The 144,179-nt window shown below is 38.1% G+C and overlaps 1 long non-coding RNA gene and 1 other non-coding gene across 2 annotated transcripts; one reads left to right on the top strand and one right to left on the bottom strand.

Annotated features, from left to right (window-relative positions):
- Positions 1 to 46,805: 46,805 nt before the first annotated feature.
- On the bottom strand, positions 46,806 to 107,472 carry LOC117072522. The gene is made up of 3 exons (XR_004432832.1): positions 107,354 to 107,472; positions 75,196 to 75,306; positions 46,806 to 46,864 (listed from the first exon to the last, which is right to left on the bottom strand). It is a non-coding gene; the product is annotated as an uncharacterized LOC117072522 (long non-coding RNA).
- Positions 107,473 to 134,791: 27,319 nt separating this feature from the next.
- LOC117073857 lies at positions 134,792 to 134,911 on the top strand. Its single transcript, XR_004433407.1, has one exon. It is a non-coding gene; the product is annotated as a small nucleolar RNA SNORA64/SNORA10 family (small nucleolar RNA).
- The last annotated feature ends 9,268 nt before the right edge of the window (positions 134,912 to 144,179 follow it).

Genomic DNA, 144,179 nt, shown 5'->3' with positions numbered 1-144,179 from the left:
TAATGGGATTGCTGGGTCAAATGGTAGTTCTGCTTTTAGCTCTTTGAGGAATCATCATTCTGCTTTCCATGATGGTTGAACTAATTCACACTGCCAACAACAGTGTATAAGTGTTCCCTTTTCTCTGCAACCTCACCAGCATCTGCTAGCTTTTGACCTTTTAATTGTAGCCATCCATTCTGACTGGTGTGAGAGAGTATCTCATTGTGGTTTTGATTTGTATTTCTCTAATTAGAGAAAAATGATCTGTTTTTCATGTTTGTTTCATGTATGTCTTCTTTTGAGAAATTTCTGTTGGTGTCCTTTGCTCACTTTTTAATTGAGGTTTTTTTGTTCGTTTGTTTTTCCCATGTAAATTTAAGCTCCTTATAGATGCTGGATATTAGACCTATGTCAGATGCATAGTTTGCAAATGTTTACTTCCATTCTGTAGGTTATTTGTTTAGTCTGTTGATAGTTTCTTTTGGTGTGCAGAAACTCTTAAGTTTAATTAGATCACATTTGTTGATTTTTGCTTTTATTGCAATTGCTCTTGGTGTCATTGTCATGAAATCTTTGCCCATTCCTATGTCCAGGATGGTATTGCCTAGGTAGTCTTTCAGAATTTTTATAATTTGGGGTTTTATATTTAAGTCTTTAGTCCATCTTGAGTTCATTTTTGTGTATGGAATAAGGGAGGGGTCCAGCTTCAATCTGCTGCATGTGGCTAGCCAGTTATCCCAGCGCCATTTATTGAATGTGGAATCTTTTCCCTATTGATTGTTTTTGTCAGTTTTGTCAAAGATCAGTTGCTTGTAGATGTGTAGCCTTGTTTCTGGGCTCTGTATTCTGTTCCATCGGTCTGTGTGCCTGTTTTTGTACCAGCACCATGCTGTTTTGGTTACTGTAGACTTGTAGTATAGTTTGAAGTCAGGTAATGTGATGCCTTTTTGCTCCTTTTGTTTAAGATGGCCTTGGCTCTTCAGGATCCTTTTTGGCTCCATATAAATATTAGTATAGTTTTTTGTTGTTATTTTTTTCTAGTTCTGTGAAGAAAGTCATTGGTCATTTGATAAGAATAGCATTGATTCTGTAAATTGCTTTGGGCAGTATACCTATTTTAATGATATTGATTCTTCCTATCCATGAGCATGAGAAGTTTTTCCATTTGTTTGTGTCTTCTCTGATTTCTTTGAGCAGTGTTTTGTAATTCTCATTGCAGAACTATTTCACTTCCATGGTTAGCTGTATTCTTAGGTACTTTATTCTTTTTGTGGCAATCGTGAATGATATTGCCTTTCTGATATGTCTCTTGGTTTGGCTGTTGTTGGTGTATAGGAATGCTAGTAATTTTTGTACATTGATTGTGTATCCTGAAACTTTGCTGAAATTATCAGGTGGAGGAGCTTTTGGGCCGAGACTATGGGGTATTCCAGATACCCCATAGAATTTTGTCATCTGCAGGCAGAGATCATTTGACTTCTTCTCTTCCTATTTGAAAGCCCTTTATTACTTTATCTTACCTGATTGCTCTGGCTAGGACTTCCAATATTTTGTTGAACAGAAGTTGGTGAGAGGGAGCATCCTTGTCTTGTGTAGGTTTTCAAGAAGAATGCTTTCAGCTTTTGCCCATTCTGTATAATATAGGCTGTGGATTTCTCATAGATGGCTCATTATTTTGAGGTATGTTCCTTCAATACCTAGTTTATTGAGAATTTTTAACACGAAGGGTGTTGAATTTTATCAAAAACCTTTTCTGCATCTATTGAGATAGTCGTGTGGTTTTTGTCTTTTGTTCTGTTTATGTGATGAATCACATTTATTGATGTTCATATGTTGAACTGAACTTGCTTCCCAGGGATGAAGCCTACTTGATCATGATGGATTAGCTTTTTGATGTACTGCTGGATTTGGTTTTCCAGTATTTTTCTGAGGATTTTTGCTTCAATGCTCATTGAGGATATTGGCCTGAAATTTCCTTTTTAAAAATGTTTCTGGCAGGTTTTGATGATGCTGATCTCATAGAATGAGTTGGGGAGGAGTCCCTCCTCAATTTGTTGACTAGTTTTTGTAGGAGTGGTACCAGTGCCTCTTTGTACATCTGGTGGAATTCAGCTGTGAATCCATCAGGTCCCAGGCTATTTTTGGTTGTTAGGTTATTTATTACTGACTCAGTTTCGGAACTTGTTATTGGTCTGTTCAGGGAATCAATTTCCTCCTGGCTTAGTCTTGGAATGGTGTGTGTGTCTAAACTTTATCCATCTCTTCTAGGTATTTTAATTTGTGTGCATAGAAGTTTTCATAGTAGTTTCTGATTATTGTTTTTATTTCTGTAGGGTCACTAGTAACATTACCTCCATCAAGAAATTTTGTTTATATTAACTCAGAGCCATTTTAAGTATGACTATAAGGCTTTTGCCTTCACTAATTAGATAACCCATTATTTCAATTTTTAGCCTTATTCGCAGCTAGTATTTTTGGAAACTACTTGATGTAAAGACCATGTAAAGAAAGCTAATGTGCATGCATATGAATAGCCATATTTTTAATATTGGCACCAAAATAAATGTATATTTTTTCTACTCTTTCATTCAACTGTGAAATACAGGCTTTGCATTTCTGCCATATTTTAAAATGTGACCAATTTCGCACGTATGTTTTAAGTGAGAAAAGATACCTGAAAAGATTTTAAATATGGAAATACTTCCGAGATATAACATCATTGAAAGAAAAACATAACATAAAACACTTTCACAGAAGGAGTCACATGCCTTGATTGAGGCATGCTGATTTTTCTTTTAAAAGGTCTTAGTGCATTTCCTGGTATTACAAAACAACGACCTGCTGCATTTAATACCGCAACAATATCCCAAAGACAAATTTAGAGACATAGCATTTTCCTTCACCACAGATGTTGCTGAAAAAAAAGCACTCAAAAACACATCGTGCTACTGATGTAGCCATGTGAATTCCAAGATGAGAGAAAAACAATGCAGGCTTTGATGCTGGTCAAATATTAACATGACATCTGCCACTGACTCTTTGGGTCCTGGAGCCTATCTAGTGATTATACTAGCCCTGTAGTGAAAGTGTCCTCTATTAGTGCTTTTAATCTTCTGCTCTGGAGGTTTTATTGAATGTGAACTTGGATACAGCTTTCTGAATTTGGAGATTAAACTTTAGGAATATCTTTGTAATAAAAATGCAAAATTTATGTGCATTTTTAAGTATCTAGTTGAAGGCAAATTTCTTTGGAATTACTTCTTATATATTGGAGGGATTTTTTTGAACTAAGTTTTTCTGTTTTTTTTTTTTTAACTTCCCTAACTATTTCCTTTTATGTCTACTTATTTATTCATTGAATTAATCAATATAGGGTGATTTAAAAACTACATACAAATACCATTAGAAATATTCCATTACATTTGCTTTAAAATCATCCTTGGATCTAGGATAAAGCTGTTATGAAGTACAAAGAAAAAAAAAATCTTAGGATGTAAGAATTTGTTTATTTTGAGAGCCGCAGTTAGATCTATCCAAGATTTTGTTAACTGTCATTAAAGAAAGTCAAACTCTGTAAAATATTTGAAGAGATTTATTCTGAGCCAACTAAGAGTGACCAACGGCCCATGACACAGGCCTCATCAGGAGACCCTGAGAACATGTGCCCAAGGTGGTCAGGGCACAGCCTAGTTTTATACACTTTAGGGAGATATGAGACATCAATCAAATACATTTAAGATTTATATTGGTTTGGTCTAGAAAAGAAGGACAATTCGAAGTGGGGCAGGGCGGCAGGAAGTTGGCGGTGACTGCGACTTCCAGGGATTTAAATTTTTCTGATTGGCAATTGGTTGAAAGAGTTATTATCAATAGAATGGAATGTCTGAGCTACAATAAGGAGCTGTGGAGACCACAGTTTTATCATGCAGATGAAACCTCCAGGTAGCAGGCTTCAGAGAGAAGAGATTATGAAAGTTTCTTATCAGACTTAAGGTCTATGTTGATGTTAAATGCTGGCTGGCTTTTCCTGAATTCCAAAAGGGAAGAGAGCATAATGAGGCAAGTTCAGACCCCCACTCCCAACCATGGCCTGAACCAGTTTTTCAGGATAACTTTGGAGTTGACTCTGGCTGACCGGAAAGGTCCGTTCAGATAATTACAGGGGGAGGGCTTTGAATTTTATTTTTAGTTCACATAAACTTTGAAGGTAGCCTCTACCTCTAGTAGAGAACAGCTAATCATGAAGTACTTATAATTATTCTCTAGAAAATAACCAGAAAAGTTATAAATATTAAACAATAACAACATTTATGTCACATTAATATGATGTAATTAATGTACCAACTGATAATTTAATCATGTGGAACCCTTTTATTTTTTGAGTATTATGTGGAAAGCCTTCTGTGCATTCTTATATAGGAATGGTGTGACTATGACAAATGATCTAAAGTTACTCAAAAGGAAACCTTACAAGTTTCCAGAAAGTTACTGTTATCCCCTGGAGAATCTCTCCATCTTATACTTGGCAAAATAAAAAGGAACACTTTAAATATCAAGTTTTGTACATTTTGCATAAATACCTTTATTCTCTACTCTGCTTGGGACAAATGAACAAATGCTTGGGGATTAAATAAATGCTGGATGCTTTGTCACAATTTGTGAAAATCCTAGGTATTTGATGGATGGGTGTTTGTCTACTCAAACCATCTGCAGCATTGTTAAAAAAAAAAAAAAAAAAAAACTCACACGAAATGGCATTTTTATTCCAACATGCAGTGTTCAGATAGGCCAAAGAGTTCTGGAGAGCAGTATACCTAGACCAGACATTAGGAATGTCTTTTAGGACATGACCGAAAATGTTCAAAGAAACGTTCAAAGAAAGCCTTTTTTATCCTAATGTAGGAAGAGAAGGAAAATATGGGGGAAAAAAAAGAACCCTTAGAACAAAATGAGTGGGATTTCAGTTCACTTAATTATAACCAATATATCTTTACTTGTTGTGTATATTAATTTCAGACAGTCTTTCATATTAAAATTAAGGATTTCTCAACCTTCTATTTTTTACACATACACAAATAATAAAATAGTTTTTAATAGGTGTCATGCGCGTCCATGTGAAGAGACCACCAAACAGTTTTTGTGTGAGCAATAAAGCTTTTTAATCACCTGGGTGCAGGCGGGCTGAGTCCGAAAAGAGAATCAGGGAAGGGAGATAAGGGTGGGGCCGTTTTATAGGATTTGGGTAGGTAAAGGAAAATTACAGTCAAAGTGGGGTTGTTCTCTGGCGGGCAGCAGTGGGGGTAACAGGGTGCTCAGTAGGGGAGGTTTTTGAGCCAGGGTGAGCCAGGAAAAGGAATTTCACAAGATAATATCATCGCTTAAGGCAAGGACTGGCGATTTTCACTTCTTTCGTGGTGGAATGTCATCAGTTAAGGCGGGGCAGGACATTTGCACCTCTTTTGTGATTCTTCAGTTACATCAGGCCATCTGGGCGTATACGTGCAAGTCACAGGGGATGCGTTGGCTTGGCTTGGGCTCAGAGGCCTGACAATAGGCACTTGTTGACTTTCTACAGGCTAAAATGAAATTACCTGGGAAGAAAGACAAAATGATAATTGATCAACAAAGGTAAAATAGTTTACTAAGTCTGATGTCTGCTAAGAAAAAGAGGAGTTTCTATTTTTAGCACAAAAGAAAATCTTACCAAAAAGTCAATCGCCTTAGGGATATTTCCTTCTCTTGGCTTGTAAGTTTTCTTCAGCAAACATGTTTATGATAATTTGAGTAACTTTCCTCTGTTAATCTTACAGAAAACGTATTTGAAAATTATACCATATGTGTATGAACATACCATGTGTATGACTGTGCCTCCTCTTTATTCTTCCATTACAGAAAATTGCTTAGGAATAATCTTCAGTTTACTTTCCTATAGTCATTTGCTGGAGTACGTATCTACCTGAGCCTTGAGAACACATTCAGTTGCTAGCAAAACTCAGCTAGACAGAGAAAAAGAAAAGTCTTGAAAACAAAACTCAGATGTGGAGAAATAAAGTTTACCAAATTCTTGTTTTGCTTTTTGCTTCAAAGGACTCCTTTGTGGAATAATGTTTTTGGGATATAAAAGGAAGAGAAGGATTTGGAACTGAAAGACAGAATCAAAGAAAAAGATTGTGAGGAAGCCTGCAAAACACTCCATTGCACTCAGAGCTAGTGGCTGTGCACTTTGAACAAAACCAAATTCACCCAGGCTTGTCAACTACGTGAAGAAACAAGTAATGCTAATGATGGCATTTTAATTGCTTTAATGGAACAGTTTAACCTATTTAAGCATGAAGAATTTTTTTTTCTTTTCATCCATAGCCAAAGAAAAGTAATGTATGTTTTTGAATACTGTAAATTTCTTTTCGCCACTAGTTTTGAATGTGGGATTAATGAGTAATTCAAGTATGCTTGGAACAAAACATTAATATAGTGCTTATTTAGATTTTTTTAATCAACATTTTACATATAAATGAGTATAGTCTATCTTAAGTATAGTATATCTACTTTAATATGTTAATACACTTATTTCAGTAATGTTACTGTTATTCAAAATATTTTAAAATTCTCATTATAACAAAATTTGGGGCCCATTAAGAAAATTACTTCCAATACTTCCAATTCTTTTAGTGAAAATATTGTCTTCTGACTACAAACTAATATTTTGCATTAGTTTGCCCATGCACATTAGACAACTGACATATTGATTATAAATGTAAAAATAAATAAAATAAAATCACCCGCCATTCCTTTGCCATATTAACCTTTTAATATATATCCTTCCAGAATGTTCTTATGAATTTGTCACATGGAGATATATTTTATAAAATGATTTCATTCTACATATGCTTTATACTATATTATATGTATACATGTACAATAGATAACATACATAATATATATTTAATAATATATTACTAATGCTTTCTATGTTAATATGTCTTAATTACTGATCATTGTTTTATTGAATGAATCTAAAACTAATTATTTGACCCCCTGTTTTCAAACTTCTGAAAATTCTTCCAAGAAGTTCCAAATTATGGGGAGGGAAGAAGACAAGTGATCTGCACCAAGAAAAGTTAAACTAATTGTGGAAATGTCTTAATTTCAAGCCTTTTCAGAGTGTGTAATATGGTAATTCGAAATTGTGAATTTACAAAAGTGGAACATTTAATGATATACCAAAATAAGCCATTGAATATTTTATTTAGTAAAGTTCTATTAATGTTCTAATGCTTTCATAAGCATTTTCAGACACTCGTCTTTGAGCACTTATGTGGTTATTTCCTTCAAATGAATTGCCTGACCTTTTCACATATTTAAGGATTTGATACCTAATCACCAAATTTTCCCTGAAGATTTTATCAATTTACATTCATACAGCACTGCCTGAGAGTTTTCTCCATAAATTTACACCAGTTATTATCATTCCTTAAATAAATTTTTTTCTCCCTAATTGTTACTGCCCTGATCATTCGGCCACCTTAGTCTCAAGTCTCACCTCTAAATGACATTTGGTAATTCCTTACACAACAGACCACATCAGCCTTGGATATAGATAGACTATAAGAAACCTATAGGCTTTCACAAACTACCATTCCTTCTTCCCCTGTATCATCCCAGTCTCTCCACCACCAGTGGTCTCTGTTCTGTAAATTTAATTTTTACATCACAGTAACAAAGTTACAATGGAGTCACACCTCCCTAACTTATATAAATAAATGTCACCATGGTGGCACTAAAAAACAAATAGTATTAATTTATGTATTGTAGATCAGGTTTTCAGATGTCCCAAACTCTACTTGGAAATTGTACTGCTCTACATAGTGCTGGGACAACTAGATAGTTTAACAGTGAATCACAGGGAAGAAGATAACTCCCCAACCAATAATTTCCAATCACGCAGGGAAAGCCAACACTGTGATAGAAAGACAACAAACTGAGAGAATGGAAAATGTGTGCCTAATAAAACGCAACTAATAGATTTTGGAAAAGCTATTAAAACATAAAAAGAAACAAAAACAGTAAAAAGAATAAACAAAAATAAATTTCAAAGAAGAACAAAATAGGCAGATCTGACAAGATTAGTAGAGAGGACACAAATATATTAAATATAATATTTGAAGATACAGAGGAAGCAATAACACCTTAAAATCATACGAGAATACTAGAAACAACCTCATGCCAATGAAATAAGATAAAATTAAAATTTAGTTAAGAAAATATTAAATTTAAAAATTGACTTAAAAAATAGAAAAATGGATTGGTCTTATGCTATTTCAGAAATTGAATCAGTAGGCAATATTGATTTATAAGCACCATGCCCACATAGTGTTACTCAAATTTCACCAAATTTACAAGAAGCAAATTAATCCTTAATTATGGAATTGTTTTAAATTACAGAATATAAAGAAAAGGCTACCCAATATTTTATTGCAGAAGTCTTTTCTAACACTGAAATAAAAATCAGACAAGGAATAACCAGTACATCAGAAAACAATGTTATGGAGAACCAAACACTGTATGTTCTCACTCATAAGTGGGAGTTGAACAGTGAGAGCACATGGATACAGAGAGGGGGACATCACACACCGGAGCCTGTCAACGGGTGGGGGACAAGGGGAGGGAGAGCATTAGGACAAATACCTAATCCAGGCGGGGTTTAAAACCTGGATGATGGGTTGATGAGTGCAGCAAACCACCATGGCACATGTATACCTATATAATAAACCTGCACGTTCAGCACATGTACCCCCGAACTTAAAGTAAAATAAAATAAAGAATGCTATGAATACAGATTCAAAAATCTTGAATATAATGTTAGCAAACTGAATATATCAATATATAAGCAAATTAATATATTATGATTCTTTATAGTTTGTTCAAGAAATGCAAAGAGGATTTCACATAAGAAAATTTATTGCCATAATGAGTTATATTAAACATTTTAAGGATAATTTATTTTTACCATCAAAGTTGATGCAGAAAAAAACAATTCAGTAAGTTTCAAAGTCTATTCATTCAAATAAAAAGGGTCTCAGAAAACCAAAAGTGATAGGGAATATCCTATTCTATTTAAAACCTGAAGTAAACTTTATGCATAATAGTAAGACAGTAAAAACATTTTGTTTCATATCAGAAGCAATACAAATTTGTTAACACAAATTTTTTGAAATACTAAGAACGGAATGAGGGAAAACTGACATTCTTACACACATACTCTGTGATACAGCCACCTGGAAGGAAAGATCTTTCGTATCTGTAAAACTAAGAAAGTGTGCTCAATTTATGACTTGACAACTTCCTGTATATACCCAGAGTAACACTGGCACATAAAAACAAAGAGGGCTGTATAGGGATATAGACTGCTACAATATTAATAATGGTTAAGAGTTTTAAATAACCTAAATGTTCATAAATAGAGGAATTGCTAAATAAACCATGGTATGTCTGCTATATTACTAACAACAACAAAAACAAAAACTCTAAGAAATATTTTGGAAGAAAAAAGAAAAAGCAAACTGCCTAAAACTATGTACAGTGTGCTACAATTTAATTGTAAAAAAATAAGCAAAAAAAAAAAAAAAGATGTATTTTACAGAAATAAGTATGCATGTATATACCCTACAAAAAGTGCTGGAAGAATTCTCACCAAACTGATAATAGCTGTCATTTCTGAGAAGGGATTATGGATGTGGTCACAGTGAACGTTAGCTTCACTTGCAATAATTAAATGATCCTATGTTGATATATTCCATATATAATTAGGCACTAAGACATTCTTTTTATGCTGTTATTTCAATAGCTTTAGGGGTACATGTGGCTTTTGTTTTCATGGATGAATTGTATAGTGATGAAGTCTAGGATTTTGGTATACCCATCACATGAGTAGTGTACATTTTTCCAAATTAATAAAATATTGCTTTCTACTTGAGTATTTAAGAGAATGTTTCTACTATAACAGTATTTCCTAAGAGGAATATTAGATTCGTAAAGACTTCAGAATTAGCCCTATAACAAAAGGCTAGTTAGTAGAGTGATAGGAGATACTAAATGAAACCAGTATTAGCCTTAAAACAAAAAAGGCAACAGGAAAAGAAAAAATCAATTATGGCTAAGCTTTTCCCTAGTACTGTATTTTTTAAATCCTAAGAAATCTAAGCCATGAAACTAGATTTTGCCATACCGAACAATCCTCTTCTCACATGCAACCACTGTAGATTCCCCCAAATCTTCTTAGGGAAAAACCATGAGCTTAACTTTAGAACCCTCCCAATCACCATGCACCTTCTTAGCCCAGAGAGAGGAACAGGGTTCTCTAAGAAAATGTGGGTGTGTGAGCCAGCACAAAATGTGGAGGAAAAAGGGAAACCCAGAACCTACCATTCCATTTCCATTTTGCTTGGGCTGCAAGCCAACAAGCTTAGGTTTGACATTTTGCTTTACTCTGCTACTTGGTCAAATCTTGGGCTTATTTTTCTTATCTGGAAAATAAGGAAGCTAAACGTATCAGTTCCCTTCCAGTTCTATAGTTTGACGACTCTATTATTAACTAGTCCAGTATATATCTAGAAACATCATTACCTCTTAGAACATCTTGGTCCAACATCTACAATGGTCAGTCTGTCCTGCCCTCAAAAACTCTATCGTCTAAGACATTAATCACTAACATAATTGGTAAATATGGGTGTGTTTTAGGAGAAAATGCAATTATTGCAAAGTTGCCTAGAATTAGAAAATAGCACAGAAAGAAGGGGTAGCATAGGCGTTGTCTGTCATAGATTCTCAACGAGTGAGAAGCAGCAGTATTGTTCTTACATGAACCTTAATAGTTCTGCTCTTATAAAGGCTTATTTAAATAAAAGTAAAAGTTTCTCAGCAATTTTATTTAAAAGCTCTTTACTAGAGCTCTCAGAAAGTATTTCTGAGCAAGGATGTGTGTCACTTAACTCTAAGTATAGCCGGCATTACTCATTGGCAAAGAGGTTGGCTTACCTGTCCTAAAATAATTCTTCCAAGGGCTTGTCATGGCACCACCCTCCCCTCTTTCCTGGCTCTAAGTTACCTTTTTTGAGATTCAGTTCATGACCAAGAAAATCAGTGTAAGCAACTGGAGATCAACCATAGTAAGATGTGTTAGCACATGGAGTAGCACTGGAATGGTTCTTAGACTTTTAGAGAACATCATGGTGCTGAACAGGGAGAGAACAGTCCCGAGGTAGCATTAGGCAGATAACCTAGGAAAAATAGGCAGTACTAGAGAAGGAAAGGTAAGATTGAATGGGGAACTTGGATTTAAATACTTGGTAAGCAGAATTGAACTGAAGGACAGAATATGCAAGCCTCCTTGGTTTCGAACTAAACTCTTGCCAGAGGCTATAATAATTAATTTTAATCATCTAAAAAGTAATTTTGCTAAATTATTTTTTTTTGCTGGTTTTTAGCTTCACTATGTCTCATAAATAGTGCTGATTCATCAAGATTAATTCCACCTCTGGAGTTTCTTGATTCCTAAATGAACAAGTTAGTATCATGCAAAAGGACGCTTAATACCTAAAAATAATCCCCATGTCAAAAGAAAGTAGAGCAAGCATGTTAAAGTCCACACTCACTGCCATAATTGCATCCTATCCCCTAGTATTTTGAGCAAAATCGCCAACTCCACTTCGCCCTGCCTCCATGACAGCTGAGGAAAGCAAATCATAGCAAAATCACTCCCAATAGTTACCATGGATGTAAGTGCAGGATAAAAACTTCATGACTCATAAAAAAAAAAAAAAAAAAAATAGGTGATTAGATAGACAATAGGTAGATAGATATGTTTTGTTCACCTTTATTGAAGTACTGGACCAAAACCTTTTGGGGTAGTTGCCATCAATAACTGAGAGAATATCTATTTAAGACTGGGTGGTAGACAAGGGAAGACTAAGTTGATCCATGATGGATCATTGCTGTTGGCCCAATGTCTTTTGTGTTCTCTGGACAGCCATCTGGACTCCATGCAGATAATTGGACTTGAATACATAATACTCAAAGAAATTCTATTGACTGTGAGCCAAAATGTAATGTATTAAAATGTAAAGTCACTTACATGGAATTGCTTTACCAAAAATGGTTTGTTGAAGTTATTTTCAATGGTTTGGCCATTGATGATTTGTATTAACCACTTCAAGTTGTATATATTAAGCTGTTAAGTTTAATGTTTCATTCAATAGTTAATTGTGCACCATGTAAATGTCACTATCCTCCTTTGCCAAAATTTGGGACCTTAAGCTTAATCCATTTCCACCATCAATTTTGTTCAATATGGAAGAAAAAAATATTAAAATTCATTTAATATTTATGTATGTCCCTTAAGAAGATTCATTGTCCTTTCTGTGAGCACAAAACTGAGCCCTTTTCAAAATTCATATTAAGAAGGCTCACTTCTTTTTACCTGAATTTAAGACTTTAAATCATAACACCAGGAGAAAAACAGAAATGAGAACAACTAAGCAAGCATACCTTCTCAATGCAGTTATAATAACATATATTCTCTCTTACTAGTGTTCATTGTAAAAGTTTCTTATTGCTATTTAGGCAGAGAAACTTTTTTGAATTCTGAGCTCTACATAGGAATAGCCAAATGAGTTACTTTTTGTGTTAAAGCAAAGAAACGACTGAGAAAGAAAAGGCTTCTATGTCTGCTGCACTCTCAGTCTCTCTGTGACATTACATTTTTTACAACTTTACATAATAAACATGCCACAACTTGTTCTCAGAACGATTTTTTAAATGAATGAATTTAATACATTATGTAAAATGGCCTAAACATTAATTTCTTTAGAGCTTGTACTGACCCATCCCATGTCAAACTAACTACAGTCCTATAGAAAGAATTAAAGGCCTCAAATGATCTCAAGAGAAGGCAATTACTTGCAAACTCATGGAACCAATCCAAATGCCCATCAATCAATGGGTGGATAAAGAAACTGTGGTATATATATGATGGAATACTACTCAGTCATAAAAAGGAATAAATTAATGGCATTTGCATCAACCTGGGTGAAATTGGAGACTATTATTCCAAGTGAAGTAACTCAGAAATGGAAAACCAAACATTGTATGTTCTCACTGATATGTGGGAGCTAAGCTATGAGGATACAAAGGCATAAGACTGGTACAATGGACTTTGGGGACTTGTGGGGAAGGGTGAGAGGGGGCAAGGAATAAAAGGCTACAAATAGGGTGCAGTGTACACTGCTCAGTTGATGGGTGCACCAAAATCTCACAAATCACCACTAAAGAACTTACTCATGGAAGCAAACACCACCTAAACACCACTAACCTATAGGGAAAAAAAAAGAAGGCAATTACTTACTTGCTGAATATTTATTTGCATGTGTTAAAATTGTGTAGATACATATATGCAAAAGAAAAAAATGGGACATTTCACATCATTCAGAAAAAATAATTCAAAAGGAATCATAGAGATAAAATTACAAACAACATCAAAAGCACAAGTGACAAAAGGAAAAAGTAGATAAACTAGACATTATCAAATTTAAAAATGTTTTTGCTGCATATGATATCTGAAGAAAGGGAAAGAAGGGAAAAAATATTTGTAAATCATGTATCTGATAAGGGCCTATTATCCAGAAAAATAAAGACCTTTTACAACTTAGTAATGAAAAGACAAACATCCCAATTAAAATTCACAAATAATTAATAGGCATTTCTTAAAAACATATTCAAAAGGCTAAGCACACAAAAAGATGTTCAACATGAATTATCACTAAGGAAATGTGAGTCAAAAGAAGATACCACTCCACAATCAATAGCATGCTTATAATTTTAAAAACAGTCAGGAAATTTTTCATGAAGATGTGGAGAAGTTGGAACTCCTATACATTGCTGGTGAGATTGTAAAATGATACAGTCACTTTGGAAAACAGTATGTCAGTTCCTAAAAATGTTAAAAAATGGAGTTACTACATGACCCAACAATTTAACTCCTAGATAACATGCTCAATAAAATTTTGAAGGGCAGGCACGATGGCTCATGCCTTTAATCCCAGCACTTTGGGAGGCCGAGATGGGCAGATTGCTTGAGGTCAGGAGTTCTAGACCAGCCTGGCCAACGTGGTGGACCCCTGTCTCTATTAAAAATACAAAAATTAGCCAGGTGTGGTGGTGCACGTCTGTAATCCCAGCTAGCAGGGAGGCTGAGGTGGGAGGATTGGTTTAACCCTGGAGGTTGAGGCTGCAATAAGCCAAGATTGTGCCACTGCACCCCAGCCTGGGCAACAGAGCAAGACTCTGTCTCAAAAAAAAAAAAAAAATTGAAAACACGTTGACCCAAAGACTTTACACCAATGTTTACTGCAATATTATTCTTAATAGTCAAAAGTTGAAACAGTCCAAGTGTCCAAAAACTGGGGAATGGTCAAATGTGGCATTGTATATCCATATCCACAAAATAAAATATTATTTAACAAAAAATGAATACAAATATTATTTAGCAATATTTGACAATAAATAAAATATTATTTAACAAAAGAATCGAGTATTAATATATGCTGCAATATATACCAATCTCAAAAAGATGTTAAATCAAAGTTACAAATGACTGTATGTTGTCACACGATTCCATATATATAGATGTCCAGAACTGACAGTCCCACAAAGACAGAAACTAGATGAGTTGTTGCCTCAGGCTAGGCAGCAGGGTAGAGAGGGTGGTAAGGGATCTGGTAAGAAGTGACTACTAAAATGTATAAGCTTTCTTTTAAGACAATGAAAACGTTCTAAGATTTGATTATGGTGATGGTTGCACAATTCCATATATATACTAAAAACCATTGAATTGCATGTTTTAAATTGTAAAATATATGCATGTAAATTATGTCTTAATAAACTGCTATTTTTTTTAAGGCATGCTTTTTGTAATGCAGAAAAAAGTACACCATCATGCCTTGCCTTTAAAGGTTGCATTCTAATGCTGTATTCTCAGTCATATAATGTTGCACACATGGAATTCAATTAAATTATTTATATGTCCCTAAAGCATTGTTACTCCATCATACACAAATTATTCTGTTTTTCAACTATGAAGTAGAACTAAACTCCTTTGCTATGAGATTAAAAAAAAAGACAATAAATTCTAATGTTCCATTACACAATAGGGTGACTATAGTTAACAATAATATATTTTATATTTCAAAATAGCTACAAGAGAAGATTTTGAATATTTTTACTACAAGGGAATGATACATGTTTGAGGTGATGGATATGCTGATTACCGTAATTTGATCATCATACATTGTATGCATGTATTGAAACATCACGGTCTGCCCCACAAATGTGTATAATTGTTATGCGTCAGTGAAAGACAAAATAAAACTTTAAAGCAAGACTGTTTATTTCTAAATTATGTGCCAAGAATATTGTTGGAGGGAATTAAAAGAAAACTAATGCTCCGTATGACAGAGGTATTCTGGTTTAAGATAGTAGGGTGGTCTTTTTGAATCCCTGTAGTTGCATCCTGCAGTGATTTGGGACTGAATCAGCAGGGAGCTCTTTTAAAATGTATGCATACATTCATTCATAAACATGTCCTGGTCATCTTGTTTATGCCAGGAGGCACAATGCATGGCAAAGCCCACAGCTGGATCCAGACATGTCTGTACATGGCTGATGGATCATTCTTTTGACTCGATGGGGAAGTGAAGAGTCCCATAGAAGAAATCCAAAGAGAAGAGGGCAGCAGGGACCAGATTAGCCAGATAACCAAGTCAGTCAGGCAGATGGAGCAAAGCGACTCTATCCCTTTGCTTTGCCTTTCAGTCCCAGCTCCTAGGATTTGTGTCTGACATCTCTGTCAGAGGGTAACAGTGAAGAAAACCTGAAGCAAACAGACATGTTCATCAAGAAAAGAATCACAAATGTTTTTGATACTATGTCTTTATCTTTCTTATTCATGGACCTCGACCTCTAAATAAAGTATAGAAATAGTGTGTCGAGAAAACCATCATTTGTGCAAAAAATAAAAACTGCGTGTATTTGCCTGTATAGGCATAGAATTAAGGATAAATAACAACTGATAAAATACATTGACTCCCATGAGAGAAATTTGGGATCTGGGAACAGGGATGGAAAGGAGATTTTTTGTGCTTTTATTTTGTATATATTTTGTACTTTAAAATTTTTAAACCATATGGATATATTATCTGTTCAAAATTTAACTTTAAATTTAAAAGTGCTGTGTATACACATGTATAAGTTTATAATTGTGCATATGTATAGATATACAGACACATGTATCCATCTATATGTATGTGCATGCACATACACATGGGATTGTTTTGACTATTAGAGGCCAATTGTACAGTATCTACAGCACAAGAATTTTAACTTTGTCTCTAGGCAGAGTCTTTCCACTTCCATCACCGTCAATGGGGTGGGATATAGATGCCTGACACAAATTTTTCCCTGGATGGAGGCAGTTCAACAAATACCTTGGGAGGTTGAAGCAGGAGGATCACCTGGGCCCAGGAGTTTGAGACCAGCCTGAGCAACATAGTGAGACCTCATCTCTACAAAATTATAAAAATAATATCCAGGTGTGGGCCGGACACAGTGGCTCAAGCCTGTAATCCCAGCACTTTGGGAGGCTGTGGCAGGCAGGTCACCTGAGGTCGGGAGTTCAAGACCAGCCTGACCAACATGGAGAAATGCTGTCTCTACTAAAAATACAAAACTAGCCAGGAGTGGTGGAGCATGCCTGTAATCCCAGCTACTTGGGAGGCTGAGGCAGGAGAATTGCTTGAACCCAGGAGGTGGAGGTTGCGGTGAGCCGAGATCATACCATTACACTCCAGCCTGGGCAACAAGCGTGCAATTCTGTCTCAAAAAGAAAAACAAAACAAAACAAAACAAAACAAAAAATAGCCAGGTGTGGTGATACATACCTATAGTCCCAGCTACTAGGCAGGCAGGCTGAGGTGGGAGGATGGCTTGAGCCCAGGAGTTCAAAGCTTCAGTGAGCCATGATCATGCCACAGCACTCCAGCCTCAGTGACAGAGCAAGACCCTGTCTCAAAAACAACAATAACACAACAACATAGAGATTAGGACAATGGGAATCTTTGTCATGACTACAATGAATTGTACAACAAAGTCACTTCCCAAAAGTTTTTGCATCATGCATATTACCTAAAAGAACTCTATTTACCTGAAAAAAACAAAATAATCAATGGAAACATTATTAGAAGCCACAGGAGAACAAATGGGGCTACTCACAAATGGGACTACTTAAAAAATTATTTCAGAAAAATCAATAGCATTCCTATACATAATTTTTAAAGTGTAATGCAAAAGAAAAAATGTTACCCTTTGCAAAAGCTACACAAGTATAAAATAATAGAAATAAATAAAATGTTTTGAAACAGAACCTAGGTAAAGAAAACTTGAAAATCCTACCTAATAAGGAATAAATAAATAGAAATATTTCTTGTTCTTGGATTTAAAGACACAATATTGTAGATCTCCCTGAATTAATTATGAACTAATTCATAAATTCAATCTAATTACTATATCAAAAGTACAAGCAAAATTTTATATTTTGGAACCTCATTAGAATTATATGAGGAAAATAGAAAATAAAGAGACAAAAATACAGCCAGGTGTGGTGACTCACACCTGTAATCCTAGCACTTTGGAAGGGCAAGGCAGGTGGATCACTTGGGCTCAGGAGTTCAAGATCAGTCTGGGGAACAGAGCGAAACCTTATCTCTACTAAAAATACAAAAAAATTCGTCAAGTGAGATGGCATAAGCCTGTGGGAGGTGGCGGTGGGAGGAAGGTCAAGGCTACAGTGAGCTGAGATGGCACCAGCCTAGGCAACATAGTGAGACCTCGTCTTAAAAAAAAAAAAAAAAAAAATCTAAACATGCTAGAATAGACATAAAAGAAAAAAGAGTAGTGACGGAGAACTAGTTTTTTTGGTTGTTAAAACATACATTAAAATATGGTAGTTCTTCAAGAACAAAGAGATCATCAGGGTACAATCCCAAAATATCGCCAATGTCTATGAAAATTTAGGATATGATAAATGTCACTTTCTAAATCAGCTGGAACAGGTGAGATACATCAATAGTGAGACTGAAAATATTAGCTAGTCATGTGTGGGGGAAAAACAAAATTGAATCCTTTCCATAAAAATAAATTCCCAAAATACGAAATATTTGAAAATAAAATATGAAACCAAAACTATGCTATGAAAATAATGGGGCAACTGGGGGAAACGATCTTGGAATGGGAAAGACCTTTCTAAACAAGTCCAGAAATGTATAAAAGAAATCACTAAGTGACTTGCTTTCATAAACATTACAATTTTTTACATGGCAAAAAATTTAATTAGAAGGGCAAAAATAGTAAAACACTGGGAGAGTTTATTTAAAACCCACGTAAATATGTTTTAATTCTCTTAGTATACAATAGTCCATCAACCCACTAGAAAAATAGGCAAGTAACAATAACTCAAACAGGAAAAAGACAAATTGACTATATATATTTGATTGTAAAACAGAAATGAAGTATACTTTTTATCTTTTACTATGACAATGATGAAAAATGTTGATAATACATGATATTGGCATAAATCTGGACAAATAGGCCTTATCATAACTACTGGTTTGAGTAAAAACTGTGCAGCTTCTTTGGAGGGTCATTTGGCAATATCTACATTGACTGTCAAAATTCTAATTGCACACGTCTCATTCAACAGTTCCACAGAGAAATACAAATATGTAAGCAAAAATGGAAGTGTAGGTATTCTTCCGAATCTGTAAATCAAATATTAGATAAAATATAGGTATCCATAGGTAAAAAACTGGTTAAGTAAATACATTAATACTATACCACTGCTAAACAGAATGAAATAGATCCAAGTGTGACATGGACAAAAAAATAAAAATCCCCAAAATAAAATGTTAAGTAAAAATGGCAACATACAGGACACTGTATATAATGCATGTTATATACATTTCTGTTTACATAAAATTATCTTATATATTTGTAGAATTATGTCATCTATATATTTTACATAAACAGAAAATTTTGGGAAAATGCACAAGAAACTGTTAGCAGTGGTTGTTTCTGGGCCTGGGAGGAGCTGGAAGGTTAATGGTGTAAAGTGAGTAGGAGACTTCCTTTTCATTGTACACATTCGCACGATGAAATTGTGGAGTTGTAGAATTGGAATTCTCAAATGTGTACAATTGAAAGGAAGTTACTCACTCCTACTCACTGTACACATTTGCAAAGTCCAGTTCCGCAGTTCCACAATTTCATTGTCCAAATGTGTATAGTGAAAAGAAAGTCTCCTTCTCACCCCACACTACAGGAGTTGTAACTGAAAGCCAGTTACTAGAACTCACAATTTGTTACCTGTTATAATTTCTGATCACTGATCAGCTTTTACCTAAGGAGATTTAAAGGTGTCTGTGAGCAGGAAATAGATCTGATGTTTTACTGCCAGTTTCTCTCACCTCAAAGGTCAGACTGAAAGGATGATGGAACTAAGTATGCCATGCAGTAGCTAATTGAAGGACACTGATCAGAACATCATCCTAGATTTCTGACTCTTTAAAAAGTTATTACTCAAGGAGAATACATTGTACAGAATAACTAATGCAGGACATGTCAAGACTTGTGTTGACTGTTGTCATTCAAATTTAGCTGGGAAATAAGCCAGACAGAGACATAACGCTCTTCTGTCTGTACTTATCCTATAACCACATGTGCCTTGAGAGTTAAACTGCATTCAGAACTATGCATGTAAATCATAATAAATTCTTGAGATCCAAATCAAGATTTTAGGTTAGCACTGGTCCTAAATCCAAGTTCAAAGCCTAGTCCCTTTCCAGAAAGAAAAAGATCCTCAGAACTTTTTCCAAGGTCATTTGATTTTAAACAGAACCACTAGAAGCATTATCTTTCAGAGACTTCTCACACAAGGTATCTGACCTTGCCTCCCTAGAGTTTCTAGAGTGACCAAGCAGTAACTTTTGATGAGGAGGGATCTCCTGAGAGTTAGACCCCCTGCTCAGTATAAAACCAAAAAATGTCTCAGAGGAAGGCATCCCGATGAAAAAATTATGTTTAACATAAGAAAGAAAAAAAAAAACTGTATGGTTATCTCTGAGAAAGTAAATGGGAATACACGGTTGGGGTAGCAAGAGTATTTATTTTCATGGTATACCTTTTTACAATCTTCAGATAGTTTAATATGTACATTATTAATTTTTAGAATTAATAATAGTAGGTTTTTCAAACATCATGACAATTAATTGTGACATGTTTTGTCAAACAGTACCGTACTGATGCCTGTGCTTCTGCTCCTTTTACATGCCTCTTCACTTTCTCAGGGTTCCATTCCTAAATTATTAAGTTGTGAGCAGTTGTGCTCTTCAGGAGGTTTAACTTAGAAATGCTCGTATCCCATCTTGTTTTGTGCCTACTCACACAGCACATGCTATCTGATTTATTGTCTTATCTCTCACTTGTCCCCACAATAGGCTCCCATTACATATTTTGTTAAAGAAATTGATAACTGAGTCAGCCAAGTATTGATCTATAAACAACTCTACAGTTAATATTTATCCATAAAAGAATTACTATCAAGAAAATGTATCACCTCCTTTGTTATCATGATTAAGATTTTTTAAATACTCTTGGCCAGGCACAGTGGCTCACACCTGCAATCCCAGCACTTTGGGAGGCCTAGGTGGGAGGATTTCTTGAGCTCAGGAGTTTGAGAACAGCCTAGGCAACAAGGCAAAACCCTGTCTCTACAAAAAGTACAAAAATTAGCCAGGTGTGGTGGCGCATGCTTGTTGTCCCAGCTGCTCAGGAGGCTGAGGTGGGAGGATAGCTTCTAGGGCGCTGCAATGAGCCATGATCATGCCAATGCACTCCTGGGTGACAGAGTGACCCTGTCTTAAAAAACAAAACTAAACAAACAGAAAATCCTCTTGTTATAAAGTACAAGGTTAGGTTAAAACAAAAACAAAACAAAACAAAAAAAACTGATATACCTCTTCCCATGGATCACTTTGGTCCTAGTACAACCGAGATTAACACCAAATATTTAAGTCAAATTTCTGTGTACTACAAAATGTCCACCTGAAGTCCAAAATATATGGGCTCTTGTTAAAGACCTTGTTAAAGGATTTTTAAACATCAGGATATAACATGTCTACTTAGAAGATTTTTCTTAAATCAAGTAAAGGAAATAATTAGCTCTTCCCCAGTAAATGTAAGATTGAGAATTGTTTTGTGGGAAGGTAAGCAAATAGTTTTGGAAAATAAATATTCAGAAAAAAAAAAAAAACAGTGGCTGAGATAATCCTGTTTTAACACGTATTATGTTACATTATACAACAAACATTTCTGAGGAACCATGTAGAAACGAATCTTTTCTCTTTGAATTATTTTGTATTACTGGCCACACAGTAAAATTAGCTAATTCTGTTCTTCTGTGTTCACATATGTGTCATAACTGCACTTCTTTGCTCTGCAAATACAAAGTTTAATGAGTGTAGATACTTGTACATCCATCACTAGGCTTGTTATACTCTAGGCTAACGCAGCACCAATCAAATAGCAAGTATCTAAAATGTTGCCAATTCCCTGTGGAACATGCATGGTTTAAGTATAGTATTATGTTAACCAAAGAGAAGATGGCCAGGAAAGAGGAATCCGTCTCTTAAAACAATTGCTGTCAAATGTGTAATATGAAGTACAAAAGGTATTTAAAGTTCAAATTAAAGTTTCCAAGCCTTGGGAAGAGCAAAAACTGACATTTTCAGTGTTGCCTTGCCACATTCTTTAGTCTTTTGTTAAAGGAAAACAAAAACGCCAAAAGAGTTAAAAAATGAGAATTCTTTTTTTTATTTTTATTTTTATTTTTTATTTTTATCTTTTTTTGAGACGGAGTCTCGCTCTGTCGCCCAGGCGGGAGTGCAGTGGCACGATCTCGGCTCACTGCAAGCTCCGCCTCCCGGGTTTACGCCATTCTCCTGCCTCAGCCTCCCGAGTAGCTGGGACTACAGGCGCCCGCCACCTCGCCCGGCTAGTTTTTTGTATTTTTTAGTAGAGACGGGGTTTCACCGTGTAGACCAGGATGGTCTCGATCTCCTGACCTCGTGATCCACCCGTCTCGGCCTCCCAAAGTGCTGGGATTACAGGCTTGAGCCACCGCGCCCGGCCAAAAATGAGAATTCTTCTTTAGCCCAATGAAAGTTTCTTGTTTGGATTTTATTTTCATATTAAAAAAAAAAAAAAAGTTCTGTCTGAAGGCTGAGTTTTTAAGATTGGGCCAAAAAGAGACGACACCTGGTGCGGCCTTACGTCAATGCCACCATCATTCTGGGCTCCTAAATGTTCACGAAATTTCTTCTTTTGTCTAATCTTGCCTCATCAAATCTCTTCAAAACCAAATCTAAAAGAGCCAGATGCAACAGGAAGAAGAGGACTCAAAAGAATTAGCAGATGATGTCATTCTACTATTTGTTTAGTTTCCAGTAGTCTGAAGTGCAACTTTTCCAGTATGCAGACTAAGGGGTTTAAGGAAACTCTATAACCCAGATAAAGCACTGAGGTCAGAAAAATTGAAGAGAAATTCGAGCATAATTACAAGCACAATTGTAAAAAAAAAAAAAAAAAAAATTTATTTCAACAAATGTATTTCAAGATCTTCATGAAAGTGCACTCCACACATCTGTTTTCCTCCTGTGGCTATTTTCTCATCTTTCTTTTATGATTTTGGATCCTGCCTTCCAAGTAACATTCATTACTCATTCAGCAAAATCATAGAGGAGGTTTAAACAATGATGATTGTTATTCAGACACACCTCAAGTCAAAACATGTTCTAGAAAACATAACGATAAATTTTAGAAGCCTGACTTACTAACTTTGTTAACTTGCATTACAGGAATGAGTCCTCTTCTCCGATTCCACTCTGTTTATGTGGTGTATAAATCAGGATTCCAATACAGAACAGATAGCACACTCAAATCAGGATAATTTGAGTAGGATATATTTACAAAAAGACTATTTACAGAGGTGTGGGTGTAGGAGAATCACAATCGGTAGTGTAAGAATGCTGAGTTGGTAAGGAGTTAACACCCCTAAGTCCAAAAGGACACAGGGAAGGAGAAGTTATTGAAACTAGGAGAGAGCCATGCGGAGAAGTTCACCTTGAAAGGATAAGCGACCTTCCAAGGACAGCACAGCAGCCCTAGGGGATCTGGCAGAGTCTCTTTCCTTCCCCTGTTTTCCAGCACACCAGGAAGCAGGAGGACATGGGAGTCTGGATTGCCTCAGGCAGCAGTGCCACCTTAGGCAAACTTCCTATAAGGTATCAAGGGAAATAAAAACCTCTAGATCTTTTGCAATGGTTCTCTAAAGGCTCAGCCTAATTAAAAGTCAGAGATTGGAGAAGCCAGGTGATAAAGATTATAAATGAGTCATCTTCCTGGGGCAAAGGCAAGCATGGAAAAATGAAGGCTTAATCAGAAAATACTCAACATACTCTCTGTGCCTACACATACTCCTTAACACACAAATAGCCTCAAATACATCGTTGAAAAGCTCTCAGACAGGAATTTTCCTGGGAAATCACTTCAAGGATGTCTTTCATGTTCAAAATTTCCACCGTCAGATACTTCAGATGTTTAAAACTTCTGATAATCTATACATTTTGGGTAGTATTGGTAGCTAAATGGAAAGGAAAAAAAGAAACCAATGTTTTTGAATACTAGCTCCTTTACATACCTTATCTCAATCTTCAAAATGACTCTATTAGCTATGCATTATTATCCATGCTTTACTGATAATTTGAAACTCAGAGAGTTCAAATAACTTGTCTAAAGCCACACAGGAAATATAAGGGAAATCATAGAACCAAGGCCTGTTTGATTATAAAGCCTATTCTGCTTATACTTCAGCACTGCTGCACTTCAGCACTCTAACCCAAAACAGTTTAATGTTTTCCTGGCAGAGGACAGGGTAGGTAAGAGTTAACTAAAGATGTAAAAGGGGAAGATTGGTCGCCCAGAGTCCAATGTCTATCAGGTAGAATATTAAAGGAAAATTCCTAAAGGTGAAAGGAGTAGGGTAGTTAGGAAAGGGTTGATGTCTAGGGAGAAAAGGAAATAAAAGGAGAGATTAAAGACAATCTGTGCATTCTTCCCACTGCCCCATCTTGTTAAACCAGCCCAGCCACTTTTCAGTGTCCATGGACTTTGCACCTTCCACATAGGAAGGTTTACACCCTTCCACATAGGAAACATTTTATAATGTCTGCAGCGATGCAATACTTCGCCCCTAATAATAATTTCAACTGCCTCCCATCTTGCCCTACTCTTACCTTCAATGGACTAATGACTACTTTGAGGGCCAATGACTCTCCCAGTTGTATCTGACTTTGTACACGTGTGCTGTGACAGTAAAATTAAACCTGCATACTCAGATAGGAGGATGTTGTTAAAGAGTTTACATCTTGATAGCATAAAATGAGTCAGTGAATCAAGGCAGGGATAATGATTTCATAGAAATCATAAAGGGAATATGCTATCAGACTTGACAATTAATTTGCACAGAGAACCAACAACACAGAACCCAAATATGAATGAATCCTCTCTGCTTTAAGGAGTCTGCAAGCAAGAAACCACTCCACAAGCAAGAAAATCCATGCACCTGTCATTTTTTCCCCAGAGGCAAAAAAGGGCAACCGGAAGTGACTAGCAAGACAGATTATAGAGTTATGCTCTTCTTCTTTTTCAAGATGGACTCAGTGCCCTACTATAGACATTCCATATTTTCTTTTTTAGTACAGAGCTAGAAACCTCTAAAAACAGAACACAAAGAAATAACTTCCAGGGTTGGGCAGGCACTCCCTGAGCAATGGGGAATTACCAGCATACTTTTATTTTTGACTCAGATTCCACAGTTGTCATAAGGCCAAACATTCTCCTAGCTTCTTCAATTTCCACACTGGATTCTACAGATCTTATTTGTGAACGATATGTTTACCCAGTTCACCTCCCTGCCTGAACTGTGAAATCATTTCAAACAGCTAACTGGATAAAGAGCTTAAAATAGGGTGGCCTTTATTCTTTATCAGCTTAAAATTGCCAAGCAGCAGCCAACTTAAGCTTTGAATAAATGTAGAAGCTCTTTGGAGCTATTTGTATTTTCTTTACCATCCATGGAATGGTTTAATTCAGAACTACAGTAAATAAGACTCTAGATCCTGGAGTATTTTTGATCAAATATCTGGATGGGCTAGGCTACTTTAAATTACTCAAATGTTTCAGAAATCAAGAGTTTGTAAACTGTTTGGAAACTGAGAGATAGTTTGAAAACACAGTTTCTCCATAAAATTCATATACAATCATAGTACATAATAATATGCAATATTTATATTATGATTAATAGGTACATATATTGATGTGTCTTGATGCAAGAACTCCTAGTCTATTAATAAGGAACACAGGATTTAAGAAGTCTCTGCCACAAACTACATGGGAATTTCTGGTGATGTCACTTAAACCCTAAGCCTCAGATTCCTTTTCTGTGAAATGAAAAGGTTGGATTAATAGTAGTTTTCAAGTGACAATCTGAAGACAATTCAGCTCTCTGAAGGGGTGACTTAGCTGTCATTACTGGAGGTGGCAATTAGGTCTTCTGTCAGTCCCCCTGCCACCCGGCAACCATCATCACCATCAAAGCAGCTCCACATTTTTAGTTTTTGTGTCAGATTTGCTTGAAGACCACTTTTAAAATCTTTAGAAGCACTGACTACTGTATCTCTTTGATCAAATTGCATTTTCACTGACATATGGGTGTGTTTTTTTGCAAAGTAAATATCATTTCCTCTGATGTACTAAATAAGTATTAAAAAACTATGTCCAACAAGATATATATACAACAATTATAATCATATTTTATTCTTCTGAAAATGAGCAAACTCCTCTGCTTGGATATGTTTCTACACTCTTCCTTATCCTAATGCTCTACTATTTACATTTGAACAAGTTTAAGGAGACCTAAGTGGGTTTTCAAAGTTGGGTAGGAACTAACTGATAACTGGCAGAATAACATCTCTCTTTGAAATGACTGAATTATATAATTGGTCCTCCAAAACACATAAATACACAAATATATTCTCCACACCTCCCCTATGTCTCCTTAGAAACATGCATTTAGACAGCCAAACAAGAAAAATGAAGATGAGTAGTGGAAGTCGACCCAGGATTGAGAAAGGAGTATGATTTCTCTGGTTCATCCCTCTGAGTTTAAAACAAAAATGGGGTGAGTCTGGACCTTACTTGGCTAAAGCTGCTGTGAAGGCCAGCACACAAATATGTATGTGCAAGTGTATAGAGATGGAACAGGGAGGAAACAGAAGGCTAAATCCCTGGGGAGAAGCCCAAAGGAGGCATGTTTATGCTACCAGTCCGGGAAGAACTGCCAAAGGAACCCAGAGAGCCAATCCTCACATTGGAAGCAGAGCCATGAGTAAACTGAGAACAATAACATGAGGTGCCAGCATTAAGTTAGAATCAAGGGACACTGAAGAATGAATTTCCTCAAGAAAGGTTATCTCAGGTGACATAATTTTCAGATTTGCCACACTGTTTCTGATGGACTGGAGGCTATCCTTGAAGTGTACCACACATCTTGGAGAATGGGACATATATAATCTTATGTGTGTGTGACAATTACTTTGACATTTTAATGCTTTGGTGTATTAATGTATATAATAGTGTGTATTTTAATTATGTTATAGCATTTCTTTGAATAACAGAAGATATTTTCATATCTCCCACAATTAAAGAAAACTGAAATTGTTTAACTACCTTGTAATCTCTTAGTCAAATTATAATTCTATCTCCCATCAGGATATGCTGTCTTTAATAAGATTGACATATGTTATACTGTTTGAAATGTTTTGTCCATTTAAATATTTCACAGTAATTCTACTTCTATATAGTTAATAATGCCAGTTTTTCACAAAACAAAGCATACTGAAAATATCTACTACTGCTTCCTTAAAAGTATACTTTCAAGATAAGAAAAATTTTGTTGCAGCCAATGTGTAACTGGCCCTCACATTTAAATAAAGAGATGAATTTCAAAAAATTTTTGAGAGAAACTTTGCCCTCAGAATGGGGTTTCTTGAGCCTTTTTTCTGGCCTCTAATCAGTCCCATAAGTAGGTCAGATGCAGCATATTTCTCAACTGGCACATACACAATGGGTCAGTTACGATTTTCACAAATTAAAATAAGCAGTAGCAGGTTTGGCAATACACACAATTTGCCTAAGGAGAAATGGCATTATTCTCACTTTGATTAACAACAGAGTCTTTGGGAAAAAAATCCACAAATCACTTTGACATAAGAAAGGTAAGAGGGAATTGGCTAGCAACTGCGTGATCTATGCCCTGGATGAAGATAACTTAATGTTTTCTTTGCACAGGTTTTCTTAGCCTGTGAAGCAGAAGCAACCTGGATTTTAATCTACAAAACCACAGAAATGTTATTTCTCTCATGATTTCCTTCATTCAAATGTAGAAGTAGTTTTAGATTTTTTGAGTCATATAACTCCTCCCAAAGATATTGGACATCGACAACCCCAAAAGCCATCACCACTGTAAGCCATCACTATGTTTGTTTTCACAAGAGGTACTCACTGCTTTTGGTTGAAAGGAACACTGAGGCCGGGCGCGGTGGCTCAAGCCTGTAATCCCAGCACTTTGGGAGGCCGAGACGGGCGGATCACGAGGTCAGGAGATCAAGACCATCCTGGCTAACATGGTGAAACCCCGTCTCTACTAAAAAATACAAAATAGCCGGGCGAAGCGGCGGGCGCCTGTAGTCCCAGCTACTCGGGAGGCTGAGGCAGGAGAATGGCATAAACCCGGGAGGCGGAGCTTGCAGTGAGCTGAGATCCGGCCACTGCACTCCAGCCTGGGCGACAGAGCGAGACTCTGTCTCAAAAAAAAAAAAAAAAAAAAAAAAAAAAGAAAGGAACACTGAAATACAACAGCCTGGCCAGGCGCAGTGACTCACGCCTGTAATCCCAGCACTTTCGGAGGCCTGGGAGGGTGGATCATTTGAGGTTAGGAGTTCCAGATCAACCTGGCAAACATGGCAAAACCCCATCTCTACAAAAAATACAAAAAAATTAACCAAGCATGGTGGTGCGCACCTACAGTCCCAGCTACCTGGGAGGCTGGGACACAAGAATCGCTTGAACCTGGGCAGCAGAGGTTTCAGTGAGCCAAGATCACACTACTGCCCTCCAGCCTGGGTGACAGAGTAAGACTATGTCTCAAAAAAAAAGAAAGAAAGAAAAGAAAAGAAAAAAGGAAATATAATGGCCTTTCTTGAGTTAAATTTTATGTAATATCTCAATGTCTAAACTAGAATTTCTAAATAAACTCTAAGAGAAACTATTTAGACCAGACAGTCAAGAAACTTGGTAATATGTCACTTGTAGTATGTTAACAGGCATTGATGATTCTGCTAGTCATTCATGCATTTGTGCCTTTAACTATACACTTTAAACCTAAAAGATTGTGTAACTAGATTTCAGATTAGCAGTTTTATGGCTGCATAAATGGGACATATTATTTTGTTGACATCACTAATAAAGACAAGATGGAAATCAGAAGCTCAAACATTAGTTTAAATGACAAGTCACATTTCAAAGTAAAAAATAATGAAGGTATATTACGGTTGTAGTCAAGGTTCTCAAGAAAAAGATTAAGAAACAGAAATTTGCATGCAGTAATCTTATTGGGAAACACTCTTAGGACAGACACCTATAAGGGAGTGAGAGAGGTAGGATTGGACAGAATTTCAATGCAGTAGCAACAGAAGCCTCACAAGATCTCACAGGGAGCTATGGAGCAAGAATTGGTATTCAGAGTTATTTTGGATTAGACAAGAAAGGCCAAGCCTCCACTAATCTCCCCCATTCAGCAGTCATTGGATGCTATTTACCCCTAGTGAGCCTTTGTAAACTTGGGTGACGCAGCTTTCATCAGCAGAGAGCAATTCCCTGAGAGGTACTCAGATGTGAGCCTTCAGCAGCTGGTACAATGAGAGCTTCTCCATAGGAAATGTTTGCCCCAATGCATATACCAAGGTCCAGCATCTTCCCCTCAGTAGTTTTTCCAGTTTAAAAGTTTGATTTTCTGTCCCAGAGTGACTTACTTTCCAAATCACAGATTCACACTAACACTGGTCACAAGAGACTGATAAATCAACCAAGTTCTTAAAGTGCAGCACACGTCAGTCAATGAAACTAGAACTGACCAGCACATTCTCTCTACTTAAAAATCTGTATGGAAAGCCAAGTCATCAGGAAGTGGCTGATGATCATGGAATATGATTCAGATATTTAATGGAATCTGATTCTGACTGACAGACACAGGTTTCAATCTACACGATTGGTATCTCTGAGAAGTAAGCAGGAAACTGGCATAGCTGGGCAAAGCAGCATCTCTCTGGGATAAAGAGCTCATTAATAAAATTTGGCAATGTTTGTGTGATTGTTTATTTTCTATAATTCCATTGATAGATTCAGGTTTGGTTGGCACTGAAGTTTATATAACTTGGATCTCTCTGAAAAACATGAATACAAAATTTGGTATAAAAGTGATCATTGGCCGGGCGCGGTGGCTCAAGCCTGTAATCCCAGCACTTTGGGAGGCCGAGACGGGCGGATCACAAGGTCAGGAGATCAAGACCATCCTGGCTAATATGGTGAAACCCCGTCTCTACTAAAAAATACAAAAAACTAGCCGGGCGAGGTGGCGGGCGCCTGTAGTCCCAGCTACTTGGGAGGCTGAGGCAGGAGAATGGCGTAAACCCGGGGGGTGGAGCTTGCAGTGAGCTGAGATCTGGCCACTGCACTCCAGCCTGGGTGACACAGCGAGACTCCCTCTCAAAAAAAAAAAAAAAAAGTGATCATTAATTTAGAATGACAAATCACTAACATTTACAAATGTAGAAGACTAATAAATACCAAAAGCATCACAAATCTAGAGAAATCATATATTTAAACGAATATTAATATTAACTGCTTAATGCACTATGTAATATTTTTACTACATTTTGACCCCTTATTCATATAATTGCAATTTTTTCTTTTTTTTTTTTTTTGAGGCGGAGTCTCGCTCTGTCGCCCAGGCTGGAGTGCAGTGGCCGGATCTCAGCTCACTGCAAGCTCCGCCTCCCGGGTTCACGCCATTCTCCTGCCTCAGCCTCCCGAGCAGCTGGGACTACAGGCGCCGCCACGTCGCCCGGCTAGTTTTTTGTATTTTTTAGTAGAGACGGGGTTTCACCGTGTTAGCCAGGATGGTCTCGATCTCCTGACCTCGTGATCCACCCGTCTCGGCCTCCCAAAGTGCTGGGATTACAGGCTTGAGCCACCGCGCCCGGCCAAATTTTTTCTAAAGAGAGAAAAGAAAGATATTTCAGTCTTTTTTTTTTTTTATAGAGGTTTAGAGAAGTTTAGCTTCTCAAGTTGTTTTGTAATGCCACATCTGTTTCTTCCTCCCTTGTTTCTTCCTCAGGCACTAGGGAACAAATAGCAGGGCAAGGGTCCCATGGAGAAGCCCATATATTTGATGTCACCTGCAAGGCCCTCTGCTAGTGCAGTTGCTCCAGCAAGAAGAGCAGTCCTGCAGGGAGGCAGTGGTCCTAGCAGTCCCCAAGCTGTGTTTCAGTCTCTGGTCCAGACCATTTCCTGGGTGTCAAATAGCACCAACATATTTCCATGTGACCAGGGTCAGGTTTCTGCTGATGGAGGTGAAAGTGGATGTAGCCCTGGTAGCAGGAGCCCTGCCCTCAGCCCCAGGACTGACTTCACTCTGTTTAGAAGGGATCCCTTACCCCAAAGTTGGGACAGAGGCTGCTGTCCCCTCTTACTACCTGAGAGAACACCTTCTTCAAACGTACGATGTAGATATTATTCATAGATGTTGTGAATATCAGGGGCCTAGGACTTGAGGGGCTTGAAGTGTCATCAGTGACAGGAAAATCCATCCCTGTCTTACTCAAGTGACAAACAAGTCTTACTAGGGAATCATCCTTTCTCAAAAAGGGTTATCTAAGAGGTGCATTAAACACACAGATTTCAAGTTCTTCCCTGGGGATTCTGCTTCAAATTTGGGACAGGGCCATTATTGCATTTTTAGTAAGCATCCTGGGTTACTCATAAACTCTCCTGCATTTTGAAAACGGAGCTTTAAGGCAATTTAATGTACTTCATCTTTTGTAATTGTACTTTAAGTTCTAGGGTACATGTGCACAACGTGCAGATTTGTTACCTATGTATACATGTGCCATGTTGGTGTGCTGCACCCATTAACTCATCATTTACATTAGGTATTTCTCCTAATGCTATCCCTTCCCCCTTCCCACTCCCCACAATAGGACCCAGTGTGTGATGTTCCCCTTCCTGTGTCCAAGTGATCTCATTGTTCAGTTCCCACCTATGAGTGAGAACATGCGGTATTTGGTTTTCTGTTTAGTGTACTTCATCTTTGATTTATTAAGCATAAATTTAAAACTTTAAATGTCAGTAGGCAATCTTATTTCTCTCATTTCCTGGTTTCTAAGGCGTGACTGTGTGGGGTTGTACATACAGATAGCGGTGGTGTGAGTGTGTGGGAGTGTATTGGGAGTGGTGTGTGCATTTGTGTGGTGCCTGTAGTATATGTGTGGTGCCTGTTCAAGATGTGGTGTGTGGAGTAGTGTGTGTATGTGTATAGTGCCTTTGGCGTGTGATGTACTATGCATGGAGTGGTGTGTACATTTGTGTGGCACAAATGGTGTGTGTGGGTGTCAGTAGAGTGGTGTGTGTATGTGTATGGTGTGTGTGTATGTGTTTGCTGCATGTGTGAGCTGTATGTGTGGGTGTGTGTGTGTGAGTTGTACAGGTGTGGTGTGTGTGAGGTGCATATGCTCTCTATGCATTTGTGGTATGTGTATGTGTGGTGCATGTGAAAGTGTTTGGGGATGTGTGGAATGGTTCTTGTTGGAGACCTGAGGGAGAAGAAGAAAAACACCTCAATTTCACTGGCATGTCTCTAATGAGTGATATGGTTTGCCCATGTCCCCACACAAATCTCATCTTGAATTGTAATTCCATAATCCCCATGTGTCCTGGAAGGGACCTGGTGGGAGGTAATTGAATCGTGGGGGTGGTTATCCTCATGTTGTTCTCATGATAGTGACTGAGTTCTCACCAAATCTGATGGTTTTATAAGGGTCTTTCCCCCTCTTCGCTCTGCACTTCTCCTTCATGCCGCCATATGAAGAAGGACGTATTTGCTTCCCCCTTCAGCCATGATTGTAAGTTTCCTGAGGCCTCCCCAGCCATGCGGAATCGTCAGTCAATTGAGTTACCCAGTCTCAAATATGTCTTTATTAGCAGAATGAGAGCAGACTAATATAATGAATATCTTGAAAAATCAAGACTCTCATTTGTACTGGAAATGTATGGCTCTTTTCTGAGAGCAGTAATGAAGAGGAGATTTGAACTAGACTTTATTAAGAGTTATTTTTTAAATTGATACTGCTTTTCCTCCTCATCCACATTTCTATTTATTGCCAGGTTTTGTGATTAGTTGCTATTAAGTTAGGTCTTCCCCAACATAAATCTTATAATTAAGTTCAAAGAACCATATTGTTGACTAAAACAACAAAATAAAGTTAGAATGACACTGCCCATAAACACCTGTTTATTTTTATGAAACACCTGTCTATTTTATAAATATACTTTCATCTGATGAACTACTGAGCTAAATTTAAAATTTTAAAATAGTAAGTAATCTGCCTTTATCTTTCACTTGAAAACTTCTGCATATATTACAGGTATTGGCTTCTGGCATTTGCAAAGCAAACTGCAAGTTGTCAGTCTTTGTGCCCATTAAAGATGAAAAATAGGAGGCAACAATTTGTTAATTATGTAATATAGCTGTAATTGTAATGTAATTGTTCTCCTGTCTCAGTCTCCTGAGTAGCTGGGACTACAGACGCGTGCCACCACGCCCAGCTAATTTTTGTATTTTTAGTAGAGATGGTGTTTCACCATGTTGGCCAGGCTGGTCTCGATCTCCTGACCTCAGGCAATCCGCTCACCTCGGCCTCCCAAAGTGCTGGGATTACAGGGTTGAGCCACCGTGCCCAGCCTATAATTTTTTATTAAAATACTTGATTAATAATCTGAGAAATGCATTTGCTATAATGTACAGGGTACTGTTGTGTTTAAATTTTATTTTTATGTACATAGAATTCTGTTGAAAGGAAAAAATAAAAATGTTAGTTCCTATCATACAGACAGCATGATCAAATGATACACATTTTTCTGCTCCTCCTTGTGTTTTTGGTTAGAATTTCTAAATGCTTGGCTTTTCTTGGGCCAAATCAGAAATACCTCAAAAAAGTCCATGCTGGCAGATTTTCCAGCAGTGGCTTGAGTTTCAGTGTGGCAAGTGGAATTGATTTCTGTTCCACAATCAAAATGTCACAGTTAAGAAAATTGATTAAAAAGGGAACACAAGACCGGGCACGGTGGCTTACGCCTGTAATCCCAGCACTCTGGAGGCTGAGTGGAGTGGATCACGAGGTCAGGAGATCGAGACCATCCTGGCTAACACGGTGAAACCCCATCTCTACTAAAAACATAAAAAATTAACCAGGCATGGTGGCATGTGCCTGTAATCCCAACTACTCAGGAGACTGAGACAGGAGAATCACTTGAACCTGGGAGGCGGAGGTTGCAGTGAGCCGAGATCATGCCACTGCACTCCAGCCTGGGTGACAGAGCGAGACTCCGTCTCAAAAAAAAAAAAAAAAAAAAGGAACAAAAGCATGTTCCAAGGAATTCCTTAAGCCTAGTTGTTGTTTCTTATGTTTTGTTTTTCACAATGAAACCACATTAATGTATAAATATAAAATTAGGTTTTCTATCTATGAAATGTTTTGTAATTATGGAAATTTTAGAGTGCCACACATTTATTTTTATCTATTTATTTTCCAGTGGAATTTTGGGGTCCCAGTGTTTTGTAGACTTTATTAGAGGATGCTCATAGTCCTCACATCTCCTACCTGAAAGTACCAGCAATCATCTTAGTGTCAGCTTCTGGTTAAAATGTCCCCATAATCCACTCACCAGAACTTGTTCCATGACTTCTAGTCCTTCTCGGAGAATGCTGAATACCAAAAGCCATCAAGCTCGCTGGTAAAACCATGCCTTTTTCTGTTCCTCCTCTTTAAACAACTTTCTCCTATGGTTGTTCTGTGTGTGCAAAACTTGTGTATCACATCTTATTGTCACTCAACCAGTATTTTTTTTTTTTTTTTTTAGATGGAGTCTCGCTCTGTCGCCCAGGCTGGAGTGCAGTGGCCGGACCTCAGCTCACTGCAAGCTCTTGCCTCCTGGGTTTACGCCATTCTCCTGCCTCAGCCTCCCGAGTGGCTGGGACTACAGGCGCCTGCCACCTCACCCGGCTAGTTTTTTATATTTTTTTAGTAGAGACGGGATTTCACCATGTTAGCCAGGATAGTCTCGATCTCCTGACCTCGTGATCCGCCCGTCTCAGCCTCCCAAAGTGCTGGGATTACAGGCTTGAGCCACCGCACCCGGCCTTCAACCAGTATTTTTAAACATGCTTCAGTCACCTTGAACAAAGTAAGAATTATTTGTATAATGTACTAAAATTACTAAATTTTTCTCTTAGGTTAATATTCCAGGCAACATGCATACTGATATATTCACATGTACCTCAGGCCTGGAAAACAAGTTCCAGCTTAAACCTTAAAAAGAAATCTCATAAATTTTAATTGTACTTTCTACTAACATGTAATTAGCTTTCTTAATGGCTCTGGAGCTGAAGGGGTATATGATTATGGATTTGCTGTAGGGAGACTTGTGTGTTTTCACACAGATGAGCCATGTGGCCAAGAAGCCTTCTTGTACTGTTTACTGTATGTTAGAACCAGATGAATTTAATTGAAAAGTACAGTTATCTAGGACTTTGACAATTACTTGCAATTTATTTAGTGGCTCAACTCTGGCTTCATAGATGCTGTATAGCCATGGTAAATGTACGCAATAAACTCAGCAGCATATATTCTTGGGTGATGAGGACGGGTCATTATCGGAAGATGCAGGATCATTTTCTATGACAACTCTAGAGACTTAATCTGTTTCAGCCAATGTTTGCTTAAGAATGTGCTTATACCCCCTTGGCATGGGAGATGACTTTAGGTGTTGCATTCGTAAATTTTTTAATAATTATGTATTTATGTTAATGTTTATTACAATTAACATAATTGTAAACCCACGACATCAAATACATTATTTCTTAAGGTAAATAAAGAAAAATCTGTAAATTTACTTAAAGAAAATTTTGCATATTGCTCGAACCTGGGAGACGGAGGTTGCAGTGAGCCGAAATCGTGCCATTGCACTCCAGCCTGGGCGACAAGAGCAAGGCTTCATCTAAAAAAAAAAAAAAAAATTACATTTTACATGAGCTAGAGCAGTGATTTCCTGATTTTTGAATTTTAATAAAAACTATTTTTTAAACTGTGTTTTTGAAAAACTAAATTGGAATAGAAATCAAACAAAAAATAAAAGATTTAAAATTGGGGAGCCGGGTGCAGTGGCTCGCGCCTGTAATTCCAGCACTTTGGGAGGCCGAGGCAGGTGGATCAGGAGGTCAGGAGATTGAGATCATCCTGGCTAACATGGTGAAACCTCATCTCTACTAAAAATACAAAAAATTAGCCGGGCTTGGTGGCACGCACCTGTAGTCCCAACTACTCGGGAGGCTGAGGCAGGAGAATTGCTTCAACCCGGGAGGTGGAGGTTGCAGTGAGCCGAGATTTCGCCACTGCATGCCAGCCTGAATGACAGAGGGGACTCTGTCTCAAAAAAAAAATTAAAATTTTGAGTTTACAAAGATACAATCTTACAATAAAAAGATACTGGTTTCTAAGAAGATATTTGGCAACCAAGATGTCTAAGTCAAAAGATTGTCTTTTAAGTTTTTGGATAAACAAAAATAATAATATTTTATTTTATTTTATATTATTACCTTGAACTGTGTATTTTTTTTTAAAGTTGATTTTCTAATATATTTGATCTGATTATAAGATATCTACCAGTTGATGTCTAGCTTGCATTTTTTTGGAGTGGTATTTTTTGACAGAGGTAATGAATTATTTTTTTAAGCTACTGAATCATAAGCTGCCCAAAGCAAACATATTTTAAACATGGATTAATTAATTTCCAATAATTATAAATGACTTCCCAGACTTTGAAACAGCGATATCATTAATGTTCAGCTTCTTATTTTAAAGTAATTACACGCTGGGCGGGGTAGCTCATGCCTGTAATCCCAGCACTTTGGAAGGCCAAGGTGATCGGATCACTTGAGCTCAGGAGTTCAAGACCAGTCTGGCCAAAATGGTGAAATCCCATCTCTACTAAAAATACAAGAAAACTTAGCTGGGCTTGGTGGCAGGTGCCTGTAATTCCAGCTACTTGGGAGTCTGAGGCAGGAGAATCACTTGAACCTGAGAGGCAGAGGTTGTAGTGAGTTGAGATACTGCACTCCAGTCTGAGCAATAAAGCAAGACTCTTTCATCTCAATAAAATAAAATAAAATAAAGTAATTATCGATTCACAGGAAGTTGCAAATAAATGGACAGAAAGATCATGTGCACCCTTTGGGTGCATAAACCTTACCCCAATGTTAACATATTACATAACTATAGTATAATATTATATAAATTCGTATTGGTACAAACCATAGAGCTTATTCAAATTTTACCAGTTATACATGCATTTGTGTGTGTATGTATTTAGTTCTTTGCAATTTTAGCATGTGTGTAGATTCATGCATCCATCACTAAAGTCAAGAGAGAAAGCAGTTCCTTCACAACAAAACGCCCTTGTGTTACCCTTTATAGACACACCCTCATCCCTAAACCCTGGCAACTACCAATCTGCTCTCTCTCTTTATACACAGTCATATGTCACTTTAAATGAGAATAGTTTCTGAGAAATGTGTCATTTGGAGATTTTGTCATTGTGTGAACATCATAGAGTGTGCATACACAATCCTAGATGCTATAGTTTTCTACACATCTAGGCTATATATGTACAGCCTATTACCTACAGGATACCAACCTGTATGGTATGTTACTATGCCAAATGCTGTCGGCAGTTGTAACACAATGGCAAGTGTTGGGAGCAAGCCCCCAAAATCTGGCCATAAACTGGCCCCAAAACTGGCCATAAACAGAATCTCTGCAGCACTATGACATGTTCATAATGGCCCTAATGCCCACACTGGAAGGTTGTGGTTTTACAGGAATGAGGGCAAGGAACACCTGGCCTGCCCAGGGCAGAAAACTGCTTACAGGCCTTCTTAAGCCACAAACAATAGCATGAGCCATCTGTGCCTTAAGGACATGCTCCTGCTACAGTTAACTAGCCAAACCTAATCCTTTAATTTGGCACATTCCTTTGTTTCCCATAAGGGATACTTTTAGTTAATTTAATATCTATAGAAATAATGCTAATGACTGGTTTGCTATTAATAAATACATGGGTAAATCTCTGTTCGTTGCTCTCAGCTCTGAAGGCTGTGAGACCCCTGACTTCCCACTTCACAGCTCTATATTTCTGTGTGCGTGTATCTTTAATTCTTCTAGTACTGCTGGGTTAAGGTCTCCCTGATCAAGCTGATCTCAGCAAGTGGCGTTCATTCATGGGGGCCCGAATCCAGGTTGAAGGGTCTCTGGAGCGACAGTTGGAATGGAAATCTAGCTGGAGGACACCCAAGTACTCTTAAAGCAATCCCCGTGGTGAGTAAGAAGGGGAGCTTGGAAGCATCAGGGTAACAATGGGACAGGTGTGGGGTCTAGTTCCTTTCACCTTGGAACTTTTTCACACTGATGATGAGGAGGAAGGAGGGTATAGCAAAGTAACAGAAGAGGTTACAGAGCATGTTTATTTACCAGCTAAAACTAAAGAGGCAAAGGAAGGAGAGGTTCATCCCTACCCTTCTGCACCCCTTCCTCATTATTTTGAAGAAAATGACCCTGCAGATCTTTCTTTCCTGGAGGATACTGGGCAAAAAGTAGTTGCCCCAGTGACTGTTCGAGCAGCGCCTCCAGTGACCACTCTTAGTTCTATTCAGGCAGGAATTCAGCAAGCTAGACCAGAGGGTGATTTAGAGGCTTGGCAGTTCCCTGTTAGAATACACCCCTCAGATCAGCAGGGAAATATTTTAACTACATTTGAGCCTTTTCCTTTTAAATTACTCAAAGAATTTAAACAAGCTATGAATCAGTATGGACCAGGTTCTCCTTTTGTAATGGGACTGTTAAAAAATGTTGCTGTTTCCGATCAGATGATACCTACTGACTGGGACGCTCTTTCTCGAGCTTGTCTAACTCCTGTTCAGTTCTTACAATTTAAAATTTGGTGGGCAGATGAAGCTTCCATTCAGGCTGCTTGCAATGCTCAGGCCCAACCTCAAATTAATATAACTGCAGACCAACTTTTGGGGGTCGGCGGCTGGGCTGGTTTAGATGCACAACTGGTCATGCAGGATGATGCCATAGAACAGCTTAGGGGAGTGTGCGTTAGAGCTTGGGAAAAAATCACTTCAGGTGGGGAAGAATACCTTTCTTTTAGTGCTGTAAAACAGAGACCAAGAGAACCACACATTGATTCTATAGCTCCGTTACAGGAATCTCTTAAAAAGATGATTGTAGATTCAGCTGCTTAGGATATACTACTGCAGTTATTAGCTTTCAACAATGCTAATCCCGATTGCCAGGCTGTTCTGTGGCCTATTAGAAGGAAAGCACATTTGGTTGATTATATCAAGGCCTGTGATGGTATCGGAGGTAATCTGCGTAAAGCTACTTTGTTGGCACAGGCAATGGCAGGACTGAGAGTGGATAAAGGAAATACTCCATTTCCTGGAGCTTGTTTTAACTGTGGGAAGCATGGTCATACTAAAAAAGAATGTAGAAAAAATCAGCGAGTCAGGCCGCCAGATAGGGGAAAAAAGAAAACTGTTGAGCCTGAAATATGTCCAAAATGTAAAAAAGGAAAACATTGGGCTAATCAACATTGGGCTATCATACTTAGTCACTCTAACTTTGATAAAGATGGGAACCCAATTTCGGGATTTCCATGAGGGGCCCGCCCCGGGCCCCATTCTACACCAGGGCATTTCCAGCTCAGGCCATTCCCTTACCCCTGTACAATTCCTGTCCCCCACCACAGCCGCTAGTGTCCCAGTAGATTTATGCTGCACAAAAGCTGTGAGCCTTCTGCCTGGGGAATCCCCGCAAAAGGTCCCAGCAGGAGTCTGTGGACACTTGCCAGCAGGTAAAATAAGATTACTTTTAGGAAAGTCTAGTTTAATTTTAAAAGGGGGGTAAAAATACATACAGGAGTCATGGATTCAAATTACAAGGGGGAAATTCAAATCATTAAATCTACTTCTGTTCCCTGGAAAGCAGATCCAGGAGAGCGCACCGCACGTTCCTAATAGTACCATATGTGAAAATGGGAAAAAGTGAAATTAAATGAACAGGAGAGTTTGGAAGCACAAATAAACAAGGCAAAGCAGCTTATTGGGTAAATCAAATTACTGATAAACATCCTACCTGTGAAATAACTATTCAGGGAAAGAAATTTAAAGGTTTGGTAGATACAGGAGCGGACATGTCAATGATTTCTCTACAGTCCTGGCTGTCCATGTGGCCAATTCAACCCACTCAATTTAACATAGTTGGAGTTCGTAAAGCCCCTGAAGTATATCAAAGTTGTTATATTTTGCACTGTGAAGGACCCAACGGACAACCGGGGACTATTCGACCCGTTATAAATTCTGTACCTACAAATTTATGGGGAAGAGATTTATTACAACAATGGGGAGCAGAAGTTCTAATTCCAGAACAATTATATAGTCCTCAAAGTCAACATACAATGCATGAAATGGTGTATGTTCCTGGTATGGGACTAGAAAAAAAATTGCAAGCTGTGAAAGAACCGCTTCAAGCGGAAAAACAAAATTCCCACCAAAGATTAGGAAATAATTTTTGATGGCGGCCATTGTTAAGCCTCCCGAACCTATACCTTTAAAATGGTTAACAGATAAGCCAATTTGGATAGAACAATGGCCGCTAGGTAAAGATAAACTGGAAGCTTTAGAGAAATTAGTTACTGAACATTTAAAAAATGGGCACATGGTTCCAACATTTTCCCTTTGGAATTCTCATTTTCATACTTAAGAAAAAATCAGTCAAATGGAGAATGTTAACTGACTTAAGAGCCATCAATTCAGTTATACAACCTATGGGAGCATTACTGTCAGGATTGCCTTCTCCTGCTATAATTCCAAAAAATTGGCCTTTAATAGTCATGGATTTAAATGACTGTTTCTTTACTATCGCTTTAGCTGAGCAAGACTGAACGGTCTGCATTTACAATTCCTGCAGTAAACAACCTGCAGCCTGCTAAGCGTTATCATTGGAAAGTATTGCCACAGGGCATGTAAAACAGTCCCACAATTTGCCAGACGTATGTGGAACAGGCAATTGAACCTATTCGTAAAAAATTTTCACAGTGCTACGTTATTCACTATATGGATGATATACTTTGTATTGCCCCCACTCGATAAATATTACTCCAATGTTATTATCACTTGCAAAATTCAATTTCTCATGCTGGTTTAATTATAGCTCCTGACAAAATTCAGACTACTACTCCTTACTCCTACTTGGGGACCTTAGTAAATGACATTACCATTGTGCCACAGAAAGTAACCATATGTAGGGATAAATTAAAAACATTAAATGACTTTCAAAAATTACTAGGGGACATTAATTGGGTATGACCTGCTCTAGGCATTCCTACCTATGCCATGAGTAATCTGTTCTCTGTCCTTAGAGGAAATCCTAGTCTCACTAGCCTTCGGCAATTAACAAAGGAGGCTGAGGCAGAGTTACAACTGATTGAGAAGCAAGTTCATAAAGCTCAAATAAACAGAATAGATCCAGAGAAGACTCTAGATTTGCTAATTTTTTCAACTCAGTATTCACCTACTGGTGTTACTGTCTAAGAACAGGACTTAGTAGAGTGGCTCTCTCTTCCACATACTAATACACGGACTCTAACTCCTTATTTAGATTAAATTGCTTCTATGATAGGGATTGGGAGAACTCATATTGTTAAATTACATGGATATGATCCTGGAAAAATTATTGTCCCTCTCATGAAGGAACAAATACAACAAACTTTTATATATAGTCTTACTTGGCAAACCCATTTAGCTGACTTTGTGGGTATTCTCGATAATCATTTTCCTAAAATGAAGCTGTTTCAGTTTTTGAAATTAACTAATTGGATTCTCCCTAAAATAACTAAATTTAAACCAACTGAAGGTGCTGATAGTGTTTTTACAGATGGGTCTAGTAATGGTAAAGCTTCTTATTTTGGATTGAAAAGTAAAATTTTTCAGATGCCCTATACTTCAGCTCAAAAAGCGGAGCTTGTAGCTGTAATTGAGGTATTGACTGCCTTTGATAGCCTACTAATGTGATTTCTGATTCTTCATACGTGGTTCATTCCACACAGTTAATTGAAAATGCTCAGTTACAATTTCATACAGATGAACAACTAATGACTTTATTTACCCAATTGCAAACAGCAGTTAGAAGTAGAATGTACCCTATTTACATCACTCACATTAGGGTTCATACACCTCTTCTAGGACCTTTGACTGAAGGGAATCAAATAGCTAATCGCCTAGTTGCTGATGCAATATCTAATGCTAGACACTTTCACGATGTAACCCATGTTAATGCCTCTGGTCTCAAACGCAGATACAGCATTACCTGGAAAGAAGCTAAAGCTATTATCCAGCGATGCCCAGCTTGCCAAATGGTATATTCCTCATCTTTTACAGGAGGAGTTAATCCTCGAGGACTGGAACCTAACTCTCTTTGGCAAATGGATGTCACACATGTTCCCTCGTTTGGGAGACTAGCTTATGTACATGTACGTGTGGACACCTTTTCTCACTTTGTCTGGGCTACATGCCAAACAGGAGAGTCTTCTGCCTGTGTTAAACATCACCTTTTGCAGGGCTTTGCAGTGATGGGCATTCCAGCTTCTATTAAAATAGATAATGCCCCAGGCTATACCAGCCAAGCTCTAGCCCCATTTTTCTGTATGTGGAATATTAAACACATTACTGGTATCCCATACAATTCTCAAGGACAAGCCATAGTGGAAAGAATGAATCTTTCCCTACAACAACAGTTACAAAAGCAGAAAGGGAAAAATAGAGAATATGGAACACCCACAGATACAACTGAATCTAGCATTATTAACTTTAAATTTTTTGAGCCTGCCCAAAGGCCAGATGTTATCAGCAGCTGAACAGCATCTACAGAAACCAGATGCAAAGACAGAAGCAGAACAACTGATTTGGTGGAGAGATCCAATAACAAAAAGTTGGGAAATAGGTAAAATAATAACTTGGGGTAGAGGTTATGCTTGTATTTCTCCAGGCAAAAACCAACAGCCGACTTGGATACCATCAAGACACCTGAAACCTTATCATGAGCCAGATGTCAAGGAAGAGATTCTGGGAGGATCCCGAGGACCCCCCAGTTGCAGCCATGTCAAGACTGACGCTGAGGAGGACCCCAACTGTCACGAGCAACATCCATCAAACACAGCCACACACGTGGGGACAGATCAAGAAGCTGTCACAGATGGCAGAAGAAAACCTGAGGAAAGTGGGACAACAAGTCACAATGAATAATTTAATGGTAGCTATGATAGTGGATATCACCACTGCCATGAGTATTCCTTCAATAAGGGCTGACACAGAGAACAATTATACTTATTGGGCATATTGATCAATCTTGGCTGGTAATAATGCCTAGATGTAATCACTCTATAAGACAGTTACACATGCTTTCTGATCTCAGTATTTACCATAATAGATCTGCTCCTATAATTGAAGCATACCACCCTCAAAAACCTATTTGTAAACAAAATTGAACCTGGCCAGAAAAAACAAACGTACTTGTTTAGGAAGATTGCATTGCAGAACAGGCAGAGGTGCTGCACAACGATTCCTATGGAATCATTATTATTTGGTCCCCTAAGGGGATGTTTAGCTTGAATTGCACCTCTCAGTCTGTGTGCCACGGCCACACTATGTTCAGCTGATCTGAACAAAACAGTCAGATGATAGAAATGATAAGAAGTATGGCAACAGTTCCTATTATCTGGAACCATGGTGGTATAGTGGCACCTCAACCTCAAATGATATGGCCCGCTGTAGGAGCTTAACATAAGGATTTGTGGAAACTGTTAATAGTTTATTATTTGTTGAATAATAATATTATTTGTGGAAACTGTTAATTTGTGGAAACTGTTAATAATTGTGATCTTAATAAGATCAACATTTGGGAAAGAATAAAAAAGCATCTAGAAGGACACTCTACAAACTTGTTTTTGCATATTGCAAAATTAAAGAACAAATATTTAAAGCACCCCAGGCACACCTGACCTTAATGCCAGGAACTGGAGGGCTTGAAGGAGCTGCCGACAAATTAGCAGATAGTAACCCATTAAAATGGATAAAAACACTTGGAAGCTCTGTGATTTCAATGATGATTGTGCTTTTAATCTGTGTTGTTTTTCTTTGTATAGTCTGCAGATGTGGATCCTGACTCTTGCAAGAAGTAACTCACTGTGACAAAGCTGCCTTTTGCTTCATTGATTTGCAAATCAGAGAAAGGGGACATGTTGGGAGCAAGCCCCCCAAAATCTGGCCATAAACTGGCCCCAAAACTGCCATAAACAGAATCTCCACAGCACTGTGACAAGTTCATAATAGCCCTAACGCCCACACTGGAAGGTTGTGGGTTTATAGGAATGAGAGCAAGGAACACCTGGCCCGCCCAGGGCAGAAAACCACTTAAAGGCCTCCTTAAGCCACAAACAATATCATGAGTCATCTGTGCCTTAAGGATATGCTCCTGCTGCAGTTAACTAGCCCAACCTATTCCTTTAATTTGGCCCATACATTTGTTTCCCATAAGGGATACTTTTAGTTAATTTAATATCTATAGAAACAACGCTAATGACTGGTTTGCTGTTAATAAATACATGGGTAAATCTCTGTTCAGGGCTCTCAGTTCCGAAGGCTGTGAGACCCCTGATTTCCCACTTCACACCTCTATATTTCTGTGTGTGTGTCTTTAATTCCTCTAGCGCCGCTGGGTTAGGGTCTCCCCAACCAGCTGGTCTCAGCAGGTAAGTATTTGTGTATCTAAATATATTTAAACATAGAAAAGGTACAGTAAATATATGGTATAAAAGACAAAAAAATTGTACACCTGTAGAGGGCAGTTACCATAAATGGAGCTTGCAGGACTGGAAGTTGCCTTAGGTAAGTCATGAGTGAGTGGTGAGTGAATGTGAAAGACTAGAACATGTTGTGCAATGCACAGTACACAATAGTGTGCATGCAGCTGTCTTCTCCTATTATAACAAGACCTTCTGTAATAACTTCTGTAGGCCTTGCCTGAGGCAGTTTTACAGTTACCTTTTTTTATAGGTACAAGGAGTACACTCTGAAATAACCACAAAAGTATACTATAGAAAATACAGAAAGCAGTAACATAGTTCTTTATTATCATTATCAAGCATTATGTACTGTACATAACTGTATGTGCTAGACTTTCATAGGATTGGCAGCACAGTAAGTTTGTTTACACTTGCATCACCAAAAAACAGGTGAGTAAAGGCATTACACTATGACAATACATGGCTATGATGACACTAGGTGACAGGAATTTTTCAAGTCCATTATAATCTTATGGGACCACCATCATATGTGCAGTCCATCACTGACCAAATCATTGTTTTGGGGCACAGAGCTGTAATTATGTCATTTAGCAATTATTATATGAGTAAACCTTGTAGTACATAACCTTTTCAGATTGGATTTTCTCATTCAGCAAAATTTCCTAGAAGTTCATACAGATTATTAAGTGTATCAACAGACCATTTCTTTTTATTGCCGATTAGTATTCCATAATACAGATGCACCGCAGTTTCTATAACCATTAACCTATTGAAGAACACTTAGGTAGTTTCCAGTATTAGGTTATTACAAATAAAGCTGAGCATTCATGTACCAGTTTCTGTGTGAAAATAAGTTTTCATTTCTCTAGGATATATACCCATGAGTACAATGGCTGGATGGTATGGCACATCCACTTTTATCTTTAAAAGAAACCACTAAACTATTTTCTGGAGTGGCTATGTCATTGGCACTGTCCTGCCAGTGATGCATGAATGATCCAGGTACCCTGCAATCTCACCAGCATTTAGTGGGCCACTGTTTCATTTTAACCATTCCAATAGGTGTGTGGTGATATCTCATTGTGGTTTTAATGTGCATTTTTCTAATGGCTAGTGATGAACATCTTTTCATGTGCTTATTTACCATCTGTATATCCTTTTTGGTGAAACATTTATTCCTATCTTTTGCCCATTTTCTAAATGAGTTTTTTAATTAATGTTGAATTTTGAAAGTTATTTCAAAATTGTATATTCTAGATAAAAGACTTTCATTAAATATATTTTTTCTCCCAGTCTGTTGCTTGTCTTTTCATTCTTTTAACAGGATCTGTCACAAAGCAAAAGTTTTTAATTTTGATAAAGTCCAATTGCTCTAAATGCTTTTAAGGACATTTTCTACTTACTAAACAATGCACAGTTTTAAGTTATGCTTTAAGAAAAAACATTTTCTTTCAACAAATCCCTCGAATTTTGTATTCAATGCTTAACTTTCAATACCTTGTAAATGTGATGGTTTCATAGAATTTTTCCAAAAAATAACCCCTTCTATTACACACTCTGGGGATCATTTTTATTTACTTCAATAAACTTGAACTGATTTATGAATATTGTCCTTATTTCTCTCATTACTCCATGTAACAACACAAGGTTTGCATGTAAAGAGACAGGTGCTGAGACCAAACCTGGGCAGGTACCACACTGGAATGTAAAGTGAGTCCATTGAATCAAAATCAGCAAAGGAAGCGGGCTTGGCTTGGAGACTATTTGTCTAGGTGATGCTGAACTACATTTCAACTCTGGAGAAAACATGAAGGCAGACGTCAGAATCATTTGACAATTGTCAGGGGAAGTGACTACACCTCTCATAATATCTATCACAAAGTTGAACTTCTTACTTGCTAAGGGAAAACCATGCGTGGAGAACACAGTCTCTCTGAGCAAAGCCAAAAGCCATTTATTAATATGTCAAGCTTGGGGGAAGCAAGCAGTTTAGGGATTGGCTGATTTTCCAAAGTGAGAGAACTGAAGCAGAGCTCTTGGCTGGAGTTGCAGGACTGATAAAGACTGAATTAAAGTCCTGGTGTGGTAGCTCATGCTTGTAATACCAGCGCTTTCGGAGGCCAAGGCAGGCAGATCACCTGAGGTCAGGAGTTCAACACCAGCCTGGCCAACATGGCAAAACCCCACCTCTGCTAAAAATACAAAAAATTAGCTGGACATGGTGGCAGGTGCCTGTAACCCCAGCTACTTGGGAGGCTGAGGCAGGAGAATCACTTGAACCCGGGAGGCAGAGGTTTCAGTGAGCTGAGATTGTGCCATTGCAGTCCAACCTGGGCAATGGAGCGAGACTCTGTATCAAAAACAAACAAACAAAACAAAACAAAAAGACAATTAAAATCTGTTCTTTAGTTACTCGTATATGGCTTATGACATTAAAAAAAAATACAGCTTTTCTGCCTCCATCTCATACCTATTGAATCAAAATCTCTGGTGGTAATCAGGCTTAGTCAGTGACTCTGTCATCCATCAGCTACTAATTTTTATACTTGTATCTACCTCTCATGTATATATCAGTCATTTACTTTCTGATTAATGTAAAGCCATTTGAAACTGACTCGGGTTTGTGATCGCTGGAAAGGTTCTGAGATGGAGCAAAATCAAGGTGAGGAAACTCCTAGAGAGGAGACATCTACAATCTCTACAGACTCTTTCGGAGCCAGCAAAGGCACAAAGAGCATTACTTAGGCTGATTTCTCCAGCATGTGCTTAGACGCTAGGCACTCTCCTCCTACTTCCAATTCCTTTTGTTTCCTCTACAAAAGAGCTCAATCATAAGGGAGGGAGATCTCAGAACTTTGGCCTTTCATTTGTTTCTTAGAGAGGAGACATTACCACATCATATACTTAGTCACATAATTCAAGGTCAGTTCTTTTTATTATTACAAAACGAGTCTTTAAATTAGGGCAATTCAACTTAGTTATTGAGTCTTTTACTAGACCTATCACCTCACACAATTGTGCCCTTTGGGATACGTAGGCCTATTTGAAGTTCAAATCTTCGTGTTCAGATTGAATTTGCCCTATTTCCAGTCATCTAAACTCCCTACCTAATTATCCACTCACTTATGTTTGACCTGGAAACTTTTTAATTTAGCTACTTTTAAAAAAATTTCTAATTCAGCAATACATACAAGTATTCAATTTCAAATGCAGATAATTTGATGAAGAAAAATAAAAGAAATCTGTTCTATCACTCCCTTCTCACAAATGCTTTCCCCAGTGGCAGTGACTTTTAACTGGTTTTGTTTCTTCTTATGGTTACTCTCATATCTATTTTTTAAAAATTTATGATTACTGTATTAGTTGTCTAAGGTTGCTAAGACAAATTACATAAACCAGGTGGTTTAAAATAACAAAAATTCATTCTTCCACAGTTTTGGAGGCTGTAAGTCCAAAATCAAGTTTTGGCAAGGTCATGCTCCCCACTGAAGGCTCTAGGGGAAAATATCCTTGTTTGCTTCTCCCTGCCTTCCAACTCCATCACTCCAATTTCTGCCTCCATCTTCACAGACTGACTTTCCTCTGAGTGTCTTCCGTGTGTCCATGTTTTCACAGGGTTTTCTTATGGGGAAATCAGTCATTGGATTTAGGGCCCACCCTAGTCCAACATTATCTGTTTTTTTTTAAGACAGAGTCTCGCTCTGTCGCCCATAATGGAGTGCAGTGGCGCCATCTTGGCTCACTGCAAGCTACGCCTCCTGGGGTCATGCCATTCTCCTGCTTCAGCCTCCCGAGTAGCTGGGACTACAGTCGCGGGCCACCACACCTGGTAAATTTTTTTGTATTTTTAGTAGAGATGGGTTTTCACCGTGTTAGCCAGGATGGTCTCTATCTGTTGACCTTGTGATCTGCCCGCTTCGGCCTCCCAGAGTGCTGGGATTACAGGCGTGAGCCACCGCGCCCGGCCCTCCTTTTAACTTACTTAGATACATTGGCAAAGACTGCAGATAAAGACCCGAATAAGGTCACTCCAAGGTTCTGGGTTCACATAAATTTTGGAGGATACTATTCAACCCAGTTCACTTTTTCTGCTATTTTTTGATTTAAAAAATGTAGACATTTTCTATTGATTATTATAATAGCTAGGGATTGTTTTATTCAAATGTCTCCCACTGCCCCTTTCCTTTCCACCCCAAATAGTGAACATTATTCTCATTCCTTCTACTGGTAACCTCGACATCTTCAAAAAACATACTTGAAATTTCATTTCTTGTTTATCAACAATAGTCTGTACCCTTGGTTTCATTTCTACTCAACTGTTTCTCCCTCTCAACCTATGTCATCTTTGCATGTGTTTTGGCATTGTCAAGATTTTTAACATTTACCCTTTAAAGTTGCATATGCAGTGTTAACATCATCATACAATGTTTGCATAGTTGAGCCATTCAGTGGAGAATGCACTTAACATTAAATTCAGCTGGGTGGGTTTTTTCTTTTTTTTCTTTTTTACAGCCCCCAAATTCTGCACATCATTAAATTTTTGCACAAACCTAAACATCCTGCACATGTACCCCAGAACTTAAAACAAAAAAAATTAAATAAATAAAAATTTTTTCAAGTACTTAGTCATATTTATTTTCTAGTTATTACACTTTTTTCTAGACAAATTCCTGAAGAACCCTCCATCTCTCTGCTCCAATTTTTACTGTTTCCCAAGTCTCTACAATTACCATTCTGGGACTTCCCTTAACTAATATTTGAAGGAATATACTTCCTGAATCTCATGCTTTCCTCTTTTTTAAAATCAACTATACTGAAATATAATTTACATACAACAACGTATCCACTTTAGCACAGTTCAACAAGTTTTGGCAAATATATAAAGCTGGCAAATGTCCACCACCCCCAACATCACACAGAAAAATTCCCTTATGCACATTCATATTCAATCCCTTGCACCTCCTACAAGATAGAATTACTTTTTTTACTGCAGATTAGAACTTCCTTCTCTATAATTTCATATAAATGCAATTATACTATGCATATTCTGTTCTTGTGTGTCTGTCCTTTTCCACTTAGTATAATATCTTTGAGATCTAATCGTGTTGTTCCTCCATCAGTAGTTTGTCCAGTTATATGGCTATATCACAATTTGTTTATCAATTTCACCTGTTAATGTTTCAACTGTAGGACTGTTACAATAATGCTCAATGAACATTCATGTACGATTCTTTGTAAGGACACAGGTTTGCATGTTTCTTGGTTGAAAAGCTAAAGTGGGACTTTAAAAAAACTTGTGGGACTGCATTTTTTTAATACAAAGCTGCCAAATTGTTTTCCAAAGTAGTTGTACCATTTTACAACCCAACTAGCAAATATGAGAGTTCTAATTGCTCTACCACCTTGCCAAAACTTGATATTGTTACTATTTTAATTTCAACCATTCTATTGGGTATGTAATGGTAAGTCATAGCCATTTTTATTTTATATTTCCCTAATAACAAATGATGTTTATACTCTTTTCACATGCTCATTGGTCATTTGTAGATCTCCTTTTGTGAAGTACCTGTTTAAAATTCTTTTGCTCATTTTAATTGGGTTGACTGTCTTACCATTGAGTTGTAAGAATTCTTCAGATCTTTTAAATATTTGAAGATATATCATTCCTTTGTCAGATATATCTTTTTTTATATTGCTGGAATACATTCTAATGAAACTTCCTAAGAAAGGGTAAATACTACAGTCCTTGAATGTCTAAAAATACATTTATTTTCTCTTAATCATATGTAAAATTTTGACTAAGTATAAAATTCTAAGTCTAGAAGTATTTTTTTTGTCAGAACTTTGAATGTTGTCTTCCAACATCAGGGTTAAGCACTAAGAAATATAATACCTTTATGATTATTTTTGCCATTTTAGCTCACTAGCTGTTGTTGATTTTTCTTTTCCCTCTTTAGAAACTTACAGGTTTGTCATTTTTCCTTGATGTTATGAAATTTTACCATTTTTTTTGTCCTCTTGGACTTCTTAAAATTACTGGCCTAAGCACTTAATGGTCCTGTCAACTAAATGACTAATGTTTTTCACTAATGGTTAAGAGCATACACTCTGGCATCGTACTACTGCTGTACTGCCTTCAAGCCACAGCTAATTGTTTAAAACTTTTCTGATGAGAGAATTAAATTAGTTAATATATTTATTAACTAGCAGGGCAACATATTATTATTGTTATTGCAGACTGAGTATTCCTCATCCAAAATGCTGATGACCAGACTGTTTTTGATTTGGGATTCTTTTTGAATTTAAGAATATTTGCATTATACTGGTTGAGCATCCCAAATTCAAAAATCTGAAGTCTGAAATGCTCTAATGAACATTTTCTTTGAGCATGATGTTAGTGGTCAAAAAGTTTTGGATTTGGGAGCACTTCAGATTTCAGATATTTTGTATTTGGAATGTACAATTTGCATTATTGGTTGTAATTTTAGTATTATCAGTTGCAATGTGAGTATTATCATAATATTATTACCATTAGCAGTAATATTAATATCTCTTTGATAGTATTCTCTCATCTGTTTTCTCTTTCTAGAATACCAGTCATTAACCTGATGGACTTCTTAGGTTGACTTCCTTGATAATTCCATTGACTTTATCTTTCAACATTAATGTTAACATGTTAATGTAATACTCATGTTTTGATGTTTAAGGGCTCTTGTATTTCTGACTGTTTTTTTCATTTCATTTTGTTCTTATTTTAAGAATACAATTCTCCTTGAATCTCTCTTAGAATACATATTAAATATTTGGGATTTGTTGTTTGTTTCCTTGCTTATTTGTTTTTAATCTTCTTTTGTTTTATGAATTTTCTTTGTCCTCCAAAGTAATTTTTAAAACGTGTTTATTTTTATACTTTTTCATTTTTCAAGCACTCATCAAATATATAGTGATTCTTGATTTTCTGTTTGTAGTTACTGCAACACTAGATTATTGATGGAGAGTTCTGAGTATGTAAGCAGGACTTAATTGGTGCATTTGCTTCGTGGACAGCAGGGAGGGAGAGAGCTCTTACACTAGAGAATCTCAAATGCCAGAATAATTAGGGCTTCATTTCGAAGTGCTAGCATTAACTAATCATATTTTTATTTTTATTTCTTTTCAGGGCAGTTCCCTAATATTTCTGCTTGTGAGTAAGTGCTGAGTTTGGGGTAATTCTTACATGAAAAGTGTAAAGATTTAAAGTCTCACCTCCTATTTCTACCCTCTATGGTAACTACTGAGTCCAGAGGATCTCCAGACAGATTAGGTCTCCCCTTCATGCACATTCTAGGTGTGACTTCCTCCTCTACACATCATTAAGCACCCCTTTTCCATGCACTTTCTGATTCTAGAAGTTAATAATATGCAGACATCTTCCTTATATTCCTTTCATTTTTATTCCAATGTGGTCACAAAAGGGAAGCAACAATAAATATGTGATCTCACTATACTATCTTCTCCAGCACCTTTTGTTTGTTGTTTGTGGGATATGGTGTTATTTATTTATTTTTAGTTTATTTTAAACTGTTCAAACTCAGTAAAAGCAGAATGAAGAGCATAACAATCATATACCTTTCAATTGCATTCAAAGATGTAAAAATTGTCACAACTGCTCCATCTCCTGTATACATAGCACATACTTCTCTTTTGTCAAAGCATTTGAAAGCAGTCAATATGTATCTTGATATTTCACTACTAAATACTTCAGAATGAATCCTCCCAAAATGAAGCTTTTCTCCTACATAACTACAACACCAGCGCCAATCCTAAGACATCATTATCAACCCAAATACACTATCCAACATTCTAAGCCATTATTACATTTTCCTAATTATCTCAAAAATATCTTAATCAAATTTTATGCAATGCGAATGGCCATTATGAATCTTCAAATTCCCCCAGCCTAAAACATTCTCCTACCTCTCACAGTTCTTTATGAAATTTAATTCTTTATGAAATTGCCACTAGTTCTGGTGGCAATTTACTGTTCTTCTCCCTCCTGTAACCTTCCATTGCCCTTTTTTCCTCTTGTTTCTTTCACTTGTCTTTTTAACTCCTCCAGCTATTTTCCTTCTAGTTTCTTACAATAACTTCTTTGCTCTGATGATTCTAATGATTCATTATTTTAGTGGTATAGGGAAAACAAAGATTGTTTTCATCAAGCCATTTTATTTTTTATCATCAAGCCATTCTTGACACTATATTACTTGCAGATATCCTGAACCAACATCTTGTCATTCCTCCTTCTACATCATTTCCTTTGTGCACACCCAAGTAAAGTGTTTTCTTATTAATAAATTAGAGATAAGCTCAGAATTCATACACACCCAAGTAAAAATATGCATCCTTACACTCTAAACCATTTGTGGATGTCATTTATCACATTATGCTTTAAAGAAAGGTTCTCTTTCAGTATCTAATGTTTATTTGAATTGCTGTATTTCAGGTTAATATTTCTGAGAATTTCAGTGATCTAATAATTTAAACAGAACCCAGTGTAGGTTTTTTGTTCAGTAAACTCAACCCAAAAGGAGATTTAAAAAAATAAATAGAAATGTCATACAGCATTAGAAAATGGAAACCATTTATGAAATATAGCATACCTTCATGCAATAATAGTATTTCAGACATTAAGCATAGGAAAATGAAATTTCCTACCCTGTAAATAAAATACATCATAGATGAGATTACAGTGAATCTGGAATCTCTTAACTGGCTGCTTAACTATTTAAATCAAATTTATAAGAAACAATGTTGGCTTCCTTCTTTTCTTCACTCAGAAATGAAAGCCAGTATTAACATGACTCTCAGAGAATTTTTGGAGATTTAATCTAAAAGTACAGGGGGAAAAAATGAGGCATGAAAAATGATTATGTTAAATACATTTCTGAGAAACTGGTGGCCAGATATAGCTGTAAATTGTGATACGCTCTAGTTCATACATGTATTTTTAATTAGGAAAATGAAATATTTACAGCCTAATAGAAGTAATTTTATGACCATTAAGCCATTTCTCTAGGGAAATTTCCAGTAGGATAGTCAGAAAATTCAATATTTTGTTCCCATTAACTATAGTAATAGTTTTGCATTGTTGTATCTCAGTAAAGCTTATCTTTTTATCTTTACTTTCAAACCCAAATATTCAGTGATTATAAGGATTTGGTGATGGAATTAGTTGTTTGTTATTTTTATTAATTTGTAATACTTGCTTTTTCCTGTAAAAGAAAGTTGATAGTTACACAATGTAGAATACAATGATAGCCTAAAGATACACTGGCATTTGGATTCATCATTTATTCTAGTGATCTGAAATTATCTTCTTAAGTAATAAGATACCCAGGTTTATTTATTTTATCTATTCATCACAAATAAACAGCAAGGCCAAGATGTCAGCAAGCAAAATGAAGTATAATTAGGGCAATAAGAAAACCTCTGCTTTTTATAAAGAAGTATAACCCCTAGAGTCATCATGTCATCACCTAATTGATTGGAGTTCAAGGCTTTGGTCTACAGAACCATACATTAACCAGTTCCATGCCTTTCTTCAGTCTTGTTTAGCTACAAGCTTTATCTTGCCTAGTTCTTGAGTTAATTACAATTCAGAGAAGCAGGATGTACCAACCTGAGCCTGGGATGTGTACATGGCACCTACACCTAGTCTACCTAATTGGCGTCTTTCTCCTGTGGAAGGCAAGGCCTCTTTTGGGGCTGCAGTCCTGGTTGAACTTCCAGTCACTTGCTTCACACCCTTACACATGACCTAGGAAAGCTTACTGTTTCTTATTTTGAGGGTTCTTCATGGTTCTTACAGCAAGCACTCTGTTCTGAACAAAACACCAGGAATGCTGCTACTTACCTCATTGCAACAGCCACCATTTCTTAGAAATTTTTGTAACTAGTTCTCAGTGACTCTCTCCAACACGTATTTCAATATCTTGCTAGATTAGCTCTTTGAATATTTCTTTAGACTCTTTACTTTTGGTGGAGATACAATCTGTGGCCACATTAGCATTCAAGCACAGTCTATCCCCACTTGTCTCTTACCCCTGCAGGAAGTCTGCTGACCATACCCCTCAACTTACAATGCTTGGAGCACTGGCTCCTGATTAACTTAAGGGCTGAGATACTTTTGAGAAAGAGCTATGTAGTCTCTTCACCCCAGAAAACATGCACATATGCATAGGTGTTCAAGGCTTGTTTCACGTATGTTACAGGGAATTAACAGATTTCCTAATAATTTCACTTTTAAGAACTCCTACTTTAAATTTTGAATTATCTGAGGTTCCACTGTATTCAGGTTTTCAGGTGCACATGAACTTCTAATTCCAATTAGTTTAGATGTCTGAATGCAAGAAGTCCCATACCCCCAAAATCTTATTTAATTTTGCTTTGAAATAAACTTAAAAAGTAAATAAAATTTTAGAAGAGTCAAAACCCTACTTATAATACTTAATATATTAATTTAATTACACACATATATTTAAAATTGTATTTTTAGGCTGGGCACAGTGTCTCACGACCTGTAATCCCAGCACTTTGGGAGGTCAAAGTGGGCAGATCACTTGAGGTCAGAAGTTCTAGACCTATCTAGCCAACATGGTGAAACCCCGTCTCTACTAAAAATATAAAAATAAGCTGAGCGTGGTGGTAGATGCCTGTAGTCCCAGTTACTCAGAAGGCTGAGGCAGGAGAATTGCTTGAAACCAGGAAGTGGAGGTTGCAATGAGCCGAGATCAGGCCACTGCACTCTAGCCTGGGCAACAAAGTAAGATTCTGTCTCAAAAACAAACAAACAAACAAATGAAAACCTATGTTTTTAAAAGAAAACAGTTTGAAATATTGCTTTTTCCTACTCTTAGATTTCATGAAGCAATTGTGCTCAATTTTCATGTTTCTCTTCTACATCATTCATGTGCATCTTCCATCATCACTGAGGCATCTTGCTGAGTCATCTAACAGTTTTCAAGGGCATCTATTTTTCATTTCTTTCCAATCTTTCATAATACAGTACTTTTAGTCCCTATATAATGGAAACTAAAACCCAAACTATAACCCAAAATATTAAGCCTCATATTCATTCTTTAAGTGTATACATGTGGGCTCCATAATAATGTCTTTTAGATATTTTAAATAGCTTTTAAAAATATATTTTAGTTTCTCCTTTAGACCAGCATTAAGATCACTTGTTTGCTTGTCTACAATGATATCAACATTTACAACAGTAAGGTAATACTTCTAATAATAAAAAAAAATCTATAGGTGCATCAAATTATTAAATGGAGAAATTATTTTCTGGCTAATATATCTACTCTAAACTATATTTTGATGTGCAAATGAAAGCAATTTTAAAAGAGCTCTATAAGATTAGAAATTTATAATTACTTAAATATTTTGGAATTATCATTTTTCTGTACTATAATTGTTTTGGGGAAAACAAATTACATTAAGGTAGGCAAGATAAAACTTTATGTTTCTTTGTAAAATTCAGTTAAAACTTCCCTATCTGTCTTTTCTCTATCTATACCCTTCCCTCCATTATTTTCCATAATGACATATACTTTCTCATCTTTGTTGCTTCTTCCGCACGCCACCATTGCTTCCTTTCTATCTGCTCCTAGATATTTCTGTTTTGTTTTTACTGAGATACTTCAAAATTCTATGAGCCAATAAGCTTTATTAGTAGATTTATTTTTATTTTTGCTCCATTTTTATTGTAAGATTTGCATTTCACTCTAGATATTTTTCTCCTGTGCCTCTTCGAAGAAGATAACTGGGCAAGAATATATAATCTCAGGGGATGAATACAATATTCCTTCTTTTAAAATAAACCTTGGCTCATGATGATATTGTGCTGGGAGAGAGGAATTCAGAGGCAATAGCTGCATGGTAACCTGGGAAAGCTGGACCACAGCCCTAGGCCTCCCAACTCTGGAGCAATATTTTTGTATACAAGAAGGAACAGGATGCCACTGAGTTGGCTGTTTTCAGGGGTTCATGAGGGGCTGGAATCAGAGTATCTCAGAGAAAGCAGTAGTGCTGAAAACCAGAAGAACATCATTGAGTTCCTCACTCTATGCTAGACCCCTAGACCTTTGCTAAAGCCCAGGGAAAAGAGCAGCCCCAGTAACTTCCCAGCAGCCCTTATGAACAAGAGCTTAGCATCAAATTTAATCTGGTTTGAAAAAATAAAGACATATTTTATTTTGTGTTCACCCAATATTGTTGTTATTTACTATATTTATTTCTTTATTTCCTTCTTTTTTCTCTCTAAAATATTAACTTCTAAACTAATGTCCTAATTTGCTATACCTCTTTTAAAAAATAAATAAAAGCTCTAGAGTCTCATATTCCTTGAATTTTCATATGCCATCTTTCTACATTATTTCTCCCTCAAAATTTGCTGAGAACTTTCCTCATAATCATGGGTTAAACCAGTATATATATTAGATTCCAAATCTAAATTTTATAGTGATTACACTGCAGAATACATTGTTGAATTAATAACATCATATTTTCTGCTGATCTTCAAATTCTAACTATTTTTAATATCATAAAATAAAAAGCAGGATATATGGAAGCATAAACTTAGACAATACAACAAGGAAATTTCATTTTTGATTATTTTATGGTAGATGGAAGTGGCTGCAAATTCGGTGGGAAGGACATTCGAGAAAACAATACAGCTTGTCAAGGCAATGCAACTGATCTGCCCTCCAGACTCACCTATCATACTTTCAGCATAACTGATAAAACATATACTCTCTGATGGCAGTTGTGTAGGGAGGATTTTATAGACATGAACACGTTGATTTGCTTAATTGTATTGGTATTATATTTATCAGTTTTATTTTTACATTTCTACATCAAGGTGAAATACCCTTGATGATAAGTTTATTAAAGGAAGAAGTACATTTTATTTTATTTTTTGTGTATGTGTTTTCTTTTTTAATGTAATTTCAACTTTTGTTTTAGATTAAAGGGGTACACGTGCAGGTCCATTACGCGAGTATATTGTATGATGCTGAGGTTTGGAATATGAATGATCCCATCTCTCAGACTGTGAGCATAGAAAACAACAGTTAGTTTTTCAACCCTTACCCTGGTCCCACCCCCTTCTCTTTTAGTGTCCAGTGTCTATAGTGTCATCTTTATGTCCGTGAGTACCCAATGTTTATGTCTCACTTATAAGTGAGAATATGAAATATTTGATTTTCCATTCCTGCATTAATTCACTTAGGATAATGATCTCCAGCTGCATCCATATTGCTTGCTGCAAAGGACACGATTTCATTCTTTCTTATGGATGCAAAATATTGCATGGTGTATATATGTGTCACATTTTCTTTATCTGATTCACTATATTGATAGGCACCTAGGATGATCCCACGTATTTGCTATTGTGAGTAGTGTTGCAATGAACATATGAGTGTAAGTGGGTTTTTTTTTGGGTAGAATTTTTTTTTTTTTTTTGGACATATACCCAGTAATGAGATTACTGCATCAAATGGTAGTTCTACTTTAAGTTTTTTGAGAAATCTCCAAACCTCTTTTCACAGTAGTTGAATTAATTTACATTGCCACCAAACATGCATAAGTGTTCTCTTCTCTCAATAGCCTCATGAACATCTGTTATTTTTTGACTTTTTAATAATAGTCATTCTGACTAGTATGAGAAGGTATCTCATTGTGGTTTTGATTTGCATTTCTCTGGTGATTAGTGATGTGGAGCAATTTTTCATATGTTTCTTGACTGCTTGCATGTCCTTTTGAGATATATCTGTTCAGGTCTTTTGCCCACTTTTTAATAGGGTCATTTGTTTTTTGCTTGTTCAGTTGCTTAAGTTCCTTAAAGATTCTGGATATTAGACTTTTGTCAGATGTATAGTTTGTGAGTATATTCTATTCTCTAGGTTGTCTGTTTACTCTGTTGATATAATAGTTTCTCTTGCTGAGCAGAAGCTCTTGACTTTAATTAGGTCCTTCTTGTCAATTGTTGTTTTTATTGCAGTTGTTTTTGAAGACTTAGTCATAAGTTATTTGCCAAAACCAATGTCCAGAATGGTGTTCCTTAGGTTTTCTTCTAGGATTCTTATAGCTTGAGGTCTTTCTTTATATTTTTTTATTTTTATAAAAAATGTTTTTTAATATTTTATTTTTTAAATTTTATATGTTTTTATTTTTATTTTTGAAGTTTTTTAAATTTTTTTTGAGATAGAGTCTCATTCTATTGCCCAGGCTGGAGTGCAGTGGCATGATCTCGGCACACTGCAAGCTCCACCTCCCGGGTTCATGCCATTCTCTTGCCTTAACCTCCCAAGTAGCTGGGATTACAGGCGCCCACCACCACGCCTGGCCAATTTTTTGTATTTTTAGTAGAGATGGGGTTTCACCGTGTTAGCCAGGATGGTCTCAATCTCCTGACCTCGTGATCCGCCTGCCTCAGCCTCCCAAAGTGCTGGGACTACAGGCATGAGCCACTGCACCTGGCCCCAGTTTGATGTCTTACATTTAAATATTTAATCCACTTTGAGTTACTTTTTGTATATGGTGTAAGGAAGGAGTCCAGTTTCATTATTCTGCATATGACTAGCCAGCTATCCCAGTACCACTTACTGAATAAGAACTCTTTTTCTCACTGGTTATTTTTGTTGATTTTGCTGAAGTTCAGGTGGCTCTAGGTGTGCAGTTTTTTTTTTCTGGATTCTCTATTCTGTTCCATTGGTCTATGTATCTGTTTTTGTATCATTACCATGCTGTTTGGATTACTGTAGCCTTATAGTATAGTTTGAAGTCAGGTAATGTGATGCCTCTGGCTCTATTCTTTATGTTTAGGATCACTTTGGCTACTTGGGATCTTTTTTGGTTTCATATGAGTTTTAGAATGGTTTTATTCTAATTTTGTAAAAAAAAAAAAATGACATTAGTAGTTTGATGGGAATATAATTGAATCTATTAATTCCTTTGGGCAGTGTGACCATTTTAGCAATATCGATTCTTCCAATCCATAAGCATAGGATGTCTTCCATTTGTTTGTGTCATCTCTGATTTCTTCAGCAATGTTTTGTATTTCTCCTTGAGGAGAGATCTTCACCTCCTTGGTTAGATGTATTCTTAGGTATTTGTGTGTGTGTGTGTGTGTGTGTGTGTGTGTGTGTGTCTATTGTAAATGAAAATACATTCTTGATTGGGCTCTCAGCTTGAATGTTATTGTTATATAGAAATGCAATTGACTTTTCTAGATTTATTTTGTATCCTGAAACTTGACTGAAGTTGTTTATCAATTCGCAGAGCTTCTTGGTAGAGTCTTTAGGGTTTTCCACATATAAAATTATATTGTCAATGAAGAAAGATATTTTGACTTATTTTCCTATTTAAACGACTTTTGTTACTTTCTCTTGCCTGATTGCTCTGTCTAGCACTTTCAGAACTCTGTTGAATAAGAATGGCAAGAGCAGGCATCCTTGTCTTGTCATAGTTCTCAAGGGGAATGAGAAGCTCACTTCAAATATCTTATTCGAAGACTTTTGGTGCAATGCAAAGTCAGCTTACAGGTCCAACCCTCTTTAAAAATAGCATCTTTTAGCCTGGCGCTGTGGCTCACACCTGTAATCCCAGAACTTTGGGAGGCCAAGGCGGGCGGATCACAAGGTCAGGAGATCGAGACCACGGTGAAACCCGTCTCTACTACAAATACAAAAAATTAGCCGGGCGTGGTGGCCAGCGCCTGTAGTCCCAGCTACTTAGGAGGCTGAGGCAGGAGAATGACGTGAACCCGGGAGGCGGAGCTTGCAGTGAGCCGAGATCGCGCCACTGCACTCCAGCCTGGGGAACAGAGCGAGACTGTCTCAAAAAAAAAAAAAAAAAAAAATAGCATCTTTAAAAAAATTTTTTTAATTGAACATTTTGCAGTTTTTTAACATTTAAAAACAAGGGGTGTCAGATAAAAATCTAGATATCTGGCTTATTTTGACAAAAGAAGGACCATTTCTGGTGCCATTGCTAAACCTGTCAGAGATGTGTAAACCAGAGCAACTCCGTCTTGAATAGGAGTTGAGTAAAACACGGCTGAGACCTACAGGGCTGCATTCGCAGACAGTTAAGGCATTTTAAGTCACAGGATGAGATACGAGGTCAGCACAAGACACAGGCCATAAAGACCTTGCTGATAAAACAGGTTCCAGTAAACAAGCTGGCTAAAACCCACTAAAACGAAGATGGTGACAAGAGTGACAAGATGGTGACAAGGTCGCCCTCACTGCTACACTCCCACCTGCACCAAGGCAGTTTATAAATGCCGTGGAAACATCAGGGAGTTACCCTATGTGGTCTAAAAAGGGGAAGCATGAATAATCCACCCCTTGTTTAGCACATAATCAAGAAATAACCATAAAAATGGGCAGCCAGCAGTTCTTGGGGTTGCTCTGTCTATGGAGTAGCCATTCTTTTATTCCTCTACTTTCTTTCTTTTTTTTTTTTTTGAGACGGAGTCTAGCTCTGTCGCCCAGGCTGGAGTGCAGTGGCGCGATCTCGGCTCACTGCAAGCTCCGCCTACCGGGTTTACGCCATTCTCCTGCCTCAGCCTCCCGAGTAGCTGGGACTACAGGCGCCCGCCATCTCGCCCAGCTAGTTTTTTGTATTTTTTTTTAGTAGAGACGGGGTTTCACCGTGTAGACCAGGATGGTCTCGATCTCCTGACCTCATGATCCACCCGTCTCGGCCTCCCAAAGTGCTGGGATTACAGGCTTGAGCCACCGCGCCCGGCCTCCTCTACTTTCTTAATAAACTTGCCTTCAGTTTGCTTCATGGACTTGCCCTGAATTCTTTCTTGTGCACCACCAAGAACCCTCTCCTGGGGTCTGGATCGGGGACCCCTTTCCTGTAACAGACCCACTTTCCTCAGCTTCTTCATTCTCCCCACATGCCAATAATCTGCTACAGCTACCATTTTTGTAGCTGCTTCCTTAATGTCATCCTTAGTCTCTCAAAATCATTGCACTTTACCCACTTCCCTCAGAGTAACCTGCATGGCTCCTAAAGACATTTGAGTTTGAGAATCTGGCTTAAGTATTTTTTGAGCAATCACAAATGGACTGGAGTTCTGACATTTTATAAGATTCTACCATAATTTATACCAAAAATGATATGAACCCATGTAGTTTGCTCTTTTTAAAGTAGCACTACAGAGAGCAAATTAAATACTAAATACACCTATTTAAAATTACATCTAACATGTCTTTGTACCAATAATTGAGTAGTAACATGCCCTCTTGCTCAAAAATAAATCTCAGTGTTAGACGTGGGTGGGTACTTATCTAACTTTTTTGTCTGCTATATTTCACATAATTTCCCTGGGAGTAATGTGCAACCATATGCCCAAGTAATAAATAATATGATAGGAAACAAATATCTGTATTATGACAAAATGACAGTCACTAATGCTAATGGGATTTTACAACACAATACTCAGGAAAGAGAGAGTGATCCGGCCCCTGAGGTAAAGCCTTAAAGGAATTCATTTTCCTATCACCACTGAGAATACTTTCTATCATGGAATGAAAGGCACTAAAATAAATTGGCAAAATGAAACCTCTCTGCATATGGTGTTTACTCAGAAGGGCGAGGTGCCAAAGAGACTGTCAGCCACAGCAAGTCGGACCTTTACTGGCACAATGTCATTTAAAGAGCTGCCCTGACAAACACTGAGCCTTCTGCGCCCATTAGATTCAGTGTGAAAGGTCTCCATTCACTTGCCAGCTGGCGTAGTAGACCATCATCTAAAGATGTGAACGGTTACAGCCCTGGCCTCACTGCAACTGGAAACCAAAGAGACGATTAATTATGGATGGAATGCAGCCAGGCAAGGCTGCAATTGTAATCAAATGAGACCACACTGAGGAAAAATAACATTTTATCTTGCACTTGGTACCTCACAGATAGATTTATGACTACACTGCCAGTTAGAGATAAAGTAAAAATCAATCATATTATTCATATGAGTAACATAAGTAAGTACTGGCAAAACAAAAAATATGTTTCCTACGATTGTGTTGGAGATACTTCATTTATATACAGCTTTATTCAGCAGAATCGCACATCCACAACTTTTTTTCTTTTAATGAAAGCTGAGAAATACACTATCCACTGGCACTGTAATGAAGAGATCTGGGAACTTTCTGCATTCAAAGCTTTCATTGCAAAAATATATTACAATATTTCCTGCTTTATTGCCTTGCTCATATTTTATTACAACTCTACTGCCTATTGAAATATGGAGCCTAGAAGCTACAGGATATCCACAGTCAACAAATAGAACAGCTTGTTCATTATGTCCATGAATAATCAAAAAGTTAAAAAGAATGCTAATTCTATGCAGTAAAAAGCTTAAAAACTTATGTTTCTTTTAAAGCACAATTGGAATGTCAAACTAGTTCTGTAAAAGAAGGAGCATCATTAGCTTCACATTCCCTAAAAGAGCTGGTCATTGTTTGGAAGATTCGTTTATCAAACTAAATAGAAAAACTGCAATCACAGATTACAGGTTAATGGGGATACATGTCTCATGGACTAGAATCAGTTACAATCTAACCAAGTCCTACTTCACTTAAAAAAAGAAAGAAAGAGAAGACTTCAGTTGGTGTTGCGCTTGTGGCATGCACTTACCCAATAGGAGCAAAACTGACATGTTCTTTTTTAAAGTCCCTTAAAATGTGACTGTTTTATGTAGAAGTTCAAGTAACTTTGGCAATTAAAATGACAATGTATACCTATTTAACCCAAAGATATGTAAAGTATCTGGAGTACTAAGATCTTCAATTTAACAGCCTAGGAGATTCTACATAGAAACAAGAGTGTGTCTGCCCAAATCTTCAATTCCACTTTATTTTCTACCTCTTTCTATCCTTTGCCAAACAATCTGTTTGATAAGTTGGGTGAACTGGAGGGGAGCCAGGGAATTCCAGCAAAAGAAGAGGGGATCTGGGAGGACCTGTGGCAGAATGCCACAGCAGGCTCAACTATTTATTCTACAATACTCTATTCAAACATTCACCACCCTCCTTACCCTACCAACCTCCAGCAGCAAAAGCCAGCTTATCCAGGTGACTGCAGCTTCTAGAAAGTCACATTTAATAACTGTGAATTGTTTAACCACCAAGAGATCTTCACAAGAAGTGCTACATTAGGAGGTGGTAATAGGAAGGGGCATGGATAGATGGTTTAAAAAATAACAACCAACAGACAAGCCAAAAGCAAGGCAATTTGCTTTGTAGGTATCTTAACATTTCTCACTCTGGAGAGGGCTGCAACTTCGAGTGTAGCTTCTAATGAAAAGTAAGCAAAAAATATTGATATAACAACAAGGGTTTCTTGCAAAGAAGTCTTTGTTGGTTTAGTGTAACACAATTGATTTGGCCTTTCTTGGTTGCCTCGTTTCTCAGAATGAAGCAATTAAACACATTTGTTCACTTTAAATGTAGTATTTTGCTTGGTTCATTTGAATTCAGGATGCATTAACAAGAACATCATAAAGAATTCTAGAAAGCAGATGCCTCAGAGATAGATGAGAAGGAGCACCATCCACAGAATACCCACCAAATACAAATATTAGGCTCCTATTAGCAATCATCTCGCAGAACCCCTCTGCCTGTGTGAGGCCCTCTTGAAGGTGAATATTCACATAAAGGTAAACAAAGCGTCAAATTGTTTTCTCGCAAACTGAATTCCTTCTTTCTGTGTAACAGAATGACAGAACATTTGGATCCCGTTACTCTACATTTTTTCCTAATGTAAAAAGCAAGACTCGGAAACAATTTTCAAACTCCTGAGGAATATGTATGAGTGAGTATGTGTGTAAAAATATGATGAGAGAAAAAAATAAAACCATTATGCTAGAATGTAGTCTCTCAATTTCTGTCATAATTCAGCAGTCTGTCTTGCTTTTTGCAGAAAATCTCTATCTTTCCTCAGATTGGGTTTTGTCCTCAACCACTACATGTTTCCTACCTGGGTCTCTCTCTCTCTCTATATATATATATTATAATCCCAGAACCTGTCACCTCCCTAGAGGCTTCTCATCCTGCCCCAGGTAGAATTAAATAGCTCACTTATCTGCTTGTGACCCGATACTGGAATTATATTATAATTGCATTCATGTCATTGAATATTTAGCTATTTTGGTGCATAGCGGGTGCCCCGCCCCTAGGCTTTCACCCATCCCACTACCTCCTACCCACAACAATTCTCAATTCCACTGAGACTTATTTGAGACCAGCAAGCACATCTTATCTTCCTTGGGATCTGAAGTACTGTGTGCAGAGCCTGACATCTAACAGGTTCCCAATATAGTTTGGCAAACTCAATCAAATTTTAAAAGTTTAAATATCAGAAGAACAATTCCTACGTATATATAACCTCTTTTAAATTACATTGTTCCATCTTAGAAAACATATCTCAGAACATATTCTTCTTTTGATTTGTTTCTTTTTTTTTTTTTTTTTTTAGAAAGGGTCTCACTCTGTTGTCTAGGCTAGAGTGCAGTGGCTCAATTACAGTCACTGTGGCCTCTAATTCATGGGCTCAAGTGATCCTACTGCCTCAGCCTCTTGAGTAGCTGGGACTACAGGCACATGCCATCAAAACATGTTTTAATTATCTACCCTTACTGTTCCTTCAGTATAGTTTTATAAAAACTGCTATCATTTACAGAGTCTCTAAATGATCAAAATTCATTCATATGTAACTCTAGTATCTGAAAAGTATCTGAGGAAGTATGATTTTCAAACCAATAGCCTAAAAATGTTACATAGAAACTCTAGTCTGTTTTTTGCTCAAACCTTCTGTACTACCCAACTTCCACTCCTTTCTGTCAATTCCTGAGCTATCTGTATATGTAAGTGGGGTGATCACAGGGATGTCAGGAGAGTCCAGGTGAAAGAAGAGGAAACTACAGTGTACTAACTGCTATACTGTACTAAGAGCACTGTCTTCAGTGCTCTCTATACATTGTTTTAGTTAATCCCAAAGTGTAAGTATTAGTATCCCTGTTTTACCCATAAGGAAACTTGAGTCTCAGGGATTTTTTTCAGCCACAGAAGCTATTAAGCAGAAGGCTCACATATAAAACATTTCATTTTTTGTTCTGATATTAAGGACTGGGTGAATCTATGATTTCACACACAACTAAGCTGTCTTTAGTTAGCATATTTTTATTGCATTGCTTTTCTTTTCATTAGTTGATGAAAAGTGTTTTTGGTTTCATTTAAGTACTTATTGAGTCCCCAGGTCATGGGAACACAGTATCTGATGCATGTAACATGTCTTTTAAAACTTGCGTAATGACCTAATCTCCCGAAACACATTATAGAAAAGTGGAACTACTATTATGAGCTTTGCTTTTCTACTAAAGGTATTTGAGAATGAAAATCCCAGGAGCAGAGAAGAATATCTCTTACAAGTATACATTTAGGTCCCCAGCTGTGATTTGACTCCTGATTTAGTAATGTACCTAAAAAGTGATTCAGATCAGTATACTTAGTCTATTTTAAATAATTTATTTTGAAAGTTAGCATAGTAATATTTGCAGCTTGATATACTAAAACAACATGTCTATTTTCTCAGTAGTAGACAATCATAGAGAACATTTATAGAAATATTTTTATATACTCTGTTTATATAACAAAGTATAATAGACCAGACGAAAGGGCGCATCATACATGTGCCCTTATTATAGCTGCACAGATGATTAAAAAGAGCAAGTCTCTTTGTTTTTAGCTGGACCTACAGTAGCCTTACATTTTGAGCTGAAAAAGGAAACTCTTTGCCTGTGCCTTGGTCTCTTACTGTTACTCTTACCTCTTACCCTTTCCACGGAATGTTTCTCTTCCTGGAATACTCTTTTCTACCTTCTTACCATTATCATCTAGCTACTTCTTCCTGGCTTTTTCACTCAACCTAAAACAAACTTCTTTCCAGGGATTCTTAACTTGGGATCTACAGATAGAATTTTAGTTCCTTATAGACAGTTTCTTTTTATATTGCTATGCATTCTATTTCATGTATTTATTTTTTTTTCTCAGAAGGGGCTCATGTTATAAAAGAGATTAAGGGAGTTCCTCCTTCAAGGTCCTGTCATACCCTGGTCTCATTCCTAGATCAAAACACTCTGTTGTTGTTTTCTGCCTCCAAAGGGTAAATACATCAAGGCAGGGAAGCAGCAATACCCACACTGTATTTCCTCTACCCATGTGCTACTGGTACACAGAAAGGGAACAAAAGATATTTAAGGAAAGAATGGATGTAAGACAGGATGGATGAATTATATCAACTCAGAGTAGTAATCTTAGCCATTTTTTGCTGCCCAGTAGCTCCATTTGACAGTTATAGATGAACGCAAATGGGTTAAGTTGTGATTAAACAGTATCTGATAGAGAAAATCTTTCAAATACTCGATTTAATGAAGATAGCACTTTATATTGTGATGAACAGATTAAAGACCCCAAAGATGTTCTGCCTGACTACCTATTATTGCATCTCTCTACTTCCAAACCGTAGGTTCTCTCCCATTCAGGCCATTTCTGGCCCTGGAAAGGATGTATATAAGAGGCCAAATTTGTAGACTCCAATTCTTGGTGACTACTGTTTTCCCAATGACTGAATGAGGATGAGAATCCAAATCTGCCTACTTTACAGCTAATGATTTTCCTGCCTAGAATGGGAGTTTGGCTGCTGGGAAAATAGAAGTCATCAAAAGCAGATGGTTGTAAAACCATCTTGATGCCAATCAGTGCAGTGATTCTCAAGCATCTAATTTGGGCCTAGATCTTCTACAAAAAATTTCCTTGTGATTATGTCACCTTGTGGCCCAAAAATTTATTATGAGATGAAAACGTTGCTGGAGGCAGAGAACCTACTTCAGTGCTGACACATAGTAGGATCCCCGTTAAATGTTGCTCTCTTCCTTTAACTTTCTACCTAAACTATGATTGGCCTTAATTTCCAGATAGTATACTTGCAAAACAATAGGATGGGTTGCCTGACACTTCCACATATTACCAGTTTAAATATTAGTTCTTTCCTAAACCTCTTCATGATTATTTTCAAACAGTTTTTGTTTACTCTTTTCTAGTCCCTAATTTCATTGACTCTAATTCACCATCAACCATCAGACATACCCTTATTGTGTGTACAAAGAAAGTTACCACTTAAAGTAGGACAAATCTGTTATAAGTTGCATCCCAGTTAAAACATGTAAAAATGTGAGAGATGTGCTTCTTAGACTCATTTTAATGTTGTGTCTATGGTACTCATCTGCAGAACTAATCTCTCCCTGGACCTGAGAAGGATAGCCTCCCAGGCACTTCCAGCAACCCTGCCTCCCAGCTGCTGGGTAAAGCAGTCTGTAGCCCAAAGATAGTCTTGGAAGATGGCTGCTGGTAACAGCTGTTAGTGGCAAAACTATGAGCAAAGAAGCTGAGCAACGGGTGTTTACACCCAGTAAAGGAGATCCAGAGCCTCTGGGGGGAGCCCCAAAAGTATCCGCTACTGGACATATTTGAGATATGACTAAAACAGGGAGGTTAGTTTTAATGTGTGGGCTTCGGAATCAGATTTATCCCATCATCACCACATTTCATGAATCTAGGATAAACTTGAGTATACTTTGGTCTAGAACAAAGATCATTTCTTTTTTTTTTTTTTTTTTTTTTTTTGAGACGGAGTCTCGCTCTGTCTCCCGGTCTAGAGTGCAGTGGCCGGATCTCAGCTCACTGCAAGCTCCGCCTCCCGGGTTTACGCCATTCTCCTGCCTCAGCCTCCCGAGTAGCTGGGACTATAGGCGCCCGCCACCTCGCCCGGCTAGTTTTTTGTATTTTTTAGTAGAGATGGGGTTTCACCGTGTTAGCCAGGATGGTCTCGATCTCCTGACCTCGTGATCCGCCCGTCTCGGCCTCCCAAAGTGCTGGGATTACAGGCTTGAGCCACTGCGCCCGGCCTAACAAAGATCATTTCATGAACTCCCAGAGAATTTTTCAATAACTTGTTTTAGAAGTTTGTATTAACATATCAACTGTATGTAACTTATTGCAATGTTTGCAAATTAATGTTACCTTTTGTATTCATAATTAATGTACATCTTTAATGAACATTATAGAAGTATTCAGATTACATCTAGAATAATTGGTTTTGATGTCTTGCTATAGTTCCAGATACATTAACCTGCCTTACTCCTACAGACTAGCTGGACAATTTATGTCACAGAGCTCAAATCTGAGTAACCATTAAAATTCTGAGAATCTACTATGAATATTTTTAAACTTGAAGGATGTAGAAATTATTTCTCTTCATTACTAAAAGATGCTTGGGATTTGGCATTAGAACCTCTATTATTAAAGATTGTCTTTTCTAGAATGGTATTACTGGATATGCCTATAACCCACTATCCTCAGATTAGGATGTAGCAAGATTAAAAACAGAAAAATGTGTGGAGTTAGTTCCAAAGACCCATAGTTATATTGGATCCAAGAGACAAAGGAAGAATCAAGAAGCAAATCCAGGATCAGTCACAGTGTCAGGCTAGAAGATGCCAACTAATAAATGGATATGTAAGTTCCTGAATTAGAGAAAACCAGATAAAAGCCAGCGGCAAATGAAGAAACAGGAAATGGGGGTACAAGGAGAACATGGACCTTAATTCTAGCAAAGAGCACCTTGCTGGCCTACGGTTCCTTTAAAAATGTTAAGGACACACATATTCAGTTTTACAAAGGCAGGAAAAGAATTGGAAGGCGCTGCCTGTGCTAGGATATGACACTTTTCATACTTGGTTGGAGCACCACATTGTTTCATGTGAAGTTTGTATTTCTCTTATCTATAAAACATAGTGATTCAGGATCCTATCAGTGCAATTTTACAGAAACACACTCAACCCGGTATGCAAGAGCCCAGCCAATTTCCCTGAAGAATCTCCAATTAAAGAGTTGAGCCCTATTTAAACTTTGACTTCCTGTGGTTTTTCTTTAGTTTAATACCGTTATTAAACATCATCTATTGAATAGCCCAGGGAAGAATTTTCAAAAAGTGCTAAGGAGAATGTAGGTCATTGTCATCTCAGTTTCTCAGTGATTCAATTATTTGACATTTACTTATGCCCTTTGAATGACAACAGTCATGCCAGCTGCTGGTTGAAGGGGAATTTTCCAGCAACACTTAAATAGGCTGTTTATATTCATTAGCTATTTGTTAGAATTCACTCTGAACAGATGTGGAGGCTGTCATTCATTGAATTCTAGAATAGTCCTATTCCTGTTTTGTGGTTTTAATGTCTGCTAAGCTATTTCTTTTTTGGTTAATTCCTTCGACATTTAAATTTTTAATTGATATTCCCAACATGTTTTAACACATCAGTTTAAGTTTAATGTTTCTACATTTTCAATCCTAAATTTATAACTACCAAATATTTGCAACCCATTTTTACTATGCATTCTAGTTTAAGAAGACAAATCAAATGAATGACAGGCAAATTGCTTAACTAGGATTAATATCAAATTTGAATGACTTTGTTGATGTTGTACAGAAGTTGCTTATAATGTTTCCTTTGCATCTAAAACAGCAAACTCTCAGACATAATACTTGAACACTAGAATGGGATAATTAGTTAATAATTTCCCTATATAACATATGCCATTTGCAATTTTTAGAAAATGTAACACAATCTATATTGAGTGATTTTTTTTATCATTTAGATTATATATCGGCTGGGAGCGGTGGCTCACGCCTGTAATCCCTGCACTTTGGGAGTCTGAGGCAGGCAGATCACAAGATCAGGAGTTCAAAACCAGTCTGGACAACATGATGAAACCCCATCTCTACTAAAAATACTAAAACAAATAAGCCAGGTGTGGCGGCACGTGCCTGTAATGCCAGCTACTCAGGAGGAAGGAGAATCCCTTGAACCCAGGAGGCAGAGGTAGCAGTGAGCTGAGATCGCACCATTGCACTCTAGCCTGAGCAACAGAGTGAGACTCCATCTCAAAAAAAAAAAAAAAAAAAAGATATATCTTCTATCACTGCACAGAAAAAAAATGCAGCAGTGACTAATAATAGAGATTTCTACTAAAAGCATGAAAGTTAACATAGAGTCTTCTATATGGAGCTGTGTGGATTGCAGACTTCAAAAAGGTAGTCTCCCATCTTTGGAGGATCCACTGATGTTAAGGTTGAGTCCGACTCAAACAAATAAAAAATTAATTGGAAAATAGAGAAAAATATATTTCCAATACCATGGGGAAACATATTAATCACACAATTCCCTACAAGAATTCTTGGTCCATAAACCTCAATATTGCTTTAGAGAACTCCTTCCCAACCCTTCACTCCATTTACAATTGTATTCACTTTCTTAAATATAAAGATATATTTGCCAATGTATCAATTTTAAATATTGTTCTGACTATATAATGTATGCAATACATGAATGAGGTGTTTTGTTAAGCTAGTTTTCCATGGCATATAATGAATACATGCCTTCTTGTTTCTAAACATAGTATCTATTATTTATTGTGTGCTTATTATATTTAGGGATTTGCTAGGTGTGTACCGTCCTTCCAAATTCTTTCCCAATTCAGAGTCTTTGTGGTTTTCTCAGCTTGGGATGCTCTTCCTCAACTATGATTAGCTGTCTCTGACTAAATAACTCCCTTGCAAGTTTTAGCCTTTCTTAACAACATATCAAAAAGTAGAACCCTCAGTCCTGTCTGTAACTATCACATCAACATTTTTATTTCTTTCAAAGCACTCTTGCACATCTATAATTCATTTACCTATTTATTTATTTATTTATTTTTAGACCGGCGTCTGACTCTGTTGCCCAGGCTGGAGTGCAGTGGCATGATCTCGGCTCGCTGCAACCTCTGCCTCCCAGGTTCAAGTGATTCTTTTGCCTCAGCCTCTGGAGTAGCTGGGATTACAGGTGCCCACCACTGCACCCAGATAATTTTTGTATTTTTAGTAGAGACGGGGTTTCACAGTTTACTCATTTATTTGTTAACTTGTTTATATCTATCTTCCCATACATACAATAGATATATTATGAGAGCAGAAACTTTGTCTTAGACACCTCTGAACTCTGAACCCCTTACCCTGGTATAATAAATGCTCACAAAATATAGATTGTGCAAATGTGTGAATGTTTTATAAACATTATCTCATTTAATCCTCCAAACAATCCCACATGATCATCTCAAAGGAATGAGGCTCAAAGGGGTTGAGAATCTTGTTTGAGGTCAGGTGAGCAGTCAGGCTAAAGCCATACCCTAAATCATTATGGGGTTTTTTTGTTTGTTTTTTGTTTTTGCTTCTTGTACTAATTTCACTTAACAGTATTATCACTTTCCCAGCACATGCATTAGAAATTTGACATCCACTCTAGCCCTTTTTTTATACCCTGCCGAAACAATTGGTTACCAAGCTCATCTATCTTCCAGATCTTCTTATCCCCTCCCCTCCATGCTGTCTACACTGCCCTAGTTTTGACCCTCATCATCATGAATCAATATTGCCTCTTTGCCCCCTAACTGGTCTCCCTTCTATTACAGACTTCCTCTGCTGCTAACACTTAAATTAGGACAATGGTACAGATTTATCCCTTCTTTTACTGAGATCACTCAGTGGGTTCCCTACCTTTAGGATAAAATTCCCACTTGTTAACTTTGCATAAAGGCATTTGAGGACCTGGCTTCTGCCTTCTTCAAGCTCATGCCCATTACTCCTTACGTTAAGCCCAATGTTCAGCGCCTAAAACACTGGCATTCTTCCATGTTCCTGTGTTTTTACATATGTTTCCTCTCTCTGAATGTGTTTCCCCGCTTGATTGCCTTATTCACATCTAATCATCCTTCAAGACTGAGAATAGGCCGGGCACTGTGGCTCACACCTGTAATCCTGGCACTTTGGGAGGCCGAGCCGGGTAAATCATGAGGTCAGGAGATCAAGACCATCCTGGCTAACAAGGTAAAACTCTGTCTCTAATAAAAATACAAAAAAGTAGCCAGGCGTGGTGGCGCATGCCTGTGGTCCCAGCTACTTGGGCAGCTGAGGCAGGAGAATCACTTGAACCTGGGAGGCAGAGATTTCAGTGAGCTGAGATCGCACCACAGCACTCCAGCCTGGGTGACAGAGCAAGACTCCATCTCAAAAACAAACAAACAAACAATAACAACAACAAACTGAGAACACACATATCTCTGTGGAGGCCTTACCTGATCTAGCCCCCATATGACAGGCACCACTGAGCTGAGTCACATGCCCCTGCTCTGGACACCCATAAAACCCAGGACAGTCCTCAACATTATGAGATATTACAGAGTACAGTAACTGTCACATTTTGTTGTTTGTGTTTTTCTTTAGTTTTATATTATCTTTTTTTTTAAGTTGGTAGCCCTTTATGGACTCCTTGAGGGCATGTTCCTGGCATAGAACTTGGTATATTATTCAGAAGTTATCTTTGAAAGAATGCATCAAAGAGTGGATATGTTTCTGAACATGATTACAGTTAAGCTCAATAACAAAAAGAAAGTGAAATATGAACTGTATGATGAAGTTATTAAACAGTGTCAATAGTTTTGCCTAGGAAGCAGAGAGTACTCTGTTTCTGACTGTGATGCTGGACTCTTGAGGGAGATGGTGAATGCTCTTCACTATACCCATCCAGCCCCCAAAGGGCCTTAAAAATACTGTGCTTAGTGCCTTGGAAGATACAAGAATAAATAAGACAGCCTGCTGTATAGGATTTTGCAAACCAACAGGAGAGACATCATTCCCCAAAGGACTTTATAGGAACCGCCTGACTTCCTTTTACCCAAAATATATGACCCATACATTTACCGAAAATCATTTCACCTGGTCTTTATTTTCAGCTAGCAAATTGCCTTGAAATGCCAAATTGCCTCTCCGTTGATTCCATTTATTTGTCCTAAAACTCGCTTCTTGAAGCCTAATTTAAGGATTTTATCATTTGAAAAGCACTTCCATATTCATAAATTCAGTGGCTACTTAAATGTATGCTTTAACTTTTAAAAATTGTATTGTAATAAACCTCTGGATTTGAGCCTTCCGGAGAAATAACTATTCAGTTACACTCATCAAATCCTATTTTGCAGATTTCACAGATGCATAATGCTATATATAACTTTCAAACGGGGATTCCTAGAGAGCAAGGGCAGTGGCAAGCTGGCTGAACTGCTCAGGGGACACAGAACTGCAAATAAAAAGCAAGGTGGAATTTTTTTTCTCATGGACCTTGAAGAATTATTTTGCTTTGCTTTTGTCCAAGTTTCCATGGAAACGCCTCTCCTGGAAATGTGCAGTTCTTCAGAGCCCTCATCCTGAATGTAAGCATAAGACAAACCTGGAGCTGTAATCTATTTCAGTGCTGCCATGAGTTGCAGAAATCAAGGAATAATTGTTAAATTCATAAAGAAGTTTGTCAACATGAAAATGAGCATAATGAGCAAACACTGAGTTAGATGATATCTTTAATCTTCCTTCTGCCTTTAGGCAAATATAATATAGGGATATATAGTTTCTTATTGTATGTGTGAAATAGTGAACAGTACAATAGTAGTGAGATGCAAAGGTACCGATAATCAGTCTAGATCTTTATCCTATCCATTTAAGTGAAAGTAAAAGAAAAGTTTGCGCCGGGCGCGGTGGCTCAAGCCTGTAATCCCAGCACTTTGGGAGGCCGAGACGGGCGGATCACGAGGTCAGGAGATCGAGACCATCCTGGCTAACACGGTGAAACCCCATCTCTACTAAAAAATACAAAAAACTAGCCGGGTGAGGTGGCGGGCGCCTATAGTCCCAGCTACTCGGGAGGCTGAGGCAGGAGAATGGCATAAACCCGGGAGGCGGAGCTTGCAGTGAGCTGAGATCCGGCCACTGCACTCCAGCCCGGGAGACAGAGCGAGACTCCGTCTCAAAAAAAAAAAATATAAATAAATAGAAAAGTTTGCAAAATAATATAAGATATAAGCAGACCGAGAAATTACTGTTTCATTTACAAGAAACAACTCAGGAGCCAGGCGCGGTGGCTCAGGCCTGTAATCCCAGCACTTTGGGAGGCTGAGGCGGGCGGATCACAAGATCAGGGGATCGAGACCATCTTGGCTAACACGGTGAGACCTCATCTCTACTAAAGATACAAAAAAATTAGCCGGGCGTGGTGGCGGGCGCCTGTAGTCCCAGCTACTCAGGAGGCTGAGGCAGGAGAATGGCATGAACCCGGGAGGCAGAGCTTGCAGTGAGCCAAGATGGCGCCACTGCACTGCAGCCTGGGCAACAGTGGGAGACTCCGTCCCAAAAAGAAACAACTCAGGGAAAACTCCATTTTAAATACAAATGTAAGTAGTTGGGATTATACCTTTAGCTTAGAAGGTGCTTAGTGTTGATTAAGAAGGCTTATGCCACATATGAGTAGCATCTAGGAAGTATTATGAGAATGCTATGCCAGTAATAACGTGTATTATAAGAGAGGTACAGAAATTCTCAAAACTCACAGAGGAACGGAGTAAGGAAAAGAAAACTTTCAAGTTTCTGGGTGGGAGAAGAAAAAGAAGCAATGCTTATAATAGCTTACGATAGCGTAGTACACACCATGTACTGCTCTGGTTTCCGCAGGTCAGCATCGCTGAAAGATGTGTTGGAGCGGGAGACAGCATGGTAAATAGGAGAAACGTGGTCCTTTCCCTCAGGAAGCCTATCTCCCTGCAGAAGGCAGAGGAGACAAACAGTAAAGGGTTAATTTTATAATCATTGAATTTCAAACTGTAAAATGTGCTATAAAAGCAGGCAAATGATTCTATGAGGGAATGTAAGGAGGGAATCTAACTTTACGTACATTATATCTTTTGTTCTCACATGAGCCCTTGCATTAGATGCCGTACTCCTGTTTTTCAGATGACAGAGGCATAGAAGAAATAAGACATTTCTCCCAAGGTCAATCAGGACCTAAATATTAGACCTAAGTGTTGGTCCAGTGTCAGTGTGTCAGGGTTTATGGTCTCTTTCCTATGCCACATGATTTGTGAAGTAGCTATCTCAATTTTATTCTAAATTCTGAATTTAAGAATCAGAAAGAGCTGGAATATATTTGTCAGGAGATACTAGAATTTTTGTGGTGTCTAGATTGCTCTGAATTATTTTCTTCGTAAGCACTGGGGTATTGTCTCTTAAGAAATCCTTTGGAATTGGCTTTTCTATCATAATGAGTCATTCAAATATTTGTGAATTTGCCCATCTGAAACATAGATACATCCCTGGTAAGGAATCTCAAAGCCAACCAAATGTCTGGGCTGGGATCTCACTCAGCACATTGATGTCACTAAACTAGTGTGTACATCTGGAGGCTAAGGGTGCTGTACACCCAGCCTGAATTCAAATCTTCTACCTAACTTACCACTGCCTCCTCTCATTCACTTTATTATCTTGGTACATGTCTGTCTCTCTAACTCAACTATAAACAACTTTGAAGATATAAGGTATTTATTTTTGTGCCATAGTGACAGTCATAGTTCTCTGTTACTATAGATGTTTAATTGCTAAACTAAAAAATTCTCCTTCTAATATTTGATAATAATAGTTTTATTAAATATCATTTTAACTTGAAGTCCACTAAAAGATTTATATTATCAAATAATGTTGAACATATTTTTCCAGGAGCCTCATTTTTTAAATTTACTTTAATAATAGAGATGGAGTCTTGCTATGTCACCCAGACTGGTCTTTAACTCCTGGGGTCAAGCAGTCCTCCCACCTCAGGCTCCCAAAATGTTAAGATTACATGCGTTAAGCCACCACGCCCTGCCCAGGAATCTCATTTTTTAAGAAGTTTGTTAGTGACTGTTAAGATGACATTATTCTGAGGTCTGGTTTAAAATGAGTCGAACTTCCTTCTTCACAAAAAGATGAAGAAAGGGATGAAATATCAATCACTCCGATACTATCCCTACCCCACCTAGTTCTTTGGAAATAAAGGCTGTCGTAACTTCTGGCTTAGTTGTTTGGCCAGTTTCCTTCTCCTTTCCCAGAATTATAGGCTTTGTAACCTTAGAGGGGCCCCTGTTATGTGCCACTGTAAACAATAAAGAACAGCTAATATATACTTTCGAATCCACTCCAGTGAAACATGGTGCAAAACACCTTGGAAACACCATGTGGCAATGTCCACAAAACATCTTCCTAAAGAAAGAGTGCTCCCAATACCCAGATTTCCCAAACAATGGGAGTGGAGGGGTGCCATCACCTTGCCATTTGAGGAAAAATGGGCACTGTAAGAATACAAGCTCTGCCTCTTTTCTTCAGATCCTCTTAGTTCAATTCAGTTCAAACATTTACTAAGCACCTAGTATATGCCACGTGTGGTAAGAGATGCTGTCTATATAAAAGGTGAATAGAGGTACATACTCTGCCCTTAAGTGGGAGGGAGCCGGACACAGTAATGGATCCTACAGTTTCAGAGGAATGAGATCTCTCCTCCCATACCTTCTACGCATTCACTCCCCGTAAGCACAGACAAGAGCTCTTTTCCCCAAAGCAATTCAAGTAGAATAAATTACATAGAGCTTTAATAATGTATAGACACTGCAATGACTGACTGCCTTTGACTCATAATCTTCTTCATCCCATACATATTTTCTGAAAATGTCCCATATTCTTCAAATTTATCCAGCACAACATCCAACTGTGGACCATTCATTCAAGAAGTAAACAAGGATTCTTCCTTCTTGGCCTCTTATCCCTAGGGATGAACATTAGGAATACAATGAAGATTCTCTAATTCTTTTAAATTTTTCTTTTTGAGCTGAAATTCCACACAAAGGTACTTTGACACCTTTTTTCCCAATACTGTCAAAATCCATCTTTTATTTTGTCCTTCTATTAATTTTTATGTGACTCTGTATTCTAATATGTCCTAATGCATGTTATTTATAACACTAATTCAAAGGACATTTCAGGAAAGAAAGGTGGTAGTTGAAAAGAGGTTCTGTGATCAAATACATTTGGAAAAGCCCACATACTACTTATCTTTAAGAGAGTCATATACATATTAATATGAAGTCGCTGTGAAGTCTTGCAATATAGAAATGTAATTAACTTTAACCCAGCAGTTCCTTGACTCACTTGGTCAAAATATTACTTGATGCTAAAACTTATTAATACCTTGATAAATTTGTTTTCATAGAAACATTTAGAAAACACTGTTGTAAATTAATACCTTTGGAATTATTTGGATAACAACAGAAGACTTCCATTCTCTAGAAATAAGATCATATAATTCATTCATTCAACATTATTTATTGAGCATCTACTATGGGCTAAGCACTTAACACCTACTTGTTAGTTTAAATGTCGTCCAAGCCTCAGGGATCAGTTAAGCCTCTAAATATGTGAAATAAAAAGAATCTCCACAGAGCTCCATAAGTGTACCTAAAATGCCTTTTGTTATTACCACTATTATGATAATATTCACTCTTTCTAGAAACAAACCAATTGTATTTCTTTCACTGAACCTCAGTCTCATACTCTTCACCAAGTTTTTGAGTTTCCCTGTTGTCCCCAAAACATCTCAGTATGTCCTTTGGCTTCCTGTCCAGCTCTCCTGTACTGCCTGTACTGAATCCTATTAATTTTCACCAAGGCCTCCAGGTATGTGGAACCAGGTGTTTGAGGAGCACTGCTCACAGCTGGGTCCCTGATCCGGTCCCTGATCCCTACTGCCAGCCCCTGTCACCAGGCCCCTATACTAAATGGCATTAATTTTCCTTCAGACCTTCAGTGATTCATCATGTGACTCTCTATGTGTGGATCCTGGGTCCTAGCCATTTCAAACTTCCTCTGTCCTATGTCAACTAAGCCCCAGTTGTGGAAAGTCTCCCTTCCCTTAGCTTCTAGAACTGTGCAGCCCTGTTTTGTATTTTGTCCTTCCTCTCTGAATACTCTCTTCTACTTCCTTTATGAACTTTATTGTTAGCTACAGTTGCTCAAATACAGTCTATGCACAAGCCCAGGCCCAGGTCCTGGACTTCTCTTTCTGTGTACTTTGTCACTGGCAGCTCAGTTACTCTCAACACTTAAACTACAATAGAAAATATAATCAAATTTAAAATTTGACATCTTTCATCTTTTCTGAAACTTACAAATATGTGAAGACCACATGTGAATCTTCTAAGTATGTTTTTCTAAAGAGTATGTTAGACACTTGAACAACTTATATATAATAATATGTACCTAGAAAATAGAAGCTGATCATCATAAATACCATTTTAAGTTGGTATTAAAAGTAAAAGTAGTCTTTATTTTCCATAATTATTTCGGAATACATGTATCCCCATACCCAAAATATGTTTCCTCAAAAAGATGTAAGAAGATTTGATTTCTAAGCCATCTAGCATCATTCAACACTCACAGTAAAATAAATACTCCAAGTATCATTGTTTAACAAATGTTTCAGGTAAATTTTAGTTAAAATTGTGTTTATATGTGACATTAATAATTCATTGACTCATCACTAGAACAACTTATTCTCCTTTTCAGTTGTAGTGTCAGATTCTTATGATAATGATACCTTAAATTTGTGGTTTGTTACATCCCTCAAGCACTTCCAGGCTGTCTATCTTCAATAGACATAAGTGAGAAATTAGGAGTACAAATTAGAATCTCCTTTGTATTGTTTAAATATTGTTTCATGAAGGGGTTCCATGACTTGTTCAATGTCACATAGAAAAACCCCATCAGAACCTAAACTATAAAACTGCTTTCAGTGCTGGAGAGGATGTAGAGAAATAGGAAAACTTGTACACTGTTGGTGGGGCTGTAAACTAGTTCAACCATTGTGGAAGACAGTGTGGCTGTTCTTCAAGGATCTAGAACTAGAAATACCATTTGACCCAGCCATACCCTTACTGGGTATATACCCAAAGGATTATAAATCACGCTGCTATAAAGACACATGGACACGTATGTTTATTGTGGCACTATTCACAATAGCAAAGACTTGGAATCAACCCAAATGTCCATCAATGACAGACTGGATTAAGAAAATGTGGCACATATACACCATGGAATAATATGCAGTCATAAAAAAGGATGAGTTCGTGTCCTTTGTAGGGACATGGATGCAGCTGGAAACCATCATCCTCAGCAAGCTATCGCAAGAACAGAAAACCAAACACCGCATGTTCTCACTCATAGGTGGGAATTGAACAATGAAAACACTTGGACACAGGGTGGGGAACATCACATAGTGGGGCCTGTCATGGGGTGGGAGGAGTGGGGAGGGATAGCATTAGGAGATATACCTAATGTAAATGATGAGTTAATGGGTGCAGCACACCAACATGGCACATGTATACATATGTAACAAATCTGCACATTGTGCACATGTACCCTAGAACTTAAAGTACAATAATAATTAAAACAAAGATTCACAAAAACAAAGAAAACTGCTTTCTCCTGTTCCTTCAGTACAAATCTCTGAACATCTTCCTATAGTCTCTTGTAATTATGTTTATGATGAATAACTAAAACATCTCAGAAAAACAATAATGTACAATAGAATGTACCTTTCGAATGCTTCCCCATTTCATAGGTAAGGAAAAGGGAGACCCAGAAATTTTATGACTTGACCAAGTTCAGACAAGGCTAAAAACCATTGCATAACCAAGACCAGAGAGACGTAAAAGCCATAGCACAAAAAATTTAAACTCTGACATTTAGTTTGTACCAATACTGTCAACAAAGAGAACGTGATTATATTTTACTCTTCCTAATGTCTTCATCAGCTTCTGGAAACATTTTCTAGTTCATTTTTCATCTCTAATGTCAAAGTCAAATTTGTCCTATAACACTTCTCAGAGCTAATTTCTGGAGAATAAAATTATGTGAGGTGAGCTATTTAATGAGGTCAATCACTTAATTTCTTGTACTATTTTGAGGTAACTGGGCTAATAATGACTTTTTAAAGTCTGTCCTTTATAAGCTTCTTATCCCTTTTTGTAAAACTATTGTTGTTAATACAGCAGTGACAGCTGAAGTGAGCATATGCTCATGTGTGGATAAGTCCTGACAAATCCAAGAGAGTCTGCTATTCCCTTTAAAAATAAGACTATACATCTTAGATATGACAATGCTTAAAAATCACATTGTAATAGTGATATTACACTATAATCATTGTAATAGTTATACATAATTGATATGAAATATATCTATAAAAGACTTTATTTTCACTAGTTTCCAGATTTTGGTTGACTTTCATTTCAACTTTTCTTCAGTATATATGCATACTTAATACTTTGTTTGAATTTATAAAATCTGACTTCCAAATTTCTTTTAAGTGAAAGCAAGTTTATTAAGAAAGTAAAGGAATAAAGAATGGCTACTCCATAGGCAAAGCAGCCCTGAATTTCTTAACAGCTGACTGAAATATAATATAGATACAATAATGTGAGAAGAAATTATCAAATTCCTATAACAGAAAAAAATGATTTTTAAAAAACATATAATACTCCCACCTCACAAACAGCAAAAATACAAAATATAGAAATGTGGTAGTAAATTGATTAACCGGCTTTCAACTTCTATTTTGACATATGAGTAAATACATGTCTAGTTTTAATGTGTATTTATTCTGCAGATCTTTAAAAGATAGAAATTTAAACATACATATGACGTCAAAGTAGTAAAAAAAGGTAGAGTCAGAGATCTGAATTCTGATCCCGGCTCCACTAATCTTGATAAGTTACTTACATCTTAGCCTCAAGTTCTTTATCTATAAAAATCGTAATTATGGCCGGGCGCGGTGGCTCAAGCCTGTAATCCCAGCACTTTGGGAGGCCGAGACGGGCGGATCACGAGGTCAGGAGATCGAGACCATCCTGGCTAACCCAGTGAAACCCCGTCTCTACTGAAAAATACACAAAAAAAAAAACTAGCCGGGTGAGGTGGCGGAGGCCTGTAGTCCCAGCTACTCGGGAGGCTGAGGCAGGAGAATGGCGTGAACCCGAAAGACGGAGCTTGCAGTGAGCTGAGATCCGGCCACTGCACCCCAGTTTGGGCGACAGAGCAAGACTCCGTCTCAAAAAAAAAAAAAAAATAGTAATTATTAAGTCTACCTGGAAGGTTGCTGCAAAGATTAAATATGAGAAAAAAATTGTAGATTTTCTAGCATAGAACATGGAAAATAGTAGATATATGTTGTTTTCTTTCTCATTATGTCTGTGTATATTTCTCCCATACTACCGTATTTATTCTGCTTATATAGCTTAAATTTTAACTACCTGTGACTAAATTGCTATTCTGTTTGAGTATAAATCTTGTACAAATAAGGATCCTGAACTCACTTCTCTAGTTTCAAGCATAAAGAATGCATTTTTAGTTTGTTGGTGGTGGTGTTGTTTTGGGCACAGTAGAAAGACATTATTTATCATCTTCCTAAATTCCATATTGCTATGTTCATGATGTTTTTCATATCTTTGCCTTAAAATTAATTCTTTTTTCTTAACTTTAATTTATGGCTATATTATTCCATTCAGGCATTTAACCCTATATTTTATTTCAGGCATTTCAAAACTCACATTCTGAAGAATGACACCAAATGTTTCTTCCAGTAATTCCTCTCATGTAAAAGCTATAATAAACAACAGATCACAGGAATCCGTCTGAAAAAACGAGTGTGTCTTTACCTGACTTCCTCTTAAAACTCTATAAGTAATTGGAAATCATGATTCTCACTGACGTTACTATTTACGTCTTTCTTCTTTGAAAATCATGCCTGGAGTTCATGTCAGAACAAGTAATCACAAATGACATCCTACCTGGAACAAGGCATTCAAGATTAGAAATTTGTTATGAGTCATAGCATCTCTTTGGGGCCCACAGATCTGTAAAACCCTACTGTGGCTCTTTTCTGGCTTCCGGGAAATGAAAGTAATCCAACCATATAATGACACACTAACCTATTCTACGCATATGGGAGTACTTGTCTGTCCACAGTCTATCTAGTATCATATTTTTCAGATTTGCAAGTTGCAGTCTAATAGTGGTATCTTAGAAATCAGATTAGTGTGTTATAAACAGCAGTTTTAAAAGTAAAGAAAAAAGAATGATATGGAATGAAATGGAACAAAACAAAATGAAACTGAAAATATCACAATACATCACATGCAAAAGGAATACATACAAGAATATTATTTTGGGCCAGGCGTGGTGGCTCATGCCTGCAATCTCAGCACTTTGGGAGGCCGAGGTAGGAGGATCATGAGGTCAAGAGATTGAGACTATCCTGGCTAACACAGTGAAACTCCGTCTCTACTAAAAATACAAAAAACTAGCCGGGCATGGTGGCAGGCTCCTGTAGTCCCAGCTACTCAGGAGGCTGAGGCAGGAGAATGGCGTGACCCCGAGAGGCAGAGCTTGCAGTGAGCTGAGATCGTGCCACTGCACTCCAGCCTGGGTGACAGAGCAAGACTCCATCTCAAAATATATATATATATATATATAATATATATATATATATATATACACACACACACACACACACACACACACATATATATGTGTGTGTGATATATGTGTGTGTGTATATATAGAGAGAGAGAGAGTTAAACTTTTGTTTTATTTATGTAAGACAGAGAGAATGTATGTGTGTGAGTGTGTGTGTGAGAGAGAGAAAGGAAGCATACCCTCACATGTGGTGATATAAGGGTTTTTTTTTTTTTTTGAGACAGAATTTCGCTCTGTCGCCCAGACTGGAGTGCAGTGGTAAGATCTCGGCTCACTGCAAGCTCCGCCTCCCGGGTTCATGCCATTCTCCTGCCTCAGCCTCCCGTGTAGCTGGGACTACAGGCACCCGCCACCACGCTCGGCTAATTTTTCGTAATTTTTTTAGTAGAGAAGGGGTTTCACCGTGTTAGCCAGGATGGTCTCGATCTCCTGACCTTGTGATCCACTCGCCTTGGCCTCCCAAAGTCCTGGGATTGCAGGTGTGAGCCACTGCGCCCGGCCAAGGGGTATTTCTTACTGTGGACAATTATGATTTGAATGTTAGCGTCCCTTCCAAAATCCACATTAAAACATAATCACCAAGGCTACAGCATTAGAAGGTGGCACCTGCAGGAGACGATTAGGTCATGAGGGCTCCACTCTTGGGAATTGAATGAATGCATTAAAAAGGAGGATCCACACAGCGCTTGCCCCTTTTTGCTCTTCTGACTTCTTTCATGTGAGGATGCAGATGAGAGAAGCTGCCATCAATGGAACAGGCCCTCATAAGACACCAAAACTACCAGCACCTTGATCTTGAACTTTCCAGCCTCCAGAACTATGGGAATAAATTCTGTCCTTTATAAATTACTCAGTTTCAGATATTTTGTTACAGCAGCACAAACAGACTAACACATGAACCATGGTGAAAAATCTTTGAAAGTCATTAAACTGGTATAGTGGACACATAGATATGGAATATAGATTTGTCACTCAGGTGTTACTTAAAGGAAAGGCTTGTTGTACAGTTGCTGAAAATGCTGTCATCAGACACCATCAACTATCAGCCCCTTTGTGGAGGGATTGCCTCTGTTGCAGAGAGCCAGCATGCACCTTGCTTAAGGTCTTGCCTTTCCTACACTGTCCCAGACTAACCACTGCCATGGGAGGAAAGAGACCAGACTATTTCACTCCAAGCCACAGCAACACTGAAAGTCCCTGTTCATTTCATACCTCCTGTGGGGTCAACCAAAGCATTTGTTCAGGTCTGCATAGCAGTTCTCCCTCTACCCCAGTCCTGTTTTCTTCTTCTCCCACAGAGTTAGATCCCAAGCCACTTCCTAATAAACATCTGCTACCCAGAGAACTCATTTGTGCTATGTAGTTGAAGGAGTAACAAGTTTTATTGGCCAAGTCAGCTGAAAAAGCCAACTATACAATGAACAAACATCTTTACATAAAATAAAGTGCCCTTTAAGCTAGCAACAGTGTGTTGAAAAACAAAAATAAATTAATTAATTAAATATAGTGCTCGATTTTCAATGGAACTGCAAATTAAAAAGCTACTATTAGGACCATACTCTGTTTGTCATATTGGCTACTGATATGTTTCATCAAAATAAGCATATCTATTTCTTTTTTTTTTTTTTTTTTGAGACAGTCATGCTCTGTCGCTCAGGCTGGAGTGCAGTGGCACGATCTTGGCTCACTGCAACCTCTGCCTCCCAGGTTCAAGCCATTCTCCTACCTCAACCTCCCGAGTAACTGGGACTACAGGCACATGCCACCACGCCCAGCTAATTTTTTTGTTTGTATTTTTAGTAGAGACAGGATTTCACCTTGTTAGCCAGGAAGGTCTCGATCTCCTGACATCGTGATCCACCCGCCTCGACCTCCCAAAGTGCTGGTATTAGAAGCGTGAGCCACTGCACCTGGCCAAACATATCTATATCTTAACAATGGTTAATTGGTTATCATTTTTCCCTTGAACTTGCACAGGTGTCCCATCTCCAGTGAAGTTTGTCAAACTAGCTCATGATGGTCCTTCATGTCTTCTGCCAGCGCTTTTTGCATTCATCCCATCCTAGCAGCTATTGGGCTAGTCTTGCTAACCTTTGTCTTACAAATATGCTCACTTCAAAGTTGCAGAGAAACAATGAAAAAATCACGAATGCCATCCATAAGAGGTGAGGAGTGAGAGCTGGGGGGTAGGCATATTAGTAGTGAACCCTGTTAAAATTATTTGTTTAAGACAAACTGTTTAATACTAAGGCTGTGTTTTCTGGAACAATCATATCAAATTCTAATAGCATATAAAATGAAATATTAGCTTTTTTTTCTACAATATATAAATATTGGAAACAGAGCCTGATTCAATCATTCTGACTGACTAATTTCATCAGATCAGTAAAAAAGAAAAGGATCCATTGATTTTGGTTCTTTTACTTCTTTTAATTAAAATGGTTCTTATACTGCTATTCCATAGGATATTTCTTTTTGCTCTTGTTGCCCAGGCTGGAGTGCAACGGCACAATCTCGGCTCACTGCAACCTCTGTCTCCCGGGTTCAAACGATTCTCTTGCCTCAACCTCCCCAGTAGCTGGGATTGCAGGCATGCACCACCATGCCTGGCCAATTTTGTAGCTTTAGTAGAGACAGGTTTTATCCATGTTGGTCAGGCTGGTCTCGAACTCCCGACCTCAGGTGATCCGCCCACCTTGGCCTCCCAAAGTGCTGGGATTACAGGCGTGAGCCACCGGGCCCTGCCTCCATAGGATATTTCTAACATGTTGAAACTCTGAGGCCCCACCTCACCCTGCCCATTTAGTTTTTTCCTCAAATATATTTTGGTTATGTGTTCTCTAGATAGGAAGCAATGGTGGTAGGTGGCTCAAATGTAAGGGGAAACTTTTTTTTTTTTAACAAAAGACAGAGAAAGTCAAAGAATAAGTAGAAAATTCCCAAGTAAGTACATGTAAACTTGGTGAGAATGTCGAAGGAGTTTGAACCAGAGTGACTCCATCCTGAATAGGAGCTGGGTAAAATAAGGCTGAGACTTAATGCGCTGCATCCCTAGGAGGTTTGTCATTCTTAGTCACAGGATGAAATAGGAGGTTGGCACAAGGTACAGGTCAAAAAGACCTTGCTGATAAACGATGCTGTAAAGAAGGGAGCCAAAACCCACCAAAACCAAGATGGCGATGAAAATGATTGCTGGTCATCCTCAGTACTCATTATACATTAACTATAATGCATTTTCATGCTAAAAGACACTCCCACCAGGGCCATGACAGTTTACAAATACCACGGCAACGTCAGGAAGTTACCCTATAGGGCCTGAAAAGGGGAGGAACTCTTAGTGCTGGGAATTGCCCACCCCTTTCCAGGAAAACTCATGAATAATCCACCCCTTATTTAGCATATAATCAAGAAATAACCATAAAAATAGCCAACCCTAAAAATAGCTCTTCCTATAGAGTAGCCATTCTTTATTTCTTTACTTTTCTAATAAACTTGCTTTCACTTTACTCTATGCATTCAAATTCTTTCTTGCGCGATAACCAAGGACCCTCTCTTGGGGTCTGGATCAGGACCCATTTCCGGTAATGACAATATTCATTTAGCTCTTCAGTTGAATATGATCATTGTATAAATTCCAGCAAAGATTAGTATGCTTACGTTTCTTTCCATTTTATTTCCAAGGAAAAATAATGGACATTTACTGTAGTCGGTTTTTTTTCTTTAATTAAACAAAGTTAAATATAAAAAAAGATTGATAAATAGCAGTCAATCTGTTTATAAAATTAGGTTTATTTTCTTCCATTCTTGGAATACACTGAGAGAGAAGATGGAACATCGGGTGGGTTTGAATAAGGGGAACAGGTTAATAAGTTTTGACCCAAGGCCCCAGCTACAATATGAATGAATCAGAGGAAACAGCTGCGGTCTACGGTCTCTTAATAAAGGGATGCAGGGATACTGTGTGGCCTGGCATTCAAAGTGTCTCCACTGATTTCTTTGTTTCTCCTGCTTTTTCTGTGCTGGGAATGTTCCCCCTAGCTTTTCAGCCTTCTCCCTGGCCTGTCACCCCACTTTGGTAGTACAGCAATTGCAACTGCCTGAAGTAGTGACACTAAAAAACAAGGGACCCTGTCTGTCATTTCTTTCACACTATAAATAAAGTCACTGTCTATAATAAAGTGATCAAAGAGGACTGGAGACAGATTGTAGTTTGAAGGAAGATCCTTCAAAGATTTACTTGCATATGGAAGCTGTAGACTAACTTGAAAGTGTCAAACAGCCTCTAGGAGGCGAGATCTTCTCATCGGAAACTCTACCCCCGTGGGCTTGCTGCATTCACTGAGAATGGGAAAGAGATGATGGTTTTGTCATGATTAAACTGAAGCAGTATTCATACTCAGCACCTGTCTCAGTCATAGAAAAATCATATTGTTCCAGTTGAAGAACAATGAGTAATATTCGTTCTGTTTAAGGTCTGACCTCTAGGCCAGACTTCAAAATTCAGGCTTTGATCATAGATCATAGAATCTTTTCTTCTTTTTTTTTCTTTTCTTTTCTTTTTTTTTTTTTTTTTTTTTTTTTTGAGATGGAGTCTCACTCTAATGGATAGGGCTCAGGCGTTGGTATAAGATATGTTTGCAGTTTCAATAATAAGATCTTTGGAGTAGAAGCCTGTGAGAAATGGTATTCCTGTAAGTGCTAGGTTACCAATGGTTAGGGAGGTTGATGTAAGAGGTAGGCTGGAGTGCAATGGAGCAATCTCGGCTCACTGCAACCTCCACCTCCTGGGTTCAAGCAATTCTCCTCCCTCAGCCTCCTGAGTAGCTAAAATTACAGGCATGTGCCACCACGCCCTCGTAATTTTTGTATTTTTAGTAGAGACAGGTTTCACCATATTGGCCAGGCTGGTCTTGAACTCCTGACCTTGTGATCTGCCTGCCTCGGCCTCCCAAAGCGTTGGGATTACAGGCATGAGCCACCGACCAGAATCTTTTCTTTTCCTCGCAAGACTTTTCTCTTTACTTGAGGACTTGGATTCAACAAAGCAACCAAGAAGATTGGAGATTATCTATTTCTGCAGCTAGAAACCTACCCTGAGAATGAAATACAATGTTTTCATAGTGTCATTCAGTTACTTTGAGGACAGACAACCAAGCTTTTAGGGGGTAGATGCTACTATTTCTTTCAAAGTACAAATTTTAGGTCACTCTAACTTGCCAAGAGGGAAGTGTTGAAGGATTCACTTAACATGGTATACCTCTAGAGTCTCAAAAATTAACACAAAAAGAATGTGACCATCTAAGCTAAAATCAAATAATCCAGTCATGTTAACTGTAATCACACTATGTGAAATAATGATGTCATGTCAATAAATGATAAAACATTCACACATTGGCATCTATGAAAGGAAGCATTATAGACTCAGATAAACTCATGAATAAAAAATATTTTCAGGTTTGGTGTGGTGGCTCATGCCTGTAATCCCAGCACTTTGGGAGGCCGAGGTGGGTGGATCATGAGGTCAGGAGTTCAAGACCAGTCTGACCAACAAGATGAAACCCTGTGTCTATTAAAATTACAAAAGTTAGCCAGGCATGATGGCACATTCCTGTAATCCCAGCTACTCAGGAGGCTGAGGCAGGAAAATCACTTGAACCTAGGAGGCAGAGGTTGCAATGAGCTGAGATTGCGCCACTACACTCCAGCCTGGGCAACAGAGCAAGACTCCATCTCAAAAAAAAAAAAAAAAATATATATATATATATATATATATATATATTCTGTCATACTTTAATTTTGAGACATTTTGGCACTGGTATTTGTGTAGTGTTTTTATTCTGACTTTTGGTACCATTTACGGTTTTTCTACAAGATTTCTGATGCCATTCCTCAAAGTCTTTCAGTGGGTTTCTTTAAATGGTTTCCAAACAGTTTAAATTAACCATCTCTCCAAGACAGAAGAGTTTAATCCTTCTCTAATTATATGACCTGATTGTGAACTGTGAAAGCTAAATCATATTAATTAGTAGAACAGTCTGGGAATAAAAGGGCAAAAGAAAAGACTTTGTTATTAAGCCTTTCATCCCCTATTAGTCACCTTCCTGTGAATAATTTAATTTGTCTCTGTAAAGCAATTTTCAAAGTATGTGGATTTCTCACTTTTCCACTTCTCTAAATAGTAAGCATAATCCAGTCTAGATCATTTCCATTCTCTCTATTGCTAAAGAATTAAAAATAGGCATTCACAATAACATTATGGCAGCTTCCTCATTTACATAGTATTACAACATTATTTAGTTTAGGAAAAATATCATGAAAGCATGTCTTCATTTTCTATCAGTGCGTAACAAATTATGCCAAATCCTAACAACTTAAAACAATAAACTCCTATTACTTCACCCATTTTCTCCTGGTCAGAAATCCGGAAGTGTCATAGAGATATACCTCTGAGATATTGAGGGTTCAGTTCCAGACCATCACAATAAAGCAAGTATCACAATAAAGCAAAACACACAATTTTTTTGTTACCCAGTGTATATAAATGTTACATTTACACTATACTGTAGTCTAAGGGTGCAATAGTATTATGTCTAAAAAATGTACTACCTTAATTTATAAATACTTTATTGCATAAAAATGCTAACTAACAATCATTTAAATCCTTAGGCAAGCCATAATCTTTTTGCTGGTGGAGGATCTTACTTTGATGTTGATGGCTGCTGACTGATCAGGGTGGTGGTTGCTGAAGGCTGGGGTGGCTGTGGCCAATTCTGAAAATAAGGCAACAATGAAGTTTGTCCCATCAATTCACCCTTCCTTTCATGAAAGATTTCTCTATAGCATGTGATACTTTTTGGTAGCATGTTATTCACAATGGAAATTCTTTCAAAATTGGAATCAATCCTCTCAAATCCTGCAAATGCTTTGTTAACTCAGTTTTGGTAATATTCTAAATACTTTGTTGTCACTTCAACAATGTTCACAGCACTGTCACCAGGAGTAGATTCTATCTGAAGAAAAACCACTTTATTTGCTTATGCAGAAGATGCAACTCTTTCTTTCTTTCTTTCTTTCTTTCTTTTTCTTTCTTTCTTTCTTTCTCTTTCTCTCTCTTCCTTCCTTCCCTCCCTCCCTTCCTTCCTTCCTTCCTTTCTTCCTTTAGATGGAGTCTTGCTCTGTCACCCCAGACTGGAGTGCAGCGGCATGATCTCAGCTCACTGAAACCTCCACTCCTGGGTTCAAGCAATTCTCCTGCCTCAGCCTCCTGAGTAGCTGGGGTTACAGGCATTTGCCACCACACCTGGCTAATTTTTGTATTTTTAGTAGAGATGGGGTTTCGCTATGTTGGCCAGGCTGGTCTCAAACTTCTGACCTCAAGTGATCCACCTGCCTCGCCCTCCCAAAGTGCTGGGATTACAGGTGTGAGCCATATTGCCTGGCTATCTGTTCATTTTTTATCATGAAATTTCAGCAATTCAGTCACATCTTCAAACTCCACTTCTATTTCTAGTTCTCTTGCTATTTCCACCATATTTGCTATGACTTCCTCCCTGAGGTCATGAACCCCTCCAAATTTTCCTTGAGGGTTGAAATCAGCTTATTCCAAACTCCTGTTCATGATGCTATTTGGATCTCCCCTTTTGAATCAATAATGTTCTTAATGGCATCTAGAATAGTGAATTCTTTCCAGAAGGTTTTCAACGTACTTTGCCCAGATGCATCAGAAGAATCACTATCTATGTAGCTATAGCCTTACAAAATATGTTTCTTAAATAAGATCTGAAAATTGAAATTATTACTTAATTCATGGGCTGCTGAATGGATGTTGTGTGAGCAGGCGTAAAACATTAATCTTTTTGTACAATTCCATCACAACTTCTATATGATGAGATATATTGTCAATAAGCAGTAATATTTTGAAAGGAATTTTTTTTCTGAGCAGTAGTTATCAATAATGAGCTTAAAATATTCATTAAACCATTCGGTAAACAGATGTACTGTCATCCAGACTCTGTTCTTCAATTTCTAGAGCAAAAGCAGAGTAGATTCAGCATAAATCCTAAGGGCCCTAGGATTTTCAGAATGGCAAATGAGCACTGGCTTCAACTTAAAGTTTCAATCTATATTAGCCCCTAACAAGAGAGTCAGCCTGTCCTTTGAAGCTTTAAAGCCAGATGTTGACTTCTCTCTAGCTATAGAAGGTCTAGACGACGTATTTTTTCAACAGAAGGCTGTTTGGGCTACGTTGAATATCTGTTGTTTCGTGTAGCCACCTTTATCAATTATCTTAGATATGGAAAACTTGCTCCAACTTTTACATCAACACTTGCTGTTTCACCTTGCCCTTTTATGTTGTCACTTCTTTCCTTAAACCATGTGAACCAACACCTGGTAGCTTCCAATTTTTCTTTTGCGACTCCCTCACCTCTCTCAGCCTTTGTAGAATTAAATAGAGCTAAGGCCCTGTTCCAGAATAGATTTTGGCTTAAGGGAATGCCATGGCTGGTTTAATCTTCTATGTAGACCACTAAAACTTTCTCCAAATGTACAATAAGTCTATTTCACTTTCTTATTATTCGTGTGTTCACTGGAGTAGCACTTTTAATTTCCTTCAAGAACTTTTCCTTTGCATTCACAACTTGGCTGTTTGGAGTCAAAGACATAGCTTTTGGCCTATCTTAGCTTTCAACGTGTTTTCTCAATCATTAGCTTAATCATTTCTAGCTTCTGATTTAAGATGAAAGACATGCAACTCTTCCTTTCACTTGAACACTTGGAGGCCATTGTAGTGTTATTAATTGGCCTAATTTCAGTATTGCTGTATCTCAGGGATAGAGAAGAAAGGAAGACATGGGGGAATGGCTGGTTAGTGCAGCAGTCAGAACACACACAACACCTACTGATTAAGTCTGCTATCTTATATGACCATGCTGTGTAGCACCCCAAAACAATTACAATAGTAACATCAAAGATCACTGAAAACAGATCACCATAACATATATGATAATGATGAAAATGTTTGAGATATTGGGAACATTACCAAAATGTGACAGAGACCTGAAATAAGCACATGCTATTGGAAAAATGGCACTGATCAATTTGCTTGACACAGAATTGCCACAAACCTTTTAACTTACATAAAACTCAAGATCTGCAAAGCCCAACAAAGCAAAGTACAATAAAATGAGGCATGTCTGACCGGGCACCGTGGCTCACACCTATAATCCCAACACTTTGGGAGGCTGAAGTGGGTAGATCACCTGAGATCGGGAGTTTGAGAACAGCCTGACCAACATGGAGAAACCCTATCTCTACCAAAAATACAAAAGTAGCTGGGCGTGGTGGTGCATGCCTGTAATCCCAGCTACTCAGGAGACTGAGGCAGGAGAATCGCTTGAACCCAGGAGGTAGAGGTTGCGGTAAGCCGAGATCGTGCCATTGCACTCCTGCCCAGGCTAGAAGAGTGAAACTCCATCTCAAAAAATAAAATAAAATAAAATAAAAAATAAAGAGGCATGCCTGTTTCTGAGTGGTTCTGGCTCAGGGTCTCTTACAAGGTTACAGTGAAGCAATGGCCCAAGGCTTCATCTCAAGGCTCCAGTGAGGCTGAAGGATCTATTTCCAAGATGGAAATAGGTCACTCAAGGCTATTGGCAGAAGACCTCAGCTGCTCACCATATGAACCTTTCCGTAGGGCTGCTTAATTATCCTCAAGACATGGAAGCTAATTTCTCCCAGAGTGAGATTATAAAAAGGATAGATAATACATGTTATGACCCTAGCTCTGAACACCATATACCATCATTTCTGTCTTAAATTCTCTTTGTGAGAAGCAAGTTAGTCCAATTCATACTCAGCAGAACTATTAGCATCTGCCTTTTGAATTTATGGTCATATTTTAAAACCGTCACGAGAGGAATCCTATGTGTAGGTCAGCTATTTCAGTAATTTCACATACAATATCTGGAATCTCTATCCAATAAAAATCACCTCTCAAAAGAATAAATGAGTTATACTGCTATAAAAGAAGAAGGAAATCCTGCCATATGTGACAACATGGATAAACCTTGATGCCTTTATGCTAAGTGCAATAAGCCAGTCACAGAAGGAAAACTACTGCAGGATTCCACTTGCATGAGGTATTGAAAGTAAATAGACTCAGACACAGAAGGTAAAATGGTGGTTACCAGAGGCTGGGAGGAGGGTAAAATGGGAAGTTGCTAATTCAATGGGTTTAAAGTTTCATTTATTCAGGATGAATAAATTTTACAGATCATTTGTACAACATTGTGCTTATAGTTAACAATACTGTATATTTAAAAATTTGTTAAGAGAGTAGATCTCGGCCGGGCGCGGTGGCTCAAGCCTGTAATCCTAGCACTTTGGGAGGCCGAGACGGGTGGATCACGAGGTCAGGAGATCGAGACCATCCTGGCTAACACGGTGAAACCCCGTCTCTACTACAAAAAATACAAAAAAAACTAGCCGGGCGCGGTGGTGGGCGCCTGTAGTCCCAGCTACTCCGGAGGCTGAGGCAGGAGAATGGCGTAAACCCAGGAGGCAGAGCTTGCAGTGAGCTGAGATCCGGCCACTGCACTCCAGCCTGGGCTACAGAGCGAGACTCCGTCTCAAAAAAAAAAAAAAAAAGAGAGTAGATCTCAGGTTATGTGCTCTTCCCAACACAAAACATTACCTTATTAGATGATTCACAATAAGAAGCTACTCTATGTGATTTTCCTATAGTTAACACAGCTACAAGTAACTTATCACATGTATTAGAACTTCAGATGATTAACATTTTTGAAAATGTTTAATTAAAGTTATTAACTGGACCTAACAATTATGAACTTAATATAAGTACTATCATATAGTCATTTTTACAAGGCAATTGTATGAGTTTCCTATAGCTGGTCTAAAGAATTACCACAAACTTAGTGGCTTAAAAAACCAAAGATCTATTATTTTACATTCTGAGAAGCCAGAAGTATAAAATAGGTCCATAGGTCTGTGTTCCTTCCAGCGGCTCTTGGAAAGAATCTGTTTCCTTGTCGTTTCCATCTTCCAGAAGGCACCTACATTATTTTACTTGTGGCCCCTTCCTCCACATGTAAAGCATCTTCTATCCTGTCTCACCTCCCACCCCCCTTTTACAAGGACACTGTGATTGCATCAGGTCCACCCAGAAAATCCTTCTATTTTAGAATCCTTAATGTAGTAACATCTGCAATGTTCCTTTTGTCTTGCAAGGTAATATATACACAGATGTCTTGAATTAGGACATGAACATCTTTTGAGGGAAGGAAGCACTAGTCTGTGTACCACAATTAGTTTTAAGAGAATCTCAGAGTGAATTCAGTTGTGGAAAATACCCTGACAGACTTAGTTAACATCATGTAAACAAGACTAACATGAATTTTACTGATGTTAACACATAACCAATTACCAAAATGATTAGTTTCATGTATTGAGATTACGTTTGGCCATATTTTCCCAAATTAATCCCCATGAGGGCGATAAATTACACTTGCCTTCAATACTTTTTTACAATTGATTTATTAGATCCACTAGGATTGAAGCCTGAAATATGTGCAGCTAATTCACTCTAAACATCAGTTTCTTTCCCCAGTGGCTCCAATCCCACACTCTCATCTCAGCCACCTCACAAATGATAAGGAAATACAAACTGCTTTGAGGTATGTTCAGTCTGAAATACATGAAGTCTGCCAAAGAAACCCCCAATTTCTTTGAAACTGGAAAACAGCTTTCCATACACATAGAATCACAGAACTTACAGAGTGCGGTGGAACCTAGGAAATTTTAAAATGATACAGTTATTTTCCACCCTCCTATCCACCCCATTCTCCCTATTTTATCTATGAAGATCCTAAGGATCAGAGAGGTTAATATGGTTTTAACCTCTTAGTAGAGCTAGTAAGAGTCAGAGCCTGGCCTACTGGGTAGTTCTCCAGACTCCTGATTCATTGTATTTTATCAGATGCCCAGATCTATTTCTTGCTTTTTAAAAAATGCAATGTATGGAAAGGTTATTGATAGAATGGGGCAATAGTAGGAATAACTGCCACGCATAGAGGACTTAACACGTGCCGGCTTCTGTGAGAAGCACTTTTATCCCCTCTATGTATTTTACTTCAACAACGTAAGAGGCATTATCTTTGCTTCTGAACTGATCCCTGAGATCACAAATTTTTAGAAAAGTAAATAAACCTCACCAAAGTAAGAAGGCTAAGAGGAGGCCCAAGTTTCTCTTTTTAACAGCAAAACTCAAGAAAGAATTCTCACTACATTTTAGAAAAAAATTTTTAAAATATGCACATTGAATAAGCAATATTAAAATGTCTGTGATATAACATATTTTGAGAAGAGCTTACCAATTTCATAACATTTCAAATAATAAAACCACAGTGTTAATAGATTCATTTATTCATTCAACAAATACTAATTGTTAATTATGGACCAGGGGGTGTCTGTATAGCCTGTGAACAAGATAAATTAGGTCTCATTCTAATTTAATAAATAAATCACAAAATTTCAGGTAGTGATATGTATTTTTAAGAATCATATAATTTCAGCAAGGTAGGAAGGGAAAAAGTTGTAAATAAAAGATCTCTCAGTAAGGTCTTTATTTGTCTATTTGAATAGTAATCTGAATGATGTGAATGAGATAGATGTGAAGAGGCTTTGGTAAAGAGTGGCCTAGGCAGTGGGAAAAGTAGTGTACAGATTCAGATGCAGGCAAATATTGACCTGCTTGAGGCGTCAAGAAATGTATTGTGAGCTGAAGCCAACTAGGTCAGGGTAAATAGTAGGAAATTAAGCAAAGGCTTGTCCATGTAGGGTCTTGTAGCTAATTGAAAATTATTTGGCTTTTACCCTGAATATGATGAAAAGTCTTTGGAAAACATTGACAAGGAGATTAAAAAACGAAATTTACATTTTTAAAGGATTGAAATCTGCTATATAAAAAATAGATTGGCCAGGTACAGTGGCTCTCGCCTATAATCCCAGCACTTTGGGAGGTCAAGGTGGGCACTCACCTGAGGTCAGGAGTTTGAGACCACCCTGGCCAACATGGGGAAACCTCGTCGCTACTAAAAATACAAAAATTAGCTGGGCATAGTGGCGCGTGCCTGAAATTCCAGCTGCTTGGGAGGCTGGGGCAGGAGAATTGCTTGAACCTGGGAGGCAGAGGTTGCAGTGATCCGTGATCGTGCCACTGCACTCCAGGCTGGGTGACACAGCAAGACTCTGTCTCAAAAACAAAACAAAACAAAACAAAACCAAAAAAATAGATTGTAGGTGAGCAAATACAGAAGTAGGATGACCAGTTAGGTAGCTTTTGCAGTAGAACAGGCCAGAAATAGCAGTAGCTGGGATGAATCGGTAATTGTGGAAGGCGTAAACAGTAGTTCAATTCAGAACATAGTTTAAGGTAGAGCCAAAGGACTATTGGATTGGACTCCGAGAGAAAGAAATTAAAGACAATATCTAGCTTTTTTGCCTAAGAGCATGGATGTATATAAATACTGTACACTGAAGTGAGGAAGAGAAAGGCAAGAGCGTATTTTGAGGTAAGAAGGTGAAATTCAATAGTCCTATTTCACATGTTAATTTCAAGATGCCAATTAGATGCCAAAATAGAAATGAGGAGTAAACAAACATATGTGAAAGTGTAGGAGTCAAAGGGAAAGTCAGAGAAGGAGATTATTTAAAGCCATGAGATTGGATGAGCTCACCTAGAAAGTAAAGTATAGTTAGCAAAGTGAAAAACACTCCAATATTTAGAAGCTGGGAAAAGCAAGAGGGCCAGTAAAAAAAAAAAAAAAATCACAAAGGGGCAACTAGTGGATCAGAAGGAAAATGGTAGGAATCTGATGTCCCATAAGGCAGGGAAAGAAAATACAAATAAGCATAATGGAGATTTTCCTTTTGTGGAAAGGCACAATGGTGAGCACAGTGGAAAGATGATGGGAGGTGGGGGGTGGGAGACTGGATCATGGTGAGGGTGGTGTGACATGGACGCTGGGTGGCATTAACTTCTGGTAGTAACTGAGGGAGTCCAGACCGGTTTTTAGTTGCATCTATACCATGATTACTTAAAAGCATGGGAAGATAATGCTCTATTTGTAAATAAAATTAAATTATACTGAGTATAATTATATTGATCTTTTATCACAAAAATTTCAATTTGTGAAATGCTTCGGAATTGTAATTTTCTGATTAACTGAATTATCTGGGTAGATGCCAATCAGGATTTCAACTTTCAAATTATTCTCAAATACATCTATGCTTTGGTATTCAGTGTACTTCATTGTATAAAAGTGAACATGGACTAATACGTTTTCTAAACATCATTTCTCAGTTTGAATAACTGCATTTAGATACAGGGAAAATTAAATTAAAATTAATATCTAAGACAGCGTTTAGACAGGAGTACACAGCTCAAAGAAGCATAAATCAGAATAAATTCTGGTGCTCATAAAAAGAAAGAAAACTCCAACATGAACCCTTTGCCTTGGTGATAGGAGGTAGCTGGCAAACTGCTCCATGCACCAGTTGGAACTGCTTACTCTGATCAGATGATGGGTAAAGGTACAGGTGCCAATTGCCACAGTAGCCCTAATGCATGTCCCTGAGGATCAGAAATTAGACTAAATGTGATGTGACAAAAAGAAGTGCCAGGGAAGTTTTTCCATCTCCCCACTCCTGCTTTTAGGAGTTTCTCATTAGGAGCTTATTTTGTTATTTTTCTCTATTTTTATATATACATAAGTAAGTGAGTATATAAGTATACACATACAATTTTAAAAGAATATAGGGAACACCAGCCTGGCGCAGTGACTCACGGCTGTAATCCCAGCACTTTGGGAGGTTGAGGCGCGCAGATCACGAAATCAAGAGATGGAGACCATCCTGGCCAACATGGGGAAACCCCGTCTCTAATAAAAACACACAAATTAGCTGGGCATGGTGCTGCGGCCTGTAGTCCCATCTACTCAGGAGGCTGAGGCAGGAGAATGGCTTGAACCCGGGGGGCAGAGGTTATAGTGAGCCAAGATCGCGCCACTGTACTCCAGCCTGGCGACAGAAGGAGTCTCTGTCTCAAAAAAAAAAAAAAAAAAAAAGAATATGAGGAACATCAATCTCTGCTTTACATCCTTATATTTTCATACTATAAAATAGTATAAAAATACTTTTAGTATAAATAGTATACTAAATTTATTTAATTTACACTAAAATTTTATAATATAGATATAAAATATCTATGTATTTGTGTATAACATATATAAATATATATTTAATTTATACCAAAAATTTTAGTATAAATTAAATAAATTTAGTAATAAATTAAATAAATATACTGAATTTATTTAACTTATACTAAATATACATTTAGTAAATACACTAAAAATACTTTTTTTTTTTTTTTGAGACGGAGTCTCAGTCTGTCACCCAGGCTAGAGTGCAGTGGTGCAGTCTCAGCTCACTGCAAGCTCTGCCTCCTGGGTTCACGCCATTCTCCTGCCTCAGCCTCCCAAGTAGCTGGGACTACAGGTGCCCGCCACCACGTCTGGCTAATTTTTTTTGTATTTTTAGTAGAGACAGGGTTTCACCGTGTTAGCCAGGATGGTCTCCATCTCCTGAACTTGTGATCCACCTGCCTTGGCCTCCCAAAGTGCTGGGATTACAGGCGTGAGCCACCGCGCCCAACCCTAAAAATACATTTTTTACTATATACTAAAATATATTTGCAGTATAAATAGTATAAAAATATATTCTAGTTGGCCAGGAGCGTGGCTCATGCCTATAATCACAGAACTTTTGGAGACTGAGGCAGGCAGATCACAAGGTGAGGACATCAAGACCATCCTGGCTAACATGGTGAAACCCCGTCTACTAAAAATAAAAAAAATTAGCCGGGTGTGGTGGTATGTCAACCAGGATGGTCTCAATCTCCTGACCTTGTGATCCACCCGCCTCGGCCTCCCAAAGTGCTGGGATTACAGGCGTGAGCCACTGCACCCGGCGGGTTTTCTAAAATTTTATAAGCTGTACATAATAATGGGGTAATTTATAAGTAAAATAATGGTCAGTATACATTATCTTAAAAAATATTATTTTTAAAACATTCTTCTTTTCATACATTTCCTTTCAGTGATGGAACTCATATACTTACTATTGTCAAATTTGTGTTTATTCACTAAAGAAATGTTTTTGTATCCTGAAAAGCAATCGTGAAACAAATGATAGAAGATTTTTTTTTCTCAAAGTATTAATTCTTTCATGTTATTCATTTCAACACTCTTTAGGAATTGATGTTTATAATCATTCTTATTTTTTGTGCTGATAAATTAAGGTTCGGAAAGGTTGAATGGCTCGGTTGTAACCAAAAGATGTAAGTGATTTCCAGTTTTCTTTATTCAGTAATATCAAAATCAAGCACTATGTCCTCTACCTGTACAGTGTTCTCAATGGATCAGATATAATCCTTTATTACACAAACGGCTCTTGCAATTCACAAATTCCTTTGAAGTGAACAGAAGGGCCAGGGATATGTGAACAGTAAAGACGTCAAAAGATATTGTGATTCTTAATGTACCTTTGAAAGTATACTAAATTTATTTTGTGCCTGATAAATCTAAACTGCATCGGCTCTCATGAGAGAGCTGCATTATTTTTTCAGATACAAAAAGTCCTGTATTTGTTTTTTCCACATTTACTTGTATTACTCGAGTACTTAATTTACTTGCAGCTATTACTTGATTTACTAGAACTAATTAAAAATGCCCTTTTTCCCCTTATATTCCAAGAACATCCTCATGGACTGCTAAATCCCACTGAATTAGACCGTGTCTACTTTTACACTATATCTCTTGGAAAAATAGCTGATTATTTTCTTGTTTCTTAAATTATTAACTTGTTCTGATAAAGAGCAACACAATTTGGAACAGAATGTAAAGACATTGTTTAGGGAATATCCAAAGGGAACCCCTTTTGTGCTTCCAAGGTTATTATAAAATGCAAACCATTCTCTTATTTTGGTAGTTGACAAAATTAACTCTTGCTGCAGCACATATTTATGAGCACAAGTACATAAAATGCAGAAGGAAAAAAAACTATCATTTCCTCAGACTGGCTGTAGAGACAATTTTACACCCCAATTCACTCAGGAATGAGAAAGTAGAAAAGGTTGTTTTCATAGACTAGAAGATTGGAAAAGAAGCTATATCTTCCGGAAGTAAACTAAGGTTTTTTCTGGATTTGACTGCAAAAGACTCATGGAAATTACAATTTTTAGTTTTCTGTGCAGTTTCATGTAAAAGAAACATAACTACAGTGGCCTAAGCAAATAAAGGTTCATGTTTCACATAACAGGAAATTTTTAAAGCAGGCAATCCAGGGCTGGTGAATCAATTCAAGGTCTCATCATGAAGCCAGGCTCTGTCTCTTTCTTTCTGCCATTTTTAAAATGTGCCCCTCATCTTCCAGGTCACAAAATGGCTTTACCTCCTCCACATAACTTATTTGCTTTCTTACATAAAGAAGTAAGAAAGCGCAAAGATCAAAAAGTGAAAATGAAAGTCAATCATTTGACTTCTAATTATATTTCATTGGCCACAACTACCTGTCCAACCACCAACCTAACTGGGGGCTGGGACACTAATTTAGATTGGGCAAGATGCACCCATCTCCAAAAAAAATTTGGTACTAAATACAAAGGGGTAAGTTTTCCATATATAATATAGGACATGCAGCTAAATTTGAATTTCACATAAACAGGTAAAATTTTTAATGTAAATATACCCCATACAACATGTGAGACAGAGTTATACCAAAACATTTATTGTTTATCTGAAATTCAAATTTAGCTAAGCATCGTGTTTGTTTTTGTTTTTGTTTTTGCTTTTTTGAGACAGAGTTTCACTCTTGTTGCCCAGGCTGGAGTGCAATGGTGCGATTTCGGCTTACCACAAGCCCCACCTCCCGGGTTCAAGTGATTCTCTTACCTCAGCCTGCTGAGTAGCTGGGATCACAGACATGCACCACCACACCCAGCTAATTTTGTACTTTTAGTAGAGACGGGCTTTCTCCATGTTGGTCAGGCTAGTTGTGAACTCCCAACCTCAGGTGATCCGCCCGCCTCAGCCTCCGAAAGTGCTGGGATTACAGGTGTGATCCACCGCGCCTGGCTCATCTTGTATTTTTATTTGCTAAATCTAGCAACTCTATTAAGCAGGCAACTCATATTATCTGCCGCAGAACCCATGGAAAATTTCTCCATTCCCTTTATAGTGTTGATATATTATTTCTTCATAGAATCTGACTTGAATATCTAACCTCAGAGACTAAATGAGTCGTTTTATAATTGCCAACTTCGATGGTTAACTTGGCTAGGCCACAATACTCGGATATTTGGTCAAATACCAGTGTAGATATTGCTGTGAAGTTTTTTTAAATGAGATTAACATTTAAACCAGTAGATTTTGAGCAAAGCTGATTATGCTCCATAATGCAGCGGGTGTCATCTAATTAGTTGAAGGCTTTAAGGGAAAACAAACGAGTCCCACAAGAAAGAAGCAACCGCCTCAACACTGTTTGGACTTGTACTGTAATAACCCTTCCCTGGGTTTCCAGACGGCTGGCCTGCCCTGCAGATTTTGGATTTAGCAGCCTCTACAGTCATATAAGCCAAATAATTACTAATTAAATATAAATAAATTTCTAGTTAGGTAGAATAAATACACACACACACACACACACACCCCCATGTGCTATTGGTTCTGTTTCTCTGAAGCACCCAGACTAATACAGCATCTGAGTCAAAAAGTTAGGGAAAATATTTAATTGAAGAAATTTAAGATTCTAGGTAGGCAGTGAGGCATGGTGGCTCACATCTGTAAACCCAGCGCTTTGGGAGGCTGAGGCAGAAGGATAACTTGAGTCCAGGAGTTTGAGACCAGCCTGACCAATATAATGAGATCTCATCTCTACTAAAAATTTTTTTTAAAAATTAGCTAGGCAAGGTGGTGCACGCCTGTAGTCCCAGCTACTCAAGAGGCTGAAGCTGGAGAATCTCTTGAGCCCGGGAGGTTGCAGTGAGCTATGACTGCACCACTGCACACAGGCCTGGGCAATAGAGCAAGACCCTGTCTCAAAAAAAATAAAAAGAAGAAGAGTATAAATAGTCCTATAAATCAATTGGAAAATATCAACTATGTAAGCTGGATTCATGTACTCCTTTTGTCTTAAAATTAGAAAATAATAGTTAATAACCTGCTTCTAATCAGCTTTTCTGTTGAATTCAAACCTTTTCTTCAAAATTAGCCTTGAATTTGAATTCAGCTGTAGGTGAATTTAGAAGTGAATTTATTTGTAAGCTGTACATGCTTTATAATCTAGTCATAGTAAATGCTTCAAAATATTTGTTGGAATAATTATATATACTTTAATAACTTTTTCATTTCACTAAATTGAAGTCTATAAACTTCTCTACCCAATTAATCTACTTGTGAAAATTCAAATATCTCACAGAAGTTCATTTAGTGAAGTTGAACAAAATCAGAAGCTAAAGTTTTATGGTGATTTTTTAAAGTTCATATCAATGCATTAATGTATACACATTTTCTAACATTTTGCTTCATCGCGTACTTAGAGAAAATATTTTTTCCACAAAATATAAGTTTTGAACCTTAGTAATGTGTTTATTTTCTTTTACCCAAGAATATGTCTGCAGTGACAGTTTTATCAATATTTTTAAGAGACTTCCTGGGTGTGGCTGGAGAACCTGTCATCCTTTGATAAAGAAACCACATGTTCTAAGTGAAAGCCAAAAGAAATTTTTTTTCTTTTGAATTTTTCATTCACTACTTTATTTTACTTTAAAAATCTTTGTGAATTCAACTACAATTAGAGAGTTTTTCAAATCAAAAATATAAAATCAGGATTTTAGATCAAATTTATATGCAGAATGCAACATGTTAAACTATAAACAAATAGAAAATATGAAATAGAAAAAAGAAGAAAAATTATCCCACAATAAGGATTTTGAGATTTTCAATCAATATATTTCCTTTAGAAACAAGTATGGAGAAGAAAACAAGAGTATTCCTTTTTTTTTCTTCTTAAAGGGCAACCCAGCTTTTGTCTTTGTAAGTTCAAAGCTTAGTGAGATATGTGCCTAAAAATTTATGCTGTTTTGGGGATTTTTTCCCAGGTCACCCATATCCTATTTACTTCCAACAGAGTCTGCCTTGCCCCATGCATGCTGTTTTCCTCATGGTGTATCAGCACTGCCCTCCCCTGCCTGACTCAAGTTCACTTGATAGAAATAACCTAGAATGGGTGTTTGTGTAAAGTTTGCAGGACATCTCCTTAAACTGAAACCCAAAATATCCAAGTCAGCATATACTGTCGGTACATGTGAACTCTGAATCAGTCTCCCTAGATGCTAACCTTTTGCTCTAAGCTCAAGAAGCCAGTATGCTCTACCTTTCTCTAAAGGTTGAGATCAAAGCTAACCCTTTAAAGGGTGAGGAGATGAGGAATGAGGAGGGTGACAAAGGAGTGGACCTTAAAAAAACAGGTATTTCCCCAAGAGGGAAAGAAATGTGGGGCAGGCATGAACAAAAAAATACAGAGACTCTGAAAATCTGGATCCTGTTTTTCTACTTTGCTGCTAGCCATGACAATTTGGGGGATGTATACTACTTTCTACCCTCTTTAATCTGACTGGGAGGGATTGCGAGCCTTCCTTCAAAACCCTTGTCAACCTCCTGAAGCAAACCCTAAATTCTTTTTATTTGATTTGATTGAATGTTGACGATCTATAATTGTATATATTTATGAGCTACAAAGTGATGCTATGATACCATGTGGAATGATTGAATCAAGCTAATTAACATATCCATCATCTCAAACATTTATTCCTCCTAACTGAAACACTGTATTATTTGAGCAACATTTCCCCATTCCCACCAGCCCCCAGCTTCTGTTAACTACCATTCCACTCTCTGTTTCTATGAGTTTCATTGTTTCAGATTACACATGGAGGTGAGACCATGTGGTATTTCTCTTCCTGTGCCTGGCTTACTTCACTGAGCATAATGTCCTTCATGTACATCCCTTTGGTTGCAAATGACAGAATTTGTCTCTTATTAAGTGTGAATAGTTGTTTTCCATTTGTGCATATGTACTACATTTTCTTTATTCATTTCTTGATGGACACTTAGGTTCATTCCACAACTTAGCTGTCTATTCCAGCCCAGGCTTATGATGTCTCCCTGTTCTTCAGTGTTTGCATAATGATGGATTAAAAAAATTACAATAACAGGTGACATTTGGTGGAAAGAGGACTGTAGCTAGAGACATAACATATGGATAGATGTCCTAGATCTGTCAATTAGAAGTTGCACAACTTTAAGCATATAATTTTTGTGCTATGGTGGCTTTGAGTAAAAAAGAAAAAAAAAGTTTGCTAAGAATGGCTAGGTCTTATAGGAACTTCAGTTTACTCTTCTATAAAATGTGATTTTAAAAATTCCCAATTGGTCGGGCGCAGTGGCTCACACTTGTAATCCCAGAACTTTGGGAGGCCAAGGCAGGCGGATCACGAGGTCAGGAGTTCGAGACCAGCCTGGCCAACACAGTGAAACCCTGTCTCTACTAAAAATACAAAAATTAGCTGGGCATGGTGGCAGGTGCCTGTAATCCCAGCTACTTGGGAGGCTGAGACAGGAGAATCACTTGAACCTGGGAGGCAGAGGTTGCAGCGAGTTGAGATCACACCACTACACTCCAGCCTGGGCAGCAGAGTGAGACTCCATCTCAAAAAATAAAAATAAAAATAAAAGTTCCCAATTTAGGGTGAAGAGAGAGTAGTTGGGAAGTGCTGTTATGAGATGAAATTCTGTATGTGAAGTACCAACACAACCTTGGCACATTACAGTTCAGTGGAATTCAGAAGTTTTCTCCAGGGGGGTCTATGAATGCCATGATTAGTTAGCCAAGATCCCTGTCTTCAAGGATTGTACCTTCTAGAGACCATGTGGGTTATTTGGAGGAGTAGCTGAAATAACATACGTCAAAGTGCTTAGTAAACTAAAGAGTTTTCCATGTGTTGTTTTTTAAATTAAAATGTCCCCTCAAAAATATAACTTCAGGCTTGTACATTTATCAGATGTCGTCTTCGCTTTTGGTAATTTCCTACAGAGTAATAACAAAATTGCTGAGAGATTCAAAATCCAAATATAGAATGCAGTGGTTGCTTTTTTAATGCAAGGAAATGCTAATCCTTGCATGTTTTGATTGTTTTATTTGTTTTAGTCTTTAGACTATAATCCCAGGTATACTGCTAAGTCTTTTGGAAATAAGCAATAAACTAAAAGAATATATCTATTTTTAGCTTTCTGCTAAGCTATTTCTTGATCTCCTGTAGTTATTCCAAAATTGGTTGCAGTTTTACTTCAACTATTCTAAGAGGAAAAAACTAAACTTGTAAAATAGAATATTAAGTGCACCCTACCAAATTTAATTGATTTTTAAGGCAAATATAAGTAGTACAGGACATGCTAAACGTTTATTACCAACTATTTGCAAAACAATCTGTTTACCCCATTCCGAGCTTCAACCTGCCTTAGACCCTGCTCAGACAGCCTGATACCCAAACAGGGCAAGATAGGCTTCCTCCCACAACACTCATGCTGCCTGTTGGCTGGGCTGGGGCCACCCATTGTCTGGCTAATGGAAACCTGGAACCCAGCCAGAGCTGCAGCCTGCTTGCGTGGTTTAGTTTTGTTTTTGTTTTTGTTTTTAATGATCACACACATTTTGGCCTAAACTGCAAACAGAAGATAGTGAGGCAGGAGTGGGGTGGTAGTGGGGAAGAGGGGCTGGAGTGTAGTCTTACTTTATTTAGAAGAGGAAATCCAAAAAAGTGAGGTCTGGATACAGTTTTTTATGTTATAAGAAATAAGTTTAGGTAAATGATTGAAATAGACAACATGGCAAAGAAAGAAAGGAAAAATGGAAGAAGCCCAGCATCTCAAATTGTATCATAATAAACTGTCATAAGTATCACCAATAAATATACAGCCTTATGAGTAGACTCAAATTTTAAAATGACCAAAAATAAAAAAGTCAGTCTGGGCTGGGTGCGGTGGCTCATGCCTGTAATCCCATCCCTTTGGGAGGCCGAGGTGGGCAGATCACAAGGTCAGGAGTTCCAGACCAGCCTGGCCAACGTGGTGAAACCCCATCTCTACTAAAACTACAAAAATTAGCCAGTTGAGGTGGCGTGGGCCTATAATTCCAACTACTCTGGAGGCTGAGGCAGGAGAATCAGTTGAACCCTGGAGGCGGAGGCTGTAGTGAGCCAAGATTGCGCCATTGCACTCCAGCCTGGGCGACAAGAGCGAAACTGTCTCAAAATAAAATAATTTTAAAAATCTGAAAATAAAAAGGGTTTTAATTTTGCTTACAATTTCTAGACTTTTTAAAGTTTTATGAACAGTTATTCTTTAAACTACATTCATGGTGTTTGTGTGCGTGTGTGTATAAGATTTAATCATATCAAAGAATTCACATAGATGAAAAGTCTAAGAAATTACCTTCCAAAGATGATGTCAGCAAGTGAAGAGGGAGTGTACATAGCTGCTTGTTCTTTAGTAAACTACAATTAAAGAGTCCTGAAAGGCAGACGGCTGGCTGTCAGGAAATGAGCTTAGGCAAAGGAAATGGGAGATGTCTGGTTCAGGGGATTTGAGGAAGGCTATTACCAATGGGTGCTTTTATTTTACTTTCCACGCTAAGTCAGGATACGTGCTTTGTTGTTCCCATGTACGAAAAAAAAATACCAAGGTGATAAGATAACATCTGGGACAGTACAGGGCTCCAAGTTTCTCTATTATATATAGAAAGCTGTTCACTTGCATCTTTCTTGATTTGGGCTGAAACACTATGCTGGAAGAGGAGGGGAATATTAATAATAGGTTGAGCATTGACGAAAGATTGAAGCTGGGCAACTATTCTCTGGTCTAGAAATTTGGAATTGAGACACTGAAAGGCCACATTGAATCATCTGCCAGGATTTTCACAGACAGGCCAAATTCGTGGGGATGTGTGATGGTGTGTCAGTGGTAGCTGAAACCCTCTACAATCCATCCCAAATTAATACACAGTCTAATTTAAAACAGTCTACTCGCAGCTTCTGTACAAGTCCTATAACACTCCAACTTACCACAAATTTTTGTTCTTTTACGCTTCCTATATGGAAATGTTTATAAGAAATTAGTCTCCACAGACCGAAGAATACAGCAGACACACGTAGAGAAGCTGGAACAAAAAATCATGTAATCCTAGGGAGGGAGAAAAACAGAGCCACTTCCCGACAAATGTCCAGTTCGCGTGAGGCCAGCTACGGTGTGCTGCACTTTTCTTTCATGAGAGTCCCCAGGGTGCTTACAAGAAAATTCCCAAAGCAGGTTGTGTGGGAGTTTGTAGCATGCAACCTAATAATTTATCTCCAAAACGTAAGTAGGACTTAGAATGAATGAGACAAAATATACTTGGAAGTGTTTTCACTAGGGAAAAACTTGTGGCTGAAGACAAGGATGAAGTATCATTTTTCCAGGGTTCAGTAGTTAGTTGCGCTTAACAAAACTGGGACTCATCTTATCTCTAAGACTGAGCCATAGCCACATTCCTTGTGTTTTGTGTTACCTCCTCTGGAGCAGCCAGCAGATTCTGCCTATCTCTGGCAGTTCCAGTTTTTACAAGAGAATAGCATGAGTTCTAGAACTGCTCTCCCTTTGGACTCTACTCCAAAACTGAACTTCATTAATACCTTAAAGCCCACATCCACCCACCTTCCCTTTCTCATTCACTCCATCCTACCCCACCCTGCATTAAAACTTACATTTACTCAAGAAAACTGATCTCAGCTTATTGGTAGAAGGAAAACTGTTGACAAAAATGTTCAGTTTAAGCTAAATAGTGGCAACAAGTGTCAACCCTTTCAGGCAAATTAAACAGTTTTAAGTGACTTGTAAAGCCAAAGGAGCAAATTTCCACTGATGAAATTTCTATAGAGACAGTTTTGGTCAAGGCCTTCTCTCGCTTTATACTATGTACAAAAATTGACTATTTTGTTCTGAACAAAGGCAACTCTAAGCAGACTTATGACTTAATGGAAGCAGTACTTTGATGACATGGTACCTTCAAGGAAGGCCACCTTCCCAATAGGTGGAGGGAGGTGTGGAGTAGTGGAAAAAGCCGACCAAAGAGGAATCCACTGATACTAGCTGGGCATGAGGAGGGGTTGGGGGAGCTGCAGCAGATACGAAAAGTGATGGGTCATTTTTAAAATCAGCCACTTGGATACAAAGCTGATCTGCTTTAAATGATTTAAAGTAAATCACTTAAGGATAAAAGCAGTGAGGCACCCTGGAAAGAAAACAGTCCCTACAGTTACGAAGAAACACCAGACCCCACAATTTACTGTATGAGGGACTCTAGACAGATTATTTAACCAAACCTAACCTGACAGGCGTTTCTTCATTTCAAAAATACATAATTAGAGGATTTGAGATAGCTTGCTGCATATATTAGACACTCAATAAATTGCAATATGTAAAATCATTATTTACTATGTATATCCTTGGGGAAGAGCTAATGTCAGAGGCACAGAGGGACTGTGTGAAGTAACGGTGACCTAGGGCTCAATTTTTCTCTCTTCATATTTTCTATCTAGTAGCTGGTTAGCAGTTATTACCAGAATTAACAACTTCAACAAACTCTACTTCTTCAACAAACTCTTCTTCTGACTCTAACTACAGCAACATTTCTTTCTTTTTTTTTTTGGAAACTTAAGTGTAGATAGAAATGAGCTATTTATAGCCACTACACTAGGCTGAAAATCTTGGAAGCAATGTGGGTGCTGGGATGGGCCTTTGAGATTCAAGCCAATGTTAAAGGTGTGTAACTAATTAAGAGGCTGGGTTCTAATAAATTACCCACTTATTTCAGCTGTGTGGGAGTAGCTATGGGGGTAAAGGGTGAATAAGCATCAAAACGAGGAAAGGTGCAGCTATTGACAATCTGATGACCTGCTTCAAGTCACAAAGAAAAAGGTAAAGATTCTCTTTGCAATTAAAAAACAAGAAATTTCTGGGCATGGTGACATATGCCGGTAGTCCAAGCTACTCAGGCGCCTGAGGCAGGAGAATCGCTTGAGCTCAGGAGTTCAAGGCTACAGAAGGCAATGATTGCATCACTGCACTCCTGCCTGGACAACAAAGGGAGACCCCATCTTTAAAAAAAAAAAAAAAAGAATAAGGAAGAAAACTTAAAATGATCTAAGGAGTCTTGATAACATCAATACCATAGACCTCAAATTTTCTATTAGTTTACAGAGTTGATCAATTACATATTTATAGGCTATCATATTGAAAAGTAACAAAGGGCAGACAATGATTAAATACATTTCATAAAATATTTAGTCCTTCTATCCAAATAAAACCTAATATCTCTTTTCAAGTTTAATAATATGTTTGAAAGCAGTTTTGTCATATTAAGTAGAAGTAACATACCATACAGGATTAAGAAATGTTTTTATAATTAAGAACACTCGATTTTATTGAATGAATAGTTTATGTATTGGACATCAAAAATGCAACATTTCTGGGAACTTATTTTCTAGGAAAAATTTTGCAGATGTAAATATTTCTCTGATAGAAATCTCAGAAATTTTAGGACATTGTTCAGTTATTTTTACTTAATTCTGATACACATCTAATATCCAAAGTGAGATTCTAGAGAATATATCAATCATTATTTAAGAGAAAATATGCAAAGCAGAAATGGGAAATGATTAATACACTGAACATCATATTCATTCAGTCAATGAATATTATCAAATGTCTTCTATGTGCCAGGCACTGGGGGAAAGCAACTGTGAAGAAGACAGATATGTTCCTCAGCATCAAAGTGGAATATAGGAATAATGGCCAAAGAACAAAATTACAATTGTGATAATTGTTATAAAAAGGTAAAAAGGAGAAACTGAATTCAAAAGAAGAACCCCACTGTAATAAGGTGCTTTTTTCTCCTGAAACTATGAAATACTATGCAGGCCTGGACGCAAAGGAGAGAATGGTACACTCAAGTAACGAAAGAAATCCAGAATTGCTGGAGGGAAAAAATCAAAAGAAAGAGTAGTGAAAAATGCTAGTGGGACTTTCATCTGTGGCTAGACAATCATACAGGATCGCAAAAGCCATATAAAAGTAAATCCAGTGGGCTCTTTATACCTGAGGGTTCTGTATCCATACATTCAGCCAATGAGGATAGAAAATATTTGGAAAAGTTTTAAAAACAAAAACACAACAATAAAAATAATAAAAATTTAAAATGCAGTATGACAACTATACAATATTTACATTGCATTAGCAATCTAGAAATTATTGAAATTATACAGGAGGATGTGCATAGGTTACATGGAAATACTATACCATTTTATATAAGGGACACAGGCACCTGCAGATTTTGGTATCCATTGGTGTCAGGAATAGAGGAGAGGTACTAGAACCACTACCCAAAGGATAACAAGGAACCACTGTAGTGTAAAGACATTAAAGGCCATCAAAGGCCAGGCATGGTGGCTCACGCCTGTAATCCCACCACTTCGGGTGATCGAACCGAGTGGATCCCCTGAGGTCAGGAGTTAGAGTTAGAGAACAGCCTGACCAATATGGCGAAACCTCGTCTCTACTAAAAATACAAAAATTAGCTATGCGTAGTGGCACATGCCTGTAATATAAGCTACTCGGGAGGCTGAGGCAGGAGAATGGCTTGAACCCGGGAGGCAGAGGCTGCAGTGAGCCGAGATCGCGCCACTGCACTCCAGCCTGCGCGATGGATCGAGACTCTGTCTAAAAAAAACAAAACAAAACAAAACAAAACAGGGGTACGGTGGCGCATGGCTGTAATTCCAGCACTTTGGGAGGCTGAGGCAGGTGGATCAAGAGGTCAGGAGTTCGAGACCAGCCCAACCAACGTAGTGAAACCCTGTTTCTACTAAAAATACAAAATTAGCCAGTCGTGGTGGTGCATGCCTGTAATCTCAGTTACTAGGGAGGCTGAGGCAGGAGAATCGCTTGAACCCCAGGAGACGGAGGTTGCAGTGAGCCGAGAGCATGCCACTGAACTCCATCCTGGGCAACAAGAGCAAAACTCTGTCTCAAAAAAAAAAAAAAAAGTCATTGAAGGGTTTTTAAGAAAAATATGACCATTTGATTTGCATATTTACAGATCACTATCACTGGGTGACTGATGGGCAGAAGAGGAGTAGCAGTGGTTCATAAAAATGTATTGTGAGCTTCTTGTGTGTCCCATACATTACAAAGAATTTTAAATTAATTACCTATGTAACTCACCTTAAAATCCTTTGAGGTAGATACTATTTTATCCCGAACTCATAGAAGAAGAAACTAAGGCTAAATAAGTTTTGACAAACAGGAATTTTGAAACCTAAAAGTCAGACTTCAGAGCCCATACTTAATGACAATTAAGAAGATGAATTGGAAGCCTATTACAGAAATTCTGGCTAAGAGAATTGTGGCTTACACTATATGGGGTGTGTAGTGGGGTTGGAAAGAAGTGGAAAGATTCAAGAGATATTACACTGATTCTGGTGCTAGAGCAGAGGGAGGGAAGAGGAAGGAGATGGCTGTCCTTAGGTTTGAGCATTTGGGTAGAAGCTGCTTCCTTTAAGAAATACTTAGCAGAGGAGTACACAAATTTTATGTTTGAACACATTGCCTGAGAAACTTCCAAAGGAAAATGCCAAAGAGGCTGTTGGCTATATGGGTTGGGAATACAACAGTGCAGTCTGGGGCACAGAGATGAATTTAAAACTCTTCAGCAAATGCATAGGGTTTGAAGATACAGAAGAGGAAAAAATTTCTTTCTTTCTTTCTTTTTTTTTTTTTTTTTTTTTTTTTTTTTTGAGACGGAGTTTTGCTCTGTCGCCCAGGCTGGAGTGCAGTGGCCGGATCTCAGCTCACTGCAAGCTCCGCCTCCCGGGTTTACGCCATTCTCCTGCCTCAGCCTCCTGAGTAGCTGGGACTACAGGTGACTGCCACCTCTCCCAACTAGTTTTTTGTATTTTTTAGTAGAGACGGGGTTTCACGGTGTTAGCCAGCATGGTCTCGATCTCCTGACCTCGTGATCCGCCCGTCTCGGCCTCCCAAAGTGCTGGGATTACAGGCTTGAGCCACCGCGCCCGGCCCGAGGAAGAAACTTCTATGACCACAATTTTCTTTCTCTCTCTCTTTTTTTTTTTTTTTTGAGATGGAGTCTCACTCTGTCTACTCTGTCTTCCAGGCTGGAGTGCAGTGGTATGATCTCGGCTCACTGCAACCTCTGCCTCCCGGGTTTAAGCAATTCTCCTGCCTCAGCCTCTCGAGTAGCTGGGACTACAGGCGCCCGCCACCATGACCGGCTAATTTTTGTATTTTTAGTAGAGACGGGGTTTCACCATATTGGTAAGGCGGGTCTCTAACTCCTGACCTCAGGTGATCCTCCTGCCTCGGGCTCCCAAAGTGCTGGGATTACAAGCATGAGCCACGGCGCCCCGCTACAATTTTCAAATGTAGTGTGTTGAAGACTCACTTAAAGAACTTGTTAAAAATGCACATCCATGATCTCATCTCCCTCAAATACTAAGTATTCCTACTCTGCATGTTTCCAGGAAAAGGAAGGCAAGCAATTCTTACGCAGTTGGTTAATTAATCTTCGAACAAATGAGGTAAAGAGAGAATGAGATAAAAAGAGGCAGTAGGACAGGGCCTGACGAACTCTAAAATGGTAAGTGTATGAGGAATACTCAGCAAAATATATGGAAAAAAGAGCAGCCAGAATGATAGGAAGAACAGAGATGAGAATTGTGTCAAGAAATTTGAGCCGAGAGAGTGTATTTATAGGAGGAAGTTGGCAATAGTGTCAAATGCTGACATCTTAGCAGCATTTCTGAGCCAACTGTCTTCCTGGCCCTGAGGATCCCAAAAAGAACATGATACACCCACAGTTATGGGGGGGATCCAACTGCATCATATTAGGCACTATTTTTTTTATGTTGTATACATTTTATCTTACTTAAAACTTACATAGACTTATGTTTACTTACACTTGTAATATAGCAGTTACTATCTGTATTATTTATAGGTAAAAATGAGGTACATTGAGATTATATGTCTGGGTCAATATTAGTAAAGGGTAGACTCATTTTTCAAGCCCAGATCCGCCTGATTCCAGTGGCAATGCTCTTTTCAGCTATGATCACATTGCCTTTTACTGTTGTGTCACAGCACGTACCAGATGTTGAGGAAACATAAAGGAGGAACACGTTACTCAGAAAGGTGGAGACAGAAGTGTCAGGGAAGGTTGCACATCAACTGAGCCTTGAATGAGAAGAAATTGGCCAATCATACGAGAATGGGAAGGGATTCCAGCAAAACAGAAGAGCAGGCAGTGCTGGAAAGACAGAGCATCAACTTCAGGGAACTTTTGAAGCACAAGCTTCGTGTAAGGGAAATAGGAGATCTGAGGCGGAATGAGTAAAGGTAGGAACTTTTATCTTAAAGAGGAATCATCTAAGTATTTCGAACATGGGACTCTCCAGGGTGGGTTTGTATAGAAAATTTATGGCAACAGTGTGAAGGATGAATTTGAGGAAAAGGAGGAGAGTAATCGCAGGCAGACCAAGTGAGAGCCTGGTCAGTGATTGAAAATAGAGAAAAAGACCGGGCGCAGTGGCTCACGCCTGTAATCCCAGCACTTTGGGAGGCCAAGGCAGGTGTATCGCCTGAGGTCAGGAGTTTGAGACCAACCTGGCAAACATGGTAAAACCTCGTCCCTACTAAAAATACAAAAATTAGCCAGGTGTGGTGGTGAGCGCCTGTAATTCCAGCTACTTGAGAGGCTGAGGCGGGAGAATCCCTTGTACTTGGTAGGTGGAGGTTGCAGTGAGCCGAGATCATACCACTGTACTCTCGCCTGGGTGACAGAGCAAGACCCTATCTCAAAAAAAAAAAAAAAAAAAGAAAAAAGAAAAAGAGAGGAAAAGAAAAAGGAGGCATGTCAGAGAGATGGGAAAGACACAAAGTAAAAAAAAACTGGGTGGCTGGGTGGCTTGGATCAAGGGTGAGAGGGTGGTGACAGAGAGAGAGGCATATGGCATGAATACCAATTTTCTGACTTGGGCAATGGGACAGCTGGTAGGAAATGAATGGGAGGAAAGCAGATATGGAAACAAACACTGAGAGTTAAATTCTGGAGTTTGAATTGCCTGCAGAAGTTCCAGGAGGATACATTGTAAACGTGGCTGGGTATATGGGTCTGGAACTTAAGAAGAAGTTAGGGCCTGAAATCAGAGTATGTATGCGACACTGATCCCCAAACTCATCTGACCACTGAACCCTTTATCCAAAGTGAAAAAGTTCTAGGAAAAGTTTATAATTCTCTCCTACTGGGAAAATTTGGAAGCTTTATCAGTGAGTCTTTTCTTGCCCATTTTTTTCAAAAATGGAATAGTCACTGGAAAAAACAAGGAAGAAGACAGAGCAGGAGCTCCTACCTGAATTGTCTCCATAGTCTATTATTTTACCAGAGATTTTTATCCATTTGCTTGAAAACAGGTGGGAATATCATTCAGAAGAATAGATTTTTTCTAGTTAATACAAAAAACATTTTATGATTCATCCTGTTTTTTTATTCTCTACTTTTCATATGTTTGTGAATCTCATTGCCAATGACTTGGTTTTTCCTCAGGTTGGTTTTTTTTGAAACGGAGTCTCGCTCTGTCGCCCAGGCTGGAGTGCAATGGCGCGATCTCAGTTCACTGGGCCTGCTGCCTCCCGGGTTAAAGCCATTCTCCTGCTTAGCCTCCTGAGTAGCTGGGACTACAGGCGCATGCTGCCCTGCCGGGTTAAATTTTTGTACTAATTTTAGTAGAGATAGGGTTTCACTGTGTTTAGTAGAGATGGGGTTTCACCGTGCTTAGTAGAGACGGGGTTTCACTGTGTTGAGGGGTGTTGAGGACCACTGTGTTGCCCAGGCTGGTCTTGAACTCCTGAGCTCAGGCAATACGCCTGCGTCGGCCTCCCAAAGTGTTAGGATTACAGGTGTGAGTCACCGTGCCCGGATGTGTTCTCAGTTTTGATGTATAATTTGGATTAAAGAGAGAAAAGGGAAGAAATTATGATTGTACCATATTTTGTATTGTGATATTTTGAATAATCAAAACAATTTAGCTGTCATGTGAAGAATTCTGTCATCTAACAGGCAAAAATCAATCCACAAAGAATGATAAGGGCAAGGTTTATTCTGTGAAGCAACAGGCTGCTAAAATATTGCTTTCATTTCTCTCTAACGGCAGCAATCCTACAGAAAAAAAATATCATGTCAGTTATTCTTGGTGCGATGTAAGTTTTTTTTTAGGGTCTTGGTGGGGGATAATATTGCACAATTTTTTTAAGTAATACTTTTAAAAGGGAATTTCCATAACAACTCTGTAATTATTAAGTGGAAATGGCTTCATTGCTAGACAGGAAGGCCTGTCCCAGCCAAAAAAAAAAAAAAAAAAAAAAACTCAGTAGATTTCCGTTTGAAAATTACTCTTCAGAAACTAAAGTAGTGAAAATAAGATGATAAGTAAAGACTATTCTAGTTCATGCAGCTAGAGGCTTCTCCCCCTCATTTTTTAGCATGAATGCCACTTTCTTTTAGAAAGATAGATTGTACAAACCAGCTCTCCTTCTGTGATGCGCTTAGTATGGATGAAGATACAAAGGAAAGATGAATGTTTATTACCCTTCAAACTTTCATTAAATTGTCATTAAGAGCATTTGCTCTTTTTTTCTCTCACTAAATTTCTTCTGTTTTTGGGGAATTCGTATAACTGTGCTCTCCCCACCCCCACCCGCCCCCCACCGCCCCGCCCCCAGTGACTCAGGACATATTACAAAGCTTACAATTAAGACAATTTTAACAGACTCTGGTTGAATTTGAGGCTACTTAGTCATCACAGCTCCTAGTATGTTTGATTACCCCCTAAAAGGCCTACTTGGCAAGTGCATGTTGTCTAAACTGGGCTGGCACATTGAGGGGAAAAATAAAATAAAATAAAACCTGCTGGACTGATCTTAAAGAATGGTCTCATATCAAGGAGTGTTGGTAAATCATGTAGGCCAAATTATTTTTTAATCAGTAAGAAAAAGACAAATGATAGAGCAGAAAAAGAAGTCTTTGGACTACAGTCATGACTGATAAAAGCATGATCCTCCCTTTGTGATTCTTTACATGAATGTGCAAGTCAAGGGGGTCAGGAATATAAAAACTCCTGAAAATTTGGCAAGGCTGTGTAGTAAACATTATTGGGAAGACTGCCCAACCCATGTATCACCAACTGCCTTCTCTGAAAACTGCCCCACCCATAGCCATGCCTGAGACCTGATCATAGAACATGATCATTATCCTACTCTGCCTGTGGAGGATCAGGACTTATAGCTGACATAGCCTGATCCACAATGACTTTTCCAGGCCAGGGGCTGGAATTGGGATCCAGCCCTGGCCACCAGCACTAGGAAAGTAATACACAGCAGAAAAGCTAGTCTGTAGAGAGAGAAGAGATATGGAGAGGTACAGAAACAAAAGACTATGAAATGGCTTCAACAACAGGGTAAATAGTGGTTTAATTAGATGGACAAGGCTAGGATAGTTAAAAGTCCTTTTCTGTACATGTGAAAACCACTTTAATTAAACATACAAAGGGAGATGTGGACTAGACATCTGAAACCAGGGGAGATGTCAGGACTGAAGATAGAAATTTTAGACTTGGCCGGGCGCGGTGGCTCACGCCTGTAATCCCAGCACTTTGGGAGGCCAAGACGGGCGGATCACAAGGTCAGGAGATCAAGACCATCCTGGCTAAGGCGGTGAAACCCCATCTCTACAAAAAATACAAAAAAATTAACCGGGCGTGGTGGCAGGCGCCTGTAGTCCCAGCTACTTGGGAGGCTGAGGCAGGAGAATGGCGTTAATCTGGGAGGCGGAGCTTGCAGTGAGCTGAGATTGTGCCACTGCACTCCAGCCCAGTTTGAGACCAGCTTGGGCAAAATAGCCAAACCCCATCTCTACAAAAATACAAAAATTAGCTGGACGTGGTGACTTGTACCTGTAGTTCCAGCTACTTGGAACGCTGAGGTGGGAAGATTGGTTGTGCCTGGGAGGTGGAGGTTGCAGTGAACCGAGATTGTGCAACTGCACACTCCAGCCTAGGCAACAGAGAGAGACCCTGTCTCAAAGAAAAAAAAAAAAGAAGGAAGGAAGAAAAAAAGGGAGGGAGGGAGGGAGGGACGGAGAAAGGAAGGAAGGAAGGAAGGAAGGAAGGAAGGAAGGAAGGAAGGAAGGAAGGAAGGCAGGCATGAAAAGGAAAGAAAGAGGGAAGGAAGGGGCAAAAGAAAAACGCGGCTGGGCAAGATGGTTCGTTCCTGTAATCCCATCACTTTGGGAGGCCAAGGCAGGAGGATTGCTTGAGGCCAGGAGTTTGAGACCAGCATGGGCAATAAAAGCCTGTCTCCACAAACAGACAAAATATATTTACAAAAAAGATACATCCATCTATACACACACATATATTAGCTGGGTAGCCAGGGGTGGTGCTTATAGACCTAGTTACTTGGGAGGCTGAGGCAGGAGGATCACTTGAGCCCCAGAGTTTGAGTTTTCAGTGAGCTATGATTGTACCATTGCACTCCAGCCTGGGTGACAAAGCGAGACCCTGTATCAAAAAGAAAAAGAAAAAGAAGAAAGCAAACAAAAGGGTAGGAGCAGGTTGTTTTACAACAGTTTTTTGTACTAAAATTCGTAGGTGTAGATTAGTCTAGGTATGAGATTCTAAAAAGAAATGTCATCATGAATGTTTTCTGAGAGTCACTTTGAAGAAGAGTTAGGATACTGTTTGATGGATGATAATGAATGTCCATTCCAGAGAGGTGGTCTGAATGCAAAACGGAAGACTTTAAAGAGGTCTGCACAGCTGGAGCAAAAATGATCCCTAAATAATTTTATGAAATAAGGTTGCAAAGCAGTAAAAGAGGCAATGGTGATTCTACCATGCGTATGTGGGAGAGAGCTTGTTGGGCCAGTGGAGAGAGGTGCTTACTTGTTCAGTAATATTTATCAGCACTTCCCCTACGCCATCTAAATAAAAACAACCTGCTTCCTAAGTCAGCACTTCAAAGCAAGTCTTCTGGCCCGCTAGTTTGACGAGACTGGACTCCAAGCCCTACTTTATGCCAAGGCTGCTGTAATCAATGGGCCACATTTCTTAGCAGTTGCAATCTTGAGCTCTGGACACTACCAGATCTTGCTAGAAGCTCTGTTCTCCCCATTATTAACAGTGTGGCCATGTCTAGAGATTTAACACCTCTAAGCATCTCTTCCCTCATTGGTGAAAAGAGGATTACAGAAGTGACTTCACAAAGTTATGCTGAGAATAAAATGAGAAAATGAGCATAGCATTTAGTATAGTGCATGTAATCACCATTCAGTAAAAGGCAGTTATTTGTTGTTATTTGAATTCAAAATGTGATACCATGTGAGATGCATTTGAGTCTGTAACAGGGTTTGAGGAGAACAGGAATACAATTAAAATCTCATGAAGATGATTGCTCCCAGGCTGGAAGGCAGGGGATTTAGGTTGCCAACTGAAGCTCAGTGTCCAAATTCAGTTATCCTTCCACTACACCACTTCTTTCCTCCAGCTGTCTGTGCACCAATGGTCATTTACTGACCATATATATGTGTGTGTGCACGCGCGTGTGCGGGCTATACATGGATGTGTGGGGTTTTTTTGTTTTGTTTTGTTTAGAAAAGAAAGAGTAGATAGGTGTATGTGTGCCTGTGGTCCCAGCTACTCGGGAGGCTGAGGCAAGAGGATGGTTTGAAGCAAGGAGTTTGAGCCAGCCTGGGCAACATAGTGAGACCCTGTGTCTAAAATAAATAAATGAAGCATAAAAAATAAATGAATAGGGCCGGGCGTGGTGGCTCAAGCCTGTAATCCCAGCACTTTGGGAGGCCGAGACGGGCGGATCACGAGGTCAGGAGATCCAGACCATCCTGGCTAACACGGTGAAACCCCGTCTCTACTAAAAATACAAAAACTAGCCGGGCGAGGTGGCGGGCGCCTGTAGTCTCAGCTACTCGGGAGGCTGAGGCAGGAGAATGGCGTGAACCCGGGAGGCGGAGCTTGCAGTGAGCTGAGATCTGGCCACTGCACTCCAGTCCCGGCGACAGAGCCAGACTCCGCCTCAAAAGAAAAATAAATAAATAAATAAATAAATAGATCTTTTTCTAAATCAAAAAACATATTCCATTTTTTTCTCACTGTCATTGAAATTTTTTTGGTAATAAATGGATTTCTGAGCCTGTTTTAAATGACAGGGTCTGTTGTTCAAAGTCCCACTAGCACAGTGAGTCATTAAACTAACAGTTGTGAAGCTGCATTATAACACAGGGACAGTCACTCAGCCCAACACTTTACATTACAATAGGCAAGCCTCTATGAGGCAGCTTTGAAATCCCAGAGCTGTGGTCAAAGTACGGACCTCCTGGAAGGACAAAGTGTTCTGTTTGTGTAGCACAAGGGTGTGGCTTTTGTAGCTAGTAAAATAATCTGAACACAAAGGCCTCCAGATCCTGCAGAGCACTCCGCAGTGAACTGACTCAGCGGAAAGCGGTGGGAAAGGAAGCTGGTTCTTAGATTTCAGAACCCTCCAAAGCTACACCCACCCCGCTTAGTTCTGACCCTGTGCAACAGGAAGGGGGTTTCATCAGCTAATGTGTGTGCACGCCCACGCAGACACATCCACTAGGAGGAAGACAGGATGAGAAACGCAATGGGAAGGAACTCTAGTGGAGCCCAGTGCCGGCTCTTTGCAGCCTCTTGCCAGACTCCTGCTTTTTCTTCCTTTCACTGATGCAAAACCTAGTTGCTCTCATGGACTGAGGGAGGGAAGCCCTCTGATGATGTGGAGCGACTTTTAGCAACTGCTCTGAAAGAGGCTGCAAAATCAACATCCCCAGTTAGCACTGGGTGGATTGCTGAATATTGTGAAATAATCATAGAAGCTTCAATGGAAGATGTCCACTGGAGATCTGTGTGTTGGAAGCAAAATATAGGTATGTTACACATTTCATGCACACAAATTAATTGGATAGTTAAAATCTATCAAAGGCATCAATGGTAGGCTTTTTTTGTTTCTATTCACACACTCCCTCCCCCCCCCACTGCCACCACCAGTTTAGGCTTCATCTCAATAAACAGAATACATGTTTAGAAACTTATATAATTTAAAACACTCTGATCCTGAAAATTAAGAAAAAGGGGCCTGAATTTTTCATAATCAGTCCATATTGAATAGATTCCCCTCATAATTGCTCAATTTTAATTTCATCAGATCATTTTGCCTAAAGACCACTTAGGCACCATCACCCAGAGATGTTTAAACTTCTTGTGAAAAAGACTACATATCAATGATCTGTGGAACTTAAATTTTAAGGAAATATATATTCAGAAAAAAAAAATTCACTAGGATAAATTTCAATATAGAAACACTATATTGATTTACCTTTCCTGAAGCTACTAAAAAGTCCAGTAACTTAAGAACACATTTTTAAAATGTATTAATTCATTAAATTACATATAATACATTTCCCAAAAAGTTCAAAATATGCATGGACAGTTAGCAGAAGCTTTATTGTGAGATTTTTGACAAAAAAAAATTTATAAAGTTAACCCCAAAGCAACCTAATATGTTGATAGTCTCCTGCAAATTAAAATTCATTATTGAATATTTTTATTTAAAGTTTTGAAAACAAAAGGTTAAAATACCTATAATTGGTAAAATATATGACTCCCTTCCCTTCACCAAGATTACTAAAGGTAATAGAGTGGGTTTTGTGTATGTGTTTGTGTGTGTGGTTTTTGTTGGACAGTGATTTATTTCACAGCTTTTCTTCCTGTAACTGGATTACACAACTCCTTTTTTATTCTAAATGTTCTGAAGGGCACAATTGGGAGCAGTAAAAGATAAACTGCACTGTCTATAATTATGCGATAATAGAACTCCAAGAAAGGTGAAGTTTCTTAAAAAATATATGGAAGTTATAGAATATTTCAATCTACAATGTACTGTCCTTGAGAATGAATATTTGTCTTTGGAAGATGTGTATTCACCCAGACAGTGTGTACTGAATATGTAGTATACACTAGGCAGTGTTCTAGGTTCTAGGAATATAGTGGGGAGCAAGGCAAAAAACTTTCCTGCTCTCTTGGACCCTATAGCCCAGTGGAGGAAGACAAACATTAAACACATAAACAACCAGGTAAACGAGAAAATATCAAGTCATGGTAAATGCAAGGAGAAAATTACAACAATGTAATTTTACTTAGCAAATAAAAATACAGGAGACTGATTTATATGTGTGTGTGTGGATATGGAAGGATGGATGGATGGATAGATAGCAAGTCCAGGAGAGAGAGATACATCAGGACACACTACCCCAAAATATGGCACTTTGGCGTATTGAATATTTTAAGCTGAAGGAATTTGAGAAAATAGCATAAGCAGGAGGGTCTCTGTGAAGTTCTCCCTCCCTGCTCCCCTGAAGCAGGTCATAAAACCTAGGAAGCATGTTCTGACCTCCCCTTGAAGCAGTGCATAAGATCCTTACGTGAGAGGTGCTTCCCTATTCCTGGAGGAAGGGAATATCCTTATCTCCAAGGACACAGAGTCACAGAGAGTAATCTGAACAAATAAGCCTTGACAAGTTTCTCCCAGCTCATTACATGTAGCTCATATCCCCTTGGTTCTATCATATTTCTCCATGACTTTCCACTCTTCATCAAACCTACTGTGGAAAAACACTCAGGTTTAAAACTGTTTATTGAGTTTTCATTTCCTTCTGAAGGTTCCTGTGTCACATAAAACTGATATTAAATAAATGTGTATGCTTTTTGCTTGCTAGTCTTTCGTTTGATACAGGGGTGTCGGGCACTGAACCTAAGATAAGTAGAGTAAAACTATTTATTCTCCCCTACAATACACATATACTCTTAATGCTGTTAGGACGATGGTTCCCAATCATGATACCGTGAACCCACAGGATTGTTATATAGAGTGTTTTTAAATTTGTAGGGGAACACAGAAATAGCAGTCAGACACTACACAAACTGCTACTACTAAATTTGGGCCTAACTACTTCATAAACGAATGAGGTATTCCTATTTTCCTAGAGTCACCATGAAAAAATTTCTTGGATATTAAGTGTGGAATGAACTAGGAATATTTGAGAATCTTTGTGCTAGGAACATCTTTAATGGCTATGTGTGTACATAGGAATGGTTTTGTTGCATTGTTTTTAAATTAAATTGAAACCATATTAAAAATAAATACATTCAATCTGTTTTTCTTTCTTGAAAACAAATTTTACAAACTTACTCTAATCAAATCCTCAGCTAGATTTTCATATTTCAGTTTAGCATTTATATTTACTGCCATTGTGACTTGGAATATTTCATGTTACTTTTATTCCTCAAATTTGTGTATTTTAAAAGACCTATAATACTTATCATGATTGCAGATATTGTAACTTAAAAATACAATGACTTCAGATATTTGTTGGCAGAAATGCAGAGTATGTTATGTTTCTTGATCTTTGTGTTACAAAAGTTTAAATGAATAAACTAATGTACAAACAACTTATAATTTTATTTCTGCCATTTATACCAGTAAAGTTTGCCAAATGATAAACATAATTTCAATAAGCTTATGAAATTGCTGAATTTCAAAATGAAAGCCTATGGTTGACATTTCATTTCACCTGCTGGGAAACAGACACAGTAGGTTTTCCACAGAAGATAAGAACATACTGGACGATTACTATGAAAAATTTAAGGCCGGGCGCGGTGGCTCAAGTCTGTAATCCCAGCACTTTGGGAGGCCGAGACGGGTGGATCACGAGGTCAGGAGATCGAGACCATCTTGGCTAACACGGTGAAACCCCATCTCTACTAAAAATACAAAAAAAACTAGCCGGGCGAGGTGGCGGGCGCCTGTAGTCCCAGCTACTCAGGAGGCTGAGGCAGGAGAATGGCGTAAACCCGGGAGGCGGAGCTTGCAGTGAGCTGAGATCTGGCCACTGCACTCCAGTCCGGGTGACAGAGCGAGACTCGCCTCAAAAAAAAAAAAAAAAAAAAAAAAATTAAAAGAAAAGGTACCAATTCCATGCCCTCTATCAGACTTTATTATAGTTTAAACTATACATTACCAAACATTTAAGAGTCAACAGAACTCAATTACTTGCCAAATCATTATACGATGTCATTAGCTAATAAATCTGAGGACAAAGTCTCCCTACATGTTACAGGATGTTTCTCCAGTGGTTTCGGTAGTTTGCTAATTATCTACATTACACAAGAGTCAAGAGCATTACAGAGGCAGGTCTAGCCTGCTATGCTTTATTACTGCTATCATTACTGCTGTCGTTTTCTCAAGTACTTTCAGTAAATGCGTGTCAAACGACTAGTTTAGCTGGAAAATTAATCATTATTTTAAAATCACTTGTTATTGTGAGCCTTAATATTTCTATCACTAAATGCAAAATAATACTTATTACCTTTTTTCCTGAGACTCTGTGTAATAAGGGTAGTATTATAATTTGTTGACTATTATGCTTGATAGTGTCATTGTGAAAATATTTTTCTTACTAATAACAATCCAGAAGGGAAACACTTGGAAGAGTATTTTCCTTTAACAACTTTGAAAACAAATTTTCAAAAGTTTTGATTCAAAGTAAGTAATGATGAGTAATTCTACTTACACTAAGATAGGAAGTCCAAGGTGATGACTGAGGCAGAATTTCTAGATATATAGAAATGAGCAGAAACCTAGAGACAGAGGGACTGCCAAGCTGCAGTCGTTCATGTGACTACTCAAACATTTTGAGTTTACGTGAATTGCCTATGAACGCTGTGAGCTTCTAAGCCACAAGAAAAGTGTCGGCCAGGACCGATGGCTCACGCCTGTAATTCCAGCACTTTGGGAGGCCGAGGCAGGTGGATCACCTGAGGTCAGGAGTTCGAGACCAGCCTGGCCAACATGGCAAAAACCCGCGTCTACTAAAAATAGAAAAATTAGCTGGGTGTGGTGGCTGTAATCCCAGCTACTTGGAAGACTGAGGCAGGAGAATTGATTGAACCCGGGAAGCGGAGTTGCAGTGAGCCGAGATTGCACCACGGTGCTCCAGCCTGGGCAACAAGATGAAACTCCATCTCAAAAATAAAAAAAAAAAAGTAAAGTGTCACTGTGCTGTGTCCAAGATATAATCATAATGAGCCCTTCATGCGAACTCCATCCTGTTACAACCAGCTTTCAATAGGCCTGAAGTGCTTGTCAAGATGTGACCCATTATCCATGTCCCATATCAAATATACACAGATGATTTCAGTAGTAATACTACTACTTAGTTTAAGAAATATTTTTATATATAAAATATATAATTGGGGTAGTGGTATGCTTTAATATTTAAAGAATTGTCCATTTCTATAAGGCATAGAGAAAGGTAGCCTTAGTGGATTTTGTATTACATGACTATTCCCTTTTCTATCATCTCAAAGCATATTTTTTCTTTCTAAATTGATTTTATTGAAAATTGAACATATCAGGTTTTCGAAGGCCAGTACTGAGAAGGCATAATGGCTTCCTGAGTTAGAATCTGAGACTCAGTTATTACAACAGAGAATCTATCTCTCTTATGATTTGGGATAGAAAACAAGTTGAGAATCAGTAATCTGGATTTATTCATTCTATTTGCACAATGTAATATTGGACCAATTTCTCCAAGTGCCTAACTTCCTTTCTTGGAAGTTATGGAGCAATAACTTTTAATTGGAGAGTGATAAAACCAACCCACATTCCACATTGTTGAGATGCTTAACTAATAAGCATGTTTTAAAGGCACTTACACAATGGAGAGCCCTTTAACCAAAAAAATAAAAATTGATTTGCCTACTAAGTCCTTTAACTGTACATAATGACACAATTTATTTGTATAAAAATTTTAGAATATTGGCAGTATTGGGTAATATAAAAAGATTTTTAATAGAGGCTTTAAAAGCCACCAAAAAATATAGTACTAAAAAAATTATATGGTATTAATAAAATTCTGATCCATTGCAAAGTCAGAGGTTATATGCAAAATATGCCAAAGGCTCCCAACCTGAGGGCTGGAAAAAACAGGACACCAGGCCTGTAAGGAATAGTTGTGTTTCCTGTTGCTCAGTAACAACCCTGACCATGAAGAGAGATTTCACTGTGTCTAATTTTCTCTGGTCCTCTATAGGATGACTAGAGCAGAAGAAAAGAGTTAAGCAAAAGCCAGAATTCAGAAGATCAACTAGAAATTAACCTTTAGTATGTAGATCATCACTCTTAATGAAGAGAAATCATTCTGCCGCTTATGCAAAATCTATTGGTCTCTTCTGTGTTATAGTGTAGCTCAGTTTCTTCCTGAAACTCTTTTTATTCCTCTACGATAACTCTTCTAGTATTATAAGAATTATTAATATTTTTAACCTGTCTGCTTGTTTTATCATATCTGAACTCTGCAGACTTTGTCTCATTCATCTTCGTATGCCTAATGCTTGTTCCCATTAAGTATTATGAGTGAATATATAAAGACAAAATATTAGGATATATTTTCAAGATTTTTTTTTTTTTTGACAGAGTCTTGCTGTGTTGCCAAGGCTGGAGTGCAGTGGCACAAATTTTGGCTCACAGCAGCCTCTGCCTCCTGGGTTCAAGCAATTCCCATGGCTCACCCTCCTGAATAGCTGAGATTACAGGCATGTGCCAACATGCTCGGCTAATTTTTGTATTTTTAGTAGAGACAGGGTTTTACCATGTTGGCCAGGCTGGTCTTGAGCTTCTGACCTCAAGTGATCTGCCCGCCTTGGGCATCCCAAAGTGTTAGGATTATAGGCTTGAGCCACCATGCCTGGCCTATTTTCAAGATCTTAAAAAATTAAGAATAAACTTGATTCCCAGAACCTTACTTCTATATACATAAAAAATGCAAAAATCTATCTTTAAATTTTAATTTAGATTTAAAAATATGTTATTCTCTTTCTTTCTTCCTCCTCTTTCATTCCACCCTTTACTTTGTCCTTTACTTACTATTCATTGAAAAAGCAATTAGACAGGTAAAAAGGGGTAGGAAGTCAGTCTAGCAAGCTTGGTAGATTAACTACATATGGGGGATTGAGCAATTAATATAGTAAGATAATGGAAGCCATTATCATCTTACTGTCAGAGAAGGAATATATGAATATTCCTTCATATATAAGGAAGAAACTATAATAAACTCTGTGGTGACAGGAAATATGAATTGGAGGTGTTGGTGTGTACTCCTAAATAAGTATATGTGTGTATATATAAATATATAGGTATGTAGCTATACATACACACACATGCACACATAAACATATGTGAGGGAGAGAAAAAGAGAGAGGGAAATAGAGCAATAGCGATATTCATATACATAAATTATTTTTCCACTGAGGGAGGCATAGAAGGAGCAGTATCCTTGTAGCATATCTAGTACCCAGATCTTGATTTCTAAATGCCACTCTGCTGAAAGAAACAGGACTTCTTGGAGGAATGGCTGACCTCAGGACTGGGACAAGGAAAGAATAAATGAACTTAAATCATCTGATTGTGCCAGGAAGTAATGGAGTGCTGAAAGAATAATGAGAACATGTCAAAAGTACACAGAAGCCAACCTGGAAAAGAGCTTACTCCTACTGGTCAAGTCTATTTTTATTTATTTATTTTTATTTTTGTTTTTATATGTACTTTGAGCATCAAAAGAAATGATGATAGTACTGAATTATACAGCACATGGAATAAATAGGAATTCATGAGTCCTCAGTGTTAGATAAAGAAGTGAGAAGTTTAATACCAAATAATGTAGAAGGAGTGAACGCATTAGAAAATCAACATTTTTCAATCAACATAGCAATAATGAGGCAAGACATAGCAATGAATGCTAAAACTAATGGGTAAAAGTAGGTGGAGGAACAGAATTTTACAGTCTCAAAATTTCTCCCCACAAAGTAATTACTCATTCCAAAATGTATAAAAACATTGTACCTTTGCAACAGAGAAGCCTCACAGAAGCCATCTCATTTAAATGATCAAAGTTAACATCACTAGTAATGGGAAACATTGACACCATGTGCCACATGATAGGCTGCAAGGAAAGTAGCAAAGCATCACTTCTGTGAAATTTCATCAAAAAATGCATTACCTGGAAATAATTACGAGGAAACATTAGACAAACCCAAATTCAGGGACAGTTTCCAAAACAACTGACCTATAATTTTCAAATATGACATGGCCATGAAAAGAAGGAAGAAGAAACTGTTCCAATATGAGACAACCAGATACCATACTAATTCTGGACTGCATGCCTTTACCATAAAGGACATTATTAAAACAACTGGCCAACCTTGGATGAGGTCTCTGCATGAAAGGTATTCACACCTTTTTTTGTATGATTCTTTCAACTTTTCTTCAACTTTCAAATTGTTCCATAATTGAAAGTGAAAAAAAAATGTTTAAAGTGCTAGTCCTTGACTCTGACTTGGATGATTGAATATCCTAATAGTCAATTTCATATAAAAAATAACTTGATATATTTGTATAACCAAGTTCAAACATTGTGAATGCACAGTAAGTGGTGACTCACAAAATGCCTCACCAGTGAATTATCAGTAATACTATTAGTAGTACTTAGCGTTCATGTAGCACTCACATTGTTGTACATAATACGGCAGAGTAATGGCTCCCTCAAGGAGCTGCTTTTCTAAGAAACAAAAGCTAGAGAGTGTGTGTGTGTATTTGTGTGTGTGTACATATATATATATTTATGCATATATCCAAATACAATATTTGCAAAGAAATGTAGAGCTATAGGTCAGATGTCACAAAGACAGTTGACTCAGACTATTCCTCTCCCTTTTATTTTAGGTTTAAGGAGGCACAAATCCAGGTGTGCACACATTACTAAATTACTACTCTGTAGTTTGAAAGGAATGACAATGACATCCTGTCTGTGGTAATGGCTAATTTAGTATACACTGCACCTGTAAAACTCCAGGCCATCAACATTTCAGGAAGGCTATGTAATCAAAGTGGTGACACTTATTACTTAGAATTATTGGTGACTTCAAGTACAGCACAAGCCCTCTCTCCACCTGACTTTCAATTACAACAGAGGGTCAGAAGAGTCCAATAAAGGCAGAACCTGAAGATGTCTGTGGCTGCCTGCTGCTCCTCCTGCAAATCAGAGCTCCCTGAACATTCCTCTCTGTAGCCAAGAGGCAAAATTTTAGTTCTGCCTCCTGAAAAATCTCTTTGATCCTCTCATGTTTACTTAAGCCAATATCCACACTTCCCTCTTCCAACAGAGTTTTAACATTTGCTTATTCATTTCTATCAATTATTATACAGACCACAGACTGCCATATATAGATTTGGTATAGATACAAAAAATATCATATGGGGAGTGAGCATCAGCTCATTCAAACTTCTAAAGAATTTCTGAAAATGACATTACTTGACAGAATGTCAGAAATTTCATATGTGTTCTGTACAAACCTCATTATATTTGGGTACCTCAGACAAAATTTTATTGGTAATCTAATATAATAATATTGGATGATTACTAAGGGCAGGGCAAGATTCTAAATACTTAACATGTATTGATTCTTGTAATCCTCATAACAACTCTAAAAGGGTATATTGTTATCCCATTTAATAGTTGAGAATAGCATGGCTCAGAGAGGCTAAATAACCCATCCAAAATTATATAGCTGATAAATAGCAAAACAAGCATTTTTACCCAAGCAGACTGGTTCCAGAACCCAAGTCTTAATAATATCACACTTTCTCTCTCTTTGAGAGCTCTTACATGTCGTCCCATCACACTTTTAGTCTAACTTTTTCTATTCTACCCATCGGGTCTGAAATCACAGCATTTCAAATCTAAAAAATTAAAAATAATCACTCCAAGATACATAGGTGATTCATTATATTCCAAAATATGTTAGCTAAATAAAAATGATACCAAGAAGCCTGGGCACAGTGACTCATGCCTATAATCCCAGCATGTTGGGAGGCTGAGGTGGGAAGATTGCTTAAGTCCAGGAGCTTGAGACTAGCCTGGGCAACCGTGAGACCCTCGTCTCTACCAAAAATACAAAATTAGCCGGGCATGGTGGTGTGGGCCTGTAGTCCCAGCTACTCAGGAGGCTGAGGCAGAAGGATCGCCTCAGCCCGGGAGGTCAAGGCTGCAGTGAGTGGTGATCATGCCATTGCACTACAGCTTGGGTGACACAGCAAGACCCTGTCTCAAAACAAAACAAAATTAAAAATTAAAAAAAAATCACCTACAAATCATATTAAGAATTTAAGGTATACCTGAAATGGAAATTGACAGTTTAATAAGTGTAAATGGCAGATACTGAGGCTTAGATTAATGGAAAGAGTATCAATAGCAATTTTACTCGAAACAAACAAAAAAAAAATCAAAGGCTCTGCTTCTCCTCACTCCCAGTCTGTGTCCATGCTTGTAGGGATACATGTATCTTAGTCTCTGGAGAAATAAATGCTTCAAATACTCAATATTTCTAAAAACACTCAAAAATGACAATTATTGTAGTACCTAGTAAAGATTAAATCAAAGACTCTGCATACAACCACTATGAAAAACAGTTTGGATATTCCCCAAACTAAAAATAAGCTACCATATGATCTAGCAATCCCACTGCTGGGGATATCAGCATATTGAAGGAAATCAGTATATCGAAGGCGTATCTGCACTCCCATGTTTGTTGCTGCACTGTTCACAAGAGCAAAAATTTGGAAGCAATCTAAGTGTACATCAACAGATAAATGAATAAAGAAAATGTGTACATATACACAATGGAGTACTAGTCATCTATAAAAAAGAATGAGATTGGCTGGGCGCAGTGGCTCATGCCTGTAATCCCAGGACTTTGGGAGGCCAAGGTGGGTAGATCACCTGAGGTCAGGAGTTCAAGACCAGCATGGCCAAGATAGTGAAACCCTGTCTCTACTAAAAACAAAAATTAGCCAGGCATGGTGGCAGGCACCTGTAATCCCAGCTACTCGGGAGGCTGAGGCAGGAGAATTGCTTGTACCTGGGAGGTGGAGGTTGCAGTGATCTGAAATCGTGCCATTGCACTCCAGCCTGGGTGACAATAGCAAAACTGTCTCAAAAAAAAAAAAAAAAAAAAAGATTTTGTAATTTGCAGCAACATGGATGGAATTGGAAGTCATGTTAAATGAAATAAGTCAGACACAGAAAGACAAACTTCATATATCTGCACTTATTTGTAGGAGCTAAAAATCAAAACAATTGAACCCATGGAGCTAGAGAGTAGAAGGATGGTTACCAAAGGATGAGAAGGGTAGTGGAGGGGTGGAGAGGAAGTGGGGATGGTTAATGGTTGCAAAATAAAAGTAGATACAAAGAATGAATAAGACCTAGTATTTGATAGCACGACTGGGCCACTATAGTAAATAATAATTTAATTGTACATTTTAACATAGTAAAAAAGTATAATTGAACTGTTTATAACACAAAGAATAAATGCTTGAGGGTATAGATATCCTATTTTCCATGATATGATTATAATGCATTACATACCTGTATCAGGGCATCTCATGTACTCCCATTAGTATATACACCTACTATGTGCCCACAACAGTTTTTTGTTTTTTTTTTTGAGAAGGAGCCTCGCTCTGTCGCCCAAGCTGGAGTTCAGTGGCCGGATCTCAGTTCACTGCAAGCTCCGCCTCCCGGGTTCACACCATTCTCCTGCCTCAGCCTCCCGAGTAGCTGGGACTACAGGCGCCCGCCACCTCGCCCGGCTAGTTTTTTGTACTTTTTAGTAGAGACGGGGTTTCACCGTGTTAGCCAGGATGGTACACAACAGTTTTTTAAAAAAATAATGTCTAGTTTGGAAAAAAAAGTCTCTGATCTTTTAACAATATATATTGATCAATGAATAAGGAATTACAAAGCACTAAATTATACCTTATAGCCTCTTTTGAAAATTATAATATGATTATATATATGAAATCAATGTAAATCTTTATGTATAAATAGAAAGGATTCATATTCTAGAATTTCATATTCTCGAATAATATAAATAACGATACAGGCTAGTGTCAAACGTCTCTGAAAAGACAGATGGAAATAAAACTGAAATGAATGTAGTAGCATAGGGATCAGCTCTGCTTTACTTCATGTTCTTTGTTTGGAAAGAAATAAGTTCTTTCTGTAACCTTGGTCTATATTGAGTCATGCTGGGGCCTTTCTTCGCTCAAGGCTTCACTTTTTAAATTATCTGTTAGCAACCACATCTGGAAGGACTGCCTTTTTTTCACCCCTAACATGGTAGCTTTTTGTAGTTTCCTCATGCATTACAGACCTATTATAGAAGAATCATGGAACTAATATATGGGTGAAAGAAAGAATATACATTTTCTCATGCTGTTTTGGCTAAATATCTCTATAGCCTTGTTTACCCATGCCCAGGACTTTTTTTTTTTTTTTTTTGGAGACAGTGTCTTGTTCTATGGCCCAGGCTGGAGTGCAGCAGCACAATGGCACGGTCTTGGCTCATTGCAACCTCCACTTCCGGGGCTCAAGCAATTCTCCTGCCTCAGCCTCCCGGCTAATTTTTGTATTTTTTGTAGAGATGGAGTTTCGCCATGTTGGCCAGGCTGGTCTCAAACTCCTGACCCCAGGTGACACACTCGCCTCAGCCTCCCAAAGTGTTGGGATTACAGGCGTGTGCCACCATGCCCAGTCCAGGACTTTTTATTTATGGGATTTTAAAGCCCTGAATCTCTAATTGAAAAAAAGAAAATTAAAAAAAAAAAAAACAAAAAAAACCCAGACATTCACAGAGAAGGGTTTCCTCCTGGATGGCCTCATTTCCAGAATGGTTTCTGCCATTCTGAAAACACCAGTCACTTGGTTTGAAAACTCTTTAGTCAACTTCAGCTCAAGCAACTTTGACATCAGTGAGCACAAACGATAAAAGTTTTAACTTTTTATTATTATTTACATTTTAAGAATTTTTTTAGTAGCAAAAGAATATAAATGCTGCTTCATTTAAAGAGAATATAATTTGAATGCATATCTATAATATGAAATAATTGATATAAGTTCTAAATGTAGAGAGACCTAGGTTCAACAGGTAGCTCTGCCTTAACCGTGTAACTTTCAGCAAGTTACTTAATCACCTTAAGTTGATTTGGTTTCCTGTGTGACTAATAGTGCTACTTTAAAAATCCCATCGCTTTTTCTTTTTTGAGACAGTCTCTCTCAGTTGCCCAGGCTGGTGGTAGTGGCATGACCTCAGCTCACTGCAACCTTTGCCTCTGCCATTCAAGCAAATCTCATGCCTCAGCCACCCAAATACCTGGGATTACAGGTGTGTGCCACCACAGCCAGCTACTTTTTGTATTTTTAGTAGAGATGGGGTTTCTCCATGTTGCCCAGGCTGCTCTTGAACTCCTGACTTCAAGTGATCCACCTGCCTTGTCCTCCCAAAATGCTGGGATTACAAGCATAAGCCACCACACATGATCTTCACAGGTATTTTTAATTTGCAAATCTAGACATAAAAGAAACCAAATCTCTGAATAAAGAATCTAGCATCAATATGTTAGATGACTTTCAGGAAACCAAGAAAGTGAGATAAAAACAATAATCCAGTCTGGTGCGGTGGCTCATACCTGCAATCCCAGCACTTTGGGAGGCCAAGGCGGGCTGATCACAAGGTCAGGAGTTTGAGACCAGCTTGACCAACATGGTGAAACCTCGCCTCTACTAAAAATACAAAAATTAGCCAAGCGTGGTGACAGGCACCTGTAATCCCAGCTACTCAGGAGGCTGAGGCAGGAGAATTGCTTGAACCCGGCAGGCAGAGGTTGCAGTGAGCCGACATCATGCCACTGCACTCCAGCCTGGGCAACAGAGAGACTCAGTCTCAAAACCAAAAAAAACAAAAAACAATAATCCAAGTTAGTGACTTAGATAGAGTTTAGACCAGGATGATAACGATAGAAATGTAGGTAAAAGAAAGCTTTGGGGACATTTTAAGGAAATATATGGCAAAACAACTAATTAATTTAAGGTCATTTTAAAATGGAAATCGGGTTATGTCAATTCTTAAAACTTTTTAGTATCTTCCTATTGTTTTTAGAATAAAATTTATTTTTTACTGTTTCAGAACAATCTTCCAGTTGAGAGAACTGGAAAAACTAGACAGTTTTTGTTTTTTAACTGTTTGAAGGCATCAGAAAGCTACAAAGAAAGTGAAAATGTGGGGGAAAGATCTGAAATAAATCAAACCCAGAGAGATGATCTAACTCAACTCTTGCTGCCAGTAACAAAAGCAAAATCTCTCTGGGGAAAGATAACACCCTACTGAGCCTCAAATCGTAACTACAATTTTTATTTACAATGTTTGGCAGTCAATCAGATAAAAAGAAGAAATGTAAAAGGGCAAAAGTTGATTAAAATAAGAGACAGACCCATAGATACCTAGATGTTGATGTTATCTGACAGGTGCTTCAAGTCATGTATTCAAGAAGCTCTACAAAGTTCTAACAAAAGAGTACAAAGAAAACCACCCCTGGACACATAGTCCCACTGCAAAAGCTAAAAAAAAGAAAAATCTTATAAGCAACCAGAGAATAAAAGACATATTACCTTCACAAGAGCAAAAAATAGACTTAACAGCTGACCTCCCAGCAAAAACAATGGAAACAAGAAGAAAATAGATGACATGTGTGAAATAATGAGATATATATAAATAGATACTATAATATCTATATATATATATATATGTTTTCGTACATAGTTCCTGGCTTATAACTCCTATATCCCTTGTTACAGTCTTTAGTTATAATGTTGGGGCACTTAAAACCTCAGATACAGGCCTCAGAAAACAGAATCTCTCTTTCTTACCTACTACCTCCTTTCATCTGCTCCTCCTCTTTCAAAGTCAGAAAACTTCCTTGCCTTTCTGTCTTGGAGCTGGCCATACATTATCTGACTTATCTTATGTGATTGTAGGCCATAAGATCCCCATTTCAAAAGGGGTCCTGCCCCATTCCCTGGAGAAAAGAATGCAGCAGAGAGAGGACAAAAAGAATCTAAACAGATAGACCTTGCTGGGTTTCCCCACTCAACTTATTAGTATTAGATCGTATGTTTTGTGTCTAATCACATTTCTACACAGCTGTCGTTTATGCCCATCCAATGAAGCCTCCATAAAAGACACAAGAAGACTGGGTTTCAAGAGCTTCTGAATAGCTGAATGCGTTGGAGGCTCCTGGAGGTTGGTGGTCGGGGAGGGCATGGACACCCTGAACCTCTTCCCCCATACCTTGCCCTATGAATTTCTTCACCTACATCCTTTGTAATCTTCTTTGTAATAAACCAGTAAATGACTCTCTTGGCTCTGTATAGTTACACCTGGCTTCACTTGTGTGACTTTTGCAATGAGAAGAGAGAAAAAAGTTCTCTTGGTACCTCAGCTCGGCCTCTTTCCTTGAAGGGTACAACAAAAGCAGGAGAAAAAAAAAGCAATTAAATAAATAATTTGATAAACATATATTCAGTTTTCCTGAATTCTGTAAGCCGCTCTAGCAAATTAAACCCAAAGAGAGAGTGTGGAAACTCCACATTGAAGCTGCTAGGTCAGAAGTTCCACAGGCCCAGACTTGTGACTGATGAGGGTCAGGGGTGGTCTTGGGCACTGAGCCCTCAATCTGTGTTTTGTCTTTTTTTTTTCTTTTTGAGACAGAGTTTCATCACTCTTGTTGCCCAGGCTGGAGTACAATGGCACATCTTGGCTCACTGCAACCTCTGCCTCCCATGTTCAAATAATTCTCCTGCCTCGGCCTCCTAAGTAGCTGGGCTTACAGGTGCCTGCCACCATGCCCAGCTAATTTTTGTATTTTTAGTAGAGATGGGGTTTCATCATGTTGGCCAGGCTGGTCTTGAACCCCTGACTTCAGGTGATCCACCTGCCTCAGCCTCCCAAAGTCCTGGGATTACAGGTGTGAGCCACCGCACCTGGCTTCAACCTGTGGTTTTATGTGCAGGAAAATAGTCAGAATTGACTTGAATTGGAGGACACCTAGGTGGTTTCTGCTGCAGAATTGATTGCTTGCTTGCTTGCTGGTGGGAAGAAATCCCCACACATTTGGTCACAGAAATCTTCTGTCTGTGTTTATTGCTGTTGACTGAGAGGATAGCTCACTTTCTCGAAACAATACTTTGAATTTTTTTATCCTCACTCTCCTGACATACTTGAAAGTACACCTGACGCTGGAAAAACACAGATTTGAAATGTGTGGATCCACTTACATGCAGATTTTTCTCAGAAAATATATTAGAAAATTTTTTGGAGATTTGGAGCAATTTGAAAAACTCACAGATGAACTGCATCACCTAGAAATAGCAAAAATTTTTTACAAAGGTATGTCACGAATGCATAAAATATATGTACACATAGTCTATTTTATTATTTACCATCCTAAAATATACACATCTTTTATAAAAAGTTAAAATTTACCAAAACTTTCTCTCACACATTTACAGACCATACATGACACCGTTTGCTGTTGACAGAAACTTAAAACAAAAATAAAGATGCAGTATTCAATCATAACTGCTTAAAATTCACTATAGTACCTATCTTACTACTGTAACAATTTCGTAGCCACCTGCTGTGGCTATTGCAGTAAGCTCAAATGTTGCAAGTATCCACTTAAAATGTTGTGTCGGGCCGGGCGCGGTGGCTCAAGCCTGTAATCCCAGCACTTTGGGAGGCCGAGACGGGCGGATCACGAGGTCAGGAGATCGAGACCATCCTGGCTAACACGGTGAAACCCCGTCTCTACTGAAAATACAAAAAACTAGCCGGGCGAGGTGGCGGGCGCTTGTAGTCCCAGCTACTCGGGAGGCTGAGGCGGGAGAATGGCGTAAACCCGGGAGGCGGAGCTTGCAGTGAGCTGAGATCTGGCCACTGCACTCCAGCCTGGGTGACACAGCGAGACTCCGTCTCAAAAAAAAAAAAAAAGTTGTGTCATGCTCACACCTGTAATCCCAGCACTCTGTGAGGCTTAGGTGGGTGGAGGTCAACAAGAGGAAACCCCATCTCTACCAAAAAATGCAAAAATTAGCCTGGCACGGTGACGCACTCCTGGAATCCCAGCTACTTGGGAGGCGGAGGCAGAGAATCACTTGAAATCAGGAGGGGGAGGTTGCAGTGAGCCGAGATTGCGCCACTACACTCCAACCTGGGCGACAGTAAGACTCTGTCTCAAAAAAAAAAAAAAAAAAAAAAAAAAGTCATGCTACGCTAATTATTACCATGCGAGCAGTTGTTTCTCCAGTAAATTGCATATTACAGTAAAAAGTGATCCCTCACGGTTCTCACTCGTTTTTTTCACTCTGTCTAGTGCAATACCATAAACCTTGAATAAGAAACATGGGAATCATACGAAGTGCCCCAAGTGGTGCTGGAACTGCGCTCAAGAAGCAGAGAAAAGGGCCAGGGCCGGACGTGGTGGCTCAGGCTTGTAATCCCAGCACTTTGGAAGGCCAGGCGGGTGGATCACGAGGTCAGGAGATGGAGACCATCATGGCTAACACGGTGAAACCCCGTCTCTACTAAAAATACAAAAAATTAGCAGGACATGGTAGCGGGCACCTGTAGTCCCAGCTACTCGGGAGGTTGAGGCAGGAGAATGACCTGAACCTGGGAGGCAGAGCTTGCAGTGAGCTGAGATGGCGCCACTGCACTCCAGCCTGCGCGACAGAGTGAGACTCCTTCTCAAAAAAAAGAAATGGAGAAAAGTTATGACATTAAAAGGAAAAGTTGAATATTTGGATATTCACCATAGATTGAAGTCTGAAGCTGTGGTTGCCCACTATTTCAGGCAAACTATTCATCTTGAAGACACATGGCATAAGCTTACAGTATTGATCAATACAGTACAGTACTTATGTCACCTATTTTCTCTTCCTTATAATTTTCTCAATACCATTTTCTTTTCTCTAGCTTACTTTATTGTACGAATACAGTATATAATACAAATAACATACAAATTACGTGTTAATTTTCTGTTTGTTATCAGTAAGACTTCTGGCCAACCATAGGCTATTAGTGGTTAAATTTTTAAGGGAATGGGCCAGGTACCAGGTACGGTGGCTCACGCCTGTAATCCCAGCACTTTGGGAGGCCAAGATGAGTGGATTACGAGGTCAGGAGTTCGAGACCAGCCTGGCCAACATGGTGAAACCCCGTCTCTACTAAAAATGCAAAAATTAGCTGGGTGTGGTGGTGCCCACCTGTAGTCCCAGGTACTCAGGAGGCTGAGGCAGGAGAATCACTTGAACTCGGGCGGCAGAGGTTGCAATGAACCAAGATCGCACCATTGCACTCCAGCCTATGTGACAGAGCGAGACTCTATCTCAAAAAACAAAAACAAACAAAAACAACAACACAACAAAAAATTAAGGGAGTCAAAACGTACACACAAATTTTCAGCTGTGTAGGGGTCAGTTGCCCTCCTTGTTCAATGATCAACTGTACTAAAAGAAAACGAATGCCAACCTTGAAATTCTGTACATAGTGAAAATATCACTTAAAAATAAAACTAAATAAATCTTTTCAGAAACCAAAAAGGAAAGACTCTGTCTTTAGAATCTATACTGAGAAAATACTAAAGGAAGTTCTTTTTTTTTTTTTTTTTTTTTTTTTTTTTGAGACGAAGTCTCGCTCTGTCGCCCAGGCTGGAGTGCTGTGGCCGGATCTCAGCTCACTGCAAGCTCCGCCTCCCGGGTTTAGGCCATTCTCCTGCCTCAGCCTCCCGAGTAGCTGGGACTACAGGCGCCCGCCACCTCACCCGGCTAATTTTTTGTATTTTTAGTGGAGACGGGGTTTCACCGTGTTAGCCAGGATGGTCTTGATCTCCTGACCTCGTGATCCGCCCGTCTCGGCCTCCCAAAGTGCTGGGATTACAGGCTTGAGCCACCGCGCCCGGCCAGGAAGTTCTTCAGACAGAAGAAAAATGATCCCAGATTCCAAAATTAAAGTTTTGCTGGATTTTAATTCTAATGAACCTATAGAGATTCAAGAAAAAAATTTAGTACAGAAAGGATAAATATACAAAAAATAATAATAGTCATGTCTCCAGGATCTTAAATGTGTTGAGCTAAAAATTCATAAACAAAAGCCCACGGGGTGCAGTGGCTCACGCTTGTAATCCCAAAACTTTGGGAGGCCAAGGTGCGCAGATCATGAGGTCAGGGGTTTGAGACCAGCCTGGTCAACATGGTGAAATCCCATCTTTACTAAGAATACAAAAATTAGCTGGGTGTGGTGGCACACACCTGTAGTCCCAGGAGGCTGAGGCAGGATCGCTTGAACCCTGGAGGTGGAGGTTGCAGTGAGCCTACACTGTGCCAATGCACTCCAGCCTGGGCCACAGTGCAAGACATTGTCTCAAAAAAATAAAAATAAATAAAAAATAAAATAAAAAGTCTATATACCACAGGGGGAGGCGGGAGGGGGAGGGTGGTAAATACAATTTTTAAAAGCTTTATGTTTTTATATTGTCCAAAAAGTAGAAGCGGTAAATGCACTAATTTACATTAAGCTTTACTCAGTCAAGGATGTATGCTGTAACTGTGGAATAACAAAAAGAATAGTAAAAGAATGTATAACAATGGGGGTGGGGTAAGAATAAAAAAGACTTAATAAATCTAAAAGAAAGAAAGGACATAAAAATAAACAAATGGTCAAATGGAAAAATGTGGTAGATTTAAACAAAATATCAGTAATTTGTAATTAAATATATAAAGACTAAGTAAAAGCAAACTATCATTAAAGATACAATTGTCAGACAGATAAATGCTCTATTCTGATTTTGCAACTTCATATCCTGCCATTCTCTCAATTGCTCACCAGTTGTAAGCATACTTAGTCTACTCGGTTCAGTGATTTTCCATCTCAGGGCCCTTGCACGTAAAGTTTCCTCTGCCTGAGATGCTCTTTCTTCTACTCTTTCCATAGCTCTTTAGATAAATAAGAAAAAACTCCAACCACTTTATCCAATGCAAATCACCCCTATTGTTTTCTCATCCTTAGTCCTCTGTTTCCTTCATAGCGCTTTTCACATTTTTTATTTTACTAACTTTTGTCTGATATCACTTTAGAATTAAGCTTCATTTATTTGTTAACTATGCACATATGTGAGTGTTTAATATGTGCTGTGTAGTTCATAAGAGCTAGGGATATGGCAATGGATAAATACCCGGTCCTTGCAGAGCTTACTTTCTAGAGCAGGAAAGAGACAAACTACCCTTCTCTGTTTTGGTGATTGCTATATTCTAAACACCTGGCAGCATGAGGCATTCACATACTTGAGTGAATGTTTGGTCTACTTACTAGAAATCATGCCAGATGACTCATAAAGCTTCCTTCATAAATAACCTTGTAAGAGAGAGAATGTCGCCATTTAAAGGTGAGAAGGCTGCAGCTAAGAGAAATTAAGTAGCTTGCATTAAGTTACACAGCTAATACATGTCAATACTCTACCTGTATAATTTAAAAGAAACACCCAGTTTCTAACATGAGGAGCTGCTGACAGATTGATCAAGCAAGAAGGACCATTTTTCTCTATAGAATAGACTGAAGGTGTTTTGCTTATTTGATTAATCAAGTGCATCTTGGGCTTAGTCTATTGGTTATAGGCCATTTGGATCTGACCATTTTCTTCAAGTATTCCTACTGTCATAGGTCTTTGATTTTTCCTTACCATATCTGCTAGTCCTCAAATAATTGGCTATGATCATTGAAACCTGTGACATTCAAAGTTCTCAAAAGAGCTACAGAAAAAACACCATAGGCACTAGTTATTAATAGAACTTCATCTCTAAAGCTTTAACTGGTCTCTTGCAAGATGGGCAGGACTACTTGTAAATTTCTAAGATATCACCTATTAAGCCTACAATATATATAAAATTGGTAAAATGAAAAGTGTCTATTCCATATTGCCTTTCCCTGGGCAATCCCTTAGATTTCCCTAAGCCATCTGATCTGAGATATCCCTGGATCAGACAGCATTCTGTTTTGTTATTATGACATAAATGTCAAGCCAATGAAAAACGTTCCACTATATAGAAGAAAAGCGTCTAAGACAGGTAATGTTTCCCTAGGCCAGTTCTATTTATGATCCCTTTATTCCTGCCACTAAAAGTATTATCCCTCTGGCATCCCCAGCCCACAATTTTTAAGTTCCAAAGCAATGGTTTCTAAATCTGGCTGATCTAGGTATGTTTAAAAAACATCCTACAAAGAGTTGGAATATACTGGGCCCATTTCCTAAAGATTCCATTCAAAATGTCTGAAGTGAAGTGTAGGAATCTCAAGCACTCCTTAAGTCATTCTGAAGTATAGCCAGTTTAGAAAAATGTCATTCTAGGGAACTCCATTTTGTCACTCACTCATTTCTGGGTATCTACAGGTAGATGATAGATTAAGGGAAACAAGCACTTTTCATTTGAATACTTAAGAAATAGTTCAGCCCACTGGATGCCCACAATTTCTAATCACATGCTGTTTAGTTATTCAGTTTCTGCACCAAAAAGTAACAAAGAAAAAATCCCATAAAACAAATATTCAGATTCTCATTGACATTACAAAGAGTTGCAACGAGAAGGTAAGAGTTCTTTTTCAGTCAGAGGCCTGTTATATATCAGATGTCTTCCATGTAAATTACTTGAATTTTCACAAAACAATTCTACTGCTTGAACTGAAAAGAAAAATATTGCCTAGAAAAAATTCCTCATAATTGTGGAAAACATTCATGTATATCAATTTATAAGAGAGAGGTTCCTATTGTGTGTAAAATTTTTTATCCCAAATTGAGTATTTAAATATACTTGAAGAACCGTATATATTAAATAAACCAGAGTCAACATTTCCACAAATAAGAGATTTTGTGAAACAAATATACCTAAAACATAGTCCCACATAAAATAACAATTCCAAGTGACCTTAAAATACAAGAATTTATCTCCAGTGAGATATACCTAAAGGACAAAGGTAACTACAACATTCTTAAACGACTACCAGTCATCCAATTGTTGACAGTAGTATTGCATTGAGATTAAAGTGGAATAAAGCAAATACACAAATGTGTGTTGCTCATAATTAATATTTTTGGCATGAGTGAAAAGAGATAATAATATCGCTGAAACTAAATAAATGCCTTATCATTCTGAATGTAAATCTTTGAATTGTAGTTATCACTGTGAATTAATAATGTATCTAATCTTAAAAAAAATAGAGTTCTAGTACTATCCACTGAAAAGGCCTAGAAACAATGACAAATCCAGTAGTATAGACTGTGGACTCTAAATACCATTTCCTAATACAAGGAACCTAGCATCTTAGGAAAACAGATCTGGGACAGGAAATGTACAGGTTAAGATAGGGACTTTGTGGTAAATGAGAAATCAAAAAAGCCATCCAAAATTACTAGGGTTGTGTGAAAAAGACTCAGTTCTCTCTAAAGATGAGACAATTTATGCATAAATGGGAATAAGTTGCAAGAGATAGAAAAATATCAAATATATAGTTTTTTTTTGAGATGGAGTTTTGCTGTCATCGCCCAGGCGAGAGGGCGATGGTGCGATCTTGGCTCACTGCAACCTCTGCCTCCTGGGTTCAAGCAATCCTCCTGCCTCAGCCTCCTGAGTAGCTGGGACTCCAGGCATGTGCCACCATGCCCAGCTAATTTTCTGTATTCTCACGCCTGCAATCCCAGCACTTTGGGCGAATCATGAGGTCAGGTGTTCAAGACCAGCCTCGCCAACATGGTGAAACCTTGTATCCACTAAAAATACAAAAATTAGCCCTGCATGGTGGTGCATGTCTGTAATCCTAGCTACTGGGGAGGCTGAGGCAGGAGAATTGCTTGAACCCGGGAGACTGAGGTTGCAGTTAACCGAGATCGTGCCATTGCACTCCAGCCTGGTCGAAAGGAGCAAGACTGTCTCAAATAATAATAATAAAAAAAATAGAAATCTAAACACTGGATGGATATTTGGTTATTTTGAAGAAGTATATATTTTTTTACATGTGATAGTGAAAATTTTTAAGTGAATATCTTTTAGACACATATACCAAAATATTTATAAATAAAATGTAATTTCCAGAACTCACTTCAAAATAATCTAGAAGTGGAGGGAAAAGGAAGGTGGCATGGAAGGAAGTGAACGGAAGTATAGAGGAAACCAGATTGACCCTGAGTTGATAACTACTGAAACTAGATGACAGATACTTGGGTGTGTTTGTTTTATTATTCCACTCTTGTATAAGGTTGAAATCTGTCATAATAAAAAGTTAAGATTTTATCTAAAGGTAGACCTTCATTGAAATGAATCAACTTCAACATCTCTCTTCAACCACTAATACAGGCAATCTCCACTTCACAGCAACATAAACAGGAGACAAAACGAGACAAAAGACTGAAAGTAACTGGAAAATAACACAGCACACATAACCACCGCCAAACACAACCACTATCACCAACCAGATGTGCCCACAGATACTGCAAATTTCCATTAAATGTTGGCATACAGATTCTTATTATTAGAAAATATTTGTGAATTATAGATAACAATCTTGAGGCATTTTGAAGAACCATAATGTATAGTTTCAAATTTTAATGTCTGAAAAGTGAGGTATTGTATTTTGATGTATGTCTACACCAGAAAATAACTGAGATTTTAAATTAAATTTTGTCTCTTACAGGGAAAGGTAGGATAATATTGTTACAATAAATTGGTACTTTAGAAACCTAAGGAAATGATCCATATTTCAAGGGAGTTCAGCATATTTAGACTTTCACCAAGTTCCACCAAGTTGCCATTTTGTGACATGTATGAGTGCACCATGTTATAGTCATTCCCCCGCCAAAACAAGTATTTTCTTTAAATACATTGATCATAAAGTATTCTGGCTATTAATAACTATCCATGGGCCAGGCGCGGTGGCTCATGCCTGTAATCCCAGCACTTTGGGAGGCTGAGGCAGACGGATCACGAGGTCAGGAGATCGAGACCTTCCTGGCTAACACGGTGAAACCCCATCTCTATTCTCTACTAAAAAAACAGAAAAAATTAGCCAGGCGTGGTGGCTGGGGCCTGTAGTCCCAGCTACTTGGGAGGCTGAGGCAGGAGAATGGCCTGAACCCGGGAGGCTGAGCTTGCAGTGAGCCGAGATTGCGCCACTGCACTCTAGCCTGGGTGACAGAACAAGACTCTTTCTCACAAAAACAAAAACAAAAATAAAAAAAAACTATCCATTGAATGCTTAAGTGTCAGTTACTCTGCTAAATATCATTGCTTGATTTAATCCTTTTAAATCAAGGTTATACCCTAATGGTAGATATAATCCTTACATTACAAATTAAGAAACTAAGGCTGCAAGTAAATTGCCCCAGATGAAATAATAAATATATTGATTCCTACTGGTTAACAATAGGTCAGTTTTTATCAAATGCTTGGCAATATGTGAAAGTTTATACACGTTATTTCAACCCTCTCAAAATTATATGAGACAGTCATTTAGCCAGGAGGGCATTCTCATCCTAAGTTGCAAGGAATTTGCTATAAGGTCATGTGCAATAATGGGAGAGCCAGGATTTGAACACTGATCTGACTCCAAAGCTCATGTTTTTAGCCAGTACATTTAACATCCTCCTAAACTAGCTTCCTGTACAGGTATTCCCATATTTTTAATATGCATGAACAGA

The sequence above is a fragment of the Trachypithecus francoisi genome, unplaced genomic scaffold (assembly GCF_009764315.1).
Source record: "Trachypithecus francoisi isolate TF-2019V2 unplaced genomic scaffold, Tfra_2.0 Lachesis_group4, whole genome shotgun sequence".
In the NCBI taxonomy this organism is placed as follows: Eukaryota; Metazoa; Chordata; class Mammalia; order Primates; family Cercopithecidae; genus Trachypithecus; species Trachypithecus francoisi.
This window is presented reverse-complemented; position numbering and strand designations above follow the sequence as displayed.